The following is a 144,179-nucleotide window of genomic DNA, read 5'->3' as shown; positions in this document are numbered from 1 at the left end:
TGTTACAGGAACAGAAGGCTGGCTCACACATACCTACCATGAGTATCTTCATGCACAAAGCAATGTGTTCCCAAACCTTTCTCCTTTGTTATTTTCCCACAATCATTTCCCTGGTCATTTTGGTGTAGACCCCACATTACATCACAGGTGCACTTCATTTTGCAGCACAGAGGGCATTAAGGAGAACAGGAGTCCAAGCACTGGGCCGAGCTCCAGGAGTTCTCATGAGTTCTCATGAGGAGGAATTGTATGAGCCAGACGAGTCAAGGCCATGACTCGGGATACCATGGAGACATCTGACCAGAGTTCATGGGGTCATATGGACTTTGAATTCACCATTAGGGAGCCTGCATGGGACTGACCTAATCCCTTTATATTTGTGACAGTTGTGTAGTTTGATCTGTTTGTAAGAATCCTGTCAGCAAGATCAAGACCTGCTTTTAGCATTTAGCTGGCTTTTGGTAACCTGCTCCCCATGCTGGATTACCTAGACCAGTTTCAATGCAATGGGAGGAGCAGTGGCCTACACCAACTTAATGTGCCATGCTTCATTCAAGCCCAATGGAGGCTTGCACCTTTCTGAAATGAGATAGAGGAAGAGTGGATGGGAAGGGGTTAGATGGGATGTGGGAGGAGGCATTATTGAAGAAGAGAGAGGGGAACCTGTGCTCGGTGTGTAAAATAAAAGAAAATATGGAGGCAGACAGCGCAGGTGGATCCTGGGGACCTGAGCGGCGGGGGACAATGTGCGGGGGCCGCAGGCGGTGGGGAACTGCGCGCAACACCTTGAGCAGATCGCCCACTACAATTAAATCAAAGAGGTAGGCCTTTGGTTGGCGAGGTCCCTAGCAAAAGAGGAGCCCGGTCCTGTTCCTGAAGACCCTTCTGAGGGGTGAGAGGGATCGTGACTCCCGGCAGGAGCCAGGAAACAGAGCGAGGGCATTTTGTAAGAAGAGCCCCTGGCCAGCTGGGAAACCTGAGCTGATTTTAAAAGACCCATTAGATAGCATAGATAGGAGGAGATGGGCAGGCGCCAAGGCAAAAATTCACCCAATAATCTCAAAAACAACATGAAAACACCAGAACCCAATGATCTTACAACAGAAGGACTTGAACACCCTAACACAGAAGTGGAAAAAATTGACTTTATGAAAGCAATAGAGTTCCTTAAACAACATGTGAAAAACGCCCTTATAGAAATGGATGAGAAGTATAACAAAAAGTTTGAAGAAATGAGTAAATACGTACATGATACCCTGGGAAACCAAGAAAAAATGATCAAACAGGTAATGGAAACAGTTCAGGAATTGAAAACTGAAATGGAAGCAAGAAAGAAAACACAAACGGAGGACCGGTTGGATAGGGAAAATCTAGGTCAACGAGCAGAGCCTACAGAAACAAGCATAATCAATAGAATACAAGAGATAAAAGAAAGAATCTCAGATTCTGAGGACACCATAGAGAAAATAAACACACTGATCAAAGAAAACAGCAAAGCCAACATATTCTCATCACAAAACATTCAGGAAAAAAGACCAAACCTTTTGGTATATGGTACTTATAGGAATAGAAGAAGGAGAAGAGTCACAGCTCAAAGGCCCAGAAAATATTTTTAACAAAATTATGGAAGAAAACTTTCCCAACATAAAGAAAGATATTCCTTTGAATATTCAAGAAGCATACAGAACACCAAACAGACTGGATCAAAGAAAAACATCCCCTCGCCATATAATAATCAAAACACTAAATACACAGGTTAAAGAAAGAAAATTAAGAGCTGCAAAGGAAAAAGGCCGAGTAACCGATCAGACTTACACCTGACTTCAATATGGAAACCATGAAAGCCAGAAGGTCCTGGATAGAGGTACTTCAGAAGCTAAGAGACCATGGATGCAAACCCAAACTACTATACCCAGCCAAGCTACTGTTCACTATCAATGGAGAAATCAAGATATTCCAGGAAAAGAACAAATTTAAACAATATGTAGCCACAAATCCAGCCCTACAGAAAGTAATAGAAGGAAAATTGCAACCCAAGGAACCCAACATTGCCAACACTGCCTACAATAACTCAGGCATCTAGCGACCCTTCACCAGCACAACTCAAAGAAGGGAGACACACAAACTCTACTACCAAAAACAATAAGGATAACCAGAGTAAACAACCACTGGTCATGAATATCACTTAATATTAATGGGCTCAATTCACCTATAAAAAGGCACAGGCTAAGAGATTGGATATGAAAACAGGATCCAACATTCTGCTGTTTGCAAGAAACACATCTCAACCACAAAGACAGGCATCTACTCAGAGTAAAGGGTTGGGAAAAGGTCTTTCAAGCAAATGGTCCTAAGAAAAAAGCAGGTGTGGCCATACTAATTTCTAACAAAACTGACTTCAAACTAAAATCAATCAGAAGAGATCGAGATGGAGACTTTATACTCATAACAGGAACAATTCATCAGGATGAAGTCTCAATCCTGAATATAATATAATATAAAAGCACCCACTTATGTAAAAGAAATATTACTAAAACTCAAGGCAGACATCAAACCACACACACTAGTAGTAGGAGACTTCAAAACACATCTCTCACCAATGGACAGGTCAATCAGACAGAAACCTAATAGAGAATTAAGAGAATTGTTGGAGGTAATGAAGCAAATGGACTTAACAGACATCTATAGGACACTCCACCCTAATAGGAAAGAATATACTTTCTTCTCTGCAGCTCATGGAACCTTCTCGAAAATTGACCACATACTTGGAAACAACGGAAACCTCCACAGATACAAAAAAAATCAGTGTCCACCTGTGTCTTATCAGATCGCCACGGATTAAAGTTAGAAGGCAACGACAATGCTACCCCCAGAAAGCTGACAGACTCATGGAAACTGAACAGCCAACTACTGAACCACACTTGGGTCAATGAAGAAATTAAGAAAGAAATTAAAGTCTTCTTTGAATTTAATGAAAATAAAGAGACAACATACTCAAACCTATGGGACACAATGAACGCAGTGCTCAGAGGAAAGTTCATAGCACTAAGCGCCCACTTAACTAAAATGGAGAAAGCATGCATTGGGGACTTAACAGCACACCTGAAAGCTCTAGAAAAAAAAGAAGCAGATAGACCCAGGAGGAGTAGAAGACTGAAAATAATCAAACTGAGGGCGGAAATCAACAAAATAGAAACACAGAAAACAGTCCAAAGAATCAATGAAACAAAAAGTTGGTTCTTGGAGAAAATCAACAAGATCGACAAACCCCTATCCAAACTAATTAAACGACAGAGAGAGAACACGCAAATAAATAAGATCAGAAATGAAAAGGGGGACATAACCACAGACACAGAGGAAATTCAGAGAATCATTAGATCTTACTACAAAAGCCTGTATGCCACAAAACTGGAAAATGCAAAAGAAATGGACAATTTTTTAGATAAGTACCATATACCAAAGCTAAATCAAGACGAGGTGAATGATCTAAATAGACCTGTTAGTCGCAAAAAATTAAAAACTGTTATCAAAAATCTCCCTTCCAAAAACAGCCCAGGACCAGATGGTTTCAATAAAGAATTCTACCAGAACTTCCAAGAAGAGCTAATACCTATACTCCTTAATGTATTTCACAATATAGAAAGAAAAGAGTCATTGCCAAATTCCTTTTATGAAGCTACAGTTACCCTGATACCAAAACCACACAAAGACCCAACCAAGAAAGAGAATTACAGGCCTATCTCACTAATAAATATCGACGCAAAAATTCTCAATAAAATCCAAGAACACATTAGAAAAATTATCCATTATGATCACGTAGGCTTCATCCCAGAGACGCAGGGCTGGTTCAACATACGCAAATCTATCAATGTAATCCACCATATAAATAAACTGAAAGAAAAAAACCATATGATCATTTCATTAGAGGCTGAAAAAGCATTCGACAAAATTCAACACCCCTTTATGATAAAAGTCTTGGAGAGATTAGGGATACAAGGGTCATACCTAAATATAATAAAAGCTATTTACAGCAAGCCGACAGCTAACATTAAATTAAATGGAGAAAAACTCAAAGCCATCCCACTAAAATCAGGAACACGACAAGGATGTCCACTCTCTTTATACCTCTTCAATATAGTGCTTGAAGTTCTAGCAATAGCAATAAGACAACATAAGGGGATCAAAGGGATTCGTATTGGAAAGGAAGAAGTTAAGCTTTCGTTATTTGCAGATGATATGATTGTATACATAAGAGACCCCAAAAACTCTACCCAAGAACTCCTACAGCTGATAAACACCTTTAGTAATGTGGCAGGTTACAAGATCAACTCCAAAAAATCAGTGGCCTTCCTATACACTAAGGATAAGGAAACAGAGAGGGAAATCAGAGAAGCATCACCTTTCACGATAGCCACAAATAACATAAAATATCTTGGGGTGACTTTGACCAAGGAAGTGAAAGATCTATATGACAAGAACTTTAAGTCTTTGAAGAAAAATTGAAGCAGACACCATAAAATGGAAGGATCTCCCCTGCTCTTGGATTGGGAGGATCAACATAGTAAAAATGGCAATTCTACCAAAAGCAATCTATAGATTCAATGCAATCCCCATCAAGGTCCCATCAAAATTCTTCACAGATCTTGAGAGGACAATAATCAACTTTATATGGAAAAACAAAAAACCCAGGATAGCCAAAACAATCTTACACAATAAAGGATCTTCTGGAGGCATTACCATCCCTGACCTCAAACTCTATTACAGAGCTACAGTATTAAAAACAGCTTGGTATTGGCATAAAAACAGAGAAGTCGACCAATGGATTCGAATAGAAGACCGTGACTTTAACCCACAAACATATGAACACCTGATTTTCGATAAAGGAGCTAAAAGTATACAATGGAAAAAAGAGAGCATCTTCAACAAATTGTGCTGGCACAACTGGATGTCAACGTGTAGAAGAATGAAAATAGAACCATATCTATCGCCATGCACAAAACTCAAGTCCAAATGGATTAAAGACCTCAATATCAGTCCGAACACACTTCACCTGATAGAAGAGAAAGTGGGAAGTACTCTACAACACATGGGCACAGGAGACCACTTCCTACGTATAACCCCAGCAGCCAGACATTAAGGGCCTCATTGAATAAATGGGATCTCCTAAGACTGAGAAGCTTCTGTAAAGCAAAGGACACTGTCACTAAGACACAAAGGCAACCCACTGACTGGGAGAAGATCTTCACCAACCCTGCAACTGACAAAGGTCTGATCTCCAAAATATATAAAGAACTCAAGAAACTAGACCGTAAAAGGCTAATTAACCCAATTATAAAATGGGGCACTGAGCTGAACAGAGAATTCTCAACAGAAGAAGTTCAAATGGCCAAAAGACACTTAAGATCATGCTCAACTTCCTTAGCGATCAGAGAAAAGCAAATCAAGACAACTTTAAGATACCATCTTACACCTGTCAGAATGGCTAAAATAAAAAACACCAATGATAGCCTTTGCTGGAGAGGTTGTGGAGAAAGGGGTACACTCATCCATTGCTGGTGGGAATGCAAACTTGTGCAACCACTTTGGAAAGCAGTGTGGTGGTTTCTCAGGAAATTTGGGATCAACCTACCCCTGGACCCAGCAATACCACTCTTGGGAATATACCCAAGAGGTGCCCTATCATACAACAAAAGTATTTGCTCAACTATGTTCATAGCAGCATTGTTTGTAATAGCCAGAACCTGGAAACAACCTAGATGCCCTTCAATGGAAGAATGGATGAAGAAAGTATGGAATATATACATATTAGAGTACTACTCAGGAGTAAAAAACTGATTTCTTGAATTTTGCATGCAATTGGACGGAAATAGAAAACACTACCCTGAGTGAGGTAAGCCGGACCCAAAGAGGAACGTGGGATGTACTCACTCGTATTTGGTTTCTAGCCATAAATAAAGGACATTGAGCCTATAATTCATGATCCTAGAGAAGCTAAATAAGAAGGTGAACCCAAAGAAAAACATATAGGCATCCTCCAGAATATTATCCTTCATCAGGCGATGAAAGGAGACAGAGACCCACATTGGAGCACCAGACTGAAATCTCAAGGTCCAAATCAGGAGCAGAAGGAGAGAGAGCATGAGCAAGGAACTCAGGACCACGAGAGGTACACCCACACACTGAGACAATGGGGATGTTCTTTTGGGAACTCACCAAGGCCAGCTGGCCTGGGTCTGAAAAAGCATGGGATAAAACCGGACTCACTGAACATAGCGGACAATGAGGACTACTGAGAACTCAAGAACAATGGCAATGGGTTTTTGATCCTACTACACATACTGGCTTTGTGGAAGCCTAGGCAGTTTGGATGCTCACCTTACTAGACCTGGATGGAGGTGGGTGGTCCTTGGACTTCCCACAGGGCAGGGAACCCTGATTGCTCTTCGGACTGATGAGGGAGGGGGACTTGATTGGGGGAGGGGGAGGGGGAGGGAAATGGGAGGCGGTGGCAGGGAGGAGGCAGAAATCTTTAATAAATAAATAAATAAACAAATAAAAGAAATTAAAAAGACTGTGATTGGGATATGAATTAAATAGATCAATTTTTTAAATGTATTAAATAAAAATGTAAGTAAAACAATGCATGCAATCTGCTGTGTGTGTGTGTGTGTTTGTGTGTGTGTGTGTGTGTGTGTGTGTGTGTGTGTGTGTGTGCTTGGTATATAAATACTCATGTGGGTATATATACATGCATATGAAGGTCAGTCGTAGAAGTGCAGTCTTTTTTTCGATGATTCCTCCACTCTAGATTTTGAAACAAGGTGTCTCATTGGATCTGGAACTCGTGGATTTGGCAATGAATCAGAAAATCCATCTACTTCACTACCCACAGTACCAGTGTTTCATATGATAAACATTTCGGTTTTCTCTCTGTCTCTCTTTATCTCTCTCTCTCTGTCTCTCTTCCTGTGTGTGTTTGTGTGTGTATTTGAGTATGTGTGTGGAATTTGTACTTGTGTGTGCCATGGTGCACAATGGAAGTCATGTTGTGTGGCAGGCACTTTACTGGCTGAGTCAACTCTCCAGCCTCCTTCTTTGTTCTTTTCTTCACACATCTGTGTCAGCTGAGTGCTGACACCAATCAGTCCCTTAGAGTCCATGTCTTCTACTGCTTTGGACCAAGAGCAAACTTATTTCCAGGGCATGAAACAAGGAGAGCAAGCACATAGAGGGAGCTGGGTCATGGGTCCTATGATGGGTCCTATGATGTCCCAAAGTTCTTCTGACCAGCAGTCATGGTCAAGAGATGGTTACAAAGGTACTGAGGGAGGAATAGATAAAAAGATCAGAGATACCCGACTTCTTCCTCACTCCTCTTCCATTTGGAAGTCCACTTCCAAATGCGGATGTGAAGGAGGGGATGAGATGAACAGGGAGTCCATGAATCCTAGAGGCTGAAATAAGGAAAGGGTTCTGGGTGACCTAAGGCCATCAAAGGCTCAGGGATCCTGCAGAGGGAAAAGGCTTCAAGGGACAGAACTAGGTGATAGGCAAACCGACTTGACTGCACCCCTTCTGAAGGCTTATCCACACACCATCAACACCATTCCTGACAGCCCAGAGGAAGGAATATGGCCATTGGCTCATCTTTGGAGTCATAGTCTATGCATTCTTAGCTGAACTGAACTCATATTTCTCATGGCTAAAAATTACAGAGTTTCAGCTATACCTGCTTGTGCTCTTCAGTGCCTCCCTCTGCTCGTGGTGACAAGGAAGACAAGCATTACGGATCCAAGGTAGATATGTTCAAGGAATTGTTATACACTGGCCAAAACTCATAGCCCAAGACAGATGACTGCCCTATTTTTACAAACATAATTTGTTTTATTAACATTTTTCATTTATTTTACATATTGAGCACAGTTTCCCCTCCCTCCTCTCCTCCAATTTCCTCTCCACCCCTAGATCTCATCTACCCACCTTCCCATCCACTCTTCCTCCATCCCCATTCAGAAAGGGGCAAACCTCCTGGGGGCTTGGATGAAGCATGGCACATCAAGTTGGTGTAGGCCAGAGCTCTTCCCCTTGCCTCAAAACTGTACTAGTTAATCCAGCACGTGGAACGATTCCCAAATGCCAGTTAAATGCTAGGGACAGGTCTTGATCTCTCTGCTAGGAGTCTTAAAAACAGATCAAACTACACAACTGCCACATATATAGAGGGACTAGGTCAGTTCCATGCAAACGCCCTAATGGTTGATTTAAACTCCGTGTTCCGACCCAAGCTTGGTTCAGCTATCTCTATGGTTTCCCCTGTCATGACTTTGACTCCCCTGACTCATAAAATGCCTCTTCCCTTTCTTCACTAGGACTCCCAGAAATAGGCCCAAGGCTTAGATGCATGTTCTCCTTAATGCCCTCTGTGCTGCTAAATGAATTACACCTGTGCTGTAATGTGGAGTCTACACCAAAATGACCAGGGAAATGACAGTAGGAAACTAGCAAAGGAGAAAAATTTGGAACACATCACTTTGTGCATGAGGATTCCCGTGGTAGGTATGGGTGAGCTAGCCTTCCGTTTCTGTAACAGGAGAATCCAAGACATTCTAGGTACTGAAAAGAAGCTAAGGTTGATTTGGGTTAAGGTTCAGAAATGTTTTTTCACACTTGTTACATTAGCTACTTCAAGTGTCACGTGACAAAGGAGCTTCCAGGGACAACCTAAAGACAGATTTTCTTTTTGACCCCAGAGTTAGAGAATGGATCCAATGGTTTCATTCTAATATGTGGACAGAACATGGTGGTGAGGAGACATGTGTCACAGTCATGATGTAACATTTGTATCCCACAGCAAAGCAGAGGAAGAAAAAAAGTGCTGCTAAGATGCTCTGTCTGTATTTCTGTCTGTCTCTCTGTCTGTCTATGTATCTATCTATCATCTATTTATCTTTGTTCCATCTGGGTTCAACACCCATAGGATGGTCCCACTCACATTTAGTGTTATTCTTCTCCCCCAGCCCCTTCTAATAGCTGCAAACAATACCAACAAACATATCCAGGATGATGTAGGATGTTTTCTTTCTATGTGTTGCTTTCATTGGTCAAATAAAGAAACTGCCTTGGCTTTTTGATAGGGCAGAATTCAGATAGGTAGAGTAGACCAAACAGAATGCTGGGAGAAAGAAAGAAGAGTCAGGCAGATTCCATGGCTCTCCTCTACAAGACAGACATTGGTTAGACTCATGCCAGTAAGTCACAGTCAAGTGGTGATACAGATTATTAGAAATGGGTTGAATCAATATGTGAGAGTTAGTCAATAAGAGGATAGAACCAATGGTCCAGGCAGCATTTAAATGAATACAGTTTCCATGTAATTATTTCAGGTAAAGATAGCCTGGTGGCAGGGACCCAGGCATGACAAAAAGCAGCCCGCTCCTCTTACAACAGATTGGCACTCCAAAGTGGTCTACTAACTCCATGTAAAACCTGAGAGGGCTTAAATAGGAGAGAGAGAGTTTAACACAGCTCTTTGCTGTTTGTGGGTGGCGTGGCACAGAGAAATTTCCCTGATTCAGCAGCTGTAGCAGGAAAAAAGCTGCGCAGTTTTAAAATACAGCTTCCTGGGCTGTGCCGCCAGTGTGAACTTCGGCTATAAAGCATTTCAATGGCTTTTATGGGACTGGACGTTTGTGTTCTTGATCAGGATTGGGAAGAAAGTACTCTGAGACTATGCCTGCATTCCCCACCTGGGCAGACTGTGGGATCAGGCTTAGGCAGGTCAGAGAGATGTTTCCAGCTGCACAGTGCTCTGCGTGGTAGATATGGCTGTAACTCAAAAAGAAAGAGTTTATGTGCTGCACGCTCAGTCTCAGAGTTAAAGTGCTGAGTGTGGCTTCTACCTGTTGGCCCCAGAGCTAGCAAAAATGGTATGCCCACCATTTTGAAATTGGAGAGAGGTGGAGCCAACATCCAGAATAGCCTGCAGCTCCATGGCTCAGAGGCACAGGTGGCTCTGTCATGTTGGACTGGGTGGGCCAAGCCTGCAGTACCTGTTTTTGACCTAGGAATGTCACAGTGTAGATTCTTAAGCCCTTAGAGATTTAAAACTACAAAGCAAAAATGTTCCTGGACAGTAAAGAATTACAGATTCACAATAGGACAGATTCAGACATGAAAGACCTCTAAATGGGTCATAGAGTTAGATAGACATACGTAAGCTTAGGAGAGAGAAGAAAAGGTGTATTAAAAAGTCATAAAATAAAGTTAATGCAAAAACAGGGTAAAGTCTTTAAAGAGACAGAGTACAGATAGTTATAGATTAAAATAAATAAAGAAAAATAAGCCATGTAAAAATGGAAAATTCACAGAGTCTGGATTCTATGTATTATTGTATTTTCTTTGAATTTTTTGACTGTAAAGGAGCTAAATACAGAGAGACATTTCATTGTGTGGGCTGCTAAGCTGATCCAACATGTATGTTGTAAAGGTATCATGACTTCCAAATTTGGGTCTAAGGGTATGATGCTTTGGAAAAAAGGGTTTTCTTTTGTTCTCACAGATTATGAGACTCTGTGGATTGCTTCTATCCCAATATGGTATGATAGACCCTGCCCTCCTGAAAGGTTACTGTGAACACCCTCAAAAAATTACTTCACTCACCTGATGACTGAGATGAAGCTGGCACACAGGATACACCATAAAAGACCTGATTAAGAGTGCCCCTATACAGAAGGAAGAAGTTTGGAGAAAAATAACTATGTCCATATTGTTTATAAATGTTCTTTTACATTTATAGGGGGATATGATATAGATATAAATAATTTACATTGATATAAACTTTGCTTCGTTGATATAAATTTAAGGTCAATTTTGTTATATGTATATGTATTTCTGATATTGGTTAAGGTATTGTAATTTTGTAGTTCATTTAAAAATGTAATGTATAATTAGGAAATATAGGATATCCGTCAATGATAGTCAAACTTGTAATCATGTTAGTTGGATTTTCTGGATATACAGAGATATATTTCAGTTAGATAGGCATTCTTCATATCTTCCAAAGACTACAGAATATTTCATTTAATGTTTTAATAACTTAGGGCTCTTCATGACAATGAGAGATGTCTGCTCCTAGAAGCACCAAGCTACTTCCTGAGGAAGATAGGCATAGAAGAGGCTCCTTTTGGAGTTTGATAGCCATTTGGGCAAGAAACTGCTCTTACCTGGACTGTTGCATAAACCGGACACAAATAACCCATAGAGAGAGGACTGCTGAACTTGCCTAAAGATGAGATGACCCTTTGGGGTTCCTGATTCATGAAAGAGTCTACAAGACATTCTGTAGGGCACAAAAGAAAATGACTTAAATGACTTTAACATTTCCTGCTTTATGAAAATATCTGCTGGATACTATGGGCCTGTAGGCTGAAGATGGATGCCCCCCAATGGTACAAAAGAATTTGAGTGACTGTACAGGCAATGAGATGTCTCTGTCATTCTAAAGTTTTAGAAGTTGCTTACTTCTTGTTAACTTAGGTAATATTATATCATTCTGGAGTCTTTGATTTAGTTGAAGAATAGATAGATAGTTATAGTTTTCCATTGTTATGATAAAAATAAAATAGATCTAAATATTGTAACTTTAATTCTTGTTTGGTAACTGTTCTGTTATATGTAATTTTACTATGTTAAAGTTAAAGCCTTTTTTTGTTTAAACAGAAAAAGGGGAAATGATGTAAGAAGGTCTTCTTTCTATGTGTTGCTTTCATTGGTCAAATATAAAAACTACCTTGGCTTTTTGATAAGGCAGACTTCAGATAGATGTAGTAGACTGAACAGAATGCTGGAAGAAAGAAAGCAGAGTCAGGCAGACGCAATGGCTCTTCTCTCCAAGACGGATACTGGTTAGACTCATGCCGGTAAGCCATATTCAATTGGCAATATAGATTATTAGAAATGGGTTGAATCAATATGTGAGAGTTAGCCAATAAGAGGCTAGAACTAATGGTCCAGGCAGTGTTTAAATGAATACAGTTTCCATGTAATTATTTCGGGTAAAGCTAGCCAGGCCGCAGGGAGCCAGGTAGGATGAAAAGCAGCCTGCTCCTCTTACAAAACCACGGTTTACCATATCCTCCTACCAGGCAAGTTTGTCCAGGAATAACACAGTGCTTTGACGAAGCAGCTTCAGACTATGGAAAGACAGCATGTCCTGGCAGGGATCTTCTGAAAGACCAAGGCTGCCATGATAATGGCCAGGAGGTGGGGAGAAAAGCAAGATTGTGAGCTGAGGCAATGACACACTAAAAGCACCAAAAAAAAAAAAAGAGAGACCTTTCTAGGGTCACCATCACCTGTTTATGTATGCCACTTTATCTTGTCTCTGGATCTGCTGCTTTTGCAAATCTAGCATTGTTGTGTCCCCAGAGATGGAACTTGTTCCCCGCCCCCAACATGGAAAGACAGTTTAGAGACTGGAAAGCAAATGAGACACACAAGAGTTGCTGTTTGAGATGAATTTATTGAAGTTTATTGAGCAAGAATAGATTTGTGATTACAGATATGTCAATGCAATGGGGAAACAGGACATTGGTGCAGAGGTAGAGGAACTATAGGAAGTCATAGTATAACCTACCAAGATTGCATCTGCCAAAGTCATGGTTGAATGGCAACTGACAGAAGGCCTGGGATTCATTATTCGCTTGGTGACTATCAAGTGTTCTCAGGGAGATAACAACTACAGAAATGTTAGGTTCCAAAGGCAATAAACTCAGTTCATGCTGCTGTCCCACAATCCCAAAGGGAACAGACAGACAGACAGACAGACAGACTCACCTCAATCTGGCAGCTGAAGCAGAAGCTCAGTAGCCAGCAGTCATCCTAGCAGCAGCAACACTTCTTGCAGCAGCACTTCTGCTGGCAACAGCCACACTTCTGCTGGCAACAGCCCTTCCCACAGCCACAGCCACAGGAGCTGCAGCAGCCACAGCCACCACAGCCACAGCTGCCACAACCACAGCCACCGCAGCCACAGCTGCCACAGCCACAGCTGCCACAGCCACAGCCACCGCAGCCACAACTGCCACAGCCACAGCCACAGCTACGACAGCCGCAGCCACCACAGCCGCAGCCACCACAGCCGCAGCCTCCACAGCCGCAGCCACCACAGCCTCCACAGCCACAGCAACCCATGGTGTCAGTAGAGAGGACTCAGGTGCAGTGAGGAGAGAGACTCAGGAGAGGAGAGGGAGATGTGATACCTCCTCCTGCTGGGCAAACCCCTTATATACCAGTGCTGGCGAGTCCAGAAGAAAGCACATGACCACTTCCTCTGTCATTTGACTTCCTGTATGTGTGGGAATCTCACCAGCTCTTATTTATCTTTCTTCTCAGATAACCTTGACTTCTGCATATTTCTGTCACATGAACTCTTCCTGAAAATGAATCAGAAGGGCCGAGCGTTCCTGAGAAGAATTCTGGGCTCCAGGAACTGGAGAAGGCTGTCCAGGTGATGGGTAACCTTCCATTTTCCCCTCTCAATTGCTCAAATCACATCCTTCTGTGAGCTGTGGGCAGGGCTTACAGACCACAGGTCTCCTCAGGAAACCCCTGGGCCCGATAGTCTGTAGGCTTCTGAGATGTCCACAACCCGAGGTTAGGCATAGACTTTGCCTTCAGAGGGCTTGCCAAAGAAAGTCTGGGGAGTGGGAAGGAGAAAATAAGATCAAATTCAAAGGTCACTGCCAAGTGCAAACACCATTGTCTTCTTTACAGCAATGGAGCCAGCTGGACCTGCAATCAACCTCATGACCTTCTGCATATGAAGCGTTACTATGTGGTTTTTATCTAAGGGGCACTCAGATTTAATGACAGGTTAAATTCAGGACTCTACATTATAACCATCCACGTTATAGTGATGTAACCTTTGCTATCTCCCACTTTGAATCAGGAATCAATTTTTTCTTTGATTGTGGACTAGAAATTCACTTGTATAAAACACATGATGCTTTCTGTACTGACCTGGAGTTGCAGAAGAGTGGGCAGTATGGCCTTTTCCTTTTTAACTTTTTCCTTCATTTACATACCAATCCCAGTTTTTCCTTGGTTCTCTCCTCCTATTCTCCCCACCTTACCCCTACAACACTGTGTCTGATTTTCAGAGAGTGTAAGACCTGCCCTGGAAAGTCAACTGATTCTTTCCCATTACTTCCTTGAAGCAGGACCAGGGATTTCCCCTCCCCCATGTGTAGAATAAGTAAGGTATCTCTCCATAGATAATGGGATACACAAGGTCACTTCATGCATTAGGCTTAGGTCCTGGTCTCACTGCCAGTGGCTCCACAAACTGCCCAAGCCATACCATTGTCACCTGCACTCTGGGGGCCTAGTTAGGTTCTTTGGAGGTTTCCCACTGGTCAATCCAGAGTCCATGAGCGCCCACTAGGTCAGGTCAGCTGGTTTAGTGGGTTCTGTCATCATGGTCTTGACCCCTTTGTTCATATTATTGCTCCTCTCTCTCAAATATTGTACTACGGGATCTTGGCCCAGTTGTTAGTTGTGGATTTCTGCATCTGTTTCTGTTCTAGTTTCTCTGGGGCTGTGGAACATAAGCTGGTTATCCTTTGCTTTATGTTTAATATCCACTTATTAGGACTGTGAATATCATTGGTTAGTGAATAAAACTGCTTTGGGCAGATTAGGGCAAGGCAGGAATTCTAAGCAGAGACAGAGGAGAAATTAGACTGAGTCAATGAGAAGCCATGTAGTTACCCGAGAAGACAGACACCCAGAAACTTTAGTGGTCACCACAATCCTCATGGTAAAATATTAAAGAATAGAAAATTGTTACTTTAGAGTAGAAGAGCTAAATAGCATCCTAACTGATGTGCCAGGCAGTGTTTTAATTAATACAGTTTCCGAGTGATGATTTTGGGTCTGGGCAGCTGGGAAATGAATGAGCCCAACATGTGCCAGCTAAATCCACGTAAAACCTGAGAGAGCTTTAAAAGAATTCTAGAAAAAAAAAACAGAGTTTAGTGCAGATTCTTGGAAGCCCCCCCCTTTTTTTTTAAGATGGGCTCTGTTTGTTGGCAGCAAGCAAGGGCACTGTGGCTCCTTTAAGAGAGAGGTCTTCCTGATCCAGCATTAGCAGCAAAACACTGCATAATGGAGGCTTCCTGGTTTGCCAGCAAAATCGACTCTGACTCTTTCCAGAGGTCTGGCTACGGAGCACTTGAATGGGGTTTGTGGGCCCTGGTGCTTGTATGCCTGCTCCGAGCTAAGAGGAAGTAGCTGAGAGCATGTCTACCACTCTGGCCTGGGAAAGCAATCAGATTAGGTCTGCCTACAAAGCACAGGAACAGAGCATGGCAGATACCCAACACCACACACAGGGATATTTCCAGGCTGTGCAGGGTGGTGCATGTCAAATTTAGCTTTTACTCACATCAAAAGGTTTTATATGCTGCAGCGTGCTACCCAGAGTTGAAGCGGTGAGGACAGCTCCCACCCGGAAGTCCCAGAGCTGGCAGCGATCTACCTCCTCCATATTGAATGCCTCAGAGAGGTGAAGCCAGCATCTAGGGCTGCTGTGACCAAGCTGTTTGTCATTTTAAAAGCTCTCCTGGTCATAAAATTATTACAGATATGCAGTAAAGATAGATTCAGATAAAAAACTGCAAACTGGGTCACAGTGTTGGATAAATATATGTAGGATTGGGAGAGAGAGGAAAAAGAGTATAGACAGTAATAAAAGAGTACAGACTGTCATAGACTAAAGGAGTAAAGATATTAAAATAAATATTAAACTTGTATAAAAAGTAAAAGAGCAAGAAAAGTAAGTCATGTAAACATGAAAAAATACACATAGAGCCTGTATTATGTATATTATTATGTTTTCTTTGAATTTTTGATTGCAGAGAGTCATTTGACTCTGGGGACTGCTAAGTTTAGCCAGTGTGTATGTGTGTGTGCGTGTGTGTGTGTGTGTGTATGTGTGTGTGTGTGTTTGTGTGTATGTGTGTGTGTGTGTACATGTGTGTGTTTGTGTGTGTGTGTATGTGTATCCTGGACTGCTTGATGTTATGCTGTATGAACTGGACATGCAGGACCTACAGAAATGACTACTAAACTTGCCTGAATGTGAGATGGTCTTTTGGGGTTTCTTCTCTCATTAATGAGAGAAATGCTAGACATTTTGCAGGACACAGAAGAAAGGAATTGATGAACTTTGCCAGTACAAGGTATAAGAGATCTTCAAATTTCCTATTTCATGGAAAAGTCTGCCAGACACTATGCACTTGTGTGGCCAAAGCTAGCTTAACAGAGGGGCATCTGACTACCTGGAAAGGATGCGCAAAATTTCCAAGAGACTGCAGGTGTAGGATCCTCTTACAGAATACCATTTTACTGGAAAAAAAGGTATTTAAGTTCAAATATATAATTGCCTCTAGGTAAACAGGTCACCATGGAAGTGACCTGAACAAAAGATGACATGTAGTCTCTATTTTCTACTCTTCTGCTATGGGTTGAACTCGGCCCGCTCAACCATATACTGAAGGCACAATTCCCAAGACCACAGAAAGTAGATATTATCTAGAGAAAGCATCTTTACAGGAACTACATTTAGTCAGCACAAAGTCACTTTAGTAGTGTGCTGGATAATTTTACATGAACTTGGCATAAACTGGAATCATCTGAGAGGTGGAAACTCAATTTAGAAAATGCCTCCATTCTCAGGAATAATCAGCACTCTTGATTCATGTTGGACTGTAGTTTTAGGAAGACTAAACATGACAGAAATATGCATTAGTCAAGGATATCTGAGAAGAGAGATAAATAAGAGCTGGTGAGATTCCCACACATACAGGAAGTCAGATGACAGAGGAAGTGGTCATGTGCTCCCTCCTGGACTCCCCACCACTGGTATATAAGGGGCTCCTGCAGCAGGGAGGATCATCACATCTCCCTCTCCTCTCCTGAGTCTCTCTCGTCACTAAACCTGAGTCCTCTCTACTGACACCATGGGTTGCTGTGGCTGTGGAGGCTGTGGAGGCTGTGGTGGCTGCGGCTGTCGTAGCTGTGGCTGTGGTGGCTGTGGTGGCTGCGGCTGTGGAGGCTGCGGCTGTGGAGGCTGCGGTTGTCGTAGCTGTGGCTGTGGCAGTTGTGGCTGCGGTGGCTGTGGTTGTGGTGGCTGTGGTGGCTGCTGTGGCTGCTGTGGCTGTGGCTGTGGCTGTGGGAAGGGCTGTTGCCAGCAGAAGTGTGGCTGCTGCCAGCAGAAGTGCTGCTGCAAGAAGTGCTGCTGCTGCTAGGATGACTGCTGGCTACTGGGCTTCTGCTTCAGCTACATAATAGAGGTGAGTCAGTGTTGTCTGTCTGCCTGTCTGTCTCTCTGTCAGTCTGTCTATTCCCTTTGGAATTGTGAATCATCAGCATGAACCTAGTTTATTGCTTTTTCAACCTAACTTTCTGTACTTGTTATCTCCCTGAGAACACTTGATAGTCACCAAGCAAATGAATGAATCCAAGGACTTCTCTGGCAGTTGTCATTCAACGATGACTGGCAGATGCAGTCCGGGTAGGTTATGCTATGAATTCCCACAATGCCTCTAACTCTTAGCAAATGTATTGTTTCTCCGTTGCATTGACATATCTGTAATCACAAAGCTATTCTTGCCCAATAAACTTCAATAAATTCATCTCGAACAGCGACTTTTGTGTGTCTCATTTACTTTTCAGTCTCTAAACTGTATTTTCATGCTGGGGGCGGGGAACTAGTTCCATCTCACACACATAACAATGCTAGATGTGCAAAAGTAGCAGAGCCAGAAACAAGATGGGGTGACATACATAGACAGTGGTGAAGTAGACCCAAGTGAGTTCTTCAGCTGTTGGCCCTTGCAGCGAGTCATGATCCCAGCTCAGAATCCTCCTTTTCACCCCACCTACTGGCAATGATCAGGGCAGCCTTGGTCTTTCAGAAAATCCATGCCAGGACATGCTGCCACCCCATGGCCTGAAGCTGCTGGGGCAAAGCACTGTGATGTTTATTCCCTGGGCCAGCTTGCCTGGGAGAAGGATATGAAAAACTCTAGATATGACTGTGGGGATGTTTGCAGAGGATTAGCAGGATGTGTGGGAAAAGAATCACACTAAATGTGAATGGGAACATCCTATGGGTGTTGGACCCAGACAGACCAAAGATAAACTAATGATAGATAGATAGATAGATAGATAGATAGATAGATAGATAGATAGATAGATAGATAGATAGATAGATAGATAGATAGATAATAGGTATAGGTAGGTAGATAGATAGATAATAGGTAGGTAGGTAGATAGATAGATAGATAGATAGATAGATAATAGATAGATAGATAGATAGATAGATAGATAGATAGATAGATAGATAGATAATAGATAGATAGATAATAGATAGATAGATAATAGATAGATAGATAGATAGATAGATAGATAGATAGATAGATAGATAATAGATAGATAGATAGATAGATAGATAGATAGATAGATAGATAGATAGATAAGGCTTCTTAGCACTACTTTTTCTTCCTCTGCTTTGTTGTGGGACAGAAATGTCACATCATGACTGTGACACCTGTTTACTCACCACCATGTTCTGTCCACATATTAGAGTGAAACCATTGGCTCCATTCTCTGACTCTGGGGTCAAAAGGAAAATCTGTCTTTAGGTTGTCCCTGGAAGCTCATTTGTCATGTGACACTTGAAGTAGCTAATGTAACAAGTGTGAAAAAACATTTCTGAACCTTAACCCAAATCAACCTTAGCTCCTTCTCTGTACCTAGAATGTCTTGGATTCTCCTGTTACAGGAATGGAAGGCTGGCTCACCCATACCTACCACGGGTATCCTCATGCACAAAGTGATGTGTTCCCAAACCTTTCCGCTTTGCTAGTTTGCCACAGTCATTTCCCTGGTCATTTTGGTGTGGACTCCACATTACAGCACAGGTGTAATTCATTTAGCAGCACAGAGGGCATTAAGGAGAACAGGAGTCCTAGCCCTGGACCAAGCTCCGGGAGTTGTCATAAGTCCTCATGAAGAAAGGGATGGGGGATTGTATGAGCCAGAGAAGTCAAGGTCATGACTGGGGAACTCATGGAGACATCTGACCTGAGCTCGTGGGGGCACATGGACTCTGAATCAAGTCTTAGGAAGCCTGCATGGGACTGACCTAGTCCTTCTATATATGACAGTGGTGTAGTTCGATATGTTTGTAAGATTCCTATCAGTGAGCTGATGTGGAGGCCATGTAAGAACACTGCCTACTGACTTGCTTTTCATGGCTTGCACAGTCTGCTTTCTTATAGGAACTAGGACACCTACCATGGGGTTGCCCCACCCACAATGCACTGGCCCTTCCCACCTCAGTCAGTACCCAAGAGAATACCCTCTCAGACTTGCCCTCTGCGCCATTCTGTGGATGCATTATCTCAATTGTGGTTCTTCCTTTTCAGATAACTCTAGCATGAGGTCACGTTGGCATAAAACTCACCAGCACAGAGGGTTTTTCAAGATGGCCCAGTGATTAGAATGCTAGCTGTGTAAATCAAAGACCTAAGTTAGATCATCACATGCCACGTAAAGGGCAGATCCATCATGTGAGTGTCTGTAATCCCAGCATGCCCCTCTGGGCAAATGGCAGGAGGACACAGGAGAACAGCTAGAATCTTGCAGGCAAAACACACAGGTAAATACAATTGTGTGTAGAACCTTGTTTCAAACAGAGTGGAAGGTAAGCGTCAATACCCAAGGTAATCCACTGATTGCCATTTGTGCACCATGTCATACACCAGTACAAATTATACACACACAAACACACATACAGAGAGAGAGACAGAGAGAGGCAGAGAGAGAGAGAGAGAGAGAGAGAGAGAGAGAGAGAGAGAGAGAGAGAGAGAGAGGCAGAGAAAAAGAGAGAGAAAAAATGTGTTTATCATCTGTAACCCTGGTACTGGGGATAATGAAGTCGATTTCCAAATTCATTACCAAATCTTTGAGTTCCAGCTCCAATGATAGACCTTGTATCAGAAACTCGGGTAAATGACTCATCAAAGAAGCCACTGGGCTTCTACCACTGACCTTCATATGCATGTATACACACCCACATGAGTATGTATATACCAAGCTCTCTCTCTGTCTCTGTCTCTCTGTCTCTCTCTCTCTCACACACACACAAACATACACACACACACACACACCAGAGTGCATGCATTGTTTTACTTACATCATTTCTATAATACGTTTTTTAAAAAATTCATCTATTTAATTTATACCCCAACCATAGTCTCGTCCAATCCTCTTCTTTCAGGCTTTCTCCCCCAATTCTTCTTTCCACCCCTAAACCCCTCCTCTTTGGTGTCCATATAGGAAAGTGCAGGTCTCCTATGATTATCAATAAAACATGACAGATCAAGCTTCAGGAAGACTAAGCACCTCCCCATGTATTATAACTGGGTTACTTACCTTTTAAAATAAACTTTCATTTTTTGACAGTTTCATACATGTATACAATAAACTTTAGTATTTGCAACTCGCCAGGACCCATCAATCTGTCTCCATCTGATTCATACCATCTGATAAAATGGTTATTAGTAATTGCCTCCTGAATTCAATGTGTGCTGATGGTATCCAAATGGGTGAGGGGATATCCACCTGGGTAATCTACCAGAGGACACATCCCCAAAGAAAGGATTCCCCATCAGCAGCCATTAACAGCCAATAGTCCCTCACCTAGGGTGAGGACTTAGGAGCCCCTTCCCATCTGCTGGAAGGCTTGATTTTGTACAGGTCTTTTGCAGGCAAGCCTTGCTACTCTAAGTTGATCTGTGTTTGAGCAGAGTTTTATGGAGAAGGCAGCATTTTACAACTTTTTCCCCTATCCTCTACCTCTTCATTCCTTTCTGCTCACTCTTACACAATGTTCACTGAACCTCGGATGGGGGGAGGTTCTACAGCTGAACATCCACAGTCTCTGACTCTCTGCAATTTGACTAGCTTTGAGTCTTTGCTTTAAAAACAACCCACTGCTTAAAAGTTTCCCTGACCAAGAATGAGAGCAGAATAAATATAGGGGTAGAGATGTAAATATTAAGAAGGTAATCTGACAATATGGCATTTAGCTGAATATCACCAGTGGTTTCTACCCTATGGTGTATGATCTCCTCTGTATGAAATTTTTAAACCAAGTTTATAGCACCAGATATAAAATCCTTCCTGTGAAGTAGTCCTCAAATTAAAGCAGAATGTGATTGGTTGTCTCCTTAACCATTGTGCCACTACTACACTCGTGGGCACAGCTTTCCTGTCAAGCTGGTATTTTAGCACGCACAGTCTGCTATCTTAGGGCAAGATCATTAACGTCTTTTCTCCCCATCCCATTGCTTAGTACTTTCTAGAGCTATGTAAACTAGCAACTAAGGAAAGAATTTCCAGGTTTGAGAGTTTCAGTTTTCAACTGGCTTCTCAATGCTCTACGACCATGTGGGTGGTGTCTTCAGGAAAATAGTGTTGAATTTGGTTATGAAGGCATCTTCAGCACTAAGGCACTGAATGTCTTTATGATGGGCAACCAAGAGCAATGTAAATGCCTGTATTATTTTGTGTTCCCCAGGGCTTCTCTAACAAATAGGGACACAAGTCCATGCCTGGTACTAAGATTTACTAAAAACAATCAATGTCTTCTCCAAGCACTGTTGTCCACCAATGGAGAAACCTCTACCACAAACCCATTTTAATACTGTAGGTTGATTCGCTTACTAACTTGGATATTTCCCTAGCGCTTCTATATACATCCTTAGCTTCGGTTAAATAACACCCCGCCCTGCTCTGCCCCCATCTACCTATACTGTTTTATTCTTAAAATAGATGTCAGATGTGGTCACAAGAGGACAAAGGAAAAGCTCAGGCACACAAGCAAGTTTTGTTTTACCCAGAATTCTGGAGAGATGGAATGCTTGCACACCAGGAAGACGGAGTGCACACCAGGAAGAGGCTTGAACACCAGGGAGACAGAGTACACACCAAGAAAGACTTGCACACCGGAAGATGGAGTGCACACCAGGAAGAGGCTGGCACACCAAGAAGAGTCTTGCATACCAGGAAGAGGGTCACATGGTGAGGAAAGCAGGAGAGAAAGCTCACCAGCCAGGCTGAAGAGAAGACCAAAGGAGTGTGAGGGTGCAGCGTACACACAAAAGGTGGATTCTATGGGTGTCTCTAGAGCTAGTCCACAGAGATGACAAGGAAAACTGGTATGGCCAATGCTGACCTAACAGAGGGCATCTGACTACCTCAAACGGATGCTCAAAATTTCCAAGACAACGTAGCACGAACATGTAATAAATATGTCTTTGTCAGACATAGTGCTGGGCCCTCTTGCAAAATTCCAGTTTGCTATGAATAAAAAAGATTTAAGTGCAAATTTATAAAGGCTACGAGAAACAAAATATACAAAAGAAAGGGCATGTCAGACCGAACACAGGTCACCACCAAAGTGACTACACAGGATGACATGTAGTCTCTAGTTGGCTACTCTTCTGATTTGGGGCTGAACTGGGCCTGCTCAAACATATACTGAAGATAAGTCCCAAGACAATAGAAAGCAGATGTTATCTAGAGAAAACATCTTTAGAGGAACTACAAAAGTCAACACAAAGTCACTACAGTAGTGTGCTGGATAATTTTTAAGAGAACTTGGCACAAGCTGGAATCATCTGAGAGGCAGGAACCTCGATTGAGAAAATGCCTCCATTCTCAGGAATATTCAGCACTTTTGATTCATACTGGAATGTTGTTTCAGAAATAGTAAACGTAACAGAAATATGCAGAAGTCAAGGATATCAGAGAAGAGATAAATAAGAGCTGGTGAGATTCACACACATACAGGAAGTCAGATGACAGAGGAAGTGGTCACATGCTCCCTGCTGGACTCCCCAGCACTGGTATATAAGGGGCTCCCCTAGCAGGGAGGATCATCACATCTCTGTCTCCTCTCCTGAGTCTCTCTCCTCACTGCACCTGAGTCCTCTCTACTGACACCATGGGTTGCTGTGGCTGTGGAGGCTGTGGTGGCTGCGGCTGTGGAGGCTGTGGAGGCTGTGGCGGCTGCGGCTGTGGTGGCTGCGGCTGTGGCGGCTGTGGCTGTGGCTGTGGAGGCTGTGGAGGCTGTGGCTGTGGCAGCTGTGGTGGCTGCTGTGGCTGTGGTGGCTGTGGCTGTGGCTGTGGAGGCTGTGGAGGCTGTGGCTGCTGTGGCTGTGGCTGCTCTGGCTGTGGCAGCTGTGGCTGCTGTGGCTGTGGCTGTGGCTGTGGGAAGGGCTGTTGTCAGCAGAAGTGTGGCTGCTGCCAGCAGAAGTGCTGCTGCAAGAAGTGCTGCTGCTGCTAGGATGACTGCTGGCTACTGGACTTCTGCTTCTGCTACCTGATAGAATTGAGTGTGTCTGTCTGTCTGTCTGTCTGTCTGTCTGTCTGTCTGTCTGCTTGTCTACTCGTGTTGGAATTGTATTCGCGTAGTAAATGAATGAATCCCAGGCCTTCTCTGTCAGTTCTCATTCAACCATGACTGTGGCAGACACAGTACAGGTAGGTTATGCTCTGACTTCCTACAATGCCTGTTAACTAACTCTGCGTCAATGTCCTGTTTCTCCATTGCATTGACATATCTGTAATCACAATGCTTTTCTTGCTCAATAAACTTCAGTAAATCCATCTCAAACAGCAACTCTTGTGTGCCTCATTTGCTTTCCAGTCTCTAAACTATCTTTCTATGATGTGGGGCAGGGAACAAGTTCCATCTCAACAGACACAACAATGGTAAATATGCAAAAGCAGCAGAGTCAGAGACAAGATAGAGTGACAGACATAGACAGGTGATGCTGACCCTAGGGAGGTCTTCTGTTGTTGCCCCTTGCAGTGAGTCATGGCCCCAGATCAGAATTTTCCCTTTCACCCCATCTACTGGACATGATTTTGGCAGCCTTGGTCTTTCGGGAGATCCTGCCAGGTCATACTACCCTACCACTGGCCTAAGGCTGTTGGAGCAAAGCACTGATATGGTTATTAACTGGGTCAGCTTGCCTGCATTTAGATGGCCCTGGAGAGAGATGTGGAAAACCCTGGATATGTCTTGGAGATGTTAGCAGAGGATTAGCAGAGGTCTTGGAAGAAGAATCACAATAACTGTGAGTAGAAGCATCACTTGTGCCTGGGCTCAGATGGAACGAAAGGGAAAAAGTAGAAAACCAGAGTGCCACCATTTTCCTTCCTATATGTCCATCAAGTGCCTGGGAGTGGCTGCTTAGATCAGAGGTGTTTATTTCTCATAATTTCCCATCCTAGAAGTGCAAGATCTAGGTGTTAACAGACCTGGATGCCTCTATGTTTTCACCAGGTTCTGCCTGGTGCTCATGTCTGTACAATCCTTTCTTCCTTTGCCAAACACTTCAGTCCTGATGAATTTAAACCTACCTTTCTCAGCTAGGGTTACCACTGCGGTGGTGAAATACCACAGACAAAGCAGCTTGGGGAAAAGAAGTTTTATTCACTTTACACTTCCACATCACTGTTCATCACTGAAGGAAGTCAGGACAGGAACTCAAAGAGGACAGGAACATGGAGGCAAGAGCTGATGAAGTGGCCATGGAGGAGTGATGCTTCTGCCTTCATTGTAACTTGCTGAGCCAGCTTTCTCCTAGCACCCAGGAACAGCTCAGGGTGGCCCCACCTGAAATGAGTTGTGCAGTCCCACAGCAGTCATTACTTAAGACAATACTTTGGTGTCAGGATTTCTGTCCTGCCTGGTTCCCACAGTCATTAAGCCTTCAAAGAAATCACACAGAGATATACATTAATCATAAACTGATTGGCCCATTAGCTCAGGCTTCTTATTAACTCATAACTTATATTAATCCATTATTCTTATCTATGTTAGCAACATGGCTCGGTACCTGTTTCAGCAGGGCAATTACATGTTCCTTCCTCTATGGTTGGGACAGAACTGGGGAGCAATGGGCTTCCTCCTCCCAGAATTCTCCTGTTCTTTTTGACCAACATCTACTTCCTGTCTGGTTGTCCCACCTATACTTCCTGCCTGGCTACTGACCAAGCAGTGTTGATTTAAAACATAATTGACAGAATACAGACAATTGTCCCGCACCAATACTCTACATGCTTGCCTACAGCTAGATCTCACATGGAGGCATTTTTCGTTCAAGATTCCTGCCTCTCAGATGACTCTAGCTTGTGCCAAGTTCACATAAAATTATCCAGCACACTATCATAGTTACTTTGTGTTGACCAAATGCCTTTTGTAGTTCCCGTAAAGATGCTTTCTGCAAATAACATCTATTTTCTGTGGTCTTGGAAGTTATATCGTCAGTATATGGATGGGCAGACGCACTTCAGCCCCTTAGCCGAAGTGTAGAAAATAGACTAAATGTCATCCTTTGTTCAGGTCCCTTTGATGGTGACCTGTGTGCAATCTGACATACCCTTTGCTTTTGTTCATTTTGTTTCTAGAGGCCATTATATACTTACACCTAAATACTTTTGTTTCCAGTAAAATGATATTCTGTAAGAGGATCTGATAAAGACATGTTTCTTAAATGGCTATACTACACTGTCTTGGAAATTTGGGACATTTCTTTCAGGCAGTCAGATGCCCCTCTGTTAAGTTAGCATTGGCTACACAGGTTCTCCTTGTCCACCTCTGTGGACACGATAGATTCCACCTTTTGTGTGTAAGCTGCACCAATACAGTTCCGCAGTCTTTTCTTCAGCCTGGCTGGTGAGCTTTCTCTCCTACTGTTTATACCATGTGACCCTATTCCTGGTTGTAAGTCTCTGCCTAGTGTGCAAGCACTCCATCTCTCCAGAAACAAACATTTGTTGCTTCCCTGAGCTTTTTGGGTTTCCTTTTGTGACCACATCTGACATCTATTTTAAGAATAAAGCAATATAAGTAGGTGGGGCAAAGCACGGCAAGGTTAACCAAAGCTAAGGGTGAATGAACCTTAGGGAAATCTCCTAGTTTGTAAGATAATCAACCTACAGATGAAAATGGAAGTTGTAAGGGGGTTTCTCCATTGGTGGACAACAGTGCTTGGAGAAGACATTGATTGTTTTTAGTAAATCTTAGTACCAGGCATGGACTTGTGTCCCTATTTGTTAGAGAAGCCCTGGGGAACACAAAATAATACAGGCATTTACATTGCTCTTGGTTGCCCATCAAAAACACATTCAGTGCCTTAGTGCTGAAGCTGCCTTCATAACCAAATTCAACACTATTTTCCTGAAGACACCACCCACATGGTTGTAGAGCATTGAGAAGCCAGTTGAAAATTGAAACTCTCAAACCAGGAAATTCTTTCCTTAGTTGCTAGTTTACATAGCTCTAGAAAGTACTAAGCAATTGGATGGGGGAGAAAAGACGTTAATGATCTTGTCCTAAGATATACAAACTGTGCATGGTACAATATCAACTTGAAAGGAAAGCTGTGCCCACTAGTGTAGTAGTGGCACAATGGTTAAGGAGACAACCAATCACATTCTGCCTGAATTTGAGGAATACTTCACAGGAAGGATTTTATATCTGGTGCTATAAACTTGGTTTAAAAATCTCATACAGAGGAGATCATACACCATAGGGTAGAAACCACTGGTGATATTCAGCTAAATGCCATATTGCCAGATCACCTTCTTAATATTTACATCTCTACTCATATATTTATTCTGTACTCATTCCTGGTCAGAGAATCTTTTTGCAGTGGATTGTGTTTAAAGCAAAGACTCAAAGCTAGTCAAATTGCAGAGTCAGAGAGTATGGTAGTACAACTGTGGAACCTCCCCCCATCCAAGGTTCGGGGAGCATCATGCAAGAGCCATCAGAAAGGATGAAAGAGACAGAGGATAGGGAAGAGAGCTGTAAAATGCTGCCTTCTCCATAGGACTTGGCTCACACACATATCACCTCAGAGTAGCAAGCCTTGCCTGCAAAAGACCTGTACAAAACCAAGCCTTCCAGGAGATGGGAAGGGGCTCCTAAGTCCTCACCCTTGGTGAGGAACTATTGGCTGTTGATGGCTGCTGATGGGAGTCTCTTTCTTTGGGGATGTGGCCTCCTGGTAGATTGCCCAAGTGGATGGCCCCACACCCATTTGCATATTATCAGCACACATTGAATTCAGGAGACAATTACTAATAACAATTTTAAAAGAGGGTATGAATCAGATGGAGACAGATTGATGGGTCCTGGGGGAGTTGCAGGGACCAGTGGGGGAGGATAATACTAAAGTATATATGTATGAAGTTTTCAGAAATTTAAAGTTTATTTTAAAAGGTAAGTAACCCAGTTTTAATATGTGGGGAGGTGTTTATCTTCCTGCAGCTAGATAGATATATCATCTTTTATTGATACTCATAGGTGACCTGCCCTTTCCTATATGGAGACTAAAGTGGAGCAGTTTTGCATGGGAGCAGGAATTGGGGGAGAAGGCCTGGGAGAAGAGGATGGGGCAAGACTATGGTTAAGATACAAATTAAATAGATGAACTTTAAAAAACATATTAAAGAAAAAATGCTGTGTGTGTGTATGTGTGTGTAATTTGTACAATTGTGTGCACCATGGAAGTCATGTTTGTGTGGCAGGCACTTTACAGGCTGAGCCAACTCTCCAGCCTCCTTCTTTGTCCTTTTCTTCACACATCTGTGTCAGCTGAGTGCTGACACCAATCAGTCCCTTACAGTCCATGTCTTCTACTGCTATGGACCAAGAGCAAACTTATTTCCAGGGCACGAAACAAGGAAAGCAAGCACATAGAGGGAGCTGGGTCTTAGTTCCTATGACAGGCTAGGTGTCCCAGAGTACTTCTGACCAACAGTCATGCTTAAGAAATGGGCACAAGGGTCCAGAGGGAGGAATAGATGAGGAGATCAGATACACTCCTCTGTATTCAGACAACAAGAACCATTGGGAAGTCTACTTCCAGATGTAGATATGGGAGGAGGGGATGAGATGAATAGGGGGTCCGTATCCTAGAGGCTGACATAATGAGAGGGCTCTGGGTGACCTAAGGCCATCAAAGATTCTGGGGTCCTGCAGAGGGACAGGGCTACAAGATACAGAACTAGGTGAAAGGCAAACCGACTTGACTGCACCCCTTCTGAAGGCTTATCCACACACCATCACCACCACGCCTGACTGCCCAGAGGAAGGAATATGGCCATTGGATCATCTCTGGAGTCACAGACTATGTGTTCTTAGCTGATCTAAACTCATGTTTCCTATGGCTAGATCCTTCCAGTATTTCGGCTATATCTGCTTGGGTTCTTCTTCTGTGCCTCTCTCTGCTCATGGTGACAAGGAAGACAAACATAATGGATCCAAGGTAGATATGTTCAAGGAACTGAACCAAACTCATTGCCAAACTGAGAAGCCTGCCCTCTTTAAAAAAATATTCTATTTTTTTAAACATTTTTGTCATTTATTTTTTATACCGAGAACAGTTTCCCCTTTCTCCTTTCCTCCATTTTGCCTCACCCCCAGATCCCATCTACCAACCTTCCTATCCATTCCTCCTCCATCTCCATGCAGAAAGGTGCAAGCCTCGCTTGGGCTTTAATGAAGCATGGTACATACAAGTGAGGTAGGCCAGAGCTCAGAGATCCTCCTCTTGCATCGAAACTGGACTAGGTAATCCAGCATGGGGAACAGGTTGCCAAAAGCTAGCTAAATGCTAGGGACAGGTCTTGATCTTGCTTCTAGGACTATTAAAAACAGACCAAACTACACAACTGTCAAATATATTGAGGAATTAGGTCAGTCCCATGCAGGCTCCCTAATGGTTGATTCATCACCCATTTGCTTAATGGGCTCAGGTCATCTGTCTCTGTTGGTTTCCCCATGATGTCCTTGACTCCCCTGGCTCATATAATCCATTCTCCATTTCTTCATGAACTCCCAGAGCTTGGTCCAGGGCTTGGACTCCTGCTCACCTTAATGCCCTCTGTGCTGCTAAATGAATTACACCTGTGCTGTAATGTGGAGTCCACACCAAAATGACCAGGGAAATGACTGTGGCAAACTAGCAAAGGGGAAAGGTTTGGGAACACATCACTTTGTGCATGAGGATACCCGTGGTAGGTATGGGTGAGCCAGCCTTCCGTTCCTGTAACAGGAGAATCCAGACATTCTAGGTACAGGGAAGGAGCTAAGGTTGATTTGGGTTAAGGTTCAGAAATGTTTGTTCACACTTGTTACATTAGCTCCTTTAAGTGTCACATGACAAAGGAGCTTCCAGGGACATCCTGAAGACATATTTTCCTTTTGACACCAGAGTCAGAGAATGGAGCCAATGGTTTCACTTCAATACGTGGACAGAACACGGTGGTGAGGAGACATGTGTCACAGTCATGATGTGACATTTCTGTCCCACAACAAAGCAGAGGAAGAAAAAGGTGGCACTAAGGTATCCTATCTATCTATCTATCTATCTATCTATCTATCTATCTATCTATCTATCTATCATCTATCTATCTATCTATCTATCTATCTATCATCTATCTATCTATCATCTATCTATCTATCTATTATCTATCTATCATCTATCTATCATCTATCTATCTATCATCTATCTATCTATCTATCTATCTATCTATCTATCTATCTATCTATCTACCTGTCCTTGTTCCATCCGAGTAGAACACCCATAGGATGGTTCCACTCACATTTAGTGTGATTCTTCTACCATAGCTCCTGCTAATCCCCTGCAAACATCCCACAGACATATCCGGGGTTCACCATATCCTTCTCCTAGGCAAGCTGGCCCAGGGAATAAACATCACAGTGCTTTGACCCAGCAGCTTCAGGCCATGGGGTGGCAGCATGTCCTGGCAGGGATCTTCTGAAAGACCAAAGTTGCCCTGATCATGGCCAGTAAATGGGGTGAAAAGGATTCTGAGCTGGTGCCATGACTCGCTGGAAGGGCCTATAACAGAAGACCTCCCTAGGGTCAACATCACACCTGCCTATGTATGTCCCCCTATGTTGTCTCTGGCTCTGCTGCTCTTGGACATCTACCATTGTCGTGTCTGTTGAGATGGAACTTATTCCTCACCCCCACCATGGGAAGACAGTTTAGAGACTGGAAAGCAAATGAGACACACAAGAGTCGCCGTTTGAGATGGATTAACTGAAGTTTATTGAGTAAGAATAGCTTTGTGATTACAGATATGTCAGTGCAATGGGGAAACAGGACATTGCGCAGAGTTACAGGCATTGTAGAAAGTTATAGCGTAAACTACCTAGACTGCAACTGCCACAGTCATGGTTGAATGAAAACTCACAGAAAGCCTGGGATTCATTATTTGCTTGGTTTCTATCAAGTGTTCTCAGAGAGATAACAACTATAGAAATGTTAGGTTGCAAAGGCAGTAAACTCGGTTCATGCTACTGACTCACAATTCCAAAGGGAATAGACAGACAGACAGACAGACAGACAGACAGACAGACAGACAGACAGACTCACCTCTATCAGGTAGCAGAAGCAGAAGCCCAGTATCCAGCAGTCATCCTAGCAGCAGCAGCACTTCTTGCAGCAGCATTTCTGCTGGCAGCAGCCACACTTCTGTTGGCAACAGCCCTTCCCACAGCCACAGCCACAGGAGCTGCAGCAACAGCGGCGGCAACAGCAGCTACCACAGCCACAGCAGCCACCACAGCCACCACAGCCACCGCAGCCACCACAGCCACAGCAGCTGCCACAGCCACCACAGCCACAGCCGCAGCCACCACAGCTGCAGCCGCCACAGCCGCAGCCACCACAGCCTCCACAGCCACAGCAACCCATGTTGTCAGTAGAGAGGACTCAGGTGCAGTGAGGAGAGAGACTCAGGAGAGGAGAAGGAGATGTGATGATCCTCCCTGCTAGGGAGCCCCTTATATACCAGTGCTGGGGAATCGAGCAGGGAGCATGTGACCACTTCCTCTGTCATCTGACTTCCTGTATCTTTGAGAATTTCACCAGATCTTATTTACCTCTTTTCTCAGATATCCTTGACTTCTGCATATTTCTGTCACATGAACTCTTCCTGAGAATGAATTAAAGAGCTGAGTGATCCGGAGAAGAATTCTGGGCTCCGGGAACTGGAGAAGGCTGTCCAGGTGATGGGTAACCTTCCATTTTCCCTCTCAGTGCTCAGATCAAGTCCTTCTGTGAGCTGCGGGCAGGACTTACGGACCACAGGCTTCCTCGGGAAACCCCTGGGCCCGATCGTTTGTGGGCTTCTGAGATGTTCACAAGCCAAAGTGATGCATAGACTTTGCCTTCAGAGGGCTTGCCAAAGAAGTCTGGGGAGTGGTAAGGAGAAAATAAGATCAAATTCAAAGGTCACTGCCAAGTGCAAACTCCTTCTTTACAGCAATGGAGCCAGCTAGGCCTGTAATCAACCTCATGACCTCTGCATATGAAGCATTATTATGTGGTTTATCTATGGGGCACTCAGATTTAATAACAGGTTTAAATCCAGGACTCTATGTTATAACCATGCATATTATAGTGATGTAACTTTTGCTATCTTCCACTTTGAATCAGGAATTATTTTTTTTCTTTGTTTTTGGAATAGGAATTCACTTGTATAAAATACATGATGCTTTCTGTTCTGACCTGGGGTTTCAGAAGAGTGGGCAGTATGACCTTTTCCTTTTTCCTTCTTTACATACCAATCCCAGTTTCCCCTTAGTCCTACCCTGCTCTCCCCACCGTCTTCCCACCCCACTCCATTTGATCCTCAGAGAATGTAAGACCTCTTCTGGGAAGTCAACTAAGTCTATCCCATTACCTCCTTGAAGCAGGACCAGGGTCTTCCCCTCCCCCATGTGTAGACTGAGCAAGGTATCTCTCCATAGAGAATGGGATACACAAGGTCACCTCATGTATGAGAGTTAGATCCTGGTCACTGGCATACCATTGTCACCTGCATTATGGGGGCCTAGTTAGGTTCTTTGGAGGTTTCCCAGTGGTTAACCACTAGCTCGGGTCAGCAGATTCAGTGGGTTTCCCCATCATGGTCTTGATCCCTTTGTTCATAAATATTGCTTCTCTCTATCTAAGTTTGTCCTCCATGGAGTGCAGCATGCCTGTCTTTGCTCTATGTGCTACCATACAGTTTGCTAGCCAGGCAAGGGTCGGATATTGAAACACTAAAGACATACAGACAGCGACACACGGGTCATCTTTGATGCCAGGATCCTTGAAACAGGAATGCCCCAAGAATGCCCTCTTTATTGTGTCCAGGGGCAGCATATATAGGGATAGACACACCCCAGTCAAATGCACCAGAAACCAATCCCCTGCCATCAGGATTCATGAGGGTGTTGTGCTCAGAGCAGCTGTAAGCACTAACAGTTGTTTACCAGAAATTTAGGATCGGGGGGGTTCACAGCTCTCAACACTCCAGGAGCTTGGCCCAGGGGTTAGTTATGCATCTCTGCATCTGCTCCCATCTGCTTCTGGATGATGATTCCAGTTTCTCTGGGGTTTTGGTCTGTAAGCGGGTTATCCTTTGCTTTATGTTTAATATCCACTTATGAGTGAGTGCATACTCTATTTGCCTTTTAGGCCTGGGTTACCTCACTCAGGATGTTTTTTTCTAGTTCCATCCATTTGCATACAAATTTAAAGGTGTCATTATTTTTTATTTTTTATGTCTGAGCAGTACTCCATCGTGCAAATGTACCACATGTTCTTTATTCATTCTTTGGTTGATGGGCATCTAGGTTGTTTCCAGGTTCTGGCTATTATGCATAATGCCACTATGAAAATGGTTGAGCAAATGCCCTTGTGGCATGACCATCTTTTGGGTTTATTCCCAAGAATGATAATTCTGGGTTTTGAAAAAATTTATTTCCTAGATTTCTGAGAAAATGGCCATACTGATATCCAAAGGGGCTGTACCAGCTTGCACTCCCACCAGCAATGCAGGAGTGTTCCCATTACCCCACATCCTCTACAGCATAAGTTGTCATTAATGTTTTTGATCTTGGCCATTTTTGCATAAAATGTAATCTCAGATTTGTTTTGGTCATTTCTGATGACTAAGAATATTTCACATTTTCTTAAGGGTCTTTAAACATTTAAGATTCATATGTTGAGAATTCTCTGTTTAGGTCTGTATCCCATTTTTTTAAAAATTAGATTATTTGTTCTTTTGATGACCAATTTCTTGAGTTCTTTGTATTTTTTGGATATCAGCCCTCTATGTGATATGGGGTTGGTGAAGATCTTTTCCCATTCTGTGGTCTGCCATTTTGTCTCTTTGACTATGTCCTTTGCTTTACAGAAACTTCTCAGTTTTAGAACATTCCATTTAGTAATTGTTTCTCTCAGGGTCTGTCCTAATGAGTTATATTTAGGAAGTGGTCTCCTGTGCCAATGTGTTTCAGTGTACTTCCTCCTTTCTCATCTATGAGATTCACTGAGGTTGGTTTTATTATTTATTTATTTTATAATGAAGTCTTTGATCTATTTAGACTTGAGTTTTTTGTATGGCAATAGATATAGATCTATTTTCATTCTTCTACATGTTGACATCCAGTTAAAGATTAGGAAACAACCTACCTCAACCCAACAATACCACTTTATGGTATATACCCAAAGGATGCTCAATTGTACCACAGGTACATGTGCTCAACTATGGTCATAGCAGCATTACTTGTCATAGCCAGAACCTGAAAACAATCTAATTGCCCCTTGATTGAAGAATGGATAAAGAAGATGTGGTATATTTACACAATGGAGTAGTACACAACAGGAAAAACAATGATATCTTGAGATTTGCAGGCAAATGGATAGATGAGTGAGGTAACCCAGCCCCAGACAAACAAATATAGTATGTACTCACTCATAAGTGGTTTATAGACAGAAGACAAAGAAAAACCAGCCTACTTTTCATAATCCTAGAGAACCTAGATAACAAAGAGGACCCTATGGTTGATATCCAAAGGAAGTAGAAAAAGGCAAGATCTCCTGAGTAAATTAGGAGCCTGGGTATCATGGGGAGGGAAATGGATAAAAATATATATCTCTATAAAAAAGAAAAATAAGGGATTGCAGAAGAAACAATGTCATCACATTCTTTTTTTAATTTTTCTTTTCTTTTCTCTTTTTATTTGTTTTGTTTTTTTTTTTTCGAGACAGGGTTTCTGTGTAACTTTGGAGCCCATTCTGGAACTAGCTCTTGTAGACCAGGTTGGCCTTGCACTCACAGAGATCGCTTGTCTCTGGCTCCCGAGTGCTGGGATTAAAGTTGTGCACCACTCTGGTCACTCTGCCTTTCTCTTTTTTCCCTTTTGTTCTATCTGGGCTCCAGGCCTATAGGATTCTTCCACTCACATTTAGCATGATTCTTCTCCCACAAACCCTACCAATCCTCTGGTAACATCCCCACAGACATATCCAGGGTTTTCCACATCTCTCTCCCAGGCCAATTTAAATGAATGCAGGCTGACCCAGGGAATATCCATCAGGCGGCTTAAGGGCCAAAATTCAGGCTCGTGATGAAGCACACGTGCCGTGGCAGGGATCTCCTGAAAGACCAAAGATGCCCAAATCATGGCCAATAGGTGTGGTGAGAAGGAGGATTCTGAGCTGGGATTCTGACCATGACTCGCAGCAAGGGCCAACAACAGAAGACCTCCCTAGGGTCAGCATCACACCTGTCTCTGTATGTCACCCTATGTTGTCACTGACTCTGCTGCTCTTGCACATCTACCATAGTTTTGTCTTTTGAGATGGAATTGTGCCCCACCCCCAACATGGAAAGACAGTTTAGAGACTGGAAAACAAATGAGACACACGGGAGTCGCTGTTTGAGATGGATTTGTTAAAGTTTATTGAGCAAGAATCGCTTTGTGATTACAGATATGTCAATGCAATGGAGAAACGGGACATTGGCGCAGAGTTAGAGGCACCATAAAAAGTCATAGCATAACCTACCCTGACTGCATCTGCCACTCATTGTTGAATAACAACTGACAGAAGACGTGGGATTCATTCATTTGCTAGGTGACTATCAAGTGTTCTCAGAGACATAACAACTACAGAAATGTTAGTTTGCAAAGGCAATAAACTCGGTTCATGCTGCTGTCTCACAATCCCAAAGGGAATAGACAGACACACACACAGACAGACAGACAGACAGACTCACCTCTATCTTGCAGCTGAAGCAGAAGCCCTTAGCCAGCAGTCATCCTAGCAGCAGCAGCACTTCTTGCAGCAGCACTTCTGCTGGCAGCAGCCACACTTCTGCTGGCAACAGCCCTTCCCACAGCCACAGCCACAGCCACAGCCACAGCAGCCACCACAGCCACAGCAGCCACAGCTGCCACAACCACAGCCACCACATCCACAGCAGCCACAGCAGCCACCACAGCCACCACAGCCACAGCTGCCACAGCCACAGCTGCCACAGCCACAGCCTCCACAGCCACAGCTGCCACAGCCGCAGCTACCACAGCCGCAGCCACCACAGCCTCCACAGCCACAGCAACCCATGGTGTCAGTAGAGAAGACTCAGGTTTAGTGAGGAGAGAGACTCAGGAGAGGAGACAGAGATGTGATGACCCTCCCTGCTAGGGGAGCCCCTTATATACCAGTGCTGGCGAGTCCAGCAGGGAGCACGTGACCACTTCCTCTGTCATTTGACTTCCTGTATGTGTGAGAATCTCACCAGCTCTTATTTATCTCTCTTCTGGGATATCCTTGACTTCTGCATATTTCTGTTACGTTTACTCTTTCTGAAACTACAGTCCAACATGAATCAAGAGTACTGAATATTCCTGAGAATCAAGGTTCCCATCTCTTAGATGACTCCAACTTGTGCAAGTTCAAGTAAAATTATCCAGCACACTACCAAAGTGACTTTGTGTTGACTAAGTGCTTTTTGTGGTGTTTATAATTATGCTTCCTGCAGATAACTTTCTGTGGTCTTGGGAGTTATGTCTTCAGCGTCTGGATGAGCGGGCCCAGTCCAGCCCTGTAGTGGAAGAATAGAAAAACAGAGACTACATGTCATCCTTAGTTCAGGTCAGTTTGATGGTGACCTGTGTGCAGTCTGACATGCCCTGTGCTTTTGTTTACCTTGTTTCTAGAGCCCATTATATATTTACATTTCAATACTTTTTTTCTCCTAAAATGGTATTCTGTAAGAGGACCTACACCATGACTGATAAAGACATGTCATTAAATGGCTGTGCTACACGGTCTCGTAAATTTTGTGCATCCCTTCCAGGTAGTCAGATGCCCCTCTGTTAAGTTAGCATTGGCCCCACAGGTTCTGCTTGGCCACCTCTGCGGACTAGCTCATAGAAACACCCATAGATTCCACCTTTAGTGTGTATGCTGCACCCTCACACTCTCTCAGTCTTCTCTTCAGCCTGGCTGGTGAGCTTTCTTTCCTGTTGTTCCACACCTTGTGACTGACCTTCTGCCTGGTGCACACCATGTTCTTGCTGTGCAGACTCTTCCTGGTGTTCATACCCTCTTCCTGGTGTGCACTCTGTCTTCCAAGTGTACAAGCACGCCATCTTTCCAGAATTGTGGGTAAAACAAATTTTTCTTGCTTTCCTGAGCTTATTGTTTATCCAGTGGTGAGCACATCTGACATCTATTTTAAGAATAAAACAATATAAGTAGATGGGGTAGAGCAGGGCAAGTTTAAGCAAAGCTAAGGGTGAATATAGAAGCCTTAGGGAAATCTCTCCTAGTTTGTAAGCTAATCAACCTACAGATGAAAACGGGAGTTGTAGTGGAGGTTTCTTCCTTGGTGACAAGTGTGCTTACAGAAGACATGGACTGTTTTAAGTAATTCTTAGTACCAGACATGGACTTACTTCCCTATTGGTCAGTGAGGTCCTGGGGAACCCAAAATAATACAGACTATTGCCATTGTCATTGGTTGACCATCATAAATACATTCAGTGCTGTTGTGCTGAAAATACCTTCATAACCAAATTGAACACTCTTTTCCTGAAGACACCACCCACTTGGTTGTAGAGCATTGAGAAGCTAGTCGCAAACTGAAACTCTCAAACCAGGAAATTCTTTCTTTAGTTGCTAGTTTACATAGGACTAGAAAGCAACAAGCAATTAGATGGGGGAGAAAAGACGTTAATGATCTTGTCCTAAGATATACAGACTGTGCATGGTACAATATCAACTTGACAGGAAAGCTGTGACCACTAAGGTAGTAGTGGCACAATGGTTAAGGAGACAACCAATCACATTCTGCTTGAATTTGAGGACACTTCATAGGAAGATTTTATATCTTGTGCTATAAACCTGGTTAAAAAAAATCTTAAACTGGGGAGATCATACACCATAGGGCAGAAACCACTGGTGATATTCAGCTAAATTTCATATTGTCAGATCACTTTCTTAATATTTACATCTCTACCCATATATATATTCTGCTCTCATTCTTGGTCAGGGAAGCTTTTTTGCAGTGTTTAAAGCAAAGACTCAAAGCTAGTCAAATTGCAGAGTCAGAGACCGTGGATGTTCAACTGTGGGACCTCCCCATCCAAGGTTCAGGGAACACTGTGTAAGAGCCAGCAGAAAGGGTGGAAGAGGCAGAGGATAGGGAGGAGAGCTGTAAAATGCTGCCTTCTCCACAGGAATCGGCTCACACACAGATCAGCTCAGCGTAGCAAGGCTTCCCTCCAAAAGACCTGTACAAAATCCAGCCTTCCAGTAGATGGGAAGGTGATGTGGAAGTGATTTCTTTCTAATCTGTTGCTTTCATTGGTTAATTAATAAAGAAACTGCCTTGGCCCATTTGATAGGCCAACCGTTAAGTGGGTGGAGTAAACAGAACAGAATGGTGTGAGAATGAAGCTGAGTCAGGCAGTCGCCATGATTCTCCCACTTGACACAGCTGCAGGTTAAGATCTTCCCTGGTAAGCCACCTCGTGGGCTACACAGATTATTAGAAATGGGTTAGATCAATATGTAAGAGTTAGAAAATAAGAGGCTGGAATTAAGTGTTTAAAAGAATACAGTTTCCATGTAATTTTTTCGGGGCATAAGCTGGCCATGCAGGTGGCCGGGTGCCGGGGACGCAGCCCGATGCAGTTCTTTCAACAGGAAGGGTCTCCTAATTCCCCACCCTTGGTGAGGACATATTGGCTGTTGATGGCTGCTGATGGGAGTCTCTTTCTTTGGGGATGTGGTCTCCTGGTAGATTTTGCCCAAGTAGAAAGCCCCACACCCATTTGTATACCATCAGCACACATTGAATTCAGGAGGCAATTACTAATAACCATTTTATCAGATGGTATGAATCAGATGGAGACAGATTGATGATTCCTGGGGGAGTGGCAGGGAAGGAAATGGGGAGAGTATAATACTAAAGCATATTGTATATCTATGGCAGGGAAGGAAATGGGGAGAGTATAATACTAAAGCATATTGTATATCTATATATCTATATCTATCTATATATGATATTTTTAAAAAATGAAATTTTATTTTAAAAGGTAAATAATCCAGTTATAATACATGGGGAGGTGCTTAGTCTTACTGCAGCTTGATAGATATGTCATATTTTATTGATACTCATAGGAGACCTGCTCTTTTCTAGATAAAGACCAAAGAAGAGCAGTTTTGGGGGTGGGAGGAGGAATTGGTGTTAAAGCCTGGGATAACAGGATGGATCAAGACTGTGTTTGGGATATAAATTAAATAGATGAATTTTAAAAAAATATTATAGGAAACATTTAAGTAAACCAATACATGCACTCTGCTGTGTGTGTGTGTGTGTGCTTGGTATGTACATACTCATGTGGGTGTGTATACATGCATATGAAGTCCAGTGTCTTCTTTGATGATTTCTCCATGGTAGATTTTGAAACAAGGTCTATCATTGGAGCTGGAACTTGTGGATATGGCAATGAATCTGGAAATCTATCTACTTTACTATACCCAGTACCATGGTTTCATATGATAAACACTGACATTTTCTCTCTCTCTCTCTGTCTCCCTCCTCTCTCTCTCTCTCTCTCTCTCTCTCTCTCTCTCTCTCTCTCTCTCTCTCTCCATCTCACTCTTTCGCTGTCTCTGTCTCTCTGTGTGTGTATTTGTGTGTGTGTGTGTAATTTGGTGTGCACCATGGAAGTCATGTTGTGTGGCAGGCACTTTACAGGCTGAGCCAACTCTCCAGCCTCCTTCTTTGTCCTTTTCTTCACACATCTGTGTCAGCTGAGTGCTGACACCAATCAGTCCCTTAGAGTCCATGTCTTCTACTGCTATGGACCAAGAGCAAACCTATTTCCAGAGCAAAAACAAGGAAAGCAAGCATGTAGAAGAAGCTGGGTCATGGGTCCTATGACAGGCTAGATGTCCCAGAGTTCTTCTGATCAGCAGTCATGATCAGGGACGGGCACAAGGGTCCTGAGGGAGGAATAGATGAGGAGATCTGAGCTGGACCCGAGTCTTCCTCACTCCTCTGTATTCAGACAACAGGAACCATTGGAATGTCCTCTTCCAAATGTAGATATGAAAGAGGGGATGAGATGAACAGGGGGCCCATGAATCCTAGAAGCTGACATAAGGGAAGGGCTCTGGATGACCTAAGGCCGTCAAAGATTCTGGGATCCTGCAGAGGGACAGGGCTACAAGACACAGAACTAGGTGAAAGGCAAACCATCTTGACTGCACCCCTTCTGAAGGCTTATCCACACACCATCAACACCACTCCTGACTGCCCGGAGGAAGGAATATGGCCATTGGATCATCTCTGGAGTCACAGACTATGTGTTCTTAGCTGATCTAAACTCATGTTTCCTATGGCAAGATCCCTTCCAGTGTTTCAGCTATACCTGCTTGGGTTCTTCTTCTGTGCCTCTCTTTGCTCTTGGTGACAAGGAAGACAATCATAATGGATCCAAGGTAGATATGTTCAAAGAACTTGTATACACTGGCCCAAACACATAGCCCAACTGATATGCCTACTATCTTTTATTAATATTTTATTATTATTTTTTCATTTATTTTACATACCAAGCACAGTTTCCCCTGCTCCCTCTCCTCCAATTCTACCCCTCACCTCACATCCCATCTACCCACCTTCCCATTCACTTTTCCTCCATCTCCATTCAGAAAGGGACAAGTGTCCCTTGGGCTTGAACAAAGCATGGAACATCAAGTTGAGGTAGGCCAGATCTCCTCCCCTTGCATCAAAAGTGGACTAGGTAATCCAGCATGGGGAACAGATTCCCAAATGCCAACTAAATGCTAAAAACAGGTCTTGCTCTCGCTGATAGGAATCTTACAAACTTATCAAACTACATAACTGTCATATATAGAGGGACTAGGTCAGTCCCATGCAGGCTTCCTAAGACTTGATTCAGAGTCCATGTGCCCCCACAAGCTCAGGTCAGATGTCTCCATGAGTTCCCCAGTCATGACCTTGACTTCTCTGGCTCATACAATCCCCCATCCCTTTCTTCATGAGGACTCATGAGAACTCCCGGAGCTCGGTCCAGGCTTGGACTCCTGCTCACCATAATGTTCTCTGTGCTGCTAAATGAATTACACCTGTCCTGTAATGTGGAGTCCACACCAAAATGACCAGGGAAATGACTGTGGCAAACTAGCAAAGCGGAAAGGTTTGGGAACACATCACTTTGTGCATGAGGATACCCGTGGTAGGTATGGGTGAGCCAGCCTTCCGTTCCTATAACAGGAGAATCCAAGACATTCTAGGTACAGGGAAGGAGCTAAGGTTGATTTGGGTTAAGATTCAGAAATGTTTGTTCACACTTGTTACATTACTACTTTAAGTGTCACGTGACAAATGAGCTTCCAGGGACATCCTGAAGACAGATTTTCCTTTTGACTCCAGAGTTAGAGAATGGATCCAATGGTTTCACTCCAATATGTGGACAGAACATGGTGGTGAGGAGACATGTGTCATAGTCATGATGTGACATTTGTATCCCACAAAAAAAAGCAGAGGAAGAAAAAGAGTGATGCTTAAGATGCCTTATCTATCTGTCTGTCTGTCTATCTATCTGTCTGTCTGTCTGTCTCTTTTTCTATGTACCATCTATTTTTCTTTGCTCTCTGGGTCCAATGCCCGTAGAATGGTTCCACTCACATTTAGCATGATTCTTCTCCCACAACCCCTGCTAATCCTCTGCTAACATCCCCACAGACATATCCAGGGTTTTCCACATCTCTCTCCCAGGCCAATCTAACTGCAGGCAAGATGACCCAGGGCATACCAATACAGTACTTTGTCCCAGCAGCTTCAAACGAATGGGGAGGCAGCATGTCCTGGCAGGGATCTCCTGAAAGACCAAAGCTGCCTGGATCATGGCCAGTAGTTAGGGTGAAAATGATTCTGATCTGGGGCCATGACTCACTGCAAGAGCCAGCAACAGATGACCTCCCTAGGGTCAGCATCACACCTGTCTATGTGTGTGCTCCCACTTTGCCACTGGTCTGCTGCTCTTGCACATCTAACATTGTCGTGTCTGTTGAGATGAAACTTGTTCCCCACCCCACCATGGAAAGATAGTTTAGAGACTGGAAAGCAAATGAGACACACAAGAGTCGCTGTTTGAGATGGATTGGTTAAAGTTTATTGAGAAAGAATAGTTTTGTGATTACAGACATGTCAATGCAATGGAGAAACAGGACATTGGCGCAGAGTTACAGGCATTGTAGAAAGTCATAGCATAACCTACACGGACTGCATCTGCCACAGTCATGGTCAAATGACAACTCACAGAAGGCCTGGGATTCATTATTTGCTTGGTTTCTATCAAGTGTTCTCAGGGAGATAACAACTATAGAAATGTTAGGTTGCAAAGGCAATAAACTCGGTTCATGCTGCTGACTCACAATCCCAAAGGAAATAGACAGACAGAAAGACAGACAGACTCACCTCTAACAGTTGGCCAAAGCAGAAGCCCAGAGGACAGCAGTCATCCTAGCAGCAACAGCACTTCTTGCAGCAGCACTTCTGCTGACAACAGCCCTTCCCACAGCCACAGCCACAGCCACAGCCACAGGAGCTGCAGCAGCAGCGACGGCAACAGCAGCCACCACAGCCACCACAGCCACAGCAGCCACAGCAGCCACCACAGCCACCACAACCACAGCCACCGCAGCCACAACTGCCACAGCCACAGCTACGACAGCCGCAGCTGCCACAGCCGCAGCCACCACAGCCGCAGCCTCCACAGCCGCAGCCACCACAGCCTCCACAGCCACAGCCTCCACAGCCACAGCAACCCATGGTGTCAGTAGAGAGGACTCAGGTGCAGTGAGGAAAAAGACTCAGGAGAGGAGAGGGAGATGTGATGATCCTCCCCGCTGGGGGAGCCCCTTATATACCAGTGCTGGGGAGTCCAGCAGGGAGCACATGACCACTTCCTCTGTCATCTGACTTCCTGTATGTGTGAGAATCTCACCAGCTCTTATTTATCTCTCTTCTCAGATATCCTTGACTTCTGCATATTTCTGTTACGTTTACCATTACTGAAACAACACTCCAGCATGAATCAAAAGTGCTAAATATTCTTGAGGATTGAGGCATTTTCTCAATCAAGCTTCTCGTCTCTCAGATGACTCCAGCTTATGCCAAGTTCACGTAAAATTATCCAGCACACTACCAAAGTAACTCTGTGTTGACTAACTGCCTTTTGTAGTTCCTGTAAAGATGTTTTCTCCAGATAACTTCTACTTTCTGTGGTCCTGGAAATTATGTCTTTAATATATGGATGAGTGGGCCCAGTTCAGCTCCGTAGAAGAAGAGTAGCTAAATAGAGACTACATGTCATCCTGTGTTCAGGTCACTTCCTTGGTGACCTGTGTTCGGTCTGACATGCCCTTTGCTTTTTTTTTTGTTGTTGTTGTTGTTTCTAATAGCCTTTATAAATTTTCACTTAAATCTTTTTTATTCATAGCAAACTGGTATTTTGCAAGAAAACCCCACATCATGTCTGACAAAGACATATTTATTACATGGTCGTGCTACGTTGTCTTGGAAATTTTGCACATCCCTTCCAGGCAGTCAGATGCCCCTCTGTTAAGTTATCATTGGCCACCCAAGTTCTCCTAGTCCATCTCTGTGGACTAGCTCTAGTGACACCCGTAGAATCCACCTTTTGTGTGTGTTGCACCCTCACACTCCCTCAGTCTTTTCTTCAACCTGGCTGGTGAGCTTTCTCTCCTGCTGTTTCTACCACGTAACCCTCTTCCTGGTGTGCAAGCCTCTTCCTGGTGTGCAAAGACTCTTCCTGGTGTGCACTCAGTCTTTCCTGTGTTCAAGCCTCTTCCTGGTGTGCACTCCGTCTTCCTGGTGTGCAAGCACTCCATCTCTCCATAATTCTGGGTAGAACAAACATTTGTTGCTTCCCTGAGTTTTTCCTTTGTCCTCTTGTGACTACATCTGACATCTATTTTAATAATAAATCAATATAGGCAGTGAGGCAGAGCAGGGTAAGGTGTTAGTTAACCAATGCTAAGGGTGTACACGGAAGCCCTAGGGAAATCACATAGCTTGTAAGCTAATCAACCTACAGATGAAAATGGGAGTGGTAGTGGAGGTTTCTCCATTGGTGGACGGAAGTGGTTCCAGGAGACATCAATGTTTTTAAGTAATTCTTAGTACCAGGCATTGACTTACCTTCCTATTGGTCAGGAAGGCCCTGGGGAACCCAAAATAAACCAAATAATAAATGCCATTGTCATTGTTTCCCTATCATAAACAAGTTTAGTGCCTTAGTGTTGAAGATACCTTCATAACCAAATTGAACCCTATGTTCCCGGAGACACCACCCACTTGGTTGTAAAGCATTGAGAAGGCAGTCACAAACTGAAACTCTCAAACCAGGAAATGCTTTCCTTAGTTGCTAGTTTACATAGTACTAGGAAGTACTAAGCAATTGGATGGAGGAGAAAAGACATTAATGATCTTGTCTTAAAATAGACAGACTGTGCATGCTACATTACCAGCTTGGGAAATGTGTGCCCACTAGTGGTACTGATGCCCCATCTATCTATCTATCTATCTATCTATCTATCTATCTATCTATCTATCTATCTATCTATCTATCTATCATCTATGATCTATTTATCTTTGTTCCATCTGGGTCCAACGCCCATAGGATGTTTCCACTCACATTTAGCATGATTCTTCCTCTACAACTCCTGATAATCTCTGCAAACATCCCCACAGACATATCCAAGTTTTTCCACATTCCTCTCCCAGGCCAATCTAAAGGCAGGCAAGCTGATCCAGGGAATAACCTTCACAGTGCTTTGACCCAGCAGCTTCAGAACCAAGGGGAAGCAGAATGCCCTGGAAGGGACCTCATGAAATACCAAAGCTATCAGCATCATGGCCAGTAGGTGGGGTGAAAAGGAGGATTCTTAGCTGATGCCAACAACGGAAGACCTCCCTAGGGTCAGCATCACACCTGTCTTTGTTGACTGAGGTTTCTGTCCCGCTTGGCTCTCGTTCAGCACAGTCCCCACAGTCGTTAAGTCCCAAAGAAATTACACAGGGGTCTACATTAATTATAAACTGATACACCTAGTTGCTCAGACTTCTTATTAAGTCTTATAACTTATATTAGCCCATCATTCTTGTCTATGTTAGCCACGTGGCTTGGTATCTTTTTCGACGAGGCAGTCACGTCTTTCTTGCTCTGTGTCTGGATTACGACTGCAGGCTGCAGAATACTCTTCCCAGAATTCTCCTGTTCTCATTGCCCCACCTATACTTCCTGCCTGGTTGCCCTGCCTATACTTCCTACCTGGCTACCAGGCTATCAGCATTTCATTAAACATGTAAAAGAAACAGATGTTTACAAGGTAGAACCATTGTCCCACAGCACTTCTCCCTCCCACCACATTTTTTTTTAAAGAACAGGAATTCTGAATCTAATATCCTTTGTTTAGCTTTCTTCCTGGCCATTATGCATAACAACTTGGTTTTTGGTTTTGTTTCATTTTTATTGTGTGTGTGTGTGTGTGTGTGTGTGTGTGTGTGTGTGTGTGTGTTTGGCACATGCCTTAAATCCATAACAACTTGTAACCAACATTCTAAACATGGAAAATATCCATAGTCCATTTTTTGGGAATGTGGGCATAGTTTTCCAGGCTACTTCCTGTTTATTGTGGGTGCTGATAAACTTACGGCGACCTAATGAAAATTTAGAATTATGATCAAGTCATGACTGGAGTACCCTGTGAGGCTTGATCATCTCAGCCAGCAGTCTTGAGGCTGTTCTGGATGTAGAACTCAGACATCTAGGTCATCTGCTCCTATCGGAGATTTCTCAGAGGGTTTTCCTTGATCAAACCTGATTTTTCTAAGCCCAGAATAAACCCATACCCTCTCATTTCCTGTGGAAACAAAAGCAAAACCTCTTCTCCAAAGTAACATATCTTTTGACTTCAGTTTTGAAATCAAGGAATTTACAAAACATTTATATTTTGTTAGTTTAGCAGCATTTATACTCAAATGTCTTTTAGCAGCAATAGCTCCTTCCTCAGCTGTCAAGCAATTCAAAGACAACATATGTATATACAGTATCCAGACTCTCTGTGTATTTTCCATCTTTACATGTCTTTACTTTAAATTCTATTTCTTTTATTTTTACTTTCAACTTTTGGTTTATTGAGACAGGGTTTCTCTGTGTATCTTTGGCTATCCTGGAATTCACTTTGTAGACCAGATTGACCTTGAATCCACAGAGATCTGCCTGCCTCTGCCTCCCAAGTGCTGGGATTAAGGGTGTGCACCACCACACCTTGAATTCACAGAAATTTGTCTCCCTTTGTCTCTCAAGTATTGGGAATGAAGGTGTACGTCACCATACCTTGAACTCACTGAGGTCTGTCTGCCTCTGCCACCCAAGTTTTGTGTTTAAAAGTGTGTACCCCACACCCAATTATTCTCTTTCTTTCTTTTTTATTTTAAGGACTTTAATCTTTTTTCTTTTCTCTCCCAAGTCTACATATTTTTTTTTTAACATACTGTAAGCTGTTTAGAGGCTTTTTTGCCTCAAACTATCTTTACTGTATCTCTCTTTTTCTGACCACATGAGTCTTTAGTTTGCAAAGCAATATGGCTAGGATTAAAATTGTGGCTTTGATGGCTGGATCCAGGCCATTTTTTAGCTTTCTGAAATTTCAGCCTCATGGCAGAGGTACTGGCAGAGCCATGATTATTGCCACAACTCTATGGCGTTTCAAGGTTCGTGCCACCACCAAGAAGCATGCTGTAGGCTATTCATAAACACCATTTAAGCGTTTTGTGGCAGAGCCTCTTAAAGGGGCTGTAAAGGTTTTGCAGCTAAAGCTGAACAGAGCCCACTGAGAAAGTGCTGCTATCAATAAGCCATGCTTAACTCTATTATTTTATGTCGAGAATTCCTTCCCAAGCTCTCTCAGGCTTTATGTAGATGCAGCTGTCCACGTGGGTGCCATTCTGTTGACTGATGTTTCTGTCCCGCTTGGCTCTCGTTCAGCACAGTCCCCACAGTCGTTAAGTCCCAAAGAAATTACACAGGGGTCTACATTAGTTATAAACTGATAGACCTAGTTTCTCAGACTTCTTATTAAGTCTTACACCTTATATTAACCCATCATTCTTGTCTATGTTAGCCACGTGGCTCGGTACCTTTTCAACGAGGCAGTCACATCTTGCTTGCTGTGTGACTGCAGACTGCAGAATCCTCTTCCCAGAATTCTCCTGTTCTCATTGCTCCACTTCTACTTTCTGCCTGGTTGCCCTGCCTATACTTCCTGCCTGGCTACTGGCCAATCGGCACGTTATTAAACAAGTACAAAAACAAATGTTTACAGGGTAGAATCATTGTCCCGCAGCATATCTTGTCTCTGGCTCTGCTGCTTTTGCACATAGATGTGCATTGTCGTGTCTGTTGAGATGGGACTTGTTCCCCTCCCCCACCATGAAAAGACAGTTTAGAGACTGGAAAGCAAATGAGGCACACAAGAGTCGCTGTTTGAGATGGATTTGTTGAAGTTTATTGGGCAAGAATAGCTTTGTGATTAGAGATATGTCAATGCAATGGAGAATCAGGACATTGGCGCAGAGTTACAGGCATTGTAGGAAATCATAGCATAACCTACCCGGACTGCATCTGCCAAAGTCATGGTTGAATGGCAACTGACGGAAGGCCTGGGATTCATTCATTTGCTTGGTTTCTATCAAGTGTTCGCAGGGAGATAACAACCACAGAAATGGCAGATTGTAAAGGCAATAAACTCAGTTCATGCTGTTGACTCAAAATCCCAAAGGGAATAGACAGACACACACATACAGAGACCTACAGATGGACAGACTCACCTCTATCAGTTAGCAGAAGCAGAAGCTCAGTATCCAGCAGTCATCCTAGCAGCAGCAGCACTTCTTGCAGCAGCACTTCTGCTGACAACAGCCACACTTCTGCTGGCAACAGCCCTTCCCACAGCCACAGCCACAGGAGCTGCAGCAGCAGCGGCGGCAACAGCAGCCACCACAGCCACAGCCACCACAGCCACCACAGCCACCACAGCCACAGCTACCACAGCCACAGCTACCACAGCCACAGCCACCGCAGCTGCAGCCTCCACAGCCACAGCCTCCACAGCCGCAGCCACCACAGCCTCCACAACCGCAGCAACCCATGGTGTCAGTAGAGAGGACTCAGGTGCAGTGAGGAGAGAGACTCAGGAGAGGAGAGGGAGTTGTGATGATCCTCCCTGGTCAGGGAGCCCCATATATACCAGTGCTGGCGAGTCCAGCAAGGAGCATGTGACCACTTTTTCTGTCATCTGACTTCCTGTATGTGTGGGAATCTCACCAGCTCTTATTTATCTCTTCTCAGATATCCTTGACTTCTGCATATTTCTGTCACATGAACTCTTCCTGAAAATGAATCAAAAGGGCCGAGCGTTCCTGAGAAGAATTCTGGGCTCTGGGAACTGGAGAAGGCTGTCCAGGTGATGGGTAACCTTCCATTTTCCCCTCTCAATGCTCAGATCAAGACCTTCTGTGAGCCGTGGGCAGGACTTATGGACCACAAGCCTCCTCGGGAAACCCCTGGGCCCGATTGTGTGTGGGCTTCTGAGATGTCCACAAGCCAAGGTAAGGCATACACTTTGCCGTCAGAGAGCTTGCCAAAGAAGTCTGGGGAGTGGGAAGGAGAAAATAAGAACAAATTCAAAAGTCACTGCCAAGTGCAAACACCATTGTCTTCTTTACAGCAATGGAGCCAGCTGGGCCTGCAATCAAACTCATGACCTCTGCATATGAAGCAATACTATGTGGTTTATCTCAGGGACACTCAGATTTAATGACAATTTTCATAACAAGGCAAAATCACTCTGTAATATGCATTTTTGATGATGCAATGATTTATTTGCCTTGATTTGGGGAAGGAAGAAGTCTTTTTCCTGTGTTAGGATATTCAATATGTGTGAAAGACACCCTAGGATCCTTGCATGGACTCTTCTATCATGGACCCTTCTCTTGCTTTTTTCTCCTAAGAGATACCGAGAGTGGGCCACCAAGTAGAGCATAATGCAAGGACAATAGGATCAGAGAAGAGCTGAGGGAGGCCCGCAAAGGAGTGCAAAGGCACTGACGGCGAAGAGGTGAGGGGCATTGCGGGAAATTGTAGTGGGGTTTGAGAGTTAGCACAAGCGAGGTGACCTTCAACGTAGATAAAAACCGCACAAAATGCAATTGAATGCTCTTCTCCAAGGAATACGTGGAAGAAGCTTTTCAGTGAACCCCTGAGAACTTATGGACAACAGCAAGAATTAGTGGGGTCACCAATGATCCTTCCCCTTCAGGGTGGTCATATTTCACTGCCTATGGTTTGTTTCTTGAACCTGGCTAAGCTGTTCTTTGACCATCTGAAGAACTGAGTCCCGGGGCTCATTGGCTCTGTTTGCTTGCGACGCGGCATGCTTTCGGGGTTCCCAAAGGTTTGGACTGAGTAGAAGGATAGCTGTGTGGTCATGTTTAAAGATGGTGAAGAGCTGAGAGAGCAGAAAAAGGTGGGAGAGTGGACCTGGACGGAAGAGAAAATTTCACTCAGGACTTTTAAGGATTCGCACTTAGGACGTGTTCAAGTGCCCAGATGGAGGGTTGGTATTTTGGAGGAACATTTGACTTAAGTGTAAGAGTGGGACCCTGAATATCCGTCAGAGGGCCAAGAAGATGGAGCCCAGAGCAGAATACTGATGGATTAGGTGCTGATGTGAGTGTGAATCGACTTACTGGAGAGGACCAACTCAGGAAAGTTCTATGTGGAAGTTAAATCCAGGCTAGAGAGGAGAGTTAGTTCAGCGACAGAAGCAGGAGAGAAGAGAAGATTATACCAGGACTTAACACGCAGTTTAATGAGTTCAGAAGAGAAGAATCCCGTCAGTTCCTGCTGTCCCTCTCTTTCGTAATTAAGTAGGGAGGGTACAAACTCACAAGCTACTAACTGGGCAGTTAATGGTGTGGAAATCACAGTAATGGAGATGTAACCATTTTTCGGGGAAAAAAATCCTATTTGGATGTTCCTAGTTTGCCTTTTCTTTTGAGAGTTCCTATTACAGCAGAGTGAGTTCAAACGGATGATGGAGAAAAACATTGAGGAGGGATGGGGAAAGACCCGCCAACAAGCGAAGGTCCACTTTCCAGCAAATCTGAAAGACACAGTGTGCTGCTGAGAATATGAGCGCCCCTCCCCCACACCAGCATCTCCTGACTTGCTTCTACCTCAGCTTTATCAAGGAAAAGTCACTGCTAGCAAGTGTGTTAGGTCATGGGAAGTGCATGGGACATAAACAAGGGAGAACCTTGGATGACCCTGCTGTGAAAACAACAGTTGCTCCACAAGGAAGTGACCGCAGGTCATGTGTCCTCCACTCTTCCTTTTCCTCTTTGCCAAGGCAGCACCTAAGGGGCTCCCCCAGCAGGAGAAGGCATCACATCTCCCTCTTCTTTCCTGAGTCTCTCTCCTCACTGCACCTGAGTCCTCTCTGCTGACACCATGGGTTGTTGTGGTTGTGGTGGCTTTGACGGATGTGGCTGTGGTGGCTGCTTTGCTTCTGGATCCTAGGTTCCTTTCTTTTTTGCTTTTTTGTTCCTAACCATCCCATCTGAGGTGTAACAAGCTGCCGACTCCTATAGAAGTCACTCCACTATGTTCCATCAGAACATGGTGTCGAGTCCTTTTTGATGCGTACAATTGCTTCTTTCCCACTTATTTTCTGTCTCTATACCTTTTCCTTATTCATCCTTATCCAGAACTCTGTTTTGTTTTCTAATAAAATACAAATAACTAGGGGGCTGGAGAGATGGCTCAGAGGTTAAGAGCACTGGCTGCTCTTTCTGAGGTCCAGAGTTCAGTTCCCAGCAACCACATGGTGGCTCACAACCATCTGTACTGAGATCTGGCGCCCTCCTCTGGTATGTGGGCATACATGGAGGCAGAATGTTGTATACATAATAAATAAATAAATCTTTAAAAAAAATACAAAGGAGGGAGAACAAGAGCAAAGAAGTCGAGACCACGAGGGGTACACCCACCCACTGAGACAGTGGAGCTGATCTATTGGGAGCTCACCAAGGCCAGCTGGACTGTGACTGAAAAAGCATGGGATAAAACTGGATTCTCTGAACATGGCGAACAATGAGAGCTGATGAGACGCCAAGGACAATGGCAAGGGGTTTAGATCCTACGTAATGTGCTGGCTTTGTGGGAGACTAGCCAGTTTGGATGTTCACCTTCCTAGATATGTACGGACGGGGAGGACCTAGGACTTACCACAGGGCGGGGAACCCTGACTGCTCTTTGGACTGGAGAGGGAGGGGGAAAGGGGTGGGAGGAGGGGGAGAAGGGTGGGAGGAGGGGGAGGGAAATGGGAGGCTGGGAGGAGGTGGAAACTTTTTTTTTCTCATTTTCTCAATAAAAAAAAAGATTTAAAAAAATTAAAAAAAAATACAAATAACCACTGAAAAGTTCTACTTCTTCTTTGGTGTGACCACATCCCCAATCTCCAAAGTTCTCCAAATCCTTACAAAAGCCTTTGGTGGACACCAAGGGTGGTGGAGTAGCCAGCAACCTTGAGGCCAGCTCTCTCTCCTCTGTGCTCTGCACAGTCCACGGGTGTCAACACACAGGCATGACTCAAAAGTCTGCTTCTCTCTGTCATCAGAGTTCCATTTCTGTAAGGTGCTGGTTACAGGCAATGAATGATTCCGTTAGCTTTCTGTTACTGGTACCATACGGTACCAGTCAACCTAAAGGAGGGAAGGTACATTTAAGCTCATGGTTTCAGGGCTTTCAGATCCTGCTTGCCTGGTCCCGTCCCAGAGGACTTGCATTCAGGTAAAACAGTATGGCAGGAAGTACATGGTGGAACAAAGACACAGAGCTCATGGCAGCTGGATATAAAGAGGGAGAACAAGCCCCAGGGACATAGCTGGGAACAAGGATCTTCAACTAGATCCCACTCAAGTTTCCATTGACTCTCCACGGCCTGTTGGAGGGTTAACCCATTGATGACGTCAGAACCCTCAGGACAAAGTGCATCTCTGGGGACCAAGCTTTCACCACCTGAGTCCTTAGAAGGCATCTCTGCCCCAGACTGTGAAAGTCAAGTTCCATGAATACATCCAAAACTTTGTTTCACATACACACACACACATGCATGCACACACACACGCAGTCACGTGCTCACAAGTGCACATTTATGCACCCCCCCACACACCATATTATTTTTCAGAGATGTTGATTACTGAAATACAAATGATACAAATCAGCCTGTGAGCTTAGTCTTGGGGGGCTCATCCAGACATCACCAACAACACCCTCAGTCCCCCTGGAAATGGCAGCTGGCTTTCCAAGGGCTCTTCTCGAGTCTTATGGCAGGTGTTCATTGGTGCACCGAACCCTTGCTTCCTTTGGTGCTGTCAATTCCATGTATCATATCAACCATGAAAGTTTCTGTTCTGTCCTGGGCTCTGCTGAGAAACTCTAAGTGGGCACTGAGAGGTGGCAAGAATGTCCTTCTGGGAAGTACACTGAAGCACTTAGCTTTCCTTGGTTCAGCTTGGCCACCCGGTGCTTGCTGGAACTTCCAAACACCTCTTGACTCTGACTCTACTACTATATCAACCCCCTCAAAAAGCTAGACTCTGGATTCAGCAGAGACCAGGGGGCATGGGGGCAGGTTAGCTAAGGAGACATTTGAGGACGCGTGGCATTGTGCTTGTGGACACTCTCTGAGGGTGGCTTGAGGTTTGGGTTTTTGTTTTAGGGTTTTTGTTTGTTTGGTTGGTTTTTTTTTTAATGTTGACTTCACATCACAACTGACATTGACCTGTGACTTGGAGAGGCAGCTAGGAGTTCTGTGGTACCTGAACTAGCTATAGTCCAACTTTATCATCCAGAGCTTGGATAGATGAGTCAGAGGGGGAGAAGGTCCATCAGGAGGATGAAATGGACGACTGAGATAATGGGCAAGAAAGGCCATGAACATCGAGATGGCATCAGTAGGAGAGGACTCCAGGAGTAGACAGAGGAGCCTATAAGATGAAAATCCTCAGAACCAATCAGGCTTCAGACATTCGGAAAGTGATCTAAGGTTTTTGCATTAGACTTTGGTGGCCGTCGTGTGAGGGGTTTGCAGTACATTCTAGCTGTTAACATTGAATTGCCAAGGTTAAGAGGGTGCCCCACTCCCAGGCCCCTCCCTTCTCCAGTCCACAAAGGACCAATTATCTATAAATCTCTACTTACAGCAAACCATCTATCTCGCGTTTAATTCTTGGCTTCTTACTTACATACTGGCCTTATCTGCTGAGATAACACTTAATTAGAGAATGGAAAGATGGAAGAAAAAAAAAGAGACGAATCTTTGAGGCGGGTTTAGTTTAATTTATTAAGACAGGATTGGCTTTGTGTACACAGATAAGCTTTGCAGAGGTTAAAACAGAGCATAAAAATGGACATCGTCAGAGGCACGTTACTAACTGTGCTGACGTCAGTCTCCCGCCACAGCCGGGATAGAATGAGGTGATTAGCAGAGGCGGCTGCATGTCTATTCATTTCCATGATTGTTTGTAAATGACACTGACGAGGCACACAACTACAAAGGGCAAGATTCCCACAGTTGTAACCTACAGACCAGATGGAAGCAGACAGTCAGACAAAACTCACCTATAATAGTTACCTGTAGGAGAGGTCCAGAGGATGGGTGGCCAGCCTAGCAGCAGCAGCACTTCTTGCAGCAGCACTTCTGCTGGCAGCAGCCACACTTCTGCTGGCAACAGCCCTTCCCACAGCCACAGCCACAGCCACAGGAGCTGCAGCCACCACAGCCGCCGCAGCCACAGCCACCGCAGCCACAGCCACCACAGCCACAGCTACCACAGCCGCAGCTACGACAGCCGCAGCTGCCACAACCGCAGCCACCACAGCCACAGCCTCCACAGCCACAACAACCCATGGTGTCAGTAGAGAGGACCCAGGTGCAGTGAGGAAAGAGACTCAGGAGAGGAGAAGGAGATGTGATGATCCTCCTACTGGGGGACCCCCTTATGTATCCACTCTGGGGAGGAAGTGAACCTGGAGTCAGTTCCACTTCCTGGTTTTTATGCAAATATCTTCAACAGAACCTCACGTGTGCTTCCTTCAAGGATTCTTCCAGCTTGAAAGAACTTGCTATGTTTAGCTTTTATTTTCTGTTTCAAGCTATCATTAATGTAAATCAGTGAAGAGCCCCTGATTCTCCTCTCTTTCCTCCCTCTCTTCCTCCAACTCCATACCTCCACTGCTGTGAAAGACGAGGTAGAACTGGATTCTTCTCAGCTATCTTTTTCTCCCTGCCATAGCTGGGCAGGGCGTCATACACCGATGCCAGTCGATGGTCTGTCATATTTCTATTCGTTAGCTTATAGAACGTCCTACTGCCCGAGAACCTTTTGTAAATCGAAAAGGGGAAGCTGTTTGTGGACAATATGATTGCATCCTGCTCAGGTGAGTTCTTGGGGTTTCTCGTTCTTGCGATGTGACCCTGGAATCCAGAGACTTCTGCTACAATCAGCCTGTACCCATGAGGACAACCCTGGAGGCATGATTCTTTCAGCTTCCTGAGCGCCTGGGTGATGGTTGACAAACAGGTCCCTGATGCCCATGGGTAGATGCTGTGATAAACAGGGCTTGTTTGTGCTGGCTCTTTCTGTTTGTTCTGTTATGAGAAGACACCTATTTTTGTCTCAGTTTTCCACATGTGACACAGAGGTGTGCCCAGATGCTAGTTGATGGTCTTGGACTCCACAGAATCAAGGACTATGACTGACTAAATCTTTGTTTTTTATTAGTTAGCCAATCTATGTCTCGGGTGTTCTGGTATAGTAGCATAATGGACTAAGACAGGCCATCACCCAATCTATTAAGGACCTGAATAAAATAAAAAGACAGCTAGCTAATTCTCCCTTTTTGAGGTGGGACACCCACCTTCTTCTGCCCTTTGTCACTGTCACAACTGATCCTTAGGTCTTTGAATGCTGGAATTTATACCATTGGCTCCTTTGATTCTGATGCATTGTTTTATTCCAATGCAACCACGTCGCCATCTTCCCTGGTTCTCCAGCTTGCAGAAGAAAACCACAGAACACAATGGCCTCTACACCACGTTACTCAATTCCCGTAATAAATCTCCCTTTGCATATTCCATCCTGTTGGTTCTGTTTCTCTGAAGAACCCAGCCTAGCTCTTAGAATAACGTCTTGATCTGGACAGCTGCTTAACAGCCATGCGCTGCTTGCCAATCTCCAAACTCAACTCAAAAGATACGACTTTCTCTTGTATCTCCATCTCTCTCCTTCTCATGATTGCAGAAATTTACAGCTTACCTGTCTCATTTTTCTTGTAAACGCTAATGAAATTGTCCTTCAGAGAAACCAAAGAAAAGTGGGGGAGGGGGGACAAAGACATCTGTGAGAAGTGACTGTCTAAAGCCTCTTTCCAAAACACAAAGATAACAAGGCCACTACCCTGGCCGAGCCACCTACATTTGCCTGACTTTAGTCAGTCTGTGCTGTAGATGGTCCCCTGGGTAGAACAGTCAGACCATTTCCGGTTGATGGTGTCCCACTTGTATTTTGGGGATATAATAATTTCCTTTGAATCGTCAATAGGTTTTCATCCTTTTGTCAGGGTAAAGACCACACAGTTAAATTGCTTGAGGAACGGCACCAGAAGGCACAGGATGTACGATCTCTCCATCCATACCTTCACCTGCTGTGCATTTCCGCCCAACTCTATAGTCCATGATTTATGTTTCTATTCGGGAAGCCACACAAACATCTACAATAATGTTCCTTAATAGTTTCCCACTGTGTGAACTCGGGGGAAGTGTTCAATGCAATAAATGGGCCTTGGCTGTCTTCCTCATAGGAGGAAGCAGCTCTGTGCTGCTCTGTGAGAACGTAGCAGGATGAACCCACAGGCTCTTGGTCCGGCAAGAGATGTGTACTAAGAGCTAAAGGAAGGGCAAGAACAAGCTACAGGTGGCGCTGGTAACAGGACGGATGAGAGGCCAGGTCTGAGCTTTTAAGGATAAAAGGTTAAATTGTGAAGATCAGGATGGGGATTGTCAGGGTTCCCATGTTACACTGGAGATCAGACAGCTCCTCCCATCTGACCACATGGTGGGCACAGAGGAGGCGCAAAGGCCACACCTGGAAATACAGGGGGAATACGAATTCTTGGCTAGCATGCTGAAGAATCATCCGAAGCTTGGAAGTCAGTGATAATTATGATTTGAATCTCAAAAAGACAGTTGAGAAGGGAACCAGGACTTGGGATGTGAGAACACAAAATAAGAACGGGTTGTTTGGTGGATTGTTTACAGCAAGGGGCGGTGTTTTGGCCTGGTGGGACACAGAGCTCAGTGGGCCATCAATTAGTTCAGAGATTAGTTGTGGATTAAGTTGTCCGCCTTCATGTACTATAAGTCTCCTTTCACTTTCTTCAGAGCCGTCCTCCTCTACAATCGCCGTTCTGGTCTTTGTGCAGAGCAGCCAGCACTCTGCAAACGCAGCAGTCTCCACTGCCCCGTGGATTACCACTCTGCTCATTAGTCACTCTACCGTGGCTGCTGTCTTGACACTTCTTAAGCAGGAAAGGGAGCAGAGGCACCTAAGAGAGAAGACCTACTGCAGGCGCTGGCTAAAGGTCCCACGGCAAAGCTGTTAGTGATGGAGCCCAGCTCAGTCACCAGCCACCACAGTGTTGTGTCTGCTGCCATTTTTAACACTCCTGGCCATGTCTGTGTCAATGTCACAACACCCTGACATCACTCTCCTGAAATGGAAATGCCAGCTTTCCTCTTCCTGTCCCAAAATACAACCCTGGAATTATTTTTCCCCCCCACATCCTTTAGACACAGGTCTATAATGGGCTACAAATGTTAGAGGTTTCAGCATGAGAGCAGAGCTTATACTATTTATAACAAAATATGTGTTTGTAAGAGCATGGACGCTGCTTAAAAAAATATCTGTAGGAAATGGGGCATTCGCATAAACACCAGTGTTTGAGTGTTTTTTCCTTGCAAGTGACTACATCAGTCTTTGCTTCATTCACATGAGGAAGTCCCTTAGTCTTTAGATTTATATTTATTTGGTGTGTGTGTGTGTGTGTGTGTGTGAGAGAGAGAGAGAGAGAGAGAGAGAGAGAGAGAGAGAGAGAGAACCTCATGCCATCGTACACTTGTGGAAGTCAGAGGACAGCATTTAAGAGTTGGTTTCCACCTTCCTTCTTGCCAAAGCCATCTCTCCTGCTTCTGCTGCCCTGTAGTACATACTCCAGGCTAGCTGGCCCCAAAGATTCTTTGTACCTCTGCCTCCTGTTTCACTGTAGGAATACTGGCATTATAGGGGCATGGTCAGGCATTAGGGGTTTTATATGCATGCTAGAGATCAAGTTCAGGTCAACAGGCTGCCAAACTGGGTCACTAGGCTGATGTAGTTAGTACCTTTACCCACTGAGCCATCTACCTTGCACAGTCTACCTCGTCTTGACCCCAAGAAATCCTGACACGCCCACTTCACTCTGTCCCTAAAGCTAACCAGACGTTGGAGAATCCCCAGACTAGCAGAGTTTAGCCTCAAGGAGGGCCAGTCCCTCCCTAACTGTAAATGACATCAGGAAAGAAGGAGCGGTAAAATCTGTGGCTAACAACATGGCTCACGGACTCCTCTTCCTCCTCTAAGGTCACCTTTATATTTGCTCCTTGTCCAAGTGCTGCCGCCTCGCTTTCCGCACCGGTTTCCCACACAGTTAGCAGGGAATGTGCATCTCTATAGGCGGCACACATGCTCCAAACAGACTCACGCAAAGCCAAGTTGGAAAAGGAGAATTGTGTCAGCTGGTTCCCCTCTTCCAGGTCGTCTCGGTTAGTTGCAAGTATCCGGGTGGTGGAGAAACGGCCATTCAGAGGTTCTGCTTTGGATTAGACTGATAAGGAAACTGAATTATGCTTTTATCTTCAATCAGTGGCTGGGTATTTTTTCCTATATTTTGGAAGTGAATGTCTGAAAGAGCCTTTTCATTTAAAAAAAAAAAAGTGTTCTGCTTCTGCTTCTCTGTCGTTATGGGAAAGGACAGAAAAGGGCTGTATGCTAATATGATGTCCAGAAACAGGAAGAGAAGGGGAGTCAATAAATGAGACATAAGCATGTGTGTTAGTGACATTTCATAGAGCTGAGGGGTGATGGACAGCTAAAAACAGACCAGTAGAAATTACAGAAACCAAGATGCCGTATAGGCTAAGGCCACCCAGAGATCCCAAACTACCGTGCTCAGGCCTATTAATAATGCCTTCCCTTGTAGGATGGGATGGGTGTCCCTGTAATTAATGCAGAGGTCGAAACCAGACTACCACATAAATAGCATTTAAAAGACCTTTGATTCTATTAGCTTTATTTTGTTTGTTTTTTAGACAGGGTCTCAGATAGCCCAAATCAGGCTGGCCTCAAACTCACTTTGTAGCTGAGAATGACCTCATTTATTCTCTTATTTCCTGAATATTGAGATTACAAGTATGAGCCACTATTTCTAGGTTCTCATGCACTGCTAAGGGTCAAACCAAAGGCTTCCTGTATGCTGAGGAAGGACTCTACCAATTGACTTATGTCTCTAGCCCTAAATCTTTTGTTTTTGTTTGTTTGTTTTTTTGTTTTGTTTTGTTTTTCAAGACAGGGTTTCTCTGTAGTTTTGGAGCCTGTCCTGGAACTAGCTCTTGTAGACCAGACTGGCCTTGAACTCACAGAGATCTGCCTGCCTCTGCCTCCTGAGTGTGGGGATTAAAGGCATGTGCCACTACTGCCCAAATCACCCCTAAATCTTTAATCAAAATTATTTTTTAAAGGAACATTAGATAGTTGGGTGGTGGTGGCACACAGCCTAATCCCAGCACTTGGGAAGCAGAAGCAGGCAGATCACTGTGAGTTCAAGGTTTCCATGGTTTATAGAGCTAGTTCCAGGACAGCTAAAGCTACACAAAGAAATTCTGTCTCAAAAATAAATAAAATAAAAATTCATTTTAGGCTATGGCAAAAATTCATTCAAATGAACTTATATCTGCCCCTGAGCAGTCAGCACATCCTGATATGGCCACAGATCATAATCTCAACCTCCAGCCATACGACCCATAAAACCAAGGTCGCTGGATGTCACTGATTATCTAAACATGCAACACCTATTTGTTAATAGCACAAATACTTAAATAAATCATGGCTTGAATGCATCAACATGGCATCTAAAAGTAGCCCAGTGTCCCCTACTCTGAGTACACAGGGTATTTGGGGCAACTGTTTATTCATTTCCTGCTTACAGTTCTATTCTGAAAGATAAACACCTTGAACAGCACCAAACCAAATCAACAAGCTTTGTCAAAACCTCATTGTGTGCAAGGTACTATGGATGGTACAAGAAATGTGTATTTCAAATATTCTAAACAATAGAAATGCAAAGAAACAGAGAGAAGCGAGAAAGAAAAGATGTACAGTCTAAGCCGAGTGCTGCCTCAAGGTGATGGCTGGTGGAGGTTTTGGTGAACATTAAGACTTAAAGGTGACAAGTTGCTCCCAACTACATAACTAGAAAGGGCAGTCTTTTGAGGGAGCAGGGACTCACCAGGCAGCCTTGGCTGTCCTGCTGCTCACATTGATCTGCCAGCCTCTGAATGCTGAGATCAAAGCTGTGCCCCCACTGTACGAAGGCTTTTTGAAGACCTTTGACCGGCTCTTGAGAGTAAACTGAGCATGAATATGTGGCCAGGAATCAGGTGCCAAGGGTCTTTGACAAAATCTGAAATTGTCCTGCATGCATTGATCTTACACTTCCAGACAGCTGTGACTCGATTTTTCTGTACCTTAATTCTCTGACAGAAATTTCAACATCTGACTCTGTCACTGTAAAGTGGACAGGACATATCACTTCTAGAACACCCCATGAGAGGGCTGGGGACACCACTAAACTTAGCCATTGTTGGTATTTCAAAGTAGACCTTGTAAAAAAGCAATTTGCCTACCATGTCAAGTTTATTCAATAAAGTGATTAGACAGCCAAGCTGGAAACAAAAATCAAAACCAGTTAAAAACCTTTAGGTTACTGAGTCATTGACGCTTCATTTGAAAGTACATCATACATCATGATAAGAATGCTATACCACCTGTAAATAAAATAAGACAGGGACTCAGAGACGAGCTAGAGCTGCTGTAGGCATGGGATTTCATACCCATCCACCACTCTCAAACACAATGAGTCTCACCGAAATCTCTGTTCATACGTTATGCTTGCTTGTCTTCCCATCAAACTGTGAACATGGCAAGACCAGAAGCCAACAACTATCATCTTCTGCATGCAGTAGCCAACCCAGAGTAAGCACAAGGGCTTCACACTCATTCGAGAGCCTGAACAGATAAACACATCAGTGAAAGAGAACAGGAGAAAATATTTTATACATATACATATATATGTATGTGTGTGTCTATACTCATATCCATGTATAATATATATATATATATATATATATACACATATATGTGTGTACAGAGTATCTATAAATCTCTATTGTTTCTTCACAAGAAATAGTAACAAAAGAAAACATATGACCTCGTGTGATGGTTAGTTTTAGTGTTAATTCTCAACTTGACACATCTAGGCTCATCACCTGAGGAGCATCTCAGCAAAGAATTGTCTAGATCAAGATGGCCACTTGAGGTGTCTGTGAAGGATTATTCTGATGGTTCTGGAAAAGATGAACTGAGTAGCAGGTATGCGTGCATTTATCCCCCCCTTGCTCTTGACTGTGGGTGTGATGTAACTAGCTGTTTAAAATCCCTGTCACCTTGACTTTCCTGCTATGAGAGGGTGTGTGATGGTTTGAAGGAAAATGGCCCCCATAGGCTCAGAGGGACACAACAAGAAGATGTGGCCTTGTCGGAGGAAGTGCATCACCGGAGCTTTATGATTTCAGAAGTTCAAGCCAGGCCCAGCGGATCACTTTCTCTTCCTGCTGCCTGCTGATCCACATGCAGAACTCTCGGCCTCCTCTCCAGCACCAAGTCTGGCTGTATGCTGCCATGCTCCCCTTCATGATCACAATGGACTAACCGTTGATCTGGAACCCTGCCCCAATTAAATGTTTCCCTTAAAAGAGTTGCTGTGGTCATGGTGTCTCTTTACAGTAGTAGGAACCCTAGCAAAGGTAATCTAGAACTGCGAGCCAGAATTATCTTTTCTCCCCTAAGTTGCTTTTTATTATTATATTTTATCACAGCAACAGAGTTGAAACTAGGACATCTCATTGCTAAGGAAACCAAGTAAGAGATCACTTCTCTGGGGTAGACTGAGTAGAGGAGGTTCAAAAACGAAGATGAAATGTCAACTCAAATCAGGCCACCTTTAAATGGCCCTGGGTATGCTCAGGTGGTATAAGGGATATGACTTGAAAAGCAGCTATAGGCCCACCATCTCAGGAACGTCTCCTATGCAATCTACCCAGGAATCTAGAATAGCAACTCGAAGAAAATTCTTTCGACTAGGGACATAGCTCGGTGCCAGAGCACATGCCTAGCATATGAAAGGCACTAGGTCCCATCCTTAGACCGTTATTTTGAAAGGAAAAGAGGGCTCTTGGAACCATCTGTTGAGAATCTCACTCAGCATGGTGATGTATTCCTGTAATCTTAGTACTTGGGAGGTAATGGCAGGAAGAGCAGGAGTTTGAGGCCAGCTTCAACCATATAGGGAGCTAGGGGCCAGCCTGGGCTACATGAAAGTCTGTCTCCAAAAGAAAATGAAAGAATCTCTTCTTCAAGATTAAGCATGACATCTATGAGGTACTGGTAACACAGCTGTCGCCTGGTAAGACAAAAGCTGTACTGTGCTCACAGGTGCCCAGAACTATCACTGAGAGATGAAAAGGAAGTGAGAGACCCACAGGCCACAGGGTCGAGAAGGGAAGGACAACATGCATTCGTGAAACTTGGAGGGACTGGAAAATGGGGAGAAGATGAAGAGTGGAAAGGGTTCTAAGTTCAAACTCTTCATACAATAGGAAGTAGTGTGGGCAGTGTTTGAAGTAAGAGAAACCTGGGAGTCAATCAGGTTTTGCTGTTTCTTCACTGCCCCAGCCTATGGTTCTTGTGGCTTGTTGGAAGGAACAGAATAATTCACATCCAGAAAGAAGGGACCGAGGAAACCCCACTCCCTCTTTTCCTTTCTAATAAATGGTTGTGTCAGGGGCTGGGGGGGGCGGTCTGAAGAGGGTGCAGGAGTGTGTAAACAGTCACGGGTACCAGGGGCTGGTGTTAAGAGGGTTCAGGATTGTGTAAACTGTTCTGGGTATCAGGGGCTGGTGTGTGAAGAAGATACAGAGGTGTGTAAATAGGTATGGGTGTCAGTGGCTAGTGTGAAGAGAGTGCAGGGCTGTGTAAACAGCTATGGGTGTCAGAAACTAGGGTCTGGAATGAAGAGGCTGCAGGAGCGAGTGAGCCAGAGAGAGGGACTACCAGTGCAAGCTGGCAAAGCAGCAGACAAAACACGACTCGAGAAGAGGATTTCCGTGCATATCAAGTTATTTTATTAGGAAATTTAAGGAGGGAATATAGAAAACATTGTGTACAGGTAGGAAACATCAAAAAAAAAATAAATTGCTCTAAATATTTCCAAAGATTGGACATTGAAGAAAACTGCAGTGCATTCAAGATCAGAGTTCCTGGTTGGCTCTGACTGTACGCAGTCATCTTACCAGTAAGTTTTTTGGCTGCATATCTGTTTCCTGTGGTTTGGGTCGATGCAGGCGGAGCCTGGGCAAAGGAAGCTCTCAGAAAGACAAAGCAGGAGGTTCACAAAGCAGAAGAAGATGAGTTGGTGATCGATGGGGGAGGGGAAGAGAGAGAATGGGGTGAAGTCTTACCAGCAGGACACAGTATGATTCCCCCTTACCTCCTAGGTAGGAGCAGAGGCCAGCAGCTCCCCTAGCAGCAGCACTTCTTGCAGCAGCACTTTTTGCAGCAGCACTTCTGCTGGCAGCAGCCACACTTCTGCTGGCAACAGCCCTTCCCACAGCCACAGCAGCCACAGCAGCCACCACAGCCACCACAGCCGCAGCCACCACAGCCACAGCCGCAACAGCCACAGCCACCACAGCCTCCACAACCACAGCCGCCACAACCGCAGCTTCCACAACCACCACAGCCACAGCTACGACAGCCGCAGCCTCCACAGCCGCAGCCACCACAGCCTCCACAGCCACAACAACCCATGTTGTCAGTAGAGAGGACTCAGGTGCAGTGAGGAGAGAGACTCAGGAGAGGAGAGGGAGATGTGATGCCTCCTCATGCTGGGGGAGCCCCTTATATACCAGTGCTGGGGAGAGCCGAGGGGGGCCACATGACCCCTTCCGTGTTACTGTTTATTAGTTTCTACGGGGAAATCTTGGACGCCTCCTATTTATTTCCATATCAGGCAGCCTAGTTATTAACTCAGTTGTTTTCCATTTATCTCAACTTATCCCGGCCCCTGTCAGCGAGGTCACTTAGAGGAAGCTAAGCCTGTTTCCAAGTGCAGCCAGTCTTGGGGTAGCCAACCCAGGGAGGCACATCCCCCCATACACATTGTCCCCACTCACTAGTGTTTTCCCAGGGGCCTGTAAGGGGAGGTTCCTAGTGGCCAAGTCAATAGAAAAAGATAGAACCTGTCCTATGGAGGTAGCATCCACAATCTGCTGTGCCCACCATTGGTGTGAATCTCAGTTGAAAGGGACCCTAGGTTTCCAGGTTGGTGGCTATGTCTTCAACCTAAGACATAGGGATGTTCTGAGCCCAGTGAACTCATCGAGAAAATTATCAAATCACCAACAGGAGAGACCCACCATCCTCAAACCCATCTTCTTCGTGTCTCACTCTCCTCACAGGGCTTGAGGCTTGTTGGTCCTAAGGTCAGCAAATGTCACAGCAACCACGAAAAGGGGTCTCGGAGGAAGCTCCATTGTTCCCAGAGACCTCTCACCCAAGCCTGGCTTTGCAGGGTTAGCACAGGATTCACGTATATAACTGCCTATAGAAAGGCAGTAATCACTCTTAGGCCCCCCAAAATTTGGTTGGCAGAATACTAGACCCACAGGGTATTGAAGATATTGCTCAGAAACAGCCCGCATGCTTAAGAAATAGCTCTTCTTAATGAAGTCACGCATGCTTTCTGACTCTGGTTTTAGAAGTTCTTGTTTGTCACGTGTTCTGGACCCCAGGAACTAAGGGTAAGATGCTAGGTGCCCAGACTATGCAACTTCTGCGCACATCTTCAGTCTAGAGCTGTTTTCCACCAAGGGAGGCCCCACATTTAGATTCTGAAGGAGGATTTAGGAAAGCATTTTGCATACTGACCACAGAGCAAAGGGGCTATAGATAGCTATCCTCAGATCCTCCCGCTTCACAGTCTGTAGCATTAGAAAACACTGGGGAACCCACAACAGTATTTGGCTTACGGCTTATATCTACAGTTGTTTACTGCACTAGTGATTAGAACTGACAGGGTGGAGAGAGGTTTTCCCAGTTAAGAACACACACAGCTTCTGCTGAAGACCCAAGTTCAGTTCCCAGCACCTACAAACATGTGCGCCCTCAGCCCCGCCCTTTCCACGCCCATAACCTTTCTCTTATCCACTGCATCCCACAATTCCGGGAAGATCACAAGCACTGTTTATGCTACCTACAAACTCAGGCATGCTGTTACTTGTTACCTCAAAGTCTGTAAAACTACCTGCCTTTCTTCGCCTTTGCCAAAGGCCATCAATGAATGTGTATGAGTGGTCCCCAGCTCCCACCATGGAAGGCTAGCCCACAGTCACCTATGGAGGCCTTTTAGGTCCTTCTCATGTACCCTTCCTTATTCTCTGCCCCCACTGTGCACCTCCCAGGCACAGTGGGGGCACATGTAGACACTGCACACAGGGCCACAAATTCCTCAGTCTTCCCAGGTCTTTGTCACCAGCATCAAAGCCTTCTAAAATGCCATTTCTCCTCCTTTTAGGAAAACTTGAGCTCAGCCCCCTATAGAAACTGCCTTCGGTTCCCGTTTTCCTTACCAACCACACTGCAGCAGCACCGTCCATAGAAAAAGAAAAACCTTCACTCGAGATGACAGACACAAAAATGGTGACCCCTAGAAAATAGGGCGTACACTGGGAAGCATGGACGGAGAGGCACAATTAGTAAAGGTACATGTGGTCATATGTAGTGGAAATCCCGTCTATGTTAAAGATACTTGCGACCCACATGCGAGGGAATGAATCAGAGAACCTGTCTTCTCAGTGCTTACAAAACCGACGCAAATCTACTAAAAGTCTGGAAGCTAAAACTTGAAGCTGAGTCCACTGGAAGAAAACAGGAGAGTGTTTACAGACTTCAGCATTTTAGGAATAGCTGTTGGTCTCTAAATGAAAGAAAACAGCTGAGTGGTGGTGGCTCACGCCTTTGATCCCAGCACTGGGGAGGCAGAGACAGGTGGGGTGAGGAATAAATATCCTGGTGTTCTCAGTAGAATTACGTCATCAGTGGTTTTGTAAAAGGTAAAGATGTTGCAGACACTGGGACTTCCCAGGATTGGAACTAGCGCTTCCATGACTTATTCTTGAATGCCTTTCAATGCAGTATAATACACTTCTCCATATATATGTAGCAAGTATTTTGATCTTTAAACTTCTATAATTTTGTTCCTGTTTTTTTTTTGCATGCTTACGTGTAATTGTTTGTATGTGTGGGGGTGTATGTGAGTGCACGGGTGTACGAGCATGTGGAGGCCAGGGTTTGACATCTGATTTCTCACAGTACTGCCGTGATAAAACACCAGAACCAAAATCAGCTTGAGAAGTTTATTTCATCTTACAACTTCTAGTCCACCCACCAGAGAAATAAGGGCAAGAATAAAGGCAGGGACTGATGCAAAGGCCTTGAAAGAAGGTTGCTGACTGGCTTGTCCACTCTACTTTCTCACAGTATCCAAGACCACCAACACACAGGTGGCACTGCGCACAGGAAGCTGGGCTCTCCCACCAATCAAGAAAATGCCCAACAGCCTTGCCCACAGCCAATTTGGAGAGGAGAGACATTTTCTCAGTTGAGGGTTCTTCTTCTCAGATGACCAGAGCTTGTGTCAAGTTTACATAAAAACTAGCCAGTACATCCGGTATCTTCCCAAATCATTCTCCACCTTATATATCAAGGTAGAGTCTCTCATATGAACCCAGCCTCGCCAACTCAGGCAGCTTGGTAAGAGGAGCACCTATATCCTCCTATTATGTGCTAGCATTACAGGTATGCCAAAACACCCACCCAGCTTCTGTGTGGGTATTGGGGATCCAATCCTGATCTATCGCTCTATCCTGAAATGGCTTCTTTTTAAAATAATTTTTTCTATTTAATATGCAGAATGTCTCTGTCGATGAATATTGACTTTAAGGCTTTCTTTCCTCTCCAAGACTTATTAACATTAATATGTCAGTTTCCCAAATAAAGATGTAATTTACAACATTCCCTACATTTTTATTAAATCCCATTTTGATAGACTTCCTATAGAAAATTATAATTTAAGGCATTTGTGTGTGTGATATGAGAATAAAAAGGGATGGCACCTTCCACCTGGGGTGCCAGCCCTAATTGGCAAGGATGGGGAAGATGGTCTCTTCAGCTAAGGTAGACCATCAATCAAAGAAATTTCACTCGAGCAGACAGAATACAATGTTTATTAAAACTTCAGGCAGCTCACATTCCATTGTTGAAAAGGAAGTGAATCTCCCTAAAACCGAAATTCAAATGAAGCTGTGTGCCATCAGGAGGTGAGGAAGCAGCCTACAAAAAATGTGTTTACCACCGAGACCAGGGCAACAACAAGGAAGTGACAGAAGCTTGTGCCAAGTCTCTAGCAGGAGTATTTAAGGGCCCCTGGCAGAGGCAAATGCTCAGATCTGCTCCTCTCGCTCCACCCGAGTCCTCTCTACTGACAACATAAGCTGCGGCGGCTGCGGCGGCTGCACCCCTGTGGTCTGCTGTTGCTGCCGCACCTGCTGCTGCTCCTGTGGCTGTGGGAAGGGCTGCTGCCAGCAGAAGTGTTGCTGCTAGGCCGGCCAGACTGTCTCTGGCAGTCTTTGCTGAGATGTTTCTATCTGATTGGTAAGCCTTTCCTCATGCTTGCCTACTCCCTTCCCACACCCCAGAGGTCATTCACATGTATTCACATGCTATAGATTTGTTATTCTCCTGTCATATCACAGATAGAATATTAAGATCTCTCTGAACATCTGAACAGTGAAAAACAGAGGCAGTGGAGCTGAGGGAGCCACGTCACATTTTTGACAAATAGGAAATGGAATCACAGTTACTGCTAAGTGTTCAGGAGCCTTTTTGAGGAACCACCACGACTGTGCATCTTTCTCTGGTTCTATCCTCCATACATCTCTACTATATTCTTAAAACCACAACTCCTCTAATCCTGAAAACTAAATGCATAGAAGGTACCATACCCTGTTAATTTCTAATCTTGCTGAAACAACTATTTGTATTTTAATAGTCATCCATAGTAAATACACAGCCCTTGCTGGGAAGAAATCCTCCAATTTGCTTCTTAGATACACTGTGGGTCTTCACTGTTCACATGAAGGAACATGTCCAATGTCCCTGTCTCACAGTTTGTGACACTCATTTCTTTGTCAACAAAAATGTTATTATTCATTCCAAAATGTCTACAGCTCACCTCCACTTCTGGGTAATGTTGAAGGAGCATAAACCCAGTTTGGGTTGCTTCTGTTTAAAAACTAGAGCAAGCAGGCTGGGGAGATGACAAGAGCGAGCATGCTCACAGGCATAAGGACTTGAATTCAGATCGCCAGCACCCACATAAAGCTGAACATGCACCTGTAACCCCAGCATGGGGGAGTTGGGTAGAAGACTGAGACAAATCACAGGGTCAGCCAATCTAGCTGAACTCCGGGTTCAGTGAGGGATAAGGTAGAGCACAATAGATCAGGACACTCAATATCCTCCTCCGGTCTCCATGGAGGCATAGTGGGCACATGGGCACGCACACCTATGTGCACACAACACCCACACAATATAATGACTGAAATATCTGTGTCAGTTTCACAATTGGGATATTTTTACTCCAGTTATGTAAAGGGCTGACAATGAGTGGAAAGTGAGTGAAGGGTTTCTCAACGTAACAGCCCTGGCTGTCCTGGAATTCGCTCTGTAGACCAGGCTGGCCTCAAACTCACAGAGATCTATCTGCCTGCCTCTGCCTCCCAAGTGCTAAGATTAAAGGCGCGTGTCACCATCACCCGGCCAGTGAAGGGTATTTCTTACCCCTGTACAAAAAGGGCTAGAGAAAAGCCACAGTGGTTTAGTGTTTGCTGTACAACTTCGAGGACCTGAGTTCAGATTCTAGTAACTATGTAACAAGTCAGGTTTGGCTGTGGGCATGCCTATAACCCCAGCACTGAGAGGAACACAGAGGACCCCTGAGGGCCCTTAGCTACCAGCAGTCAAAAATGGAGTTTTTGGTTCAGAGAGAGACCGTCCCTCAAGGGAATGAGGCAGGGAATGATAGAAGAGGGCCCCCCAACACCATCCTCTGGCCTCTGGACACAAATGCACACAGAAGCAAGCATACCCCCCACCACACCCACAAATACCATACATACACACAAAAATAAATAAAAGCTTAAACAGTTTTTAAACTGCACATAAATCTGTAATGTATCAAAAATTAAAGGTTTAAAAAATAACTTCAGGGAACCTTAGAAAGTGCTCATGAATATAGCATATAGACAAAGATGCCCAAATCTATCTCACCACCCTCAGCTCACCCAACTTGCTGTCAGCTCTGACTACGACGTTCCTGCACCTATTTCTCTGCCCTCCACCTGGGTACTTTTGAATTCCTCTCACAAATTTCTCCTTCTTCCCCCACTATCATCAATTCCTGACACTGTCCAGTATTCCCGAGCGCTTAGTGACACCATCCCCAATGCTCTCACTCTTGCTCAGCAGCTGAGGTCTGGGCCACATCACACCCACCAGTGACTTCTCTTTACGGGCAGTACTTACTGTAATTTATTTCATTCACCAGCTCCTGGTCCCCCACACACACCTGGCAGATCTGTCCCGCCACCCACACTCGCCTCCTTTGCGCTGTTCAGACCCATAAACCTGGAGCCCTTCTTTAACAAGCCCAAGCTACCTGATGTGCCTGTGATCATTTCTCAGCCCTTTGCCCAACTGGCTCCTGCTTCACTTGCAGATATAAAATGACCTATCATTCCCTGTCAGTCATCTTTCCCCTCCACCCAACCTGAAGTTGACCTTAAGCTATGTAATCTGCACGTCTCGTTCTTATGGACTCTTCCCACTTATGGACAGTGCGATCCTATCTGCTTGCCTGCTCTGTTCACTGCCCTGTTCCTGGTGAGGGCAACAGCTCTGAATATCCTGCAGGTGCCTACAGGATGAACACAGGGAGGAAAACTCTGAGAGGCTTTTTCACCAGCTTCCCTCCTCATCCTTCAGAGCCCAGGTGCCCCTCCCCTGGGCTAGCATCTTTTCTTACACAATCACAGTGCAGTTCTTAAATCCAAGACCTTGATGGTCTCAATCAAGGAACTATGTGCATTAGTCTCAAATTCCCAGCCCCTTTCACAGTAAATGGCATCCATTAAAATTTTCATGAGTGAATGACTTCATCCTCTTCTGAGGGACTGACACCAACTGGTCCCTGCCATCAAGAATCCACTTACAGCCATTTACATTGCTGGTGATGAGGGCTACTGAGAGCGTACTGGGGGATGCACAGGGGTCAGACACAGAAGTCCTCATTGAGCACGTGGCTCAGCAGGGTCCCTAGGCCTCAGCAGAAGATATACCAGAGAATCCCACGAGCAGCAAAACTACAAACCAAACCACAACTGTGTATTCTCGAAATACTTAGATTTCAAACTCTTTGTTAAAAAACACATCATCTGAGACAACAGAGTCTCAAAATAATGCAATGAATTTTGTTCAAAATGAAACATTTCCCAAAGGAAGAACAGCCACCTGACCTCCAGGCCACCGAGGTTCTGAGGGGTCAGCAGAGCAGGTGGTAGAGATTTGAAGAGCAAAGACACCCTGAAAGCAAATGTTCCTTTCTTGGTTCCTGATACTGTGATGTCACACTAGTGGCATTTATGTGTACGTGTATGTGCCTGAATGTGTGTGGACCCTGTGAAAGCAGGTGCCTGTACTCCACAAAGTGTGTCAGAGCCCCTGAAACTGGCGATACAGGTGGTTGTGAGCCACCTAATGTGAGTGCTAGGAATTGAACCTGGGTTTTTTGTATAAGAGCAGTAAGCACTCTTATGGTGAGATGTCTCTCCAGTTCTTACCCTGGTATTTTAAGCAGTAAGGCTTATCAGAGTTTTTTTTTTAAAGATTTATTTATTATGTATACAACATTCTGCCTCTATGTATGCCCGCACACCACAAGAGGGCACCAGATCTCATTACAGATGGTTGTGAGCCACCATGTGGTTGCTGGGAATTGAACCCAGGACCTCTGGAAGAGCAGCCAGTGCTCTTAACCACTGAACTATCTCTTCAGCCCCCTATCAGAGTTTTTGTTACTGCAACTTTTGTTGTTTGCTATTTTCAAAAGTATATTTAGGTACAAAGAAAACTGAGCCACACAACATGTACATACCCTTCTGAGGACAAAAGCCAGACCAATGAGTTGGGAAATGAAGAGATGAGGTTTTCAGCGAAAGCCTAAAATGACAATCTAGGTGGATGCTTTGTCACTCTCCATCTAAGGGTCTCAGTGGGCTGTGGCAGGCCAGGCGCTCAGCCTCCAGAGAAACTTGCCTCTTGACCAGCCTATGTGTGCAGACAATGAATGGCCAAGCATTATCGCCTGGCCATTCGGCTACACTAAACCCAAGAGAATCTTCTTTCTTTAATTGAACCACTAGACTCTTGATGCTGAGTAGTTTTACCAGAGGGACCAAAGCAAGAACAAGGAAATTTACCATTTTTCTCAAATCAAAGGTCTTCAAGATGGTTTCTGACTATCTTTCCAAGAAGGATGTTTTTCCTCTTTGGGTTATTCTGACACAGAGCAGAATAGAGACTTTCAAACTAAGAGCCTTTGAAGGGAACATAAAAAGGTGTATGGGCAACAATGCTAACAGAGCAGGTAGGATCAAAACCTTCATCAAACAATTCTCCACAAGAGCCAGAGGACATGGGGATGAACTTTTACCCAGAAATAATCAGTTGGTAATTTTAAGACTTTGGGGATAGTGTGTGGGAGACCTTAATTACCAGTGAGAGTTCTGAGAAGCCCTTTGAACCTGAGGTAACTGAACAGGCTGAGTATTATCAGGTGAACAGACTAGAATGAGCTAGGAGACTATTTCACGATGGCGGTCCACTGGAGGAATGACATAAAGTACCCAGGATAAGTGGCCCATCTCAGTGTTCATCTTTTCGACACTGGGGCTCACCGGTGCCTTGGAGGGAGCCTTCATGAGGACAGGGGACAGGGCTATATGGCATGCTGAGGACACTGGGGTAGACATCTGCTCAACAATGGTTCCTTCAAGTTCCATGAGCCTGAATCTTCCCCTGGAAACACTGGAGGTCAGATTTTTTTTTCAAGGGTCCCTCCCATCTAGCTTTTACATTTCAAAGTCAGTTCAATGATATACAGAATGACCCATTTGAACTAAAAATGTGGTTCCTGATGTACACTCATTAAGTGGATTATCCGCTTGACTAAAAAGATCTGAAGTGTTTTTTACTTGGTTTAAAGATTGCATTTTCACTAGATTTATGGATAAACTAATGTGTGATTTCAGGGAAATTTTGTTTCTTCATGAAGAGTAGAGGAGAGAATACTAGAATTCTAAAAGTAAATGAAAACAGAAGAGCTCAAACCTTACTCTTAAATGGATTTCAACTTTTTTTTTTTAATGTGGGATGCCCTACTGTACACTGTGAATAGGCAGGCAGAATAAGGCAGGTGGGAAATCCAAGCAGAGAGACAGGGAGACAGAAGGTGAAGTCAGGGAGACATCAGCAGCCATAAAGAAGCAAGATATGAGGCAACATGCCCGTGAGGCAATACACAGATTAATAGAAATGAGTTAATTTAAGATGTAAGAGCTATTTAACAATAAGCATGAGCTAACAGACCAAAAAGTTTGTAATTTGTATTAAGCAACAGAGTGGATATTCAGGAACTCGAGGGCAGCCCCATTGTGTTCCTTCTTAAATCCCTTTTCTCTGCAGCCAGCCATATCTCAAAATTGTAGATCTGACTCTTTTAATTCAGAACTCCAACACAACAAAAGATCTATCCTGTCTTACCAGTTCAGCCTGGCCTCATAATGTTGCCTCCAGTCTGCATTTTCTCCACACTATATAAAGTTTCTGCAAGCCCTGTATTTTTGAACTACTTGACCTCCACGCTTGCACTGCTCGACTTTGAACTACAACACTCTTCCTTGACTTCAAACCTCAGCTGGGTATTTCTTTTTATAGAAGCCCTTTGCTAGTCTCTGCTGTGGCTTAGCAACTCCTCTCTGTACTCATGGCACCTCAGATTCCATTGCCGCTTTCACTTCCCGAGGATTTGTCTATGTCCCTCACTGTACTGTAACTTGAACATAATTCCATTTTTGTCGCTAGATTTCTGGACCAGCACTCTATATTAGCTACAGTTAAGTCCTAATATCAAATTTTGACTCATGGTACATTTTAGATAATTGTACAGATGAAGATATATGTTCAGAAGATATGAAGTGATTACTTTCAAGGACTGATACTGTTGAATGTTAGCTCTTATTTTTTGCATCAGTGAATCCAAAAGAACACTCATCTACCTAAGCAACACTTAGTATTAGACGCATGTTGCCGCGGGGATGCAACAGTAATTCAGTCAATTATTGAAGAGTTACTGTCACGGAAGATGTCACTGCCCAGTGGGCAGATGCAATGACCTATAAAACTATGCTACGTGACTGGACATCATCAGACATATATATCCCATCACTCAAAAGACAGAAGTTAAGAAGCTAGCTAGTCAGATCCTGGTCTAGGCTACATGATAAATCCAGGACCAAAATAATTTAGGCTAATCTAGAAGCATGCACGAAGATATCAGAATGTAAGTAACAAGCACCTGTATTTCAGCTGCTCACAGGCTAAGGTGGAGTTTGGGCCCGTCTGTGTTAAGTGATCCAGGGAGGGAGGTAAAAGAAGAGATAACAAACACAGCAGACTTAATTGATAGATATAGTCTATGCTTCCAGTGTTGTTTTCCATAAGTCATGAAGAAACCTGATGAGGTTGGGATTAAGCAAACAAAACCAAAAAGATCTAGAACAAGCAAAATTTAGAAAAAAAGACCTAGGGTCACTTAAAACAAAAAACAAATAAACTTACAATGGTAAAAGGAAGGGTGAATGTGAACTCAGCAAATACCTTTGTAGTTAACCGGGCCTTACAAATAAGAACCATGAAAGGTGAATTCCAGCTAATCTTCCAATAGAATTGGATCTTTCAAAACAATACTATGGACAAAAGTGTGTTTAAAGGAACCGACGAAAACAGCCTATATTCTGGGTTGGGGATGTAGTTATTAGCTGTGTGCTTCCCTAGCATGCATTAAGTGCTGAGTTTAGTCCCTAGCACCAAAACAAAAAGCAAAACCAGGCACTTCCCATCTACCCTCCTCCCACCCACTCCTCCTCCATCTCCATTCAGAAAGGGGGAGGCCTCCCGGTGGGTTTGAAAAAAAGGATGGCCTAGTTTCTTGAGATCTTTATATATTTTGGAGATCAGACCTTTGTCAGTTGCAGGGTTGGTGAAGATCTTCTCCCATTCAGTGGGTTGCCTTTTTGTCTTAGTGACAGTGTCCTTTGCTTTACAGAAGCTTCTCAAGTCTCAGGAGGTACCATTTATTCAATGATGCCCTTAATGTCTGGCTGCTGGGGTTATACGTAGGAAGTGGTCTCCTGTGCCCATGTGTTGTAGAGTACTTTTCACTTTCTCTTCTATCAGGTTCAGTGTGTTCGGACTGATTGAGGTCTTTAATCCATTTGGACTTGAGTTTTGTGCATGGTGATAGATATGGTTCTATTTTCATTCTTCTACAGATTGACATCTAGTTTTGCCAGCACAATTTGTTGAAGATGCTCTTTTTTCCATTGTATACTTTTAGCTCCTTTATCGAAAATCAGGTGTTCATAGGTTTGTGGGTTAAAGTCCGAGTCTTCTATTTGATTCCATTGGTCGACTTCTCTGTTTTTATGCCAATACCAAGCTATTTTCAATACTGTAGCTCTGTAATAGAGTTTGAAGTCAGGGATGGTAATGCCTCCAGAAGTTCCTTTATTGTATAAGATTGTTTTGGCTATCCTGAGTTTTTTGTTTTTCCATATAAAGTTGATTATTGTCTTCTCCAGGTCTGTGAAGAATTTTGATGGAATTTTGATCAACCCAATTATAAAATGGGGCACTGAACTCCCCAAGTAAGCAGGTTACTATTATAGCCTCAAACATTCCCTATTTTAAAATTAGCAAGGGCAGCTGATGTACATCTATAGGGCCAGCACTAAGAATGTGAGGGCACTGGCTGGAATTTTTAAGAGTCTGACTGCCCACACGCAGCATATAGAAAAAAGTACTACTGCATGGCCTATATCCTCCCACCCATGCTGTCTTTCCTCTTCCGGCTGCTCTTTACATCTGCTCTGGGTTTTCTAACTGGGAAGCTTCACAGCCTTGTGCTGTACGTTTCCATGAGAACTGGATATGAATTATGCAGTCAACACAAGATTTTTCTCTCCAGCATCTTAAGATTTATCAACTCTGAATTATTAAACCTAACACTAGCCATAGAAACACAGGAGAATTAAGTGAATGGTTGTATACCAATGGTTTCATAAAGGGTTTCTAGCAGAAAGTCAAAATTATAGAAAAGACCGAGAGGTATGATTTTACAAAGACACATCTACGAAGACCAGAAACAGAAGATACTTATAAAACACAACTCCACGTGACTTTACTAAACGTTAGCATACAAAAAGGCTCAATGTCTGTGCAACAAGGCTTGAATCTAGGTCCTTACACACACAGCACAACTGCTGTGCCACTGAGCTACATCCTCAGGCTCATAAATCAAACTGCAAAAGGGTCGTACTAAAAAAATCGGGCAAAATCCCAGAAGTAATCTGCAAAACAAAAAAGGGTGGCCAATCTCACATTATAATTCACAAAATATAAAGTATTAGATAACACAAATATCAGTTAACACCATCAAACCATCAATTTGACAAGTATTTACACTCAAAATTGATAAGACATAGGATTCCAAAAGCATCCAGTCTTGTTATTCTAGCAACTAAGACTATCCAGACAGCTCTGTCCAAACATGAGAGAACTGGCAGCCTTCCAGGAACGAACTGGGCTAGAAACTGGCTGAGACCTGCACATTCTAGTGGGCTCATCCAATATTTCTTTCCTATTTAGAAAGACTATTTGAAAAAATACAAACACTGGAGGGTGGTTCAGTATTGGAGGGCTTGGTGAGAAGGCACAAAACCCTGGGTTCGATTCCAAGCATTGTAGTCAAAGACTACATTTTGTTATGTAAGTTGGAAAGACTTGACATTTTAAAAAATAACTGGACGGGTGTATGTCAATACCCAAAATGCAGTTTATACAGGTGTAAACTTGCCAAGATTGAATCACAAAAGACATACTCAGTATCACGTGCCATTACTCGAGCTGCTCCCACTGTTTTATCTGTGCACCCCGTAATCCTCCTGAGGTGACTTTATGGAGGGCAGGGAGCCGTCCCCGATGGTGGTGGGCAGGTCCAGCAGAGGACGTAAGGAGCTGGCCAAGGAGGTAGTGAGCTAGGCCACTGTTGGCTGTGCACCAACAGTGACAACCACAAACATTTTAAATTGTGGAAATCTTGTAAAGATTCCAATTAGTCCTTTAAAACCTTTTTGGAGGCTTGGGGAGGAACAGTCTTATGTGGCCAGCCTCCACAGTGCTAGAATTACGGGTGCATACCACCACACCTGGTATTTTACAAATCCACAGATCTCAAGAGAACAGGATAAAAACTAGGATTTTTATTTTGCTTTTTAAAGCAATAGACTCAATGAAGCTACTAGATTCCATCAAACAAACATTCCAATCCAGACACATGGTGAAACTAAGCCAAGAAAAAGCCATTTCTGTAGGAAGCAGGTACGGGGGAGCCTCTGACTATGTCACCAGAGACACCGAACTATCCTTCACTATGAGCAAAAACGCTTAACCTCTAGCCTACATGTTCTCTAACTGCATACGCAATACAGGAATATGTGCTATGACTGGTACAACAGAGGTGCTGCTTTCAACTTCTCAGGCACTGTTGTTATTTGAAGACACAATTGAAGAGGCCATCCCAAATGGTATGCAAAGTCATGTCTTTATTTTTTTAGCAGTATTTCACAATGAACAAGAAATTAGTTAGACTTATCTGTAGAGTATTTGCCTAGCATGTGCAAGATCAAAGTTTCAATCTTCAGAATCTCCAAAAATGGAATGATACAATTATCAAAATCAGTGTTTTAAATACCTAAAACCAATTCCCGCACTCAGACTGAGCTTTAAAAACCTTAGCATGAACATTATCCAAACATACATAGCCCACAGCCAGACAGCCCCTTCCCTATTCTATACTTTTCCCCTTCAATTAGAGTAAGTTATTTAATCCATTATTTCATAGTGTTCCTCATTAAAAACAAACTTTTCTAGGAAGCAAAAATCCTATGCATAACTATACTAAATGCATATTAATTTCTGTAAGAAATCAGAATCCAAACTTTGGACTTGTTCCCCAATGCTTTCCAAAGCAAAAGCTAACTTGGTTTTGAAGACAAGGAGTGAACTCTAGTTGTGAACAAGCAGACTGTACTTTCTTTTTATGAACACAAAATTCATTCTCCAAGCTGATGTGAATGAGGTAGAGACGCAGAATACTGACAAACTATAAAACAGACTTCAGGCCATTCTTTCAGAAACAGCAGGAGTCACAGGTGGGGGTGGCGATGACAGAAAGAGTGAGGTGTAAAACAGACAAGAGCTTCCTCAAGTCTCTCAGTCAGAGCACATGGAATGGCCTTGTGACTTAATTTAAAAGCTGGGATTTTCCACGTAGTTTAGGAAAAGAATTGAGATCTGAAAAATTTCCCAGATGGAAATACAAAAACAAATTTAAAAAGCTGGTGAGTTGCAAAATAAAATTATCTGTTTTATGAAAAGTTTCTTATCAGACAAAAATCAAGAATTTTCGCCCAAGCATATGTATCTTAAAAAGTGTTCCTCCAAAAGGCCATCCGTTCCTGGATCCTGACGCCAGGCACAAGATGGGGTAGTGCTGCGAGTGGTGAACAGAAAGGCGGAGATAATGAAAGACAGCATGCTGACGACCATGAAGACCATAAACACTGTATGTGAGAGTGGTAAGTCTGTGGTCACCATACACCGTGTACACTGCACAACTGTAAAATTCTACACATGTCATTTAGAACATATAAGAACGTCTAAGCCTTTAAAAACCTGGCTCTACTTACCACATTCTAGGAACACTGACTATTGTTAAGTTTATGTTTGCTGCCTCAAGCCACTGACTCAACAGTCATAGTCACAAGGCTCCTTGAGTATTTGTTTAGACTGCAACTTACATAACAAGTGATCAAGATTTTGGAGAACATACCAATTTAAAATTTGATCAAATGGCAATGTTTAGCAGCAAATAAAATGTTCTGTCTGGGATTCTTTCTTCCTTTTTACAAAATTCTGAATCCTAACATTCTGTTCTCATTGCTGGACAATGAAACTAGAGACAGAAAATATGGATAGGATACCAGGTGTACCATGTTGGCAGAAGTCTTCACTGGAAAAAAGCAACATCAAGTCCTGTGTGAAAAGAAAAGGTGTCAGAGACTATTCAAGGTATACCTTTTTAAAGGCCTAGTGAAGCACTGGAATGTGTAACCAATAACATTCAGGTGTGGGTGTTCTTCAGGATCCCTTCAAGTCCACTCCACCCATGGGATTCAAGGTCAAGTCTTGAGAACCACTGTGCCCGATCACACATCACAGCTCCTGTATAGCCTTATACCAGAAAAGACCATCATCTTCTTCAAATCTTTCACAGCGCAGTGTCCGTTCAAGAATGTTAAACTAGTGTCCAGACTCTTACAGAATAAATCACTAGTAATATCAAACTAAAGGTTTTTGAAGCTTGCATGCAATCATCAAAGGGCTGATGAAACTAGTGAATAAGTTGTAGGATCACACATCAGGACCGAGCTGTAGTGGTCTAACTGGGGCTAAAGACATCTACTCGCGCATCTTTCAAACTGCATCTCATGACATCAGACTGCTAGTCAAATAAGCCTGTTGCTACAAAGCAGGTTCCTGTTCTTTTCTTCAGAGATAGCTGTGAAACACCAGTAACCTCCAAGGTACACCCCAATCACTCCTTCATTTGTTCAAATACAACTACATGAAAAGCAAATTAATGATACTGCTTTAGAATAGACAAAGTTCAACTGGCTTGGGGATAAATTCAATACAATAAGCTAATTTATACAATTTTAAAATTTCCTTTAAAAAGTAATTTTAAAACCATAAGGGGAAAAGACTACATAAAGGAAAGCTTCCCCACACCAAGAATCACTGTCAACTTGAGGTATAAGGCTGTCTCATCACTTACTCCACCACTCTAAGGGTGAGTAAGACTCTGGGGTGGGGGTGGCGAAGCACACTTTTAATCCCAGTACTTGGGAGGCAGAGGTAGCTCTCTGTGAGTTCCAAGGACAGTCAGGACCATGCAGAGACCCTGTCAAAAAAGAACAAAAACAAACAAAACAGACTCTACAGAGCAAATGGTACTTAGTTTAGCAAAGTATAAAAAAATTCATGTTAAATGATTTAAACACTTTGAGAAATACAGGAAGTAACTTAAATTTCAAAATAAAGAGAATCTAGCCACATCTAAATAAGAAAGCACAATTTAATCCAACAGTACCTTCTCCCAAGAATAAGAGCTGTAACTAGCTTACCTGTTCTGTCTTGTAGATTCCATTACATGAGCTGAGAGAAGGAAACTACCCAGTGAGCACCTGATATATGAAAGGTGTTAAAACTCCACACCCACAATATCACCGCTATTTAGTTAAAGTAGTTAATAGTGTTAAAAAGTTTAAGATTTCAACTGGAATTTCACTTTTTCCCAAACAACCCCTTGAAGTTCAGATGGGGCAAGGTCTCATCACATTAAAGTGCCGTGTTCTCAAAACGTTATCCGGGGCCCTGAGAAGAGCTGCCCCAGGTCTCGCTGCTCTTGCTCTAGTTCTAAGATGGTGTGCGCCTTCCTCACCACCTGGATTCCACAGCACAGTGCAGCTTCCAGTTCTTTCCTGCCGTGAGATGGAGAGTCTGAATATAAACGGCACGAGGACCTCAGGGTCTACCTAGCCTGGATTCCACAGCACAGTGCAGCTTCCAGTTCTTTCCTGCCGTGAGATGGAGAGTCTGAATATAAACGGCACGAGGACCTCAGGGTCTACCTAGCCTGGCACTGGAAAGGTGGCAGACAAACGGTGTCTTCATTCTGGAAAAGTTATTTTACACCAAATATCTAGGTTCACAAGTAACAGGACTATTAAAACTATATTTAAAAGTTACATTTTAGAAATTCCTCTGTACTGACTTGCAATATAACTCATGAAAAATTCAAGTTTCATAAACAAAAAGCTCTTTGGGGGATCTTAACAGTTACAGAAACTATAAACATAAAACATGTTTCAGAAATGCTCCCAACTTTGCGACTGGCAAGAACGACTACTATCAAAGCACCTCCCAGATAAGGGGTGTCCTATTTACAAAACAAATTATTTTATGGAAGAAAATGACAACCTGTCCTCTATTTTCAAAAGAATCTAAAATAAAACATTCCCTGCGTCATAAAAACATTTTTAAACACAGTTTTTGCCACCCTAAAAGACAAATTCATTTCTGATCAAAGACAGAAGAGGAAACGTGTTTCAAGCAGAAGGGATGAGCACTGACCTTCACATGCTCAAGACAGTAACTAAACTAGAAGCAAAACAAAGTTAAATCTAAAAGATTTTTAAGAGAAAGATCTTTAACACTGGAGCTATTCTGAATCTAAGATTTTATATTTTGTTTATGAGCACTCACTAAAAGTCAGTAATACAGGTTCCCCATTTAATTACAAATCTCAAGATCTACTAGAAAAAAATAGTCTTTAAAACTATTTTGATAACAACTGTTTAATTTACTTAATAGATGGGAAGCCCGATGGGCTGTCTGGATAATGGCCTACAATTATATAGTCTAACTTTTGTACATATGAACTGATTTGAATCTAATACAATCTCAAACAGTTAAAGACATTCAAATTCTCCTTCCATGAAAATAGATGAAGACCCCAAAATGTACAAAGAACTCAAGACTATGCCCAAAGTGTAGCTGAGCCTGAGCAGTGGTAACGGGAGTCTCAGGGGCTGAGACTCGGGCATGTCCTTTGTCTACTATATAAATAAATCTCACCTTCTGGTAAGAAGGGCAGCAGACTGCAGCCCAAGTAAACCCCAGACTGACGCATGACAGTAACAGCCACCACTGCGAATGCATCTAATATGAATAAAATGTCTCAGCAGACTGATGCTTAAATCACCTAAAATTCTGCTACAGGCATGACATACTGTGTATGCAATTTTAGCTTTTTGGATGCACAGTCATTACCAGATGTACTATTATCGCTGTCCTCTGGATGGCTGTCCCTACAGACTTTGGCAGTGCACGCTCTCCATCATTGCTTTGGACTCCTTCCTTTCATCAACACAAATATGCTATGGGCCAGTACATCAAATTATTAAACTCTCACATTCAAAGAAACATGTATGTTCTACATACAGAATCATGACTTAGGGGTGTTTTCAAAGCATTTTTTTAATGATTTCAGTTCTCTTAGTTGTGTTTCGTTTTGATGAGAGGGCCAGATTATCTTGGGATGAACGAGGCATTACTACATATAAATAATTAAACAAGTTCATTTGAATATTAACAAAAAGATAAACTAAACTTAGTATTGCTACCTTTTTACACAAATTATTTCATCACTTTAAGGTAACATTGGGTTCCTGTTGCTTTACCCCAAAACAAACAAACAAATGTTCTATAGATAGTTATCAGTCTGTCTAGAAAATGGGGGAGGCAGGAGAGGAACTCAGGTGCCATCATGTCACAGTCAATGCATGTCTGCTTCCAATACATTCAACGACAATTAAAATGGAGAACAGAAAAAAAAATAGTTAAAATAGGCCTTTTGCAGTCTGAGAATTCAAGATCTTTAAAAAATATTTGTAAATACACATACATGCAAATTCTCCATATTTACAAATTTCACAAAATTAAGAAGTTGCAGAGAAATCAGAAGTAGCATGGTGAATCTGACAAGCTACATTTAAATGCTTTTCTACTGTCGCAGTCCTGAATATAGCAGTCCTAGTAGTTTTAATAAATTTTCTAAATGGCCTTTTAAAAAAAGTTAGTCACTAGAAGTCTTTAAGAATTCAAGATGTTCTCAACTCACTACTCATTATTTAAGGCCACTTTGGTAAAGGCATTGCAGCAAAAACACAAAAACAATAGCATATTTTCTAATATTTATTTTGTTCACCTGCAAACTGTAGCAAAACATGATCAGCTTTATTCTGCAGACAGGTGTCCTCCACATCTTTAAAGAATTTAGCCGTGTATAAATAGAAGAGCTCTTCAGAAGGAAAAATTCAAGAATGAATAAAACCTTCCAATTTTGACTTTGAACTTTTCAGAAGCGATGTTTCAAATGATTTTAGTCATTCATTCCAAGATATATGACAGCACCTTAAAAGTGGCTGATCTATTTCCTCAGTAACATTTCTCACATAACAGTGTTAAAGTTACAAATACTGATATGCACAAATAGCTCATTTCTAAGAAAAGTATGTACAGTACTGCAGCATAATGAATGTGGGATCTGCAATAACTTAATATTAGCCAAATTTTAACATACATGATGCCGCTACCTTTTCCTGCCAATTCACAAGTGAAAAGTTGTTGCTGAGCCCTCTGTTTTGCACGTATTACCTGGTGTTTAATACACAATGCAGGCTTTTCAAAGACTTCTCTCGTGTTTAAAGCTAAGATCAGTGAAACAAGACAACAGGGCAAGAGGCGGAGAGATGTAATATGATCACATAAAAGTTCGTTCCAGTACAGTGTCTATATAAGGCTATAAGAAAGGATTGGTTGATGAGCTTCCTGTTGGAAATTGTCCTGTTGGTGCACCAGTCTATTGGAAAAAACATACAGACAAATAAACAAAAATGATGTTTGTAGGAGATGAAAACATTAAATTGTACTTAAATTTATAAATTCATTCAAATTTTTATTAAGAATTTTTAATTGACATCACTTATTCATCACTGTTGCAGCCAACAAAGTATAAAAATCACCTATCACTTGTTCCAGATCCCCATCCTTTCACGTGGGCTCACGTCACATATGCAGAGCTTCAACAGTGCCTAAAAGGGACCTGGCGCCTAACAGGGGTACTTCTCAGTTCAAATCTAAAAAACATCTTGTTCTTAAGATGCTTTCCCTTAAATCCAATGGATTCTCTCCGAGTGTAATTCTGACTAGAGTGCAGGCATTTCACATTATAAAACAGCTAATCTGCTGTCCATAACTTCTTACAGACATTCCAAGGGCCATACATAGTCTAGAACACCATATTAACAAAGCACTAAGTTGTATGCAGGAATAGTCACGTTCTGTTTTCTCTAGTTTAAAAATAAAATATAACTTATTTTTAAGGTGTTTTAAAGCTGAAATTCACTCACCATAAAAGGATTACTAGACACTCCAGCAGCTGCAACTTGACCAAAAGGGGTTACCACAGGTTTTGTCTGTCCAAATGTTGCAAAACCTGCACCTTATTTAAAAAACAAACAAACAAAAAAACACAAAACACAAAACACAAAACTCATCAGTTACAAGCTACACTGCCACCAAGACAGTCCTAGTTTTATATAAATTCTTCCCAGATGACAAACTGAAATGCAAACTTAGGTCTCCTGTCTTTTGGACACCAAAGACAAGCATTCTATGGCGTGTATCAAGAGCCTCAGAGCTCTGAAAACAATCTAACTCAGCCCACAGTAGGTCACTGACCTTCAAAGGAGCTAGCTGATTGATGAGTGTGTGACTATGAGGGGTCATGTGCACAAGTCAATAGAAACAAGTTATCATTTATGACTATTCTATGCTATGTATTAACTAACTACTATATAATGTCTGAGATCCGAGGACATTCTTGAAATGTACGGATTTCAAACTTCAGCAAGTAAGAAACTAGGTAAGAAGACAGGCTGAGTAATCTCCTAGCCTGTTGTAAAAAGGACACCACTGTCACCTACTTGGCGCACGCCTTTAATCCCAGCACTCAGGAGGCAGAGGCAGGCGGATCTCTGTGAGTTTGAGACCAGCCTGGTCTACAAGAGCTAGTTCCAGGACAGGCTCCAAAGCCACAGAGAAACCCTGTCTCGAAAAACCAAAAAAAGAAAAAAAAAGTGCTCATCTACAGCATACACCTATACCAAAAAGGCACAGCAACAACCATTCTTCACAAAAATATAATCTCCATTTCAATCAAGAAATACATGAGAACACACGATGGACTTATAAGACAAAGACACAGGTGATTCCGAGAAGAGCTTTACAGTCACTGATGTTTCCTAACATACGGTCAAGGAAATTTACAAAACCACAATAAAACCTTCACACGTATGGCCTGAACTCCGAAAGGCTCTCTTCTGTAGTTAACACTCAGTGCATAAGACTATGGCAATCGTAACAGAGTCTCAAGCACTTAACATCACACTATGTAAAGAGCACCGTCTACATCCTGTAGACAGACAGCCAAACGTTCAAGCTTACCATTGGGCTGTTGAGAGAAAGCTGGCTGCTGAGGGAAAGCTGCTTGGGTTGGGAAGGCGGGCTGCTGGAAACTGCCACTGAAGCTGGTGGGGAGACTGTACTGGGCAGGAGTGCCAAATCCTGCTGGCATACTCATGGATGCGGTGCCAAAGGTAGCCGCTGGCAAAAGAAAAAAAGAACAGGTCAGAGACACACAAGCAGTTCACAGCGTGGAACACTCAACACTTACCTTGAAAACACTAAGACACATATTGAGGGCATCTGAAAGCCCCATATCCTGACACAGTAAGTATAGAAAAACACTGTCCACTGCAACTGTAACATAACCTAAGAATTTCTGTTCTGAAAATGCAGTGACCAGGAAGAAAGTACAAACGCTATCATTTCAAATCCACCCCCCATCCCCCCCAAAAAAAAACTTCCCTAAGCAATTACCTAAAGCCAAACAATAGCCTGCCTTCAGAAGACAGTCATACTGTGATGTGTATAGGATTATACATCCTGGATTTGAGGCTGTTCTCCTATGTCTAATTTAAAAAAACAACCAAACTTTAATTACTAAGGGTTCATGATTCTGGAGAAAAAAAATTTAAGACCTCTTCAAAAGAGTTCATTAAAAATAGACAATTTATAGGACAACTACGGTAAAAGGCAGGGCATTCAAAACTGGTTTTTATAACTACAGCGAAAGACAAAAAAAGGAATTCTATTTAAAACATTAATGTTATTATAGTAAGTTCCTACTAATTATATGTGTGCCTATATACAGTCTTACATATGTATACATACACATACATATAAACATATACTTCTACATTCCCATTTCAAACTCTGGAAGTGATTGGAGGATATCTGGGATTACTGAGCTGCAGAAGTTGGTGTAAATGTATGAAGATTGGAAAAGAAGTACAAAGGGCATTTTTAGAAGAGATGGAAGACTATCAGGCACATGGTCCCATGTCCACGTGACTAGCTCCTCCTTGGCTTGCTGTGCTGGTGGGTAGAGCATGAGCTGGAATCCATGTGGAAATCACCAATGTTTCTGTGGCATGCCTACATCATGCCCTATTTACATAAGCAAGGATATTTATGAACAAACTCTCACTTTAAAGATGTGCTACAGCAGGACACTATGTGAGTAACTGGCAGGAAATACATAAAATAGCATCTTCCCATGAGCCAATGACATGTTCATTACAGGGAGGGACTTAGTGAAATACGTGACAACAATGTGCTTTAACTGTATACTACTGCTTAAGGATACAATGAAATACTGTAAAAAGCCTATTAATTTATTGAATTTCCTGATTTCAAAGGTGGCTGATTCAAGGTGAAGAAATTGAATACTAAAAACACTCCACAAGATGTTATTACCAAAAAACCAAACACACTGAAAAGTCTGTTACTCACAGCAATCCTAAATGTTTGACAATGTGAATTTGCTCAATGAACCTAATTAGACTATAGACAGTTTCTTTTCTTTTTAATTTCTTTACTACTTGGCAGCGAGGGAGGAAAAGAAAAGAAAGAGAGAAGAACAGGCTAGTGGGAAGCAAGTGAACGGAAGAAAGCCTAAGCACACTGCGGGGAGACAAGAGGTTTCACTGCAGACAGATGCACTGAAGCAACTGACAAGTCACTGCTGAAAGCACTCAAAGCAAAGCTTGGACAGTTAGGCAAAACCAACTCCAGGAGAAAAAGCAGGAAAATGATTTGGTACATCAAAAGGTATCACTTAAAGTACTAAGAATTTAAACGTAATTAAAATAATCAAAATAGCTATTAACATTCTAGTGTGACCATGGAGGTAAGCAATAATGCTTTTCAGTATTAAAATATAAATCATTACATAGGATTTTCATGTTACTTTTAATACAACATGACCTTGATGCCACACATCCATGCCCACTCCATATTAAAACATGGAAATAACTTAATTTCACATGCAAGGATCCAAAACACTAGCAGAAGCTTCCACAAGCAGGTAGACAAATTGCCACAGAAATCTAGTTGTGGCCACCTACCAAAATGAGCGTGAGGGAACACTTGAGAATGCATTGCTCCAGAAAGGCCTTATGGGAAGCCATAAAGAGACCAAGGTCAATTAAGTTATGTACAGTTACTGTTAAAGTAAAAGTTAACTGGTTTCATTAAAGAGCTCTAGAGTTAGAACACAGTGTTGCCCACTGGGTGTCACAGGAATATACAACAGAAACTCACCCACAAAAAGAGACCTCTCATTCAATTATATTCATAATATTTTAATATGTCATTTTTAACAGTTTAGAACAATAAATACCAAGTGAAGAAAAACTGATGAAATATAGTCTTAAAAATAATCCTTCACAGCTGAGTACAGCAGTCTATACTTTCAATTCCAGCATGGGGAGGGGGAATTATCTTTGAATTTGAGGCCAGTCTTATCCTATATAATGAATTCCAGACCTACCAGGCCTGCACAGTAAGACTGTCTCAAAACAAAAGTAATTTTAGCTCTGTTTTATCATTGAAGATATAACTATAACCTTAAAAATGGCGCAGTGAGAGCCAGGCATGAGGGCACACATTTGAAATCCTGACAACAGTTTAGAGGTGGAAGCAGGAAAATGAGTAGTTCAAAAGACAGCCTCAGCTACAAAGTAAGTTCAGGGCCAGCCTAGGCTACATGAAACCTTATTTCAACACACACACACACACACACACACACACACACACACACACACACACACACACAGCATCATGAGACACATCCGAAAACCTTTTCTTAACCAACTGAAAATCCAAGTCTTGGACAGAATAACACAAAAATGTTTTCTTTTTTTTTTTCTTTCTTTCTTTCTTTTTTTTTTTTTTTTTTTTTTGATTTTTGAGACAGGGTTTCTCTGTGGTTTTGGAACCTGTCCTGGAACTAGCTCTTGTAGACCAGGCTGGTCTTAAACTCACAGAGATCCACCTGCCTCTGCCTCCAGAGTGCTGGGATTAAAGGCGTACGCCACCACCGCCCAGCAAGAATGTTTTTTTTAAAAATCAAGATATTACCTAGAACTACCTAAAAATAACTTAAATGAGTTATGAATTATGAGGAGAAAAATCATTAAACATACAAAATGAGAAAGTGAGTCTAGCACCTTTGGTCTACTTAAAGCATCATGATTGACTGATTGGTGAAAAGCATGCCGTGGTATACAGGAGGGCAGAACTACATGTACATGTGTAAGTAACACAAGAGAGACTCAGTTTACTCAATTCTAAAGCTCTGTTCTGGCATTGTTTAATAGTGTGGATTAGGGTTATTTCTAAAATATATTTCTACGTATTCTAGACTGGAACACTTTTTAGAATACCCAAATCTGTCACAGGGTGACAGAAGAGAACAACTCTTGAGTTCTGGTTCTGCCACTTTCTTCCCCTACTCTGTTTGAACTAATATAAACATTGGTATACTCGTCTGCAAAGGGGACGAAGGAAGGATATACAATAGGACCCATGTGCTTTACAACGCTGCTATCAGAGTAAGCATAGCAGTGAATTAATACATGGAAAGCAAGAAAAAATTTTTCTTGCCAATTTAAACAGATGTTATTATGGGGGCTGCAGGTATGGTACAACTAACTGGTAAAGCTCCTACAAGCATGAAGTCCCAAGTTCAATCCCAGATTCCATGATAAAATCCATGTGGATATTATCAGATATTACAGGCCTATAATCCCAGACCAAGAAAGCAGAAACACAAGAATTCCTATGGCTTGTAGGTTAGAGAGTTAGCCTAATCTGTGAACTCCAGGCCATTGGGAGACTCTAAGGACATAGATGGCATTCTTCCAGTGTTTTCTCTCACTTTTTGAACATACCCGTGTGAGTATGGATGCATGTACACATGTGTACACACATATCTTTAAAGTCAAAAAAAGGCTGAAAAGAAAAGCGTTCTGTGATAAAAAGTTTGGACAACGCATTTAGCTCTCAGAAATCTAAAGGCTTCAACTAGTCTTGCCTCAGTAATGCTTGCTAAACTCTGCTTTCTCCGCAATTCTCCTATGCACTTATTACTAAGGCAAAGAACTCTTTCCCACTGAATACTGTTTTTAAAACTTCTCAAGACCAGCAATATGGTTCAGCAGATAAAAGTGTTCACTGCATAAGCCTGAAGCCTGAGTTTAATCCCTAAGCCCCACAATGACAGAACTGATCCCCAAAGCTGTTTTCTGACCTCCAGACAAATGCTATAGGACAGTCACAGTGCCCCACCCCCACCTCTACTCCAATTTCTCTCTAAAAAACTATCTTAAAACTTCTCAGTCAAAGGTGACAGTTAACCAGTATTAACCACCACCATACTTTAGTCTGAAACAGAGTTGGCAGTGTAGGTTGGTACTTAATCTTCAAGAGCATAGAACTGTCACACACTGTTCTTCCAAAGCTATCTCAGAAGAGTATTTCACAGGGTTAACACAGTTGAGAGGAAACAAAGAGTCCTCGAGGGGTCCAAGTGATGCAAAGCCTGGGAATCCCTAAGGCCGGTGTACCTCCAGAGCACTGCAGATTACTCAACTGATAATGACCGAAGGAGGACAGGCCATGTGATATATTCCAAACACCTCAGAATGTAAACATTACTTTGAAATAGCCAGAAATGGTAGTACATGCCTTTAATCCAGAATTCAGAAGGCAAAGGCAGGCAGAGTTCTTTGAGTTCAAGGCCAGTCTGATCTACAAACCAAGTTCTAGGATAATCAGGGATCCACAGTAAAAACTTCTTTAAAAAAAAAAAGGCAACAAAACAAAAAAACCGAAAATTAGTCTGAAATAAAAATTTGTAGATATAGTATTTTCTTTCTGATAAACTTCAAAATTAAATAAATATTGCTTATATTCCTTGTAGATTTTATATATAATCTTACCATTTAAAATGATTTCATGTTCAAAGGCAGTAGGAGGTTCCCCTAACTCTGAAGTACACACAGCGCGCGCGCACACACACACACACACACGATGATTTACAGCATCTGACTTCAAACACCCTAGCTGTCCAGGAAGCACTGCTCACACTGCAATGCTAAGCACAGCATTTAACTGGAGCTATGTTAGTACACTCTCACACAAGATGCAATCCGTGTCTCCTCTTTGGCATCTTTATAAGCTACACAATGTATTGTGGCAACTTTAACACAGCACACATTAGGACAGTTGGTTCTCCTTCCACCATGTGAGCTCCAGGCCATGAGGGATTATGGAGAGATACCTTTACACATCAGGCCACTGCACCAGCCCCTGAAAAAGCCATTTTTTTAAAAAAATTATCTGATAAAAATTCCAAGTACTTAAATTATGACTAAGGAGTTTGTGTAAAAGAAAATTTCTGGTATCAAAATTTCTAATTTTTGCTTCTTTGTATAGATAGATTCTCCCTGTGGTGGTCCAGACTGGCCTCTAACTTATGATCTTCCTCTGCCCCTCACTGCTGGGCTACAGACAAATACCACAATGCTAGTTCAACTTTGTAATTCTTAGTCTTGAGAACAATAAAGATATTTATCATAATTATTTATTCTTAACGATTAGGTAAGTTGTAATGATATACTCTTAAAACTTCAAATCAACATTTGCTGTAATTAATTGGTGTTAAAGCTCTGGTTCCAATCTTGCTCTAAAACACATAGAAACAAAGCTCTGGATAGAGTAAATGACAGCTAGTCACACCATTACACCTACTGGTGTGCCTTGCCAGGCCATGGCAGCAAGACAACACTGGAAGAAATGCAAGAATGATGTGACTGGCTTGGGTGTGAAACAAGTGCAGAAAAGAAAAGGTGAGAGGATAAACAAAGTAGTGAATGATAAAATGTTCGAGTACTGAACTCTAAAATGAAGAGTGGTATAGTTCAGCTGCAAGAGTGCATACCTAGGATGCAGGAGGATGCTAGCATGATCTTATAAAACACAAAAATCAAAGAAACATAAAATAGGAACCCTGAAAAGAGGCAAGAGATATTAGAGTTAATATAACAAAATTTACTCATCTGATATAATCTCCTAGTGTTTTTATAAAATGTTTTATTAATATTGAATGACTGATAGCCATTCTGGCACCATACAAGCTGGACTACTATTATCAATCAAGTTCTTCTGCCCCCATTTGACCTTCCTTATCTGAAAAACCAAAATTTGGAGCAGAAGGGTTGAAACAACTTCTCAGGCTCCCTGAGTCTGTTAAATTCCTAAATTTTATAAATTTTCAGTAGCATTTGTCTTTGTTTTTTTTTTTAGACCAGGTCTTTCTCTCTCTCTTTCTTTCGTTCTTTCTTTCTTTCTTTAACCTTTCATTTTTTTCAGACAGGGTTTCTCTATATATAACTCTGGCTAATCTGGAACTAGCTCTGTAGACTATGCTGGCCTTGGACTCCCGAGTGCTGGGATTAAAGGTGTATGCCACGATCACCCATTAAACAATGTCTCTGCATGTGACTCAGGCTGGCCTCACACTCACTATTCTCCTGCCTCAGCCTTCTAAGTACTGGGATGAAAGATACATGCCACCACACCCAGCTGCCTGCCATCTTGTGTTTCTGAACACACACACCTACCCTTTCTTGCACTGTGCTTCAGTAGAAAGAGGCCTTTTGTTTAGGTATGCTTTATAATAAACAAATAAATAATAAACTCCTTCCCCCATGGTTATGGTTCCTTGATCTGTCTTTTTCTTACCTGTTGCTCCTCTGGCATTGGTCTGAAATGGGTTTGTAGACGATGCCGCAGAAGGACCAGTAGCAGCAACAAATGGATTCGTAGAAGGCGTAGCTTTTAAAAAAGTATAAAATATGCTATAAAATCCTAATACTTCGTACTCAAGATTTTAAAACTTTCTTCAGTATATTTTTCAAAACAGAAATGTGAACATTTTGATAATAAAATGCTGCTCTCTTACTATATTTCCAGCACCCTTAAAAACATTCTCTATGAAAAGCACATACCCCCAAATGGAGCAGGCCCACTTGAAGCAGGTTGTGTCTGAGCAGAAGCACCCACAGGCACGGTTCCAAAAACACTGCTGAAAAGAAGATCGAGTCAGCATTCAATAAGGACGTAAGGTTATCTACCTACAAGGTGGACACGAGATGTGGAAACACATAAAATTAACTGTTCTAAACATCACTGTCGTTTTCATTTGTAACTCAAGATGAGTTTACATTATGAAAACTACTGAAATTCCAGTAACAAAAATGTTTACATATGCCGTTTCTGTCAATCAGTAGTATATAGAAAGGGATAATTTAAAAAAAAAATATGCATCTAAGATTGGATTCAATTATATGCCAGCCTAAGTATTTTTATGACTGAAATTTCAAAGCAAAAAGAATGGTTTTTGTATACGTCTACTAATCCAAGAATATATTACCATCTGTTTGAAGTATAGAATGAACATACATTTTATACACATGCTTAACAACAAGTAATAGCATTTAATTTTCTTTGCTATGACACCAAAACTGGCAGTTTCCTAAAGGCTAGCCTGAAATGGGGAACTTGAAACCCATCAATGGACTTTTTCCACCCCACAAAGTCAAAGTTCACTGCATCTTCACTTTTAAGTTTATGGTAGAATGCACAAATTCCCCAAAATTCTAACATTTAATTTCAACAAATTTTGTTTCCTTTATGAGATACGGGTTATGCAGGATGACCTTGAATTTCTGATCTTTCTGCCTCTATGTACAGGTACTGGCAATAAAGGTATGCACCTTTGTGCCCATTCATGGTGCCAGGAATCAAATCCAGAGCGATCTGCATGCTGGGCAAGTACTATCCTTGAGCACTAACCCCAGCAAAAGGGGCAGTCTTTACAGTGATCACACTGTATAAAAATATCTGACAAATATTCAAATCCAAGCCACCATAAACTGAGTAGCTGGTTTATCCAAAAACTTAAAAATAGCAAATTTCTTTCAAGACGACCATATGTTTTACTATGTATCCAAACTACTTGATAACATACAGAAAATGCATTTAATAGAAAACTAGTAAGCTGAAAATGCTACAATTTTATCAAGTATAGTAGTTATAAAAACTAATGAACACTGTTCATAAGGCAAAGAGAGAAATGGTGTTACATGTTAGTTGAGAGGATGAGGAAGAATCACGAGTACAACACTAGCCCAGGCAACATAAAGAAACACTTTTAAAAATCAGAAATAAAATAGTGCCATGTGTAGAAACACAATGTCTACTCTGGTGTGATCTGATGATACTAACTTGGAATTTCTGCAGCAAGGCTTTCTGGCCTGCTTGTATTTTGTGTACTATCAATATAAATGTTAATCACTGACAAATCAACTTGGCATCTCAGAATTATGAAAAAAGAGGTCTGAACTCAGAGATACCGTAAAGAGTCTTACATAACTCAAACACAAAAGATCACATTTGTAAACCACTAATAAATCACAATACAATGTCAACATCCATTTATCACATGGATTTTATCTATGTTTCTAGGCCTTATGGCTACCTTATTACTATTATTAAAGATAAAACAGACAATACTAGTGAAACAAACTAAAATAATGCCAAATTTTATTATTTGGATTCAATTTGTCCCATCTCAAATAGAATTTCCCTCTAGGAAAGATGTCAAAGGGAAATAAACTAAATAGTAATAGCAATAAAGCAGATATATCTACAGATATGGAACAAAAGAAATAACTAGAATGCTGTACACGCTCAATAAATGTTAACAGGTTTGGAAGCACGCGCCTGTAGGCACTCTGGAGACAAAGGACCGTGGACTTCACAAGACCTTACTTAACACCAGGGAGGTATTTTAGACATAGTCTTCCTGCTCTCTGGATCTCCTTTCCAAGGTCTGGTGAGCAAAGCAGTGCGTGTGCATCTCTAATACTAAAGGACGATAACGAGCCGGAGAACTGACAGTAGCAGTGGGTTTGGTGCAAACAGACTAAAAACTAAAACTGCAAACACGATCATTTTCCTGTTTAGTCTTCACGACTAAAGACCATGCCCTGACATACGCAACTTGACTGCTGAGTACAACCCATATGTAATCGTCCACTTAGAAATTTGTGTTCTTTCAAGTACATTTAGCATCCAGGAGTGAAAAGAATTTAAAATTTTCTAAGACTTGATAAAAGTATATGGCAAAAGCTCAAGAATTACATTTTAAACAGCAAGTTACATTCAATTTCAAGTTAAAAACTATTTAAGTCTAAAAACTACTCAATTATTTTTAAGTTACAATCCTACAAAGGTCACTTTTAACTATGTTATTCAGACATGGAGACCAAGGTCAAAGCCAGGGGTGCTGACTAAGACAAGCTGTACCTGCTAGCATTACTCGTGGACGTGTAAGCGTTACTGGAGGTGGCTGCAGAACTGAACACGCTGTCTAACTCTGCTAGTGCTGCGTACTTGTCTGAAGATGCACTTGAGTGACTGGGAACTGAAACCACAGAACCAACAGGAGCTTTACCCGTGGTCCCAAAACCACTCCCTTGATCACCTCCTGGAGGCAAACAAACAAAAAAGTTACACCAAAACTTTAATATTATATTGTCAGTTCATCAAGCGTATTTGCCATGAAACACAGGTAACCCCAACATGGATGTGATCTAAACATTAAACAGGATTTAAAGAACTCTGAGACAGATGGTTTCATTCAAATTAACACATAAATTTATATGATGGACCTAATGTATATAATCTATTAATAGTACCATTCTTCCAGGATTTTCCATGAAAAAAATAGAGATATTTACTAAGTGCTTCCTGTGCTAGGCAGTACTCTAAGTGCTTTGTGTACAACAATTCACAAAATCTAAGTCCCAGAATTCAAGTGTATGATCTCTCTCAGTTTAGAGATGAGAAAAACAAGATGCAGAATCCAGTGTAGGCCACATCCCCACTGTTCTCACTGAGCTTTACATTTTTACATGGGAAATATTGGCCTAAAGGCCAAAACTAACTACAAAAATATATTTAAAAAATGGGGAGGTTTCTGTAAGTTCAAGGCCAGCCTGGTCTACAGAGTGAGTTCCAGGACAGCCAGGGCTATACAGAGAAACCCTGTCTCAAAGGAAAAAAATGAGTTGGGACATCAAAATGCCAAAATGTTATTAATAAATGTAGTTCAAAATGCACATATGATTGAAATTATAAAATAGCACTATTGTCACAGAATAGTAAAGCGTGTTTTTGAAAATAAAAATACATTATTTTCAATTATTCTTTTGAAAATAATTGTTTAAGTTAACTTCTACATCTTCAGTCTTCTGGTATTTTACATGCAAAAGTGCCAACAACCCTACTCAAAACATTCACTGTGCACATAACTTCTATACAAGTGAGAAAAGCATCGTCTCCTCAGGTTTTAACATAAGTAATTTAGACAAATTAGCATCTGCTTTGTTTACACATGGATACCTTGCCCAGCACTGAAGATATTGTCTAAATTAGCAAGTGCCGCATATTTGTCTGCTGTCTGTAAACCAGCTTTGTTTGTTGAAACTTTACTAACAGTTGATGCTGTCTGATGACTCTGGGATGTACTGAAGGTTCCAAAATCAGCACTGGAGGATTTGGGGAAGTTATCAAAATGAGCAAAATTAGCATTTACTGATCCAGCACTTCCACCTGTAACAGAATAAACAAAACATGAAATTTCTAGGCTTCTCTCAATCTCACTGGTAGATTACTTGTGATCATTTCTGCTTAAGGTAGGTGTCCTATAAAAAACACTGATAATCATGTGACTTGATTTTTTAAGCCCTGACAGTGTCTACCCTGGAATACACACCAGAATCTATCTATGGAGGTGGAGCGGTGGCATGGGATCACAGCAGCATCACATGAAAGGTCTTCAACAGACTCCGAGCAATGTTTACAAACAAAAAATCTGTGATTTTTTTCCACGTGAAGAGCCATTACATAACTCTACACAACAACCAATGTGTATTCACCAGCCTAATGTTAAGAGTAAAACTAAGTCCTACTATGCAGTTCAAAGTATAAAAATTAAAGTTTATGACAGTAAATTTTTGCATCATAAAGCACAATTCACCTATCAGTCAATAGCAAAATGCCTGCTAAATCTTAAAGTATGCTCTCAGTCCTAGAGACTTTTTTAGGCACTCATCAAAGACTACAGTAGTGCCTTTCATTCTTTGCTTTCAATACTACAGAGATATTAGTTCTTTTTTCCTAAACTGTCAAAATAGCATCAGACATACTAAGGGAAGGCACAATTCAGATATTCAGATATTAAACACAACAGGTCGTTACCCAAATGCGAAAGACCTACCATCGTGAGTTCTTTCACATTCTAAAACAAAACAAACTGATCTTCTTCAAGAATTAGACTCTGGCTGTTTCAAAGAAAACTGGGCATGACATATGCCTATAATCTGACTTACTCAGGAGTCTGAGGCAGGAGGATTGCCAGTTCAACGTCAACCTGGTCAGCACAACAAGTCTCCATTTTAAAATTAAGTTTTAAAGAAAAATTAGCTAAAACTAGCATAGATATGTTACAAGACATGATCTATTATGAGTAGCTAGCAAACAAAATATTAAATTTTTAATTTTTATGAAAATTTTTATTTCAAATTATTAGATCAACTTTCATAAAAAACTGTGCCTTTAACTCTGAGTTTAATAAAAGAGAGGGTAAAACAAATTTATGAAGGATTATCATTAAAAATGATGATAATTTCATAACTGAAAAAACATGAAACAACACAAAAAGGATATAAATTAATAAGATGCCTACTAGACAACAGAACTTACTGTGGGCAGCCTGGAGAGGAAAAGCTGAAGTAAAGTCACCAAAACTGCAGCTAGATGAAAGTACTCTAAATGCTGGACAGCCAGAAATTATGTAAATGATGAAAGTTAAAGGGGAAAGGGAAGAAAAAAAATTGAAAGAAAAGACTTTAAAACAACACAGACACAGAGTTAAAACTTGAAAGAAAAATAGTCAGCCAAAAAGCTAAATTTAAGGGTTCAATGAATTTCTGAAAACAGTACACTTTATGGAAGAATTTTCCTGAAAACCAATTCCTGCACAAAACGATTTCCATATTTAATTAAAGTGATTAATAATTTATGCCTGAATAAATAACATTAAAATGCTTTTCTTAAGTTTGCTGCCCTATAAAATAACTTATTTTTATTTCTATGGAAGCTATCAACTAGCTTCCTTATCACAAGATACAGTATCAGCCTTTATCACTGTGTTTCACATATTTAAAAAGTTCTGTGGCTTTACAACCTCACTGGAAGGAAGAACCATGTGCAGGAAGAGGGGTGGGTGTTGGACAACAGATAATGACCAAGAGTTCAGAGAAACGAAGATTTCAGGTTTCCCCAGAGCTTTGTAAAATACAACTAACCACTTTAAAATTAGGTCATTAGAGAATTAGTTCTTTAAAGTTGTATTTGGAAAGTTCTGTTTTTTAAAGCAAACACTTAAACACAATGCTGGAGAGGCTCTACCTGTAGTTTGGGGCTGAAAAGGAGAGTGACTTGCTGTGGGGAAACCTCCAAAATTACTCGAACCACTAGACTGTCCAAATGCATCAAAGTTTGCAAAATCTGCATTTGCAGAATTCTGAGCTGTAAATGGCAAGGACAACATATGTTAATGAATATGAAAACGACAACTAAAAAGACATGACAAATGAATTTAAGAATTTTATGAAAATGCCAATGCAATACAATTCACTTTAAAGAGAATTCATTTAAAAATTAATATTTTTAACCCAATTAGTCATATATGCTAAACAGTATCCAAAATTTCCAAAAGCACTTTGTAAAAGCCATAGGTCTGTTCACAATACACTTTGAATGGACTCGGTCACAATACTATTTTAAAAATACTCTAGTAATTAAAATAAAAAGCTAATTCAGAACATTAAGTACATTTGTTTTAGTAACTAAAACTGGACACATTCTAGGAAACCCATTTGGATGTTTGTTTACTTCTGTGCACTTGAACAGAGGACAGAGGCTGACTGCAGGTGTCTTCCCCAGGGCTCCCCACCTTCATCCTCCTGAGGCCGAGGACCAGTCTTTGCCCCAATGCTCTGTACCCAGCTTGTGTGTGTGTGTGTGCTGAGAATCTAAAATGAGAGCAGCATGCTCATACAGCAAACAATGTACTCAGCCACCTTTGTAGCCCAGTAACTCACTTTAAAATGATAATGAGCTTGGCAAATCCGAAAAGTTATTTAAATGCCTAAAGTTTACAGAGATAGTTTAATCACATAAATAAAATACTTTTTTGTTTTGCTTTTAGTTTTGAGAAAGAGGCTCTTCACTATGTAGCTTTTTTTTTAAACTTATGTGTCTCGTAAGTCCTAAGTAATACCCTAGCCACACACCCCAACATACAAACTAAAGCCTCTAACTTGCCTAACAGTCCCCATCCTTGGTAAGAAAGACACATTCTCAACTGATGGAGCCTCCATATCCAGCTACTAACTTATAAGCAATACAGGAAAGAATTTTTAAAAGTATCAAAGGAGGGCAATTAACAAGTTCAGATACCACAGAATCCACAAGACAAATAACCTACTTTCTCTAACAAATCACAAAGAAAAAGAGATGATGGGACAACCTATAGAAACCTAACCAAAATGGAGTTCAATTACAAATGATACTTTTAAAAAAAACTGATTAAAACAAACTACAGACACACTGTGTGTGAGAGTAAGTAAATATGTTTATACATATACATAACATATACTATATACACAAACACAAATTTGACTGGAATGAAAATTTGAATACTCACTAATTAACTTTTACCATTATTTAGAATGATTCTACTACATACTGTGATATTTAACAATGAAAATGCTAGGGTCTGGGCAATGACTCTCATTCAACAAAGTAGCTGCTATGAAAGTATGAGAACCTGAAATCAGATGCCCTCCTGGGTTCAGTAATATGTGTCTGTTGCCCCACTGATTGGGTAGATGGAGCTTGCTGGCCAGCTAAACTAGCCAGCTGGATAACTTTAAGTTCAGTGAGAGACCCTGTACTAAAGGAAGTGAAGAGAGAATGAAGACAATTGATACTGACCTAGAAGGTACGTGCAGATATGAACAGACACGAGGGAGGGGCACATAGACACAAAATATTTATGTCTAAAATTTGTATTAAAATCTATTAAACAGTACTAGCGACATGAGAGTAATACCTAAGTTACATTACACATTTACATCTGGTATTTGTAATTTTCCATAATAAAAAGGTAGTATATACAAACACATTAACATCTCTCAGGCCACACTGTTGGGTAGGGCTCCGTAGGTAAAGGCACCAGCTAGCAAGCCTATAAGACCTGAGTTTAATCCCCAAGATCCACATGACGAAAAAGGAGAAAACACTAACTGTTACAAGTTTTCCTCTGTCTTCCACATATTCACCATGTAGTGTGCACACTCTTACACACACATAATATAAAGTATGAAAATAAAATTAAAAAATCTCTTCCTTTTTTTTTCATGAAAAGAAGTCACATCCTGTGTTACATAAATTAAAGTTCTTTCTGTGGCCAGCCTGGTCTACAGAGAGTTCCAGGACAGCTAAGGCTACACAGAGAATCCTTGTCTCAAAACGTGTGTGTGTGTGTGTGCGCGCACGCACGGTTGAATTTACATCCTTAATTTCAGCACTCAGGAGGTGGGGTGAGACGAGGAGTTTACAGTCATCGTTAGCAGAGAGCAAATTCAAGGCCAGCTTGAGCTACATACAAACCTACCTAAGAAGTTCCCCTAAAAGTACCATGGTTATATGTCTATATGGTATGATGTTCATAGGTGACCAATGATAATAAACAATTAATGTTTCTGCGTGATTTACACATATCCTGGGCAAAGTTATCAGGAAAAGACATACCTGCATGACTGTTAAAATGTGCAAAATTAGCAAAATTGGCTGTAGCTGTTGACTGAGGAGCCGGAGCAGCAAAGATGTCTGAGCCAAGAAGATCACTCAAAAGGTCAAACTGCTTCTTTTCCTGTTGCTGCCCTTGAGAGCGACCTACAACTGGGGACTACAAGCACATTACTTACTCATGGTGTTTCTAAAATAAACATTTATGCATTCACTATAAAGACTTTCAGTAAGATCTGCTGAAGTTTTTTTTTACATACTATCTTTTTTTTTTTTTTTTTGCTTTTTTCGAGACAGGGTTTCTCTGTGGTTTTGGAGCCTGTCCTGGAACTCACAGAGATCCGCCTGCCTCTGCCTCCCAAGTGCTGGGATTAAAGGCGTGTGCCACCACCGCCCAGCTCATACAACTATCTTCAATTCACTATACTGAAAAAACATTTCTACACAGGAAGGGTTACTTCACTCAGTTCTTCACTGTTCCCACTCTAAGTCTTATGAAAACAGAAGGATTTATTCAGAAGCACAAGATTTAATCTGTAGCACTTTGCTTCAAAACCATTCATATACAGTATGGTGTAACAATGCTGCACAGTAACACAGTCCTAACATTATCTACAACAAAATAAATATTTAGGTATCAATATATAAATGGTTCTGTTCAGTTCAGTCTGTTCAGTTTGGGGAGTAAGGTACACTGTAAAGCCGTGTGCATTTCAATGATAATAAGCATGCTACATAATCAGGTATATAGAAATCCTACTATTTTCTGTTAAAGCACCAGAGACTATTCTTGTGACTCTGCTGGTCACCAGACCAGACCTGGACACTAAAGATAGACAAACTAAGCATCTTTACAAAGTGATGGCAAAACCAAAACCACACATTCCTATCACATGTCAAACAATCTTCACATGTGTATTTTACATCACACAGACCCACTATCATCAACCCCTCACCTGACTAGGTGTGCCCTTATTCAAGTGCAGTGCTGGTGCAGAATCTCCCAGCAGAGACTTCAGGGGCTTAACCTCGGGCGTGCTGCTCGTGCTGCTGGCAGAAGACCCTGAAATAGATGCGTGAACCGATGCCACCACTTTGGCTTGCTCTGGTGGAACATACCTTTAATGTGAAAATTAGAACAGACCGCTAAGAAAAATTTGAAGAATTAGTATTTAAAATATTAAATTTAAATTTTATACAACACTTGCAACAATAATCTTACTTGAAAAGGTGGCACTTAGAATTGGCGGGTTAAGACTATTAATTACCTGAAATTACTCAAAGAATACACTATAGCAACTGCTGTTTTGAAGACAGAGACCTACAGTTAATCATCATAACGAACAGCTAACACTGTAAATTTTAAAGTGAGAAAGTTTTAAGATCATAAATATCGAGATAAATGAAACGGTGAGGAAACACATAATTAATGGCCCAAAATGTGTATTATTAAAAGTAAGAACTTCACTTTAAAGTGGACAAAAGAATCAAGTCATAAAAGAATATGAAAACTAAAACCAAATAAAAATGTGTATCAATGCATTATTCACCTCTGATCTATATGAACTATGATTTTTTAGTTGCTATCTAACAGAAATACATATGTAGGTACACTCTATACTTCATATTACTCCTAGAGATCTATCCTTAGCAAGCAGTTAACATATATATATATAGATAGATAGATAGATAGATAGATAGATAGATAGATAGATAGATAGATAGATAGATAGATATGTATATATTACTCTTGCCATCTTATCCCCTTCTTTGGCAGGTATAGATACCCAAGTGACTCAACAGGTCTTTCAGGTCTGATAAACAGGACATGGGGAGGGAATGAAGGAGGAAAAAGAATGCAGGACGTAGAAATATGATGCCTGAACACCAGCAATGCTCATCTCTAGAAAAGGGATCACAAGGCAGCTTTTGTTCTCTGTAATTTCAGGTGTATTCCCACCTTCCTCCAATTGACCATCTCATGAAGGTGTGGGGGAAAAAAAAACTTTAAGCGAAAAGCATTTATCCCAGAGACAGAGGTCAAACCCCAGCTCCACCACTCAATAGTTGTGAAACCTCTGGGTAAACTAACTTCAACTCCATGCTTCCGTTTTTTCACCTGATTTGGGAGAGTCTTCTGTTTTGTGTTGATTTCATTGATTAAATAAACTGCCTTGGCCCTTTAATAGGACAGAAAATTAGGTAGGCGGACTAAAAAGAACAGGATGCTGGGAAGAAGGCAGTGAGGTCAGTCGCCATGATTCTCCTCTCCGAGACAGACAGATGCAGGTTAAGCTTTCCTGGTAAGCTACACCTCGTGGTGCTACACAGATTATTAGAAATGGGTTAATCAAGATGTGAGTTAGCTAATGGGCCAAGCAGTGTTTAAATGAATACAGTTTCCGTGTAATTATTTCGGGTAAAGCTAGCCAGGTGGCGGGAGGCGGCCCGCTGCTCCTATTACTACATTCACCTATAAAGCTGCTGTGGGGATTAAACATATTTGTAGTGTGGTCAGAATTAGTTACCAATGTATTAGCTATTATCCAACCATATAACAATCACAAACAATTAAACTAGCCATATCAGGTAAATACAGGATATGATCTGAGAATAAAACACTCTTTTATGCTCTTCAATGATGTGGTGTATGAATTCTTGGGTATGGACAACTCTGCTCACAAGATATGGCAAATAATAGTTTATGACTAAAATGATTTGTCCCACTTAAAGAATGTATATCTAAGTGAAAAGAACCATCTCAAAACTTCATACAACTTTATTCCTGCTGCGCTGCTTCCTACAACAAACGTTCTTAGGAAGGCTGCCTTAAGTGGCCACTGGTCAGACCACATGCCAAACCATTTCACTGCTCTCTGATCATGTAACAGCGGCACGAGGCAGGTGAGCAGATTCTGGTTCATGAGGATAACGGCCAACACCATTCCAATCATCACTTTTCTAGTCTTTCTATTCTGGTTCATGAGGATAACGGCCAACACCATTCCAATCATCACTTTTCTAGTCTTTTTTTTTTTTTGTAGCCCTGACTATCCTCAACACACTCTGTAGACCAGGTTGGCCTCAGACTCACAGAGACTCACTTGCTTCTGCCACCCAAGTGCTGGAATTAAATGCATGCGCCACCACTGCCCAGACCAACCCATCACTTTTAGAAAGCTTGTATCTATAATAGTCTTACGTATGACTACTGTGTTTCTTAGAAAAGGGGAAAAAATAACACAATAATTTGAGATTTTCAGGATTTTTAGACTGTGGCTTGAAGAAAGAACTTCCTGTTAAAATTGTGGGAGAGGAATTGACTGCACCAGCATCTTTCACACTCCTTCTTTCTCACAGTCCTGCTTCTCTTTTAGGCAGAGCTAAGCTCACTAAAATCCCAGCTAGCTAACTCCTAACTGACTTTCTGCACTGTTGAAAATGAACGCTGCTGCAAAAGGCAACAGCCCAGGTGGGACTACTCAAGGAGAACAGTTTTATCCACAGGCTGGGAAACCTACAAACTAAAAAACAAGAACGATAAAAGGATGATGGCTTTTGTTTAAAAAAAAAATTTTTTTGTTCTCTTTCAGTTCAAGGCCAGCCTGATCTACAGAGTGGATTCCAGGACACTCAGGCTGGCTACACAGAGAAACGCTGTCTACGAAGAAAAAAAAGGTGGGGGGGGGTTAAGTAAAATTATATAAATGGGGGGAGGTTAAATAAAATTACATAAATAAACAAACTGCATGTAGCAGCACATGCCTTAAGAGAAAAAGGCAGGAGGATCTCTAAGTTCCAGGACAGCTAGGGCTGTTACACAGAGAAACCCTGTCTCAAAAAACTAACATAGAAAAAATCACTTGTGTACCATATTTAACTATCACCCTGGGGACCTTCTAAATATTTTCTTTCTGAACTAAAATTTTACTGGTAGATTTCTACCTTGTCATTCCTAATGCATCCAGTTCTAGTTAGTCTAGTCCCAGTTAATCTAAACTTACAAGACAATGTTAAGAAATACAGCTTATACAGACATGTAACTCAGAGCAAATGTGCTTACTGTTCACAGACATCTGTCCCATAAGCCACAGGAAACTCTCCCCCACCAATACTACCTTTGACTACATCACTCCTTGGGTCAAAATACTCTTCCTCAGGGAAACAAGAGTCCATCTGCTTCCCAATTATCCTTTGATCCTCAACTCTCTGTACTTAGTTATCTTATGAAGCTAAAGCTGAGGAGCCCCAAATACTGAGTATTAGCTCTACAGTTACAACCCATACTTTTAGTGTAGTTTAGAGGGAGTAAAATTTCCCTTCTTGCCCAACCAGCAAGCTAATTTCTTGGGTGGGAAGAGATATTTAGAGCAAAGACTTCCAGCAAGACATAATTAACTGGAAAGACTACTACTACACAGAGCTGTGTTAACAGTGACTGAAAATACTACTCAGTAAACACTGAAAAGTAAAGAATGTAAGGAAAGAAGCATTACAGGATAAACATCTGAAGAAATTAGTAGAGATCACTGGCTTTCCTGGGCAGAAGTCTTGACATGGTAATGAAAGGCTGTTGGGTACTAGACATAGATACAGGGAGATAAAAGTACAAGCAAAGGTTTCTGGAAACCAAATCTAATGAAAAGTCAAAAAGTAATGAGGCTGTTGTACCCACCAACCATCAAAAATCCCTTCTGTTCCACCTGTCTATCTTAACAGAGTCAATCATTACTCACTCGTACTTGTAGTCTGGGCAGTTTTAAAACAATTTACTCACCATCTTTTCTTTTCGTATTTCTCTTGCAGAAACTCTTTCACTTTTTGTGGATCCCTGAAGTCGGGAATTGCTGAAGATCTATCATCAAATAATCCTAGCCAAATCTGTTTACAGACCTTAGGAAAGAAGGGGAAAACGTGTGACATTCAATCTCTTCATTTAATAAAATTTAAAGGGAAAATTCTGCTTCTTTTGGAAAGCTTCTAACAATGCTGCTTTCCATGAGGATATTCCCGGCAATCTTAATTCACTTGCATATGCTGCAGGACAACAGCCTATGAAGAGAACTTCCTAAGAAAACAAGCAGCAAATTAGACCTGAGAGCACTGGGGCTCTTCTGGTCTTGGCATGATCACTAGCTGTGAACCATAGCAGTCAAATAATCTATGGGAACCTTGGTTCCTTTACCCATAAAACAGTAACTTCATCAACAGCAATTTTAGGGGTCTTTTAGCAAGCTAAAAACCAACCCCCCAAAAATACAATTACCAAAATCGTGAACAGTCTGCTAATAAAGTATAACAATAATATAAATACAAGCAGAACAATTTCAGACTTATAGCATGCTTTTTTTTTACCCAGACAACAGTCTGAGACATTTAACTCTTTTGAATAGAAATGAAATGAGTCATTACTCAAATTAGACACAAAAAAGAAAGAACTATAAAAGAGAAAAATCATAAAGTTGGGTTTCAAAAATATGTAAAACTGTTTTAGAAAAAACTTAAAAAGGAAAAAAAAGGACAAGAACCAAGTAATACAATGTTAAAGAACTACGAAAGCCCTCAAATCCAGAATGTAGGAAACTCTAAGAATACAACTGCTAAGAATAAAACCTGAGCCTGGAGAGATGGCTCAGAAGTTAAGAGTACTGGCTGCTCTTCCGAGGTATCTGAGTTCAAGTTCTAGCAACCACATCGTGGCTCACAACCATCTGTAATGAGATCTTCTGGCCTGCAGGGATACACGCAAACAAAACACTACACACAAAAAAGGTAAACAAACAAAAGCATAGGGTGGGGTAATGGTGGCACACGCCTTTAATCCCAGCACTTGTTGAGGCAGAGGCAGGTAGATCTCCGCAAGTTTGAAGCCTTCCTGACCAACAGAGTTCTAGGATAGTCAAGGCTACACAGAAACACCCTGTTTGGTGAAAAAAATAAAACAAAACAAACAAAACTAAAAATTAAAAAAATATATAAACAACACACACAACGTGGGTGCTCTAAACAATCACTTCACCAAAGATGTTCACACTGCAGGTAAGTAGTGTAACACCATATGCCACTGAGAACCAATGGCAGAAACACTCACAGGATACAGACACATAATACACTATGGAAGTTGCTGACTATACTTGTGATGCTAAGCAACTGAAACTCTCCCAAATGTAAAACGATGCAACACTTAAAGAAAGCAGTTGAGCTACCCTGCAATCAAGTCATTTTTGGAGGTATCTGCCCCCGAAATACAAAAGCACACTCCCAGCTCTTCACAGCAGCTTCACTGAAAAGTCCAAGTTGGAAAGAATAAGTCTTGTATAAGAGGTGAAGGATAAACAACCTGCAAATATCGCTGGGGGAAGGGGTGTGTGTGCACATCTTTAATCTCAGCACTAGGGAGGCAAAAGCAGGTAAATCTCTGAGTTCAAGGCTAGCCTGGTCTACAGAGTGAGTTCGGGTTGGACAGGGCTACAATAGGAAACCCTATCTCAAAAAACAAAGTAGCAATAGCCAAGCAGAATACTAGACAGCAAATAAAAGGAACAATGTGGTGATAGAGAAACTTCAAGATGCTGGTGGAGAAATCACCAAAGATAAAGGAGAGCAGCACAGCCCACCAGTAAAAATGCCTGGGGCCAGCCTAAATCAACCCGTGAAACCACAGTCACAGACGAGAAAACTCCTGAAAGTTGTCCTCTGACCTCCCCAGTCTCGGCAGGCAGGTGGCGTACATATACTAATTTTCTAAAATGGCCTCCATGTGGTACTCTTTCTACCAATAAGGAAACAAGTATTTGTCAAATTTAGTCAGAAAACGTGTCACTAAGCTTTCCCAACACATCAAAAAACTCCCCACTTTGCCTCCTGGTGAACTACCCTCACATTCTGGTCCCTGAGAAGTTCAGTCTTTTCCCCTTACTATATTAAAGCTGCTCTCTATAAGCCTTGGCTGATAGCTGATAGCAGTCTCTTTTCTGTTAACTAAGGGGAAGAGAAGGAAGAGAGAGCCGATTACAAGCGCAGGCAGTGCTGTGTGCTGGGACTGCAGGAGGGAGAGCAGCCTGAATGCACTTGTTTAAGAACACAAGAAGCACAGTGTTGATTCTGGCTAAATAAAAAGACCACAGACTCTAAGCTAGGCCAAGAAAAAGAGGAAGACAAAGTGTTTAGTAGAATGAAGGTTCTAGTAATTACTGTAGTTAGGCTTCATAGGAAAAGACTGTGAATAAAGGATCAGTGGGGGTCCCACAATCTGGGAGGTGAGAGTTATGGATGGAAATGTAGCATGGGATGCAGGACCACTGGAGACAAGGTGGAGGACTCAAGGCTGTGGAAATGACCCATGTGGACACTGGTGGGAGTTCAGAGACAGCAAGAAAAGCGTTAAGGAGTTAAAGTCTAAAAGAACAAGTATTGTGACAAGAAGACACACAAAGCAGTAACATCTGTTAACATGAGGAACATGGGGTGTGGGCTAGAGATAGTACTGAAGAATAATAACGGTCCCTAGAAGCTATCATTTGTAAGGACTCAACACATAATGAGATCAGTTCTGATAATCTTTGTAGAAAGGAAGTGGATAATCATACTAATTAACTTGGCTATGGTGGTTGACAGTCTGAACTAGCTCAGCCAACTCTTGCTAGCTGTCTGATATGTCTTCTTATGTAAAATGTAAATAATACTGGGACTTCCTTGCTATGGATACTGGACATGTTCCATAAGTTAACACACCTGACAATTATGTACTAAGAGTGTTAGTGTTGTGCTATTTTTGAGAAATCTTCAGTGGTGGGTGATTAGATAAGCATCAGCTAATAAGGGAAAGTCTTATCAGGAATTCAAGAAATTAGGTTCATCTTTAGTCCTGCTGCTGTAGACAGAATCTAAGTGGTCTTCTATATTCAAGCTCCGCTGAAGGCAAACTGCTTTGTACTTTTACAGAAAAAGCTCACGACACACTGTCACAAGTTAGATTTGCTCTTAAGTATGTGCCTCATGAAACACTTCTTAACCTTTATAATGCTTATAAGTTGAGCCATAAGTTTTCAATAAACAAAATGACTTAAAAAAACTCTTAGGTAAGAATCAAAAATAAAATCTAGAAAAAATGAACTGATAATTGCCAACAAAGAAGTTTGTAAAGCTTTGAGTTATTTTTCTTCCCTCTAGTGCACACTCATTTTAGAATTGCCACCATGACCACCAATAACAGAGGGTAAAGTATACTTCATCAGTCAGTTTGTTGGTAAATGGACACTCAATGTGGACTGGAAGTTAATCAAGACGCTACTGCAAAGCACAGACTGGCTGTAAGAAAACTTCAAGTTAAAGCAGTGGCTCTCAACCTTCCTAATACTATGACCCTTTAATACAGCTCTTCATGTTGTGATGACACCCAACCATAAAACCAAAAAAACAACACTGCTACTTCATAATTGCAATTTTGCTGCTGTTATGAACTGCAATACAGGTATCTGTGTTTTCTGATGGTGTTAGGTGATCTCTGAAAAGGTGATTCGCGCCCCCCCCCCCCCAGGGTCATGACTCAGAGGTTTAAAACCACTGAGCTAAAACATAATATTCCAGCACTCCACCAGTCACTGCAATAAAACATAAGATAAAGCCTCAAAAACCAGACCACCTTATGGTAGCTGTGAGCTTTAAAGGATTCAACCATGCTGCAGAAATCCAATCATCCCAACAGCAGAACCCAATCAGAGACCAGAAACAAAGGCTTCCTTCTTTGTATATGTCCAGGCAGGCTTGCCACCGAAACTAAAGAGCTCCAAGAACAGGGGTGACAGTTGTTGATACAGAAAACAAACAAACAAACAAACAAAACATGACAACAAACATACAGGCCCATGTCATAAATGCCCAAACACTTGTAAAACGGGGCAAAGGTAGGAAAGAGCTACAACAGCTACAAGCTTTAGATGGAGGTCCACTAAGGACAGGATCACTCATTACTGCTTTTAATCCTCTCAAGGAAAGTAATATGTACAGAAATGCCAACATACATATACCCCCTTTATCAAAACAAATATTTATTGTTAATGAAAGGAATAAACAATGTGGTATGATTCTGTTCACTTCTAGATGAGAAAAGAGCAGGAGGAGTTGGAACATCTTTTTTTCAATAAGCCATCTCTACAAATAACATTCTCAAAATGTCTTTTGTCTTCAGTCTTCTAGATAGAGATGGAGTACTGTCTCCTTCCAATGGTAATACATAGTAAAATATTTAATAATATTGCCCATATCTATCAACATCAAAAAAATATTGCCCATAAACTCAAAAAAGTTAAATAATTTTAAGTAAACGCTAAAAATTTCATAAGTACCTGATTCCAACTTTTTAGAAACAGAAAAAAACCTGAAGAGTAAAAAGTATTAGTTACAGAGGAAATGCTAGTAGAAACTCTTTAGATAGTTACTATGAACCTATACAAAAGTCTACTGCAAACTTCTATCTACTTACTTTCAGGGTGATGTTCATAGCCTAGGCTGATTTCAAACCTGCAATCCTCCTGTTTCAGTCTGGCATATAGCACTACAGATGTTAACTACCACACCTCATCCCCATGGTTACGAAATCAAACTCAGGGTCCTGTGCACAGGGACAGACCCTCTCTCTACCTCTCAGATACAGTCCAGTCTATCACCAACTTATTACTTTGCCCATCCCTTTCCCCAAAAAAACCTAAGATAAACTGATGTGGTAACATGCACCTTTAATTCCAGCACTTGGAAGGCAAAGACAAGGGAATCCTCTTACGTTTGAAGCCAGCCTAGCATAGCATACATACTAAGTTCCAGGGCAGGTAGGACTAAATAGTGAAACCCTGTTTCAAATACAAAACAAATGAAAACACAAGTAAGAAGGAGTCTATAATAAGAAAAACTCCAAGTACAACATGGTCCAAGAAATACAATATAAACATTTCCCCACTCAGTAAGCTTAACTCGCATGACTGTGCTAGTATTTTAATCTACCAGCTAATATACATACATATTCCTCAGCGATAGAGTATTCAAATGATATATACACTGAACAATGTTTGCAGAGACAAAAAAAGATCACCATTATGACCCACATCTCATGAAAAAGAAATAAGCAGTTCTACATTTATATACATTTCAGAAAACATGATATTCCACCTTAACATTCTGGTTTTTTATATTGTGCTAGCAAGAATCACTGCATACACAACTGAGTGAAAAAAAGCAGAAACAGTTTATGCAGACAAGGGACACAGATTTATAACCCAGCTCTATAATCATGTGAGAGAACATGAGGCTTCAGAGAGACAAATCGAACTTCCTTATTTTCCCCTTGGGTTTTGTTTTCATTTTTAGTTTATAGCACAGAATTCCTTACCTTATAATGACCTCACTGAAAAATACATCTAAGTACTTAATCCTGACTAATGAGACCCAACACATCCAGGTCCTAGATAACTCTTCAAAGACAATCTTGTAGAACTGATTGCTCCTTCCAGACACACTGCTCAGCAAGTTCTCCCTGCCCATCTATCCCAAATGGAAAATGAAATCCCAGATGGGATACACACTGTAGGACACATCACTTACTCATGGCCTCTATGTGACAGTTCTTAAGAGTATATTTCATGATGAAAGAACCTCGTGTCTAACGCACTATTATTCCTCTGCCACCTTGAGGACCAGCAGGCACAAGACACTTGAGCAAAAGCATTAAAAAGCTACCTCCCTGCAGCATCTGTAAAGTGAAGTTTTTCTCCTTTGTACCACCTAAAATATGTATACTGACCTAGAACATTAGCTTCCCAACTTATTTAGGCAGAAATAAATTCAGTGATCCAAATTCTCAATATATATAGGCCACACAGGTCAGCAAATCACATCCTGTGAATTAAATCTGGTCTATGGTCTTCTTTATAGACCAAGTTTTATTGAAATAGCCATGCCTACTTGCTTTCCTAGGGTTTGACTAGTTTATGCTATAATAAATGTATTGATCAGTTCCAACAAAGACCTTAAAATATTTACATCTCATGCTTCATAGAAAACATCTGCTGGTTCTTGATGATTCCTGACATAGGAACAACATGGACCAATGATGACACCACTGAAGTATCCAAGAATAACATTTGGAGAGAATAACTGAAGCACACCGGAAACAATGCTAGAAGATGAGGAAGTCTTTCATTGGAGGCAAACAGACATCATTGCATGGTACTATCAAGGGGGAAATAGGGCAGTTTTAAATGACAGTCTCTTCCAGTAATTCCTGTTTGCCTTTAGTGAAAGATTTCTGCAAAATTCCCTGTATACTACATTCTACTCAAAGCACACCATGTTCCTTTGTGATAATTATTTTCTAAACTTAGGAATCAATCAGAGAAGTATCTTCCCACATAAAAGTGCCAGCTTACAGAACATAATGTATCAACTTTTAAAATACAGTTCTTGATCTCTGTGAGTTCGAGACCAGCCTGGTCTAAAAGAGCTAGTTCCAGGACAGGCTCCAAAACCACAGAGAAACCCTGTCTCGAAAAACCAAAAACAAAATAAAAATAAAAAATAAAATACAGTTCTTCTAGCCTCGAACAATAAATAATACAGAATTCATTATAGATTACAAAGGAAAATGATGCTCAAGGGAAAAAATGATTTGCCTATGTCACGAACTTCATAAATTAGTGGCCAATGAAATAAAAACCGAGTATTTCTTTTTCTAGTCTCAATGTGGAAACTTTAGCTACTAGTTTTTTCAAATAGGTTCTAGTTATAAAAATTCAGATAAAGTAGGCAGTCATGGAGACACATTCCTATAATTCCAGCACTCAAAATGCAGAGATGAGAGAGAATCATTGTGGTTTCTGAGGCCAACCTGAGCTAAACAGGAATTAGAGTTCTATCTGGGCTATATAGTGAGGTCATCTCAAAAATATAAAGTAAAGAAAGTGAGCTTGGAGACAAGAAGCCACTCCAATCATCCCTAGTGGTTATGCATCGCTTCCATCTATTAGAAATAAGTCAGTTCATGACAATCAACAATTTCTTACACACTCTAAATTTACTTTGCTACCTCCTTAAAACATATTTCTTCAAAAATTCTGCTGTATGTAACAAGGATGAATCTTGAGAACAATAGCTAAAATAATTTGCCTACGACAAACACTATATGATTCCCCTTATATAAGGTACCTAAAACAGAATGGTGGCCACCAGGAGCTGAGGAGGAAACCAGAAAGGCTAAATCAAAGCAATCTGCTGAATAACAATGTGTCTTTGCCTAGGGTTAGCAATAATGCATCGCACAGCTAAAAATTATCAGAGTATGTCTTATGTAAGCGTACTTATCAAAATTAAAGACATACTCTTCATGCTTAGTATTTGAGGACAAGCTTTGTTCACAGTAACATTAGCACTCAATAACAGTGCCTTGAATAAAGGAGGTGATTAATAAATCACTTTCAAAACTGAAGAATGGAAGGGGCTGGGCATAACTTAGTTGGTAGACTGTCTAGAATGCATGAAGCCCTGGGACCATCACAAGCAACACACACAGAAAGAGAGGAAGGTGATGAATCAAACACAAATAACAAAGAAAAAGATGTACTTTGTGAGTTCAAGGCCACCATGTCTACAGATTGAGTTCCAGGACAGCCAAGGCTACTTACACAAAGAAACTTTCTCAAAAACCCAAATTTAACAAAAAAAAGATAAATACATAAATACAAAAACAAATTTAAAAGTCAAAGTAAATATTTACTCTTCATAGGCTTCTCAGGTAATTATTACAGCGTCAAAAAGTTGACTGAGCTTCAGGATAAGGTACGGAAAAAGTATGTGAAGTAATTTGTTGGCCAAAAACACAAAATAGACACAGTGGAGTCATGTATAGCCTCACCATCTGGCATCTCATGCCCTAAGACTATGGTTTATATACTCCACTACATCTGCTCCTGTTCCGTGAGAGTCTAAACACACTTAAAAGCTGAATAATTTATAAAGCCTATCTATAGAAACTAAAGACATAATCTGTCCATGCTGCATATTTAAAGTACCAGTATTAATTGCTCATCATATCAGCAGCCCAATACAGAGGTACTTCACTTATGACTTTAACCATTAGTTTTATAATTTTTCAAAATAGTGAACAATTCTTGACTAAGTTCTGAAACACAGGATAATCTCCCTAGATGAATACATGTGATAAGTCAATGCACTGAGGGTTTCATGTTTCCATGCCTTTTGCCTTGAATCTTAGCAATCTTTCCCATTGGTTCTGGGTGGGGCACATAGTTTTCTTTAGTAGTTAACATGTATACATCTGTAATACATGTAACACAGGAATAAATTATATGTGCATATGGTTGTATACATGCTTCCCATTACTTTTTGTTTGTTTTTCAAGACAGGGTTTCTCTGTAGCTTTGGAGCCTGTCCTAAAACTAGCTCTTGTAGACCAGGATGGCCTTGAGTGTTGGGATTGATTAAAGGTGTGCACCACCACCACCCAGCTGATGCCTCCCATTATATAAATGTTTGAGTGATCATATATAGCACATGGCATGTAGGGGAGTTCTGTTCAATACATTATTACAATGTATATATCATTCATCCATGATGTTTTCCAGATTAAATTAACAATGTTTTCCAATAGTAACAACAATCAAACACACTCCCTCCAGCACACTGAAACTCAAGTCAAGCATGGTGATCAGAGGGAGAGGACGTAGGAACATTACAAAAAAAAAACAATATACTTTCTGATCTCCTGATTCAGAATCACTCATCTCCAAACATAAATTCATTCATGTTCAAAATGTATGACACTGCCATTTTAAGCCTAAATATATGTGTTTAAGTACGTCACCTTTTTTAAAAAGATTGAGGGGTGGGGATAACCAGGCAAACTGACAAGACAGAGCACAGTGCCCTGGTGATCAGAAGAAGGCATCTCATCTTCTGGAGCTAGAGTTCTAGGCAGTCGTGAACTACCTGTCTTGGGTGACAGGAACTGAACACAAGTCCCTGTAAGAGCAGTATGTGCTCTTAACTGGTGAGCCCTATCATCCAGCTTTGTAGTTTCCTATATGGCACTCAAATCATCTACTAACTCAAAATATTTCATCACTGGCCAAATTGAGAAACTTTAAAATGTGGTCTCTTCTCTAAATATGTATTTTAGAATAGTTCACAACTGTGAATTCACTCTTCAACATTTTAGAAACAAAACTACATGTATATCACAGTAGGCACATAATTCTATTCCATTTTGGTTTTAGACAGGGGTCTCATGCAGACTAGGCTGGTCCAGACTAAAAAAATAACACGGAGACAAGGATACACTATTTTAAGCAACTTATTAAATCATATTAAAATGACCGCAACCAAGTTAAAAATTGCAAAATACTTACTTCATTTCCATGTTTTTGCAGGAATTCAATTTCCTGTTGTGTAAATGTTGTCATGGAGATAGATTTCACCCTGTGAGGTGGATTTAATCCTCTCCTAAAAGATAAAATATTTTACAAAATTACTACTGCTTATTTTTAAATTATTCAAAACATTTTAGTATACTTAAACTTCTAAGTATTTTCATTCCATAAACAGATTTAATATTAAACTATTGCTTAACATACAAAGTAAATTTAATTAGACTACACAGCATTAGCATTCAAACAGCCACAACATGCCTTTGAGTTACACTTAGTTTTGATTTTTATTAAAAATTATATATATCGTGAGCAGGTGCACATGCTATCCCCACAGAGCAGCATGTGTGGAGGTCAGAAGACAATCTACAGTAGTCAGTTCTCTCCTCCAACATTTTGGTGCAGGTCCTAAGACGGAACTCAGGTCATCAGGCCTGGCAGCAAGCATCTCTACCCACTGTTCTATGTAGCTGGCCCAGATAAACTCTTTTTAAAAGATTTTTACAAGGAAGATAGAAAAGTAAAGGTTTTTCTGAAATAAGGAGAGGCAAAGTAGCAAAGTGAGAGGAAGTAAGCGCTGGGCAGGGGATTTTTAAGGTTAAAAATATGTGGCTGTGAGTTGACTCAGCAGGGCAGGACCCTGGTGACCAGAGCTCAACCCCTGGAACTCACATCATGAAAACAGCTGACTCCCACCAGACACACACATGACCTCTGACCTCCACACATGTGCAGCACACACACACCTACACACACACCCAAAATAAATGGTAAAAATTTTAAAGAATAAAAAACAGTATCAGCAACAAATAACTAAGAATGAACTATATTATGCAAAACAACTGGCCAGAAAAATATAAGTTCATAATGTAAAATAAAATACTTATAAAGCACCTACACAGGTATTTAGTATTTCTAACAGTATGACAGTCAGACAAGACACTCTTTTGGTTTCATTATTTAATTTTATTTGTAATAATGTGTGTGTGTGTGTGCCTGGAAGGTGTGTAGATGCCAGTGCAGGTGCCAGAGGCCAGAATAGGGCATAGGAATCCCTAGAGCTGGAGCTGCAGGCCAGTGTAATGGGCTGGAAACCAAACTCAGGCCCTCTGCAAGAATAGCACATTCTTCTAGCTATCTCTCCAGGAGTAGGGAAAGGTTAAGGAGGGAGATGGGACACCTTTCAAATTCCAATTTTCTGAAGTGAAAACAAACGTGAAGGTTAAATTTTCAACAAACCAGTTTAAAAAGCAGATTAAACATAATTGAACAAAGGCCAGGGCGTGGTGGTGCACGCCTTTAATCCCGGCACTCAGGAGGCAGAAGCAGGTGGATCTCTAAAAATTTGAGACCAGCCTGGTCTACTTAGGAAGTTCCACAATAGCCTAGACTACATAATGAAACCTCCGTCTCAAAAAAAATAAAAAATAAACATACCTGAACATGAAATTAATGAAGTAGAAGACAGAAGGTAACATAAAGACAAAGGAAAACTATAACTAAGAAGCCTACCGGACATCTAAAACCAGTTCTCCAGCTACAGAGCTGAAGGAATGAGGAAGATACATCTGAAGAGATAACGGCTGGGATTTTTCAGATCCAATAAATTACTTTAATAGAACTATAGAAAATAAAATCTACAGTTAGAAACAGTCAAAATTTTAATGATTTTAAATTAAATTAAAACCACTTTCCATAGGAAATGAGAATATTATCTTCATGTGGAAATGAAATAAATGTTGTGATCCAGAAAAGCAAAGAGAAAAATGGCAGTAATTACACTTTTAAAAAAAAATGTTACCCAAGAGACTTTTAAGTAAAGAAACTTCTTACATCATACACAATTTAAAAAGCAAAACTATAGGCTGAGTATTGATGTCTCATGCCTTTAATCCCAGGACTTGGGGGCCAGAGGCAGGCAGATCTCTTAGGAGTTCGAGGCCAACCTGGTCTACAAGAGCAAGTTCCAGGACAAAAAGGGGCTACACAGAGAAACTCTGAGTGGGAGTAAAAGGAAAAAAGAAAAAGAAAGAAAGGTGGGGATAGGAAGGAAGGGAAGGAAGGAAGGAAGGAAGGAAGGAAGGAAGGAAGGAAGGAAGGAAGGAAGGAAGGAAGGGGAAGGAAGGAAGGAAACTATACAAAGTTTTTGAGATGCAAAGGAATAAACACAGGCCCCAACCGACAGGCAAATCTAAATATACAAGGTCAATCTGTAAGAGTAAAGGGGGACACATTTAAAGGTTTTAGCATTAATAATACTTGAGAAAGCATTTCGTATTTCCAACAATTAAATATTATCAAAGTAAAAATTCGGATCAATCACAGAATGTTTAGTATGAACAACAGTCAACAGTGACTATTAAGTATGGAATGCGTAGTTTCCAAAAACAGTGGAAAGAGAACATCAGGACAAGCCTGTTACTTTTTAATAAGATAAAAACATACATACACTTGCTACTTGACCTTTAGTAAAGGACACAAGTGAGATATTTTGCCCCCAAACTTGTCTACTTATGTAATACGGCGAAATAAAAATGGAAAGGGGCCAGCTTCTGCAGGCAAGTCTGGCTTAACCATACATAAAGTGAGCAATCAGAAAGCCTGGTTCCATCCTCATGCTGTTCTCCCAAAGAACCAAGGACCCTAGCCAGGGGCAGCGAAAAAGCCTACTAGTTTTAGAGTGTGGTAGTTGGGAGTTACAAGAAAAAAACAAACAGACAAAATAACAGTGTTGGGGATGGGGTGGTTCATAGCTAGACATCTGAAGAAGTTACAATGTTGTGGGCAATGTTTTCCCTGAGACAGGGTCACACAACGCCCAACTCCACCTACACCTCAGTCTGTAGCCTGCTGGCTTTAACTCCCCGATTCTTCTGCCTCCATTTCCCAAGTGCTGGGATGACAGGTGTGCACCACCATGCCCAGCTAGCAGCCTGTCTTCTCTACCTACCAAATCTCTTTAAAGCAGAATCCTGGTCTGGGCAGTGGTGGTGCAGGCCTTTGATCCCAGCACTTGGGAGGCAGAGGCAGGTGGATCTCTGTGAGTCCGAGGCCAGCCTGGTCAACAGAGTGAGTTCCTACACAGAGAAAGCCTGCCCCAAAAAGGAAAAGGAAAGAAAAGAAAGAAAGAAAGAAAGAAAGAAAGAAAGAAAGAAAGAAAGAAAGAAAGAAAGAAAGAAAGAAAGAAAGAGGAGGAGAGGGAGGGAGGGAGGGAGGGAGGGAGGGAGGGAGGGAGGGAGGGAGGGAGGGAAAGAAATGGATCAAAATTGACATATTCTTAACATGTACTCCTGGCAGCTGATGCCACTTCTCCTGCTAGTCATCAGATGAATACAGTCAGTACTAAACAGCTTATGACTCATACTGTTTGATAAAAGTATTGGGTAAAAAACATCATTTTTTCAGAGCCAGTATTAATAGCAATGCCCACCCTGAACTCTAAAAACACACATTTTTAAGTCTCCAAATTTGGGCCAACATTTTTAGACTCATTTCGTAAGTGTAACATTGATGTTTTGAAAGCATGTACGCCAGTTAATTGGCCTTAAGTTCCAAAGTAACCTGCCAGTACAACCCAATATGTTTCTGCAGTATAATTAAGTCATATACAGATCCCCAGGAGTTGTTTTAATGACCACCACCCAGGTATGACTGTAACCAGATGGCGTGACTCACTGTGTATGTCTGCCAGTATGCTCCTAACTATGCCTCAATCTTGCAAATAGTCATTTGTTCAGTTCAAATACCAATCTGTGCTAGATGAGTAAGAAAGCTCATTTCATTGATTTATTAATTGTTGTTCTCCTGCTGAGAAGCTGCTTAAAATACTTTAATAAGCTATGGAAATGTATGTGGTTGTTAATACTACTGTCAGAAAGTAATAAAGTTAATTTGACATTAGGTATATCCTAAGCCTAGTTATTTACTAAAAAAAATCTCGTATTTCATAATATAAAAATTACACATTTAAAATCTAAAACAGAAGATGCTTTTAGTAAGTTAAGATTCTACAAACTGTTGGCTCTTGGACACCTATGTTCATTCACCCAGAGTGCAAACTCAGCTTCCCTCTCCCTCCCCCTTCCCTCTCTCTGTAAATAAATGTTAGACACAATAGTTATTTTGTTTGTTTGCTTTTTCTTAGAAATCCACAATCCCAAGATTCTTACAATACTCAGGGCAATCATCTAGAAACCAATATTCAAGTAATGAAGCGATCGATGCACAGTGGGACCAGTGATGAACAAACTAACAGCATAAGATCCGCAAAGATCTGCAATGCCCCACTGCAAGGACAGCAGAGTAAAAAGATTAACCCACAAGAAACAAGGAATGAGCCGGGCGGTGGTGGCGCAGGCCTTTAATCCCAGCACTCGGGAGGCAGAGGCAGGCGGATCTCTGTGAATTTGAGACCAGCCTGGTCTACAGAGCTAGTTCCAGGACAGGCTCCAAAGCCACAGAGAAACCCTGTCTGAAAAAAACCAAAAAAAAAAAAAAAAAAGAAACAAGGAATGAAAAACACTGCAGAGACCCTCCAAACAATACTGTTCTTTAATAGCAAACACGCCAAAGCAGGGCCTATAGTTACAGCCTCTAAGGAGGCTAAGGCAGGACGGTCACCTGAGGGCAGGTGTTCAAGATCAGCCTGGACAATACAATATGAAGACTCTGGACGCTCCCAGATGTCTCTGCCTCTGGTTGTGCTCTCCCTCACATCTAAGGTAAACCATCTCCTCCACCATACCTAGGAGCCATGTCCTTCCTTATTTATGTCCTTTTCTTCATTCAATAGCAAAGCTGCTGACAAACCAAGAACCTCCAGCCATAAAGTATTCCGATGGATGGCAGGTACTGGCAGAAGAAGCAGAAATAAATACAAATTCTAACAAGACTGTGTGTGTATGTGTGTGTGTATATATGTGTGTCTAATCTGGGTAACCTATCAAGTGTGGGATGTTGGACCTGTAAGTACTGACAGCTGTTTCAAATTTTTTCTTGGTTTTTGTTTTGCATCAAAAACATCAGTTAAGAGTAAACTAAATAAAGCTTTCCAGAGATGGCTCTGTTAGCAAAATCAAATTATCTGATAAAATGATGTACCCCATACTGCAGAGCAGCATTTACTAGACGTTGAGGAAATCTCCCAGTCACTACTCAATTAAAACTTATTTTTACCTGTTCTGCAGAAGGACCATTCTGGTAGTTTTTGTTTGTCTAGATATATAAAATACTTATATAAAAAAAATTTTAAAAATATTCACCAGCCTATAGTGGCACATGCCTTTAACCCCAGTACTGGAAAGAGAAAGACAGATGAATCTCTGTGAGCTAGAGATCAACGTGGTCTACACAGCAAGTTCCAAAACAGCTGGGGTTATATAATGAGACTATGTCTAAAAAAAACTACACAAATAAACGGGGCCGAAGGCATGGCTCAGCAGTTAAGTCTCAAGTGTTAAGAGAACATACTGTTCTTGTTGAGGACCAAGTTCAATTCCCAGCACCCATGTCAAGCAGCTACAACTCTCCACCTCCAAGGGGATCTGCTATCTCCATCCTCCAACAGGACCCCCCACTCCCATGTGTACACACATACCCCACACTCACCCAATTAAAATTTAAAATAATCTTTTAATAAATGGTACTTCACCAAAACAAAGACCATGGCTCAGAGTCCACATCCATGAGAATCCATGGTTCAGAGAGACCTAAGAAACTGTCATAAAGAAAGGCCCATTAAGGGAAATTCCTCTGGCCCAGGGAATAAAATTTCTTGCCTATGTGGAGACCTAAAATTCCGGCTGAGCCAGGTCAATCACCCAGACAACGGAACCATCCCTAGAAGGCTAAAGAGATAGGTGGAATAAATAGTCCTTTCATTGGGGACTGTACTTTCTGCCCTAGAATCCATCCCTCCTGAAGCACCTTACTAGGCTATAGCCACTAGCCATGTGGCTTCCTAAGCCCGCCCACTTTTCTGAATCATTGAGAAACAGTGTGACTTCTCCCTACTTCTTTCTCTTTCATAAGCAAGCTTCCTCTAACACCAGGTTTGCCCAGACTCCTGAATCCTCCTCCCCACGGTGTGACTGCTTTTCTACCACACGTCTGGTCTTCATGCCAGTTAAAGGGCATGATTTTCTCTCCTCCTGCACAGTTTGCCTGTCCTGGAGTTTTTCTTTTAAACTCTAATCAAATTTTCTTTGAGCTTCCACGTGAGCCCATTTTTAAACCCTTTTATGAGATTAAGAATGCCATAAAGAGACCCCCGATTTCCTCTGTATCAAATTCATTTATGTTAAGCTTAATTTTTTCTAAAGCCCTACCATTTGATATTAAATAAATGATTCTTATAACTTGGGCGAGACAGTTTAAAAGCAGCCACACCAGAATTTATTTTTCTATCATCACATAAATGCAATAATTTATTTGCAAAATGTTATCGCTACCAAACTGCCATCAGACAAAAAAGGTAGATATATCCTCATTTAGACTGCTGTATTTGGCTGAGATTTAAATGGAATTGTAGGTAAAACATTTCTTTATACAAAGCTGAAATTTGTGTGTTAAAAGGCTATGATTCAGGAACTAAGAGTGCTTATGGAAATTCACGCACATGGCTGGAAGGTTAGCAGCAGAGCCTACTGACACACTGACATAAAGGTAAACATTTTACAATATGAGTAATTGATCTGAAAAACAAATAATTGAACTACTTGCTCTTTTTCTTCACCAACTCATTCTTTAGATGTAGGCTTCATCTTTTCAGTATCTGGGTTAGTATTCAGAAGGGTAACTTTATGTTAGAATGATTTAACAGTGTAGTTAACTTTACTGTAACAGTGAATGAACACTGACCAGTAGTCTCAGATTTTTATATATGTATTTCTCACGTGGCAGTAGAAGACAACTACCTCTCAGTTTTCCCTTACCATGTGGGCTTCAGGTAGGTTGTCAGTCCTCCTAACAAGTGCCTCTCTCTCTACCCACTGAGCCACCTCGCCATCTCATTATTTTTGCTTTTGAAAAGAAAAGGCCTACCACAAATGAACAAAAGACCTACATCAATGGTCAACACTTCAAAACACAGTTCAGAACAGCAGAGATTAAAAACAAAAATACCCAGATAGTGGTGTTGCACGCCTTTAATCCCAGCACTCAGAAGGCAGAGGAAGGTGGAACTTTGTGAGTTCAAGGCCAGCCTAGTCAACAATGCAAGTTGCAGAACATCCAAAGAAATTTTGTCTCGAAAAACCAACATAATAATAAACAAACAAATGTTTGTTCTGAAAAGGGAAGAAAACATGACATAAAGAATCAGTAATAAAAATGGTTATCACCAAGCCAGATGGTAGTGGCACACACCTTTAACCCCACCACTCAGAAGGCAGAGGCAGGCAGATCTCTGTGAGTTTGAGGCCCGAAAGAGTTCTAGGACAACCAAGGCTACACAAAGAAACCCTGTCTCAAACTAAAAATAAAAGGGGGGGGAGGTACCACCTGAGACCCCAACGCTAAACAACAGAAGAGATTTTCAGCCACCTCGTTTGTAACAGTAACTCCCCATTCATCCTTAATCAGGGAAATATTAGAGTGGAGGGCCCAGAAAAGAGTAGCTGTATAGAGGCCTACAAAGCAGCACTGCCAAAGCAGATTACAAACATTACCCAGAAATATTTATCAAAAAACAGTACTGTAATTGATATGGGCTGGGGAACGATGACTCAGTAAGAACATTTGCCGGCACAGCACCCACTTTAGTCCCCCCCCCAGTCACTTCAGAAGCTGGGGTGCTAACACAGGCCTGGAGCCCCAGGGCTGAGGGATGGAGGTGGTAAGTGGGTGTCTGGGTTCAGAGAAATGAGGGGAGAGCAAGAGAGTGGGCATCCCAATGTCCTATGGCCTCCAGACACGAACACTCACCCATTCGGAAGCAAACTAAAGTGTCTTATCACATTGAAAGAAGCTTTGTAGCTTAGCCACAGATAATATCTAAAAGCTGAGTAATTATCCATCCACTAAAGCAAAACAATTCCAAAGGAAGAAACTAGACAATTACAAATGTGAGGAGAGGATTGGCTATATAGGCAAGGATGGTGAGAACAGGAAGGCCAAATCCTACCTTCCTCCTACAGTAAAATACTGGGAAGAAGCCGGGCGGCAGCAGTACACACCTTTAATCCTAGCACTTGGGAAGCAGAGTCAGGTGGATCTCTGTGAGTTCAAGGCCAGCCTGGTCTACAGAGTAGCTAGTTCCAGGACAGGCTCCAAAGCTACAGAGAAACCCTGTCTCAGGGGGGAAAAACAAGTTAGGAAGAGCCAAAACTGAGGAAAAAGAGAATAGGAATATTATGTTAGCTAAAACCAATAAATATGGAAGAAGACGAAAGGGTTTAAAGTATTTTTTATGGTCATCAGAAATTAGGGTCAGGGCTGGTTAAGAGCTCTTGTTGCTCTGGCAAGACTATTGTTCACAGCCCCTACTTTTTAAACTCGTGTGTAGTGTTCTTTAAATAAGAGTAAATTCTATTTTTTTTTAAAAAAAAGAGAGAGAATAAATTCTGTAAAATAAAACAAATTCAAATTACTCTTCAAATTTAAACTTAACTAGCATATACTTACATATTATTTTCTTCAGCTGCCAGGAAAAATAGTCCTATAAAATTTAAGGACTTTTACAAAACCCAAGAATTTCAAGATTCTACTGTACAAGTTGACTAGTAACCTTTAAGAAACCACTACTGAGCCAGGTGGTACTGGCACATGTCTTTAATCCCAGCACCTGGGAGGCAGGGACAGGCAGATCTCTGTGGGTTTGAGGCCAGCCTGGTCTACAAGAGCTAGTTTCAGGACAGGCTCCAAAACTACAGAGGAACCGCCTCGGAAAAAAAAACAAACAAACAAAAAACAGTATTGAACATGTGTTTAAAGACAGAACTAACAAAATTAAAAGCTTGGAAAGAAAAATAAAAAAAAGATTTTCACATATTCCTACAATATTAGCCTCACTAATTTTCATTCTAATCCACCAAGAGGCCTTCAGAATTCAACAAAAAGTGGAGAAAAGACAAGAAGCTCTACACATGACAATTCTAAGAAAACTTCCTTTCCTTCCACATGTGGTACATAGGAACATAACATAGAAGAAATTCATTACTCTTCCACAACAACAGGCCTACATTATCTACAGTGACAATCTAGACAGTGTTCCCATCCTCTCTTCTAGAAGATAACAGCATCAGATTCCTGCTAAATTCATCGGGCTCTCCTATAAATCTCTGTCTTCATCACATTCCTTAGTGCATGCTCCAGGTTGTTAAGGTACCTCTGACCATAAGCAACTATCATGGAAGGGTATAATTACGACCTCTATTTCTTCAAACTATTTATGATATTAATCAAAAGGAGTAATACTTTCCTGAGAAGTCTTAAACGAATTAATTACCTTCCAACTTTGTTTTTCAAGGCAGGGTTTCTGTGTGCCCTGGCTGTCCTTGAATTTACAGTGATCTGCCTGCCTCTGCCTCCCAAGTGCTGGGATTGAAGGTCTGGGTCACCAATGCCTTCATACTTTTAAAATACACATCATTCCCTGTGTTTTGAACAATTCAAACATGCTTTCTGTCGCCACAATAAAGTAATGCATTTTCTTCTCATCATGTAAAGTCAGCCCTATTCTCAAATACAATGTGTTCAATAAATTATACAGTACACTTAACAACCATGAGCACACACAATATGCTGTCATCACAAATTTAAAATCAGAAGACCAGGGGATGGATCCAAGCCAACATATACATGACATACTATATCGTCTACGTAAGAAATACAGAATTATTATTCCATTCTTCCTGAGTTGTTTCTCCAGCATTATAGCTTTTCAAAGACAAACATCCTCAGGTGTTAGTTTCCCCAAATGCTACAGCAAACATTCCATGGCCAAAACTGCAGCATCACTTTTTCTTGGCAAGAATCTGAGGATGGAACATGCAGAGGGCCCTGGCACAGGGTAGCCAGTGACTGGCTTGGCTGGCCCAATTCGGCTAGTGCAGTTTGTGGCTCCAGGAGCTAGGGGTAATCATCTTTTCAGATGAGAGGAATGAAATATCATTTAAACCTATCAGCAAATTGTCTTTGTATTTTTGAGTCAGGTTTCAGGTTACAGCCCAAAACTTGGGACCAACAAGAGTCTGATGAAAGTGCTTCTCATATCAGTATCAAACTTTCTGTTCCCAATCCCTGGGATAGATACCTACTGGGCATCTATTGTATTCCAGACATTGTATGAGGTTCTCTTCAGTATGGAAAACAAATTTGAAATAGAAACTTTTATTCTTCATATATGAGAAACTGCTGAGAGGATATTTTCAATATTAATAACACAGCTTTTAGAGGCAAAATGAAAAGCATTGTCACCTAGCTCCTAAGTACGCCATTCTTCTACTACATGAAGCTGCTGCTACCTGAAGAGCTTTGAAGATCTTTCCTCAGACATCAACTCCTCTGTAAAGTCTCCAAGCCAACCTTCATATTCCAAGGATAGCACACACATAAAGGGAAAAATATTCCTTAAAATAAAATATTATACTAGGAGTCCAGAGAGAGCTCAGAGGCACCTGCCACAAAGCCAAACGACCTAGTTCAATCCCCAGGATCCACAATGGGAAAGCAGAGAGCTGAGTCCCTCAAGCCATCCGTGTACAGCCACCCAAGCCATGCAAGTGTCACAGTGCATATAAATGCATGCACACACATGTGCACAAAAAATAAATGTATATGTGTGCAAACAATAAAAACAAGGATAACTTTTAAAAAAATTATACCGATAAAACTGGCAGTGGTGAAAACACCTTTAATCCAAGCATTTAGCAGGCAGAGGCAGGCAGATCCCTGTGAGTTCCTGGTCTACAGAGCAATTCCAGGACAGCCAGGGCTACAAAGAAACCCTGTAAGGACAAAAACAAAAAACAAAAACAAAAAAACAAAACCTTACACTGATAGATCCTCTATGTCTCATGTTCCTATTTTCTTCATTACACACTTGCTGCAAGGAAGCACTTTGTGCTTTTAAAGAGCTCTCAAGACTTGACTTCAAACATATACGTACAGCTAGCTGGATGGTGGTGGCTCACAACTTTATAATCCCAGCACTCAGAGGCAGAGGCAGCTGGACCCCTGTGAGTTCAAGGTCAGTCTGGTCTACAGAGCAAGTTCCAGGACAGCCAGGGCTACACACAGAAATTGTATATATAAAAAAAAAGTAAATAAATTATACAAACGTAAATATGTATTCCAACCCAAAGGCTCAAATGCATCAAAGAACCTCATGTTTGACAAAAATAGAACATACTTCTTAAACACACATCAAAAGCAAAGTACACTTAAGTGTACGCCTTTACCCAACACTCTGTGAGATCGAGGCCAGTCTGGTCTACAAGAGCTAGTTCCAGGACAGGCTCCAAAGCTACAGAGAAACCCTGACTTAAAAAATAAACAAAAAAAAGTACACTTAGAAATTAGATTATTAACTTAATTTTGGAACCATCGTTGCCTAGCTTAAGTGACTTTAATGTCCTAATTTTATTTCATTTATAAATGAAAATCATGAGCCACACATACTAGCTCCTATTTGCCATGCAGCTGTGGCAAATTTGAGTGTTTCCCTACCTACAAACCTGAAAGGAACCTTTGGGACTCCCTTACTACACTACTCCCAAATTCACCACTCAGTCCTTTTTCTTTTTTTTTTCTTTTTGTTTGCTTTATTTTGTTTTGTTTTTTCCTGAACTTGCTCTGTAGATCAGGCTGCCCTCAAACTCACAGAGATCCTCCAGCCTAGGCTTCCCAGTGCAGGGGAATTAAAGGCACTAAATCAAGGCAAGTGCCAGCACCTCAGGGCTCCCTGTCACTTTCCCTACTGCTTTTCCCTTTGCTCCATTAGAATGTAAATGCCAAGAGACCTGGCCAACGAAGCATTTACCACCACACCCTAAGCTTCCTGCGAAACCTAATAGATACCACCCAAAATACTGGGAAGCTCCTGGAGAACCAAGGACACCTCATACTGGGAAGCTCCTGGAGAACCAAGGACACCTCCTTGCCCAAATTTAAAACTGGGGAAATAAGAGCCAATACTGGACTTTGGGCCACATCCAACACTTCCCAGTTTTTTTTAGAAATTCGTTTTCCCACGTGTTGTGTACTTTGTTATTAATCTCATAACAAAAACTGGGAAGAGGGCCGGCAAGAAGGCTCAGCCGGTCAAAGTGAACCCAAATCCCCAATATTCAAATCATGCACCCATGGCCACACAGACATACAGAAAGAGACAGACAGACACACACGGTAAGATTTTCGTTTAAAGACTCAAGGAATATTAACTACAAGCTCATTAGTAACTTATATTGAATTCACAATCACCTGCAATCTTTCCAAATGAAATTTCACAGGAACAAAAGTTCCCAGCAAAACACAGCTTAAACAGATGAGCCCAGACATAAGCTACCTGAGTAATTTCAGGCGGCCACCTCCAGCTCCTTCTTTCTCAATATTGTCTCCCCTGTCCCCATTTCTCCATACAGTCAGGATACCTGGGTACTGATTCAGAAATCTCATCGAGCTCCATCCTTATTTTGAACCACACCATTTTGAAACTCCTCATACCCCACTCCCAGTAAAACTTTCCCCAACTTGGGACACTTGGAGCCACGCAGTCACAACCCTCGTGCTTTTGCTGCCTACCCCCTCACGCAGTTAGTCCTCAAAGGAGAACTTTTCTCCTGGGAGTCACATCTCAGCCACCGAGTCGTGGGGATCAGGGGATCCCCGCCCCCCCGGACCCCCCCCCCAAGTCCCAGTTACCTAGGTGCCGTGGACCAGAGAAAAATCCCTAGTCTCGGCGTCCTTACTCTCTCCCTCCCCACCGGCTCCGCGGCGCCGGGCAGATGCCGGGTTCCGAACCGCGAAGCTGCGGGACGCACAAAGGCCCTCCAGGGGCTTCTCCGGGCCTGCGCCCCCCGAGTGCGGGCCACGCCCGCTGAGCGGCGGGAAGCCGGGATGCTCAGCCGGGCCGGTCGCTCGCTGACCCCGACCCCACCCACGCCCCACCCACGCCGGTCACCCCATGGCCCCGCCAAAGCGAAAAGAGCATCCTGGACCCCGAGGCCCAGGCCGGCCGCATCCCAACGGGCCCCGCCGCCCCGGTTCGGTCACCCCCGGACCCCCGGCCGCACTCACAGGCTGCCCGAGCAGGAGGTGCAGACGAACGAGCCGACCGTCATGTTCACGTAGGTGGGGCCGCGCTGGTCGCAGTCGAAGCACTTGCGGTTGTGCGGCAGCCCCGTCATGTCCCGCAGCATCTTCAGGTGCTTCTCCTCCTGCTTCCGCTTCGCGCTGGCCGCCATGGCCGCGGCTCCGACCGACGAGGCCGGCAGGGCCGGGAGCCGGCGGCAATGCCGGGGCCCCGCGCTCCCTCCCACGGGCCGCCCTGGCCGCCGCCTCCGCCCTCCTCCGCCCGCGCGGGCTCCGGCCTCGGCCCTCCGCTCGGTTCCGCCCGGCTGGACGAAGCGCGGACGCTGCGCAGCGCGCGCCGACCGGTCACACCAACCGGCCGGCCGGGACAACCGCCACCACCGCCGCCGTCGCCGCCGCCGCCACCTTCCCGACTTCTCCTAAGGGGGAAAAGACGAGGCGGGGGGGGGGGGGGGGGAGCGGCAAGAGGAGGCCCGCCTCGGGCGGCCGGCGGCCAAGTGCGGGCCGGTGCCCTCTGCTGGCCGGGAGGAGTCACTGCCGCCACGCTGCGGCAGGGGTTGGAGCTGGGCGGGTAGGTAGGGAAGACACAATGGTGAGGATAAATAACAGACCTTATCCACTGGGCGCCTGTACGTGCTAAGCGCTTCGCACGCTCCCGGCAGAGACGTTTCCGAGAGCTTCTCGTTGCTTTAGGGGCAACCCCAAATTCCTCACTAGCAAGGGTCTAGCCTCCTTTCACTTCATGCCCATTTACTCAGCCACTCTAGACTTAGGTTTGCTCCCTCTACACAGCGAGCGCAGCTTTTTTTTCATTCCTGCCCTTACTGTTTTCTGTATAGCAAGCAAAGGGTTATCAAGATCATCGCTCCTGACATTTTGGAAGAGTTTAGTTTTGGCGTCGGGTCTGTCCCATAGTTCGGAGGGAAGCATGCCTGGCCTCTACCCACTAAATGCCCTGACCAACTGGCCCCTCTCTTTCCAAGGTACGGCAACCAAAAATCTTTCCTTACACATTGCCAGACGTCCAGGGAGGTTGAGCAGAGTGGGAGCAAGGCCTGAACACCTAGCAAGCTAAGTCACTTAGGTCATATGAGATTCAAGCAGCTCTCTAGCCAGACTGACCCAGATCTGTCCCTAAGGTTGCATCTAGGCTCTCTGGGAACTGCTCCCTATCAAGCTACTACTATGTTTACTGCTTCCCACCTGCTCTGGACTCGCCCTTCAGGTTCCAAATGGTCTACCCCTTGTATTTTATTCGCTGCTCCACTCGGTACGCCTCTCAGAACTGAAGGCTCGGAGCTCCTTGTTTGTGGAATGAGTGCATAGCACCTAACAGACGATCTTCATGGTTGAGCTTTGAGCTAAGCATGATCGGTATTTCCATGTCACCAATTGGGAGTGTGGGACACTAGGCTAGATTTAGTTGGGTAATCACCTACCCAAGCTGGGGTTCCACCCCTGTCCAACCGCGACACCTACACCTCTTTGTCTCTGCAAGAAACCAAAATCACTGCCAGCTCCTAAGGCAGTGAGTGGTTCTGAACCCATGGGTCGCCCACCCTCTGTGGGGGTTTAAATGACCCTATCAAAGGGGTCGCCTAACACCATCGGAACACGTATTTATGTTGCTGTTCATAACAGTAGCAAAATTATAGTTATGAAGTAGCAACTAAAATAATTTATTGCTAGGGTGTCACCACCATATGAAGAATTGTAGTAAAGGGTCACAGAATCAATAAAGTTAAGAACCACCATCTGTGCCCTCATTGCTTAAAGGAGTTTGGGAAGAGTCAGAGAGCTGAGTTACAGAATACCATCCCTGCCCCCACCACAGACGGAGGAGAATTCAAGTTTATAAAGCTTGAAATGCTGAGTCAGCCCAGGAGCCAGCAGGTTAACGTCATGTTATTAATAATAGTAAATGCCTTTAGTATTAAAAGAGGAGGACAGAGAGGTTGACTAATGGGTTTCTGAACTATTTCTTTTATGAAAAAGACAACCTAGAAGCCCTGTTCACCCTCAACAACCATCAGCTCACACCTCATCTTGCTTTATTGATACCTTGTCCCCTCTCCTAATTTAAACTGTAGCTATTGAATCATTTATCTTCAAATGCATCCACTTACAGAGTTTCATACTTTCCCTGGCTCCTTAATGTACAATTGTAGTTAGGTGAGTATCGGAGCAGGGTCCAAGAATGGAATCCTATGAGGAGATTTTGGGGAGCTTGTGGGAAAACTCCAAGAAGCCAAGAGTCTGGGGGGGGACTTGCGTTTCTTCCAAACCACAGGATGCTTCTTGGAACATGTCTTGTGCTCTTCCCGGGTGTAGCTTACAGGAGTGAGTTTACTCTGGGTTTTGTTGCTTACTCAGTACAGCTGGCCAGTGTTTGTTCACGGAGGCTTGTCCTCCACATGCCGCTTGCCCGTGTGATTGGACACTTTTCTTGTGTGACTCTTCTTAACCCCCAGAGTATAAACTGTCCGATGCTCTGAATAAAAACTGGCTATGGCATGAGCCTTCAGTCGGCCTCACTCATCAGCTCCGTTCTCCTGGATGCCACCCCCTCTAGAGAGGTAAACAGGTAGTATATGTCATAGAGTCTCTCTGCTCCCTCTCTTTTCTATAGTCTGTCACTGTGTCATTTAACATACACCCAGTCTCTCTTTCCTGTAGTCTCTCACTGTTATCATTTAACATACCCCAGTCTCTCTTTTGTACCAATAGGAGGTTAGATCTAGTGTATTTGTATCTGGTTTAGTGTAGGCGAGAGCACTGTTTTCTCATTGGGAGGCACATAACAGTGGCATCTTTCCATGACGTCAGCAGTCACTGACAGCTAATGCCTACAGACACTGACAACCACAAAATAATGATATTCTGACTCTGTCCTTCCCATGTCTTCATTTTTTTTTTAAGCTGAAATATTTCTGGTAAAATGGTCAAAATGGGATATGTCCCTTTAATCCTAGCACTCAGGAGGCTGAAGCTGGTGAGTCTCTGTGAGGTCAAGGCCAGCCCAGTCTACACAGCAAGTTCCAGGCCAGCTAGAACTGCCTGGTGGGAGGTGTGGCCTCAGTTCATCAAACAATAAAAAAAAAATCTTCCCCACATCTACTAATTACATATCAGGAAGGCAAGATAAATGTCTGATTCCTTGCCTTTACTCTCAGATATCCAAGGTCCTCTATTGGCCTCATTTCACCTTCTCACAGTGATGACTGTTCTTAAGTATCGTCATGTGTAAGCCAAGAATCTAGATGGATCTGTGTCACCCGTTACACATCCTCGTTGTTGGCATCATCTCGCCATTGGCCGATGGAAGACTCTGAGTAGGCTCTTGTCTATTCTAACACCTAGACTTAAGAGCCACTGAATTGTGTTCTGGCAGGACCCCAGGCTGACACAGACATAAGGGCATGCAGAATGCAGGGCTATCAGAACAGAATAAAAACGCTAACCCCACTCTAACGAGAGGACGCCACCATAGTCTCCCACGCCTCCCCCACCACCCCCACACACCTTTTCCCACAGCCCTCGGCCTCTATTCAGGCCCTTGTCATTTGTCTGCCTCCTGGCTGCTCATCTCTGTGCCGGTCGCTCCTCTGACAAAGACCATGATAGGAAGGGTGGATAGCCACAGCTTATACAGCCAGCTAAATGAGTGGCTGTATTTGCCGTGTGTTTGTCGTTGAAGAGGCAGGAGTGATGATTTCCAAATGAATGTGGAGCCAACTGAAACTCATGTGAAGTCTGTCTTGTCTAAGAATAACTGGCTCACTGAATGTTAGGTAATACATAAGGTCAACACCAGTTACTACTTCAGAGAATAACTTGTAGGAAGACTTTATTTATTGTCATTCCTTTAACCCTTGCAAGAACACCAGAGATAGGGCTGGAGAGATGGCTCAGCGGTTAAGAGTATTGCGTGTTCTTCCAAAGGACCCGAGTTCAATTCCCAGCAACCACATGGTGGCTCACAACCATCTGTAATGAGGTCTGCTGTCCTCTTCTAGCAGGCATACATGCAAACAGAATATTGTATCCATAATAAATAAATAAACATTTAAAAAAAAACTTGCTTGTTAAGAACACCAGAGATATTAGTATCCCATTTTATAGACAAGGAAACTGAGGCTTTGAAATGCCATCTTGTCAGGACTCAAACCCAGATCTGGCTGCAAACCGGCTTCTACTTCCCCTGGCAAACCGTGTTTATTGGATTTGCTGAGCAGAAATTACCTTAAAAGATGTTAGTTCTGCAGCCAGAATAATCTTTTCGAAATGGAAATGTAATTCAGGCATTTCCCACTGAAAGCCCACCCCCTCCCGTGTGAATGAAGCCCTTTCAGTGATTTCCTGTTTCTTTTAAGATGAAAGGCCAGGGGGCTTCTTCTTTTCTGTAGCTCGAACTGGCCTGAAACTCACTGTGTGTTCTAGGATGACCTTAATTCTGGTCCCTCCCCCTCCACCTTTCCAATGTGGGATTACGAACTTGTTCCACAATGCTCAGTTTGATGCTGTACTGGGAATTGAACCCAGAGCCTTCTGCATGCAAGACAAGTACTATACTAACTGAGCTACAACCCCCGCCTCCCAAGAGGCTCCTTACCTACCAAATTTCTCCCTGGCCCAGCCCCATGTGCTCTGGGTACCATCTTAAGTCTCCAGCACTGCTCTCCAGCCCTGTGTCTCAGTTTTATATACCCTCCCTCCCCACAAAGGGCCTTTGCACACATGATGGTTTCACGTCCAAAAGTGGCTAAGACCTCCCTTCACATCCATCATGGCCAGCTCAGATCTTGTTTTGTTTTTAAGACACCCCCCCCCAAACACACACACACACACACTATGTAGACTTTCTTGAGAAAGAGTCCAGGTCCCAGGTCCCAGAGCTGCTGCATTTCTCCAGCATCTAGCATGGCCATGGCACTTAGAAAGGGCTCAATAAGTATTCGTTGAGGGAATAAGTAAAGGCAGCTACTGACTGCCAAGCAGTAAAGCTCTTCTCAGTCAGAGGCAGCAGGGCCCAGCATTCTGCTTGTTGTTCGGCATTCTCTGCTGCTTTGGTTCCTAGGATGGCGACCGTTCAGCTAAAGCTACAGAGGTTTTATTAAGGAACTTGCAAATTCTGAAATCAAACCCCCAATGGGCGGGGGAAAAAAAAAAACAAGAAAGAAAAAAGAAAACCACGAAATCTTGAATGCTGACTGGCTTGCTTCAAGGCCCTTTCCTGTCTTATCACCCAGGGTGAGTCAGAGAAAATGTCCTGAGCAAACCCTAATGTTTGGAGAGGCCTCACAGAGCCAGAAGCCAGCTGCCAACACATCCTCATCTGCCCCGCCCTCCATGCCGTAGGCTGAGTGGCGCTTGGAGAGCCACACAGGCTAAGCAAGAGCAGATCTTACCCTGTGTCTGGTGGAGGTTTCAGCCCTTGCAGCTTTTGAGTGGAAAGAAGAGAGCTTCCCCTCCATAGAGAACCATGCTTCAGACTTCTGGCAATGTCTGTTTCCACAGGGACACAGAGATCCACTGACAAAACGCAAAGATGCTGCCAGGCACGAACCTGTCCCCTTGGCCCTCCTTGCTACCTACAGTATTTTCTAAGTTCACATTTTTAGTGGATGGGACTTAGGTAGGGATTAGTGACGTTGCCTTATTTTGCTTTCTTGGGTCTGCAAGGTCTAAGTTTTATGTTACTTAGTATTGCACTAATGTGACTATATATTTATACATATAAACACTCATTTGTGTATATACCTGATATATATACATACATGTACGCATGTATGTACATGTGTATATATGTATATATATATTTATATATTTATTTTGGCACATGGTTATGAGGGTATGCCGATCTACCATGGCAGGGGAGTCATGGCTGTTTTTTAGTAAGTTGCCTTGTTCATGGTGTTTTAGCAACTGAAAAGGAACGGATGCGCCGGGGTACCACAGAAAAATAAATTTATCAATAAATACGCTGCCTACTGAGCACATATCATCCAAAAACGTGAGTCTACAGGGGACATTTCAGATTAAAAGCATGGCAGATTAATTGCTTTTTAAAAGATATTTCCATTTTGAGGCTCCACTTAGACTTTGTTTTCTTCTTAGAACCTCAAAAAAAAAAAAGTCAAGTAAGCATGAGTTCTCTCTGTGGTTAGCTCCCTTCACCCTATCACTTCCAAGCCCTGACTGTCTCGCCTAGCCCCAGAATTTATAGCCCAGAGCCTCTAAGAGGCCTCCACATTCTTTTCCCACGCACTCCGTTTGGGCTGGATGTTGGATAGCTTCCTTCTCTTAGATTTCAGATGTTCCTTCACCTCGTTCTCAGGCAATCGTCCCGTAACTGAAGCTGGCTTTGCAAATAGGCAGGCGTCAACCGGCAGCAAGAAGAGTATATGGGGTAGGGAAGCCAGAGTTGTGGGGTTTCCCCTCTGATGACCATTTTTCCCTTCTCGTGGCTTGACTTTTTCCTGCTTTTGGCTAAGGAACCAATACTAATCTCTATGGCCCGTATAACGCAAGGGAAACGTTAATGCTGGTCCCTCCTGGCCCCACAAACTCCTCCAGCCCCGCCCCCGCAGGTTCCACGTGGCGAATAGTCGCTCAAGCATCATAGCACCAATGAAGATGACTCAACGTGATACTTTCCCCTCCTCTTCTGAGAGTGCCTCCCTTCGGCTGTGGTCTGATTATTATTTTTTTTTTAACATCGCTTCCTGGCTTATTCTTTCTTCTATTTTCGAAAAGCAGTGCGCTAGAAAGGGGGAGAAGGGGGACGAGGGCAGAAATGACTAAGAATCAGCAGTCGCGTGCACTTCCTGGAAAGACAGGGTGCTTTCTGGGTGCCGCGTGTCAAAGCCAGACACCCGAAAGGTGTGAGCTCCTCACCACCAAAGCTGACAGGTGGTCAGCGGGCTGCTGCCTCTCTGTCGCAGGTGTCTGTCGCTCTGCGATGCCTGCACACTAAGCTCTTCCTGTCCTTGTTGCTTCTCCTTGAAGTCTCTTTTCTCAACTCGTTTTCAACGTTCTCTCACCATCCAGCATGCTCAGAGACTTAAGGGACCTGGTCACAACCTTTGTGTTTCTTAATTTGCTGGGCCATAGAAGATACTCCAGTTGGTTAACAGATCCCATTGAAGGCCATTCCAGAAACCCTAAGCTATCTCCTTCGTTATTCACTTAGCAGAAAAACAGGTCCTAGATCTTCAGGGGAAGCCAGAAGAGGCTTCCAGTCTTCAGCCAGAGCCTATGTACTGAGCAGCGGCTATCTGCCAGACAGGAAAGGAGACACGGTGTCTCATCTAAGGGGGAGGCTTGTGTCCCGTGTATAGTGTAACGGGCCACATAGCTCAGATGCCAAATGAAGCAGGGTAATGGAATGTACAGAGAAAGAAGTGGGCTGCACGGGCTGGTCAGATCAGTCCTGGGCAGGTGAAGAAGGGACACTTCTCAGAGTTTCCCACCTGAGAAATGACTAGCCAGCCTGGAGACTCTGCACCCAGCAGCCTTCCTTCTCTGCCGGTCTCTGCCAGAATCAAGGCTCCCAGGCTGCCCTGCTGGCCGGCACAGAACTTGAATCACAGTCTGTGGCAGCCAAGGGAAAGAGAAAACGCCTCTGCCTCTGCAACAGGAAGAGTCTGGGGTAAGAAACGCTCCATTCACACTGTCAATGGAACGTTGTTCTTGCCTAGGACTGAAAAGAGAAAAGGGAGCTTCCCTTCTGGTTGAGGGGAAAGAAAGAGGCCCCTGTGGGCAAAAAACCTGCCCTAGTTGTCAGAAGGGAAAACCCCTCAGGGCTTTCTGGTCCCACTGTACAGGCAAAAGGACCCTTCCCGCTCCTCCATTTTGAAGGGAACACAGAGAGTGATGCTTTATTATTACATTTTGTGTATATACGTGTGCATGTGTGTGTGTGTGTGCATGTACACACACACAAGTGACATGGGACCATGTGGAGTCTGTGTGGCGCTCTGGACTGCTTTCCTCCATGTAAGTAAGGCACAGGGATCAAACTCAACTTGTCAAGTTTGGGGCAAAGCGATCGCTGGCCCCGATAGAGGTATATTAAACATGGGTCTCTGAAACACACATCGCTTTTCTCACCAAATCCCAGAGACAGGCAGTGGCTGTTGATACAACTTTGGGTGACCTGAGCATAAAGCACCTCTTCCATTGAGCCGCCGATGTTGCCATCACTGCTAAAATGAGATGTGATTTTCCCAGAACTGCATACCTGACACCTCATAATAATGTCTGACACTTCCTGCTACTAAGCACCTTCTGTAAAGTGACCCCCCCCCATTAACCCTTACAGCAGTCTTTGCAGGTAGATTTTATTGCTTTGATCATTTTATAGATAAGAAACTAAGGTTACAAGTGAGCTAATCACTGTGTCGAGGTCCATTAGCTGGGAAGCCATGGAGCTGGGGTTAGGAAGAAGGTAGTTCGGCTGTGGAAACCATAGTTTAACCACTGTAACCACGATGGTCAATCTGGCAGGATCTAGAGTCACCTAAGAGACAAGCCTCTAGGCATCTCTGAGAGGTGTCTTCTACCCTATGATATTGGGTGTGGGAATGTCCACCCAAACGTGGATAGTGCCATTCCGTGGACTGAGATTCCCAGGAGTAGAGAGAGGCCTCACTCTCTCGGATTGTGACTACAAAGTAACCAACTGCCTCACACTCCTCCTGCCTTCCTTCCCCCACCACAGTGGGCTGGACTTTTAAACCCAAGCCAAGATAAACCCTCTCTTCCTTAAGTGACGTTTGCCAGTACTTTGTCATGGCCATAAGAAGTAAAGTCCGCAGACAGACTGGTCTCTGTTGAAACCTCTTCTTAAGAATCCAACCCTGTTCTGCGTCAGACCAGGAAAAGGCTGGTGATCAAAGTCCAAAGGTGAGTGTCCCTCTTCCCAGTTCAGTCTGGGGACAACTCTTAACTGGGTGTGTTTGACCGGAACTGCGGCTCTGGAAGGATGCTGCCCCTCTCCCAAAGCCTTAGACTGCTCACGAGAAAGAGTTTTCACTTGAAGACTTATTCAAATCAGGGAAGTTACCTGAAATTCACACACACCAAAAACCCCATGGGGAAAATCCTCTGAATAGCCACTCTGGTAATTGCTCACATTCAGAGCTGCTTCCTGTACAGTGCTGAAAGATGAGGGTGAAAATGACCAGAGAAATGAAGAGACCCCTGAAGTGAGCATCCAGGAGCATACCGGGATTTTTTTTGTTTTTTTTACTGTAAGTAATTTTACCGTAAAATCATTGATTATTTAGTATCTCAGCCCCGAGGCTACTAAAGCTTCAGAAGGTGACAGCTGGGCTTGCACGAAAAAATACCCCCAGTGCAGCCCCCTTACCAACTCCTGAGTACACACCCTGAACTCTCCGGGTTTGAAAAGCACCTAACTCGTCCTCCGCTGAGGGGGTGTCACCTCAAAGTCAGTTTGGCTGCAATTTCCGGAAGCCTCTGGAAGTGAAAAGCCCTCCCTGCTCTTCTTTGACAAGAGCGCTGCTGCACTTGGAAGGGCAGGAGTCACCGCGGCCCAAGTGGCCTCAAGGTCACTCAGTGGCCTCCATCAAGGACTCTGCTTTACTCAGTCCCTACTCAGTCTTTGTTTGTTCAGAGTAAAGATCTGATGAAGTTCAGTTCAGTCCCTTTGTCCGATGAAATGCCCCCCACACCGCTAACCACAGACACGGCGTGTCCATTTATTAATGTTTAACTGGAGGAAGGAAGTGGAGTATTGTGTCTGTGTGTTTTTCGGAAATGGCGTCCACCTTTAATTGGCCCCGTATCTCCTGTGTGTTCCTGCCCCTGAGGAGACAGGATAGCAATGACAGACTTTGGTTCAGTCTCAGTCCCAATCTCTCCTTTAATATGTTGAACTCTCCTGTGCCTCAGTTTCCTCACTTGAAAAGTGTGTTTGTGGAGGAATCTTACCAACCTCATGAAGTTGTCATGGAAGTTAAATGACTTCATCCCTTCATCCCTGGTTTAGGACGGGGAGCAAATGGGCACAACATTCCCACTGTTGACACAGATAACAGCAAGGACTCTATTGTGGCTCCCTGGGGCATGACATACCTGCATTCTCCACCAACGCCAGGAAAACTTCCAAGTAGCAACCTTTGCACCTCTGAAGTGCAATTATATCTTGTCCTTTTCAGGCCTTTTACAGACTGGATTAGCCCCTCCTCTTGCGGTTTGACTGCAGACAGGTACGAAGACAAGAGGAGCCTCTTCGGTAATGCTAAATATGTTGTCTGTGCTCCCGTGTCCTGCCCGGACTGTAAATGCCTGTAAATGGGCAGGGCTCGCTCTCGGACAGTTCCTCACCCACACCACATCGACGATCCCAGGTGGCTGGGAGCTGTGCCCTTGTTCGCCTAAATAAAGATCCTCTGACCTTGCCTCTGTTCTCACGTGACTGGATCTCTGTGGTTCTATTTAAACTTCCCGGTGGCTTTCCTTGGTGCATCTGAGGCCTAGAGATCTCTCTTTCTAGGGCAGCAATCTCTCCCAGGATTTCTTTGAATAGCTGTACTCCTACATCTGTGGCCATTTGGAATAATTAAGGGCCCTGAACATCCTTGCTTAAACAGTTCGTAGGTTGACAAAGGCTAGGACAACTCTTTGGAACAACTCTTTGGAAGTTTCAAGGTCTTAGGACTTCTGTCTCAATTTTTTTCTGAACCCCTCTTACATATCAGTAAATGCTTTCATTCCCTTCCTCTAAATCTATCTACCTGTCAGAATCTCCCCCCTCCTTCTATTTCCCTCACCTACATTCTCTTTTTCTTTCCCCACCCCTATCCTGTACTCTTGACATTAGACTTTTGGCAAAAATCTAAGCTAAACCATAACAGGTTCTCAACCTGTGGGTCACGACCCCCCATAGGGATCACATTATTAGATATCTTGCATATCAGATATTTACATTACGATTTATAACAGTAGCAAAACTACAGTTATGAAGTAACAATGAAATAATGTTATGGTTGGGGATCACCACTGGGTTAAAAGGTTGCAGCATAGTTGAGAACCACTAGTTTGGAGGCAAAACATAGTCTGGCCATGGTGGTATATAATTTTAACCACAGCTCTTAGGAGGTAGAAATACAGGATCTCTCTGAGTTCTAGGCCAGATTGGTCTACACATCTAGTTCACGTCACTCCAGGCTGCATAGTGAGATCCTACCTGGTGACTTATCTTGGTTGGCAATTTGACACACCTAAGAAGAAACCCTTAATTGAGGAATCGCTTAGGGGAATGGAAACCCAAATTAAGATTTTGGCCTGTGGGTGTGTCCGTGGGATGTTTTCTAGATTGCTGATAGATAATCAAATGGCCTAGTCTACTATGGGTGGTGCCATCCCTGGGTAGGGTCCTGGGCTGTAGAAGAAAGGTAGCCAAGTAAGCCAGAGGAAGGAAGCCAGCAAGCAGCATCCCTTCTGGCTTCTGCCTCCGGGTTCCTGCTTGAGTTCCTTCCTTGGCTTCCCCTTTTGGACTGTGACCTGCAACTGCAAGCCAAATAAGCCCCTTTTCCTCCCCCAAGATGTTTTTGGTGACAGTATTAGTCACAGCAAAAGAGAACAGACTAGAACACCCTCTCTCAAAAAGAATTATTCCCAGAAGGCAGCAGAGAAAGGGACCACAATCTGCTTGTTTTCTTGAGATGCTGAGTATTATCTGTGTTTTATGTCGTTATTCCATTCTGCACGTCACTCAGCATTCCAAAACCACTTCCAGAACTTTCCAGCTTCGTGTTTGCCTCGGTGTTCACTGAAGCAGCTTGTCTTCTGTGATATGGCCACTCTACTCCTAAAGGGACAGGTCTGGGCTGTGTAGGTGCCTCACTCCTCCAAAGTGCACACAAAGCTTGATGCAGCCTGGGAAGGGGGGATGGGGTGGCAAAGTCCCCAGGCAACGGAGTAACACGTCCAAGAAAACAAGGAAGCAGGAGCTTGGTTGGGTTGCTTTTCGTCTTGTAGTTCTTTTGTTTTTAGTTCTTATTGATTATTACTAGGGGAAGGAGTGCATGCATGGTGCCCCTGTGGAGGTCAGAGGACAACTTTGTGGACAACTTTGCCCTCTACTTCCACCTTTATGTGGGTTCCATGAGTCATAGCACTCCTTCCTAGGCAAGAGCGTGTACCCGCTTGAACCCACCAAGCCATCTCTCTTCTTCTAGTTCTTTGTCTGCAGATTTTTAAAATTATTTTATTTTTATTTTTCAAGACAGTGTTTCTCTGTGTAGACTTGGCTGTCCTGGAACTGACTTTGTAAATTAGCCTGACCTTGAACTCACAGAGATCTGCTTGCCCCTGCCTCCCCAGTGCTGGGATTAAAGGCATGTGCCACCATGGCCTGGTTGTCTGTGGGGTTTTTGTTATTGTTTGTTATTAAGACAGGTTGCCGGGCATTAGTAGCACACAGCTTTACACCTTTAATCCAAGTACTCAGGAGACACAGACAGGCAGATCTCTGTGAGTTCAAGGCCAGAACGGTATAGAAAGCAAGTTCCAGGACAGGCTCCAAAGCTATAGAAAAACCCTTCCTCCTGTCCCCCCGAAAAGACAGAGTCTCATGTATCCCAACTAATTTCAAACAATCTATAGAGCATAGGATAATCTTGAACTTCTGATCCTTTTATTCTACCTCGAGACTGCTAGGATTCCGGGTAGCACCACTCTAGATGATGGATGTGATGCTATGGAGTGGAATCCAGGGCTTCATGGTAGCCCAACAAGCACTGTAGCAACTGAGCCCCAACTGCAGGCTCTTGGTTTAAAACAGTGTACATCCTAGAGGATCTTCACACTTTCTGATGGGAATTCAGAAGGTAGTAATTTGGTGCCCCTACTTTCTATGCTGATCCCCACCATCGTTCATCCTAACTCAGTACTGGAAGAGCCCATTTCAACACGGAAATAGGCTTCTGCCACATTGCTGCCCAACCAGGTAAGTCCCACACCCAACCTTTGCTCAGTGCCTGTGTCCTGTTCCCACATAAACACTCACCAGGGGCTGGAGAGATGGCTCGGTGGTCAAGAGCCCTGGCTGCTCTTCCAGAGAAGTCAGGTTTTATTTCCAGCCCCTAAAAGGCTGCTCACAATCATCCATATCTCCTGTCCAGGAGATCTAGTGCCTTCTGGCCTCTACAACATCAGGCATGAATGTAATACAAAGATGTGCGTGCCGATTGAACACTCACATACATAAACAAACCAAGACAGCAACCAGACCTCTGTCTGAGGGTTTTCCGCTCGTTATTGGTTCTGCTTTTAGCCAGGTGCTGTCCTGGATAACACCTTACCTTCTCGCCATCTCAGCTTTTTCTCTGGGCCTCTCTACTATTGACCCTGTTTAGTAGGACAATCCAACCTTTCTTACCATCCCTATATGGATCCGTTCTTAACCTTATTCCACTTAAACATGCGTCTCATATATTATGTTTGGTGTCTTCACCATGCCCCATGAGAGATAAAGTCTAAGAAGGCAGGAGCCTTTTGTGCTTTTTCTCTAATGTATTCTAAGTGCCTTCAATGGGGCGAGGCACTTAGAGGGCTGTTACTGTGTGAAGACGGTTGAGTCACCAACCTCTTGGTTCTTCACTGACTGCTGATTAGCAATTAGAATGTCACCTCTAAAAGGGTTAGGAAGGAAGGACATGGTGGAAAACGGCAGAAAAGATTGAACACAGTGGTAGATACCACTTACACTTTACTTGGTATATGCTCAATGATTTGTTTACCTGGGGTTTTTTTTTTCTTGACACGTGTTCTCTTTGTTCTATCTTCTGTCTCCCCCAAACGTTCCACATTTCAATTTCATAACAAATATATTTCTTATATACGCATTCTGAAGTACAGAAAAATAAGTGAGATCATTGCAGTTCACAAAAGATGTATTCTGAAGCTTAAGAAGAAATACAGCCATTCAGTTGGCTTTACTTCATCTGCAAGTGTGGACCACCTGTTCAGTAGTCTATTTATTCTTGCTGGGTTCATCTTAGAAGGGATCACCTATGAAAATGAGTTTTTTGATTTTACACCTCACACCACCCTAGTGACCCAGCACATCTGCCTCTCAGCTTCATGTCCTCTTTGCTTGGTATTAATGCCTTGAGTCCAATCAGTGCTACTCATATGCACACGGTGTGTGCCTACCCACTGAAATATGAGCATCTATCAGTAGCCACACTCCCAAAGGAGAGTGACTTTCTCCCAAGTAGCCATCAGATGTCAGTGGTGCCTCCAATATGGCTGAGGGGTTGGGGTTGGTCTCTCCCTAGTCTATCCTGGAATAATTTTTTGTACCTCTTCTTCTTCTTCTTCTTCTTCTTCTTCTTCTTCTTCTTCTTCTTCTTCTTCTTCTTCTTCTTCTTCTTCTTCTTCTTCTTCTTCTTCTTCTTCTTCTATGTTTTGATGGGAGCAATTTTGTCTGGTCATTCTTTTTTTTTTATAAAGCTGTATTTTTTTTAAAGATTTTTTTGTGTCTGTGTACATGTGTGTGCCTATGTAAATTTATGTGCACTGCGTGTAGGCACATATTCAAGGACACCAGAAGGTATTGGATCACCTGGAACTGGAATTACAGGCAGTTGTGAGCTACCTGATGTAGATGCTGGTAATTGAACCAAGTCCCCTGGAAGGGTACTCTGAACCATCTCTTCAGCCTCCTTTGCTTAATGAAAGGTCAGTTGTAGAGAGGAATTTGATGAAATGTCACATTTCTCTTAATTAGATGACAATTATAGAAAACAGAAACTAATATACAGTGAACTTACTTAAATTTCAAGTATTTCATGGGGCGCCACCTGTCCCTGAGAATTTTTGTGTAAATGATCATTGATAAAGGAGAAAGGCATTTTCTTGAGTGGTGTAGCCATTGGAAAGATGCACACACTCCTATAAACAAACCCCACCTGTAAACAATCCTAATGAGACCCATTGGGTCACTAACTAAATAGACATAGAAAAGAGTAGAAATTGGGAAAGAGAAGTGGGTTAATGGGAGTCGGAGGGGCAGAAGATAGAGCAAGGAGCCAAATCACTGAATAATTTAAGCTAACTGCCTCTTAATGCCTGAAAGCATCTTGCATACCGAGGTGAGGGCATGCGATTGGGAGCCAAAAAGCCTCAGTGAAACTTGCCGTCTAGACTGTTCAGACAGACCAGGGGTCACACTAAGCCGGTGACACCTATCACTCAGTAACTGCCACCGAATCTAACTGAGGAGAAGCAGCAGTTTGGCATCTAAACCCGGACAAGGCTGGGAAAAGAAAACTTTGCAATTGTCAAGCAGGGCCCGGTGCTTAAGGACAGTTAAAGTTGTGTCCGTAACACTCTGAAAGCAGAGAGCAGATCTTTTGCACACATGCAAAATAATACCACACACTAGACACACTTGGAGCCTTTATGATTAAAGGAAAACGTGCTCTTTTTATTCGCCATTGCTTCTGGGCAAAATAAACCAAGCTCCTTGCATCCTAGGCAAGAGTTCTGTCTCATCATGTGCTATTGCCCCAGCCCAGAAAAACATGCCTTTCTGGTGCCAGTTTTGTGTTTTGAGGGATTTGAAGACTGTTTATTGTTTGCTTCAACGTGCTCCGCAAGGTTGCTTTTCACAACCTTGACGCTGACAAGATTAATTAAACATGCACGAGCTGACATTTTACAGCTTAAATCTGAAAAATATCTTGAGTCTAACCTTTAAAAAAAAAATGCCTGTAATAGCCAAGACCTGATGAGAGGCAGTACCAAAAGGTTTTTCTGCCTGACGAGAAGCAACATCAGCGTTTTGCTGACAAAGGAGAGAACTGCTTTGGTGTCTTAGACGAGGTGACCTCGTGAGAACCCCAGGCAGCCTTCGAAAAAGGCTAGTGTGGTTTCACAAAACCCAGGTCCTTTTTCTAACTCCTTCACTCAAGTCATGGTCCTCACCGATGCAGAAGGCAAGCCGTTCTCTGTAACCTCTCTGTGGCCTGTGACTGGGAGAGCTCTGTCCCATTTGCTCTTCGTCTTTAACCTTTTCCACCACATGGGGGCTTTCTTTTAATGATAGCTCATCCCACTTGAACTTACCTCTCTAGAGAAAGAAAATATAAGACTTAAAGCATGCTCTCTGGTCCTCCCAGGCTTGTTCTCATATCACGCCTGCCTTGTCCCCACTGCCCTGTTCCATTCTAAGTGATGGCTACGGGCATAGGCTCTTGTGTATATTCCCTGCTCAGCCAGGATTCATGAGTGGAACTTTAGGGAGATCATGTCAACTTTCTGTGCCTACATCTTCTTGTTTTAGAATGCAGACAGCATTACTACATACATCCAAGTGTTAAATGAACAGGGCATGCGCGTCTGAGATAGCATAATAGGCAAAGGTGCTAGTCACCGAGCGTAATGACCTGAGTTCACTCCAAAGGATCCAAACGGCAGCAGAGGAGAACTGACCCTACAAGCTGCCCTCTGACCCTTCCTTACCCCCAACACTGTGCACATATGCAGCTAAACAAAACTTCAAAATGAGAAAATAAATGAAAAAAGGCATAAAACTTATTATCTACGGCTGCTTCAAATGTAGAAATCTATTTATCAAGGCTCTAGCCAACTCCTGTCTTCTATGGCACTTCTCCAATCTTGGTTTTGAAAGAACAGGGTCTTCTATGACTCAGGTTGTTCTCAACTCCTGCTTTGAACTTCTGATCTCTCTGTTTCTACCTCCTGGATACTGGAATTACAGGTGTGCACTACCATGTCTGGTTTTATATGGTGATGTGACCGAACCCCAGGCTTCATGCTACACCAGTATATGTCACGTGAGCTCCATCTCCAGCCCCATCCCCAGATTTTTTTCTAGCAGATGTGCTGGTCTTTGGTTATCTGACTTCTCATGATGCTAGGGTGACACCTATTCATCAGATAGGTACCACTTACTGAATAACCAGATTTGACAGGTGTTGGGCTCAATGGCTTTTCTTTTTGAGACAGGATCTTGCTATGTAGCACCGGCTAGCCTGAAACTCCAAGTAGACCAGGAGCTTCAAGCTCACAGAGATCTGCTTGCCTCTGTCTCTCAATTGCTGAGATTAAGGGTGGACACCTCTACACCTGGCCTCAATGCCTTCTGCTGCCTAACCCTGCCCCCTTCTTTCTGTTTTGTTTTATATGGTTTTAAAGCAGAGTTGTGTTATGCGTAGCCACACAGCCCAGGCTGGCCTCAAACCCACAGTCTTTTCAATTCAGTTTCCCATGTGTTAGCATTATAGGCATGCACCACCAAGACTGGCTCATTTGTTTTGGAAAGTAGTGATTACGGTGTCCATCTGACAGTGAAGAAACCAGAGCTCGCTCTTTCGCTGGATTCACAAAGCAAGCATGGTTCAACCCCTTGGACTAGTGTCTCTTGCTTAGCTTTCTCTTGCCTTGCCCCTCAGATGAGACATCAAGCACTGGTTTGAAATGAATATACTGTTTGGATGCTGGAGTCCCATTCCTAAAAAGAATCAACATCGAATACTGCCCAGGGCCTGTCCATCTGAGAGATGCATCCCTGTTATCTCCAGTTTTCAGATAGCAGCCTGAGAGGCAGAGAGGTTAATTGGCTATCCCCAACCCAAACTGCCATCAGTAATAGAACCAGAACACAAATACAGGCAGGCAAGTCTTCTCCCGGCTGCTGTTCAACAGACTCCCCCAGCCCACGGCCTCTTCCCTAGGACCATCTGAGACTCAACATGGCTCCCTGCGTTGACAATAAAACACATTTTATATGACTCTCAGGTGCCGCTGAAGAAACAGTGAGGACAAAGAAACAAGCGCCTAAAAATCTATGAAACTGTC

At 42.6% G+C, this 144,179-nt stretch overlaps 1 protein-coding gene across 15 annotated transcripts; it reads right to left on the bottom strand.

Annotated features, from left to right (window-relative positions):
• Positions 1 to 81,404: 81,404 nt before the first annotated feature.
• Positions 81,405 to 126,735, bottom strand: Agfg1 (ArfGAP with FG repeats 1). Of its 15 annotated transcripts, none has more exons than XM_075952165.1 (15): positions 126,306 to 126,735; positions 113,052 to 113,145; positions 103,415 to 103,530; positions 99,594 to 99,756; positions 98,641 to 98,797; positions 96,232 to 96,351; positions 95,524 to 95,595; positions 94,162 to 94,371; positions 93,064 to 93,244; positions 90,702 to 90,778; positions 90,436 to 90,528; positions 85,755 to 85,802; positions 83,731 to 83,889; positions 82,635 to 82,726; positions 81,886 to 82,084 (listed from the first exon to the last, which is right to left on the bottom strand). In XM_075952165.1, the coding sequence occupies exons 1-15, from the start codon at positions 126,470 to 126,472 to the stop codon at positions 82,025 to 82,027; spliced, it is 1,809 nt and encodes a 602-aa protein (XP_075808280.1). In that variant the 5' UTR covers positions 126,473 to 126,735; the 3' UTR covers positions 81,886 to 82,024. The 15 variants fall into 15 exon arrangements, with proteins under 15 accessions (XP_075808273.1, XP_075808274.1, XP_075808276.1 ...); XM_075952152.1 differs by having other exon boundaries at positions 82,635 to 82,720; positions 126,306 to 126,620; XM_075952151.1 differs by having other exon boundaries at positions 90,702 to 90,775; positions 126,306 to 126,620.
• Between the last annotated feature and the right edge of the window lie 17,444 nt (positions 126,736 to 144,179).

Source organism: Microtus pennsylvanicus, chromosome 17 (assembly GCF_037038515.1).
Source record: "Microtus pennsylvanicus isolate mMicPen1 chromosome 17, mMicPen1.hap1, whole genome shotgun sequence".
NCBI classification, from domain to species: Eukaryota; Metazoa; Chordata; class Mammalia; order Rodentia; family Cricetidae; genus Microtus; species Microtus pennsylvanicus.
The sequence above is the reverse complement of the archived record's forward strand: the minus strand, read 5'-3'. Positions and strand labels throughout refer to the sequence as shown.

What these genes read in the sequence shown, in the direction of transcription:
- Agfg1 (XM_075952165.1), bottom strand. Translation starts at nt 126,472, where the DNA reads ATGGCGGCCAGCGCGAAGCGGAAGCAGGAGGAGAAGCACCTGAAGATG. An exon ending in ACCTCCTGCTCGGGCAGCCT is followed by an intron (nt 113,146 to 126,305) that starts GTGAGTGCGGCC and finishes TTTATCTTTTAG; the next exon opens with GAGAGGATTAAATCCACCTC. An exon ending in CAATGCCAGAGGAGCAACAG is followed by an intron (nt 85,803 to 90,435) that starts GTAAGAAAAAGA and finishes GCTTCCCATAAG; the next exon opens with GCCTTTCTGGAGCAATGCAT.